At 43.1% G+C, this 144179-nt stretch overlaps 4 protein-coding genes and 1 long non-coding RNA gene across 7 annotated transcripts; 4 read left to right on the top strand and 1 right to left on the bottom strand.

Annotated features, from left to right (window-relative positions):
* Window positions 1-2404: 2404 nt before the first annotated feature.
* LOC311105432 (gap junction delta-2 protein-like) lies at window positions 2405-3514 on the bottom strand (the record flags this gene model as incomplete). The annotated part of the gene is made up of 1 exon (XM_084147582.1): window positions 2405-3514. The coding sequence occupies one exon, from the start codon at window positions 3512-3514 to the stop codon at window positions 2405-2407; it is 1110 nt and encodes a 369-aa protein (XP_084003708.1).
* Window positions 3515-11439: 7925 nt separating this feature from the next.
* Window positions 11440-29108, top strand: LOC311105500 (vascular endothelial zinc finger 1-like). 2 transcript variants are annotated; one of them, XM_084147670.1, is made up of 8 exons: window positions 11440-11499; window positions 14075-14134; window positions 19086-19888; window positions 22027-22096; window positions 22379-22544; window positions 24390-24434; window positions 24856-24924; window positions 25169-29108. In XM_084147670.1, exons 1-8 carry the CDS (start codon window positions 11467-11469, stop codon window positions 25489-25491), a joined length of 1569 nt encoding a protein of 522 aa, XP_084003796.1. In that variant the 5' UTR covers window positions 11440-11466; the 3' UTR covers window positions 25492-29108. The 2 variants fall into 2 exon arrangements, with proteins under 2 accessions (XP_084003796.1, XP_084003797.1); XM_084147671.1 differs by lacking the exon at window positions 24856-24924.
* A 5413-nt stretch (window positions 29109-34521) lies between these two features.
* LOC311106286 (CUE domain-containing protein 1-like) lies at window positions 34522-94211 on the top strand. Its single transcript, XM_084148573.1, has 11 exons — window positions 34522-34708; window positions 72256-72382; window positions 73371-74056; window positions 78368-78495; window positions 79450-79576; window positions 79724-79985; window positions 80472-80543; window positions 92528-92617; window positions 92799-92892; window positions 93071-93193; window positions 93361-94211. Coding segments are annotated over exons 3-11 (1215 nt in total). The 5' UTR covers window positions 34522-34708; window positions 72256-72382; window positions 73371-73738; the 3' UTR covers window positions 93362-94211.
* Window positions 94212-97985: 3774 nt separating this feature from the next.
* On the top strand, window positions 97986-100459 carry LOC311105880. The gene is made up of 2 exons (XR_014610289.1): window positions 97986-98193; window positions 98301-100459. It is a non-coding gene; the product is annotated as an uncharacterized lncRNA (long non-coding RNA).
* Window positions 100460-107644: 7185 nt separating this feature from the next.
* Window positions 107645-132974, top strand: LOC311105499 (WD repeat and SOCS box-containing protein 1-like). 2 transcript variants are annotated; one of them, XM_084147668.1, is made up of 9 exons: window positions 107645-108040; window positions 110803-110971; window positions 117531-117799; window positions 123474-123605; window positions 124417-124517; window positions 127394-127566; window positions 127681-127794; window positions 128772-128879; window positions 129302-132974. In XM_084147668.1, exons 1-9 carry the CDS (start codon window positions 108001-108003, stop codon window positions 129462-129464), a joined length of 1269 nt encoding a protein of 422 aa, XP_084003794.1. In that variant the 5' UTR covers window positions 107645-108000; the 3' UTR covers window positions 129465-132974. The 2 variants fall into 2 exon arrangements, with proteins under 2 accessions (XP_084003794.1, XP_084003795.1); XM_084147669.1 differs by lacking the exons at window positions 107645-108040; window positions 110803-110971 and adding an exon at window positions 113856-113988.
* Window positions 132975-144179: the final 11205 nt, after the last annotated feature.

Below are 144179 nucleotides of genomic sequence, written 5' to 3'. Positions count from 1 at the left end.
GAGAGGTTGAGGGTAGAGGAAGTTCAGGAGTAAAAACAAACAAAATATAATTATTGTAAAATTGACTGTGTCCATAAAATGTATATAGTATGTATAAGCTGGAAGGAGATGCCTAAGCATTGTTGTTCACTAGTTTACTCCAAGTAGGGAAGGGGTGGTGGGGTTGGAAAGCAATAAAGGGAAATATATTTTTAAAAAGGATATGTACAGTGCCTTGCAAAAGTATTCATCCCCCTTGGCGTTTTTTGTATTTTGTTGCATTACAACATGTAATTTAAATTGATTTTTATTTGGATTTCATGTAATGGACATACACAAAATAGTCCAAATTGGTGAAGTGAAATTAAAAAAATAACTTGTTTCAAAAGAATCTATAAAATAAAGAAAGAAAAGTACTGTGTGTAGATGTATTCACCCCCTTTGCTATGAAGCCCCTAAATAAGATCTGGTGCAACCAATTACCTTCAGAAGTCACATAATTAGTTAAATAAAGTCTACCTGTGTGCAATCTAAGTGTCACATGATCTGTCACATGATCTCAGTATATATACACCTGTTCTGAAAGGTCCCAGAGTCTGCAACACCACTAAGCAAGGGGCACCACTAAGCAAGTGATCACTAAGGTCATTACAGAAAAAACCAGACTGATACCTATCAGGATTATTTGTGAGGATAACATCAAGTAGAGTAGCCTTTTCTGGGTGTTTGAAGTCATACCTTGTGGGATTGGTAATAATCTGAGAAAGTTTTAGGGAGTCCCATTGCTTTAGGACTTGGTCAGGTGGTGTAAGCATGTCCCAGTTTAGGTCACCTAGCAGGACAAATTCAGACTTAGTGTAAGGGGCCAGGAGAGAGCTTAGGGCAGGTAGGGTACAGGCCAGTGCTGATGGTGGACGATAACACCCAGCAACAGTCAACAAAGAGCTATTTGAAAGTTTAATGCTTAAAACCATTATATCAAATTGTTTGGGGACGGACTTGGTTGAGACAACCGAGCACTGAAGGTGTTCCTTGGTAAAGATTGCCACTCCACCACCTTTGGAAGATCTATCTTGCCGAAAAAGTCTCAGTAATGACCAACACATCTGGATTGGAGCTATGAAGTCCCACTTTCAACTGATGAATTTCAGGTAATAAGCATCTTGTGTTAACGTGCAGAAAACCCAGGCTTTCCCATCCACGCTCAGACCACTGCCAGACAGCCCTAGAAAATTGTTGCTTGAGAAATATTTTTTGCTATTGTTTTTTTCCATTTTAATGGAAATCTGGTACAGTAAGGTTCTTCATTTTTACCCAGAAATGATTTGATATTGATAAAAAATAGACTGCATTGGACCTTTAACAGATATGTGCACTACATACTCAGAAAAACAGATATTTACATTTTAGAATGTATTTTATCAAGAAAGTAAGTTATACAAGTCTTTTTTTTATCTTACTCTTAATTACAAATAATGTATTTGTCTGTGGTTCATTTGATTTTCAGCACAACCCTGTTTGATAACTTATAGTATTATAGTGACCTCTGGTGTTCAAATTTCAAACTCACAACTAAACTCATTCAAATGCAGGTTTTCCATACCCTGTCTTATCAAACAGTGCAACATTTGATGGATGAAATTACATTCTTCTAAAATTCTTACACTTCTGAATGAGAAATACAAGTCACTGTTCCAATACTGTTTGATTCTGCCGTTTTTTAAATACAATGGACAAATATGAGAGCAAAGGTCTGAGATTGAGACACCAACTATAAACATTTCAGTTAAAAACCCTTGGAAAATTTCAACATTTATTACTAAAGATCTATACACATACACACCATGAAAATATCAATAAAAAGAGGCACACATGCTACAAATAGTTAGTGACTACCTACCAGTCAATCAGATTATTCTGAAAAATAATAATGTTATAAGAGACAAATTCCCTTTAGACAACATAAATGACCACGTCTGCACACAGGTCAAACCTACTCTGCCAGCTATGTATGGTTTCAACAATTACAAGGAGTTATTGAAAATATCCTACAAACATTGTTAGAATGTGAAAACTTGTCATGTTGTATGAAACAGGTGTGTATTTGTATTGAAGAACCCCGAGATTGTGGACAGTAGGCCTTATGTGTGAACAGGTGGGAACAGACTGAAGATAATGACTGTAAATTTAATGTATACAATTTTACAGCAAAACGTTTGACTTTTCTCTGTCTTTTGAAACTCAGGAACAGTTTGAATGTTCTTTATGTCATTTAGACTATGGTATGGATGATAAAGCTGAGTCTTTCTTTCTGAATCACACTCTCATTATCCCAGTGCCCAGTCTGAGCAACCTATAAACTCTTTCCCATTGTTGTTTCAAAAGTGGAAAATGCTCAATTCGATAATCACACAGAATGGGCATTTCACAGCCAAGACTTCTTAGTCCGTCCCATCTTGGCCATGTTGGCCAGTTTAACCTTAACCTGATGCCTCTCTTCCGGAGTCCTCTTAGAGGTGCACTCCACAGTAGAGTTGGTCTCAAAGGAGATGGCTGGGGCATGAGTGAGCAGGTGGCCCCCAGCCTTCTCCTGGGCCATGGGCGTGGGAGTCTGCAGGACCAGCCTGCCCCTCAGAGAGTGTTTGAGCTGCAGCAGCAGAGGGTTGTGGTGGTCGTACAGCCCCACAGGGTCCCTCTCGGGCCGGAAGCAGGTGGAGCAAGCGGAGCACAGTACGCGGAAGATGTAGACCCAGCCCAGGTAGTGCAGCTCTGCGATGTTGAGCACAAAGCAGCCCAGGCTAATGCTGAACATGAAGTTGAGAAAGATAGTCTTCTCGGTGGCACGTGACACGAAGCAGTCTGTGCGGGTGGGACAGGGGTATGCCTCACAGCGATACAGTTGGGGCACCTCGAAGCCAAACAGGTAGTACTGCCCCACCAGGAAGGTGATCTCCATGACAGAGCGCAGCAGCACGTGCAGGATGTAGATGAGCAGCACCTGGCTGGAGAGCTGAGTGGGGTCCTCCCCCACCTCCCCATAGTCCTCCTCTAGCAGGCTCTGCTCCACCCCCTCCCCTTCCTGACCACCCCAATCCTCCCTGTACCCAGGGCAATAGGTGGGCATACCAGTCTCCATGTTCTCCAGCCCTTCCCTCCCCAGCTGCCCAAAGACCTTCTTGGAGGTCCGCTCAGCCATCACCTGCCCCCTCTGGATCTCCAGCTTCTCGTCCTTGGCGATCTTGTGCAGGATGTATATGATGTAGAAGATGGACGGCGTGGAGACCAAGACGATCTGGAAGACCCAGAAACGCAGGTGTGAGACGGGGGCGAAGGTGTCATAGCAGACGTTGTTGCAGCCTGGCTGCAGGGTGTTGCAGGTGAACTTGGACTGCTCGTCGCTGTAGACCGCGTCTCCCACCAGGGTCACCAGCAGGATGCGGAAGATCAGCAGCATGGTCAGCCAGATCTTGCCGATCACTGTGGAGTGGTTCTGCACCTCGGACAGGAAGCGTCCGAGAATGGACCAGTCTCCCATGGTTTAACCTGGGGTGGTGGGGGGGAGTTGAGAAGGTACAAGGGTGTGAATCAGAACCTCTCAGTGCACTGCTACCTAAAACAGTAGAGTAGGAATGATTAAGACACCCATGTTAATTATATGTAAAGGAACATTTTCTAGTGTTTTGCAAACAGTGAAATCAAATGGCTTCTTATCTGGTCTATAATGGTTGTATTGCAACTCACAATACCAAAAACCTTTTCATTCTGTTGAATAAATATATATTTTTTAGTGTCACTCATTATCTCATAACTTTTCAAACAGCTGTTGACACACAATAATGCTACAGTATGCCCATATCAGTGAGGGGGAATACAATGCCAAGGAAATTATAACAGCAGAAAATACTTTTCAGCCTTTCCCTTTATCCTAACAATTGAAAACACAAACAGAGAAGAACAATCATAACAAAATAGTTAAAGATCCACTCACCCCTGGATAGTTAGCCTCTTTCCAATGCAAATCTGTAAAAAAATGCTTTGCCATGCAGTCCACATTGACTATAATTAATATGAGTGCTGTTTAATGGACGATATGAACGGGTGTTGAGCCTGGTATGGAAAAAAAGGCTGACCAGACATATTCAGCCACTCTATCTGAAACTGTCATTGTACTGTGGGGATACAAAGGCAGCCAATGTACAGTTTAACAAAGATTTTAAAATACAATAGGAGGCACCTTTTCTGAACAGCCGGGAATAGTCAAACAATAACTGCAGGGAACAAACTGGAAAAGGAAAACAACGCCAGTTTATGCAAAGGTTCTGCTCTTCGTCTATTTCAAAAATACAATTTAGAGAAATGGAAGATTGAATATTTCTCACTTTTCCAGACTATGCTCAATCAATCTTTGAATGACATGTGATAACAAGTGATGACAAATTAGAGGAATCATCCAGCAGTTTTAGGCTTATATTCACCAGTTATGACTGCAGCATTTCTCTTTCTGTAGGCCTCTAGCCTTCGTGCTTTGCCCCATCCACTTATAGGCCTGACCTAACACAGAGATACAAATCTCACAATACATAATGTTCACTAGAATTGTCTTCCAGGAACTGTCTGTACCAAACAGGACTGTGGTATCCTTTCAAATGGTATACTGAAGACACTATAAGCAGCTTGCATCAATGACATATGGATCCAATCCAAGTCCACAGACGAAACACACAGAACAGGTTGTATCCATTAAAATAAGTATTTTAAGAGTCTATCCATCCACTTGAATGTCCATCATGGGATCCAATATAAAGACCAAGCCTCAGTATCCTCTGCAGCATCCGTGTCTCTGCTTCATCATGATGTGGTCCATCCACTGTGGCTCTGGAACAGAGGACATCAGGACCATTCCCTTGCAGTTTACAAGGGCAGGAATTCAATTGTTACTTTGTGTGGTTGGGCTGAAAGGCTGGATTAGGTCTGGTCCGTGTGTGTGTCATACAGTGCATTTGGAAAGTATTCAGACCCCTTGACTTTTTCCACATTTTGTTACGTTACAGCCTTATTCTAAAATTGATTAAATAAAAATTTTCCCTCATTAATCTACACACAATACCCCATAATGACATAATGAAAACAGGTTTCTAGACATTTTTGCAAATTTATAACAAATAAAAACCATTCATACCTTATTTACATACAGTAACAGTCAAAAGTTTGGACACACCTACTCATTCCATATGTTTACTATTTTCTACATTGCAGAATAATAGTGAAGACATCAAAACTATAAAATAACACATATGGAATCATGTTGCAACCAAAAAATATATTTGAGATTTGAGATTCTTCAAATAGCCTTGATGACAGCTTTGCACACTCTTGGAATTCTCTCAACCAGCTTCACCTGGAATGCTTTTCCAACCGTCTTGAAGGAGTTCCCATATATGCTGAGCACTTGTTGGCTGCTTTTCCTTCATCTGCAGTCCGACTCATCCCAAACCATCTCAATTTGGTTGAGGTTGGGGGATTGTGGAGGCCAGGTCATCTGTTGCAGCACGCCATCACTCTCCTTCTTGGTAAAATAGCCCTTACACAGCCTGGAGGTGTTGGTTCATTGTCCTTTTGAAAAACAAATTATAGTTCCACTAAGCCCAAACCAGATGGGATGGCGTATCGCTGCAGAATGCTGTGGTAGCCATGCTGGTTAAGTGTGCCTTGAATTCTAAGTAAATCACAGCCACTGTCACCAGCAAAGCACCCCCACACCATAACACCTCCTCCTCCATGCTTTACGGTGGGAAATACACATGCGGAGATCATCCGTTCAGCCACACCGCATCTCACAAAGACACGGCGGTTGGAACCAAAAATCTCCAATTTGGACTCCAGACCAAAGGACAAATTTCCACCGGTCTAATGTCCATTGTTTGTGTTTCTTGGCCCAAGCAGGTCTCTTCTTATTATTGGTGTCCTTTAGTAGTGGTTTCTTTGCAGCAATTCGACCATGAAGGCCTGATTCACACAGTCCCCTCTGAACAGTTGATGTTGAGATGTGTCTGTGACTTGAACTCTGTGAAGCATTTATTTGGGCTGCAATTTCTGAGGCTGGTAACTCTAAAGAAACTTATCCTCTGCAGCAGAGGTAACTCTGGGTCTTCCATTCCTGTGGCGGTCCTCATGAGAGCCAGTTTCATCATAGCGCTTGATGGTTTTTGCAACTGCACTTGAAGAAACTTTATTGAAAATGTCCGTATTGACTGATCTTCATGTCTTAAAGTAATGATGGACTGTTGTTTCTCTTTGCTTATTTGAGCTGTTCTTGCCATAATATGGAATTGGTATTTTACCAAATAGGGCTATCTTCTGTATTGTTTAACACTTTTTTGGTTACTACATGATTCCATATGTGTTATTTCATAGTTATGATGTCTTCACTATTATTCTACAATGTAAAAAATAGTAAAAATAAAGAAAAACCCTTGAATGAGTAGGTGTGTCCAAACTTTTGACTGGTAGTGTAAGTATTCAGACCCTTTGCTATGAGTCTCGAAACTGAGCTCAGGTGCATCCTGTTTCCATTGATCATCCTTGAGATGTTTCTACAACTTGATTGGAGTCCACCTGTTGTAAATTCAATTGATTGGACATGATTTGGAAAGGCACACAACTGTCTATATAAGGTCCCACCATTGACAGTGCATGTCAGAGCAAAAACCAAGCCTTGAGGTCGAAGGAATTGTCCATAGCGCTCTGAGACAGGATTGTGTCAAGGCAGAGATCTGGGGAAGGGTAGCAAAACATTTCTGCAGCATTGAATGTCCCCAAGAACACAATGGCCTCCATCATTCTTAAATGGAAGAAGTTTGGAACCACCAAGACTCTTCCTAGAGCTGGCCGCCCAGCCAAACTGAGCAATCGGGGGAGAAGGGCCTTGGTCAGGGAGGTGACCAAGAACCCAATGGTCACTCTGACAGAGCTCTAGAGTTCCTCTGTGGAGATGGGAGAACCTTCCAGAATGACAACCATCTCTGCAGCACTCCACCAATCAGGCCTTTATGGTAGAGTGGCTAGATGGAAGCCACTCCTCAGTAAAAGGCACATGACAGCCCGCTTGGAGTTTGCCAAAAGGCACCTAAAGACTCTCAGACCATGAAAAACAAGATTCTCTGGTCTGATGAAACCAAGATTGAACTATTTGGCCTGAATGCCAAGCGTCACGTCTGGAGGAAACCTGGCACCATCCCTACGGTGAAGCATGGTGGTGGCAGCATCCTTCTGTAGGGATGTTTTTCAGCGGTAGGGATTGGGAGACTAGTCAGGATCGAGGGAAAGATGAACGGAGCAAAGTACAGAGAGATCCTTGATGAAAACCTGCTCCAGAGCGCTCAGTACCTCAGACTTGGAGGAAGGTGCACCTTCCAACAGGATAACGACCCGAAGCAAGACAACACAGGAGTCTCTGAATGTTCTTGAGTGGCCCAGCCAGAGCCTGGACTTGAACCCGATCTAACATCTCTGGAGAGACCTGAAAATAGCTGTGCAGCGACGCTCCCCATCCAACCTGACAGAGCTTGAGAGGGTCTGCGGGGAAGAATGGGAGAAACTCCCCAAATACAGGTGTACCAAGCTTGTAGCGTCATTCCCAAGAAGACTTGAGGCTGTAATCGCTGCCAAAGATGCTTCAACAAAGTAATGAGTAAAAGGTCTGAATACTTATGTAAATGTGATATTTCAGTTTTGTATATTTATAAATGTGCTAAAATTAATAAAAATCTGATTTAGCTTTGTCATTATGGGTTATTGTGTGTAGATTGATGAGGGAAAAACACAATTTAATCAATTTTAGAATAAGGCTGTAACGTAACAAAATGTGGCAAAAGTCAAGGGGTCTGAATACTTTCTGAATGCACTGTATGTAAACACTACAGGGCAGCCAGTGCCAGTGGGCCAAATATGATCAATAACTGAATTGCTGATCGAGTTGATCTAAATATGAATATTTATGAAGCATCTGGCTTTCTGAAAAACACCAATCTGTGACAGACAAAAATTGCTAACTAAGCATTGTCATGCCTAGAGGTGTGGACCATTGATAATTAATAAACCCTTTATAGAACCTATATACTGTAGATGCTTCAGAAATAATTAATAAGCAAATGTCACACAATATAAAGTGTTGCACTATTGAGTAGACAGCACATGTGCCTAGTGTAATGTTAGGATAATGTACCACATAGCAGATCAGTTTAAGTATGTGCAGTATACTGTAGGTGATGGATTTCTTTAAAGGGCCAATGCAGACGTTTTTATCTTAATATCAAACCTTTTCTGGTTAACAAATAAGTACCTTACTGTGATTGTTTTCAATTCAAACGGCCAATAAGAAACTAAAATAGCTTCTTAACAAAAAGCAATTTCTCAAGCAAAAATGTTGCTTGGACTGTCTGGGAGTGGTCTGAGTGGGGAGGGGAAAACGGAAAATTAGCTGTTGTTGGCAGAGAGGTTTGGAACTATCTTTTTTATTGGTCTATTAACTAATGAACCTCCGGGTGATGTCACCAGGCAGGCCAAAACTCCATCCCAACAAAACAGGCTGACATTTCAGGCGGTCTTTTCAAACAGCTCTTACACTAAAAGGGCATTATCATAATTTTCACAGTATTAGTCCAACCACATAGTGTGGATATATACAGTGCCAGTCAAAACCAGGCACTTCTCCAGTGTGTCCAGGATAATCAGCTGGGAGAGGTAGAGGTTCTTCTCAGCTGATTCCCCAAATATACGCTTGAGAGAGGAGAGGTTATAGACACAGAGGACACAGTGATTCAGCAAACACCACTTCCAGCCCATTGTGTGCATCCTACACTTGAGTTGACTTGGAGTGTTTACACAATACACATGCCTTCCAGGAGGTAGGGTTGATGACGTGTAATGTAGTGATCCCCATTACTCATGCTAAAGTCAAATAAACAGCTACGTTAAAAACTCCACTTACCATGTTGTTCACATTTTTTAGTATGTTCGTGAGGCCACTGATGACGAGGGAGAACTTGTACTTAGAGATGTTGATGAGACATTCCTTGTTGTGCTCTGTGCTGACTCTGGTGTGGTTGTTCTGATGTCCCGTTTTAACGGGAAGCTAAGGAGAAAGAAAAAAGCATGCGTCATTCTAAAGTCACAGGCGTGTCTTGCCAGTGGACCATATATGCAGCAGGTTTGAGCAAGCCTAGTAGAATAACACTACCAGTCAAAAGTTTGGACACACCTACTCATTCAAGGGTTTTTCTTTATTTTGACTATTTTCTACATTGTAGAATAATAGTGAAGACATCAAAACTATGAAATAACACATATGAAATCATGTAGTAACCAAAAAAGTGTTAAACAAATCAAAGTATATTTTAAATTTGAGAATCTTCAAATAGCCACCCTTTGCCTTGATGACAGCTTTGCACACTCTTGACATTCTCTCAACCAGCTTCACGAGGTAGTCACCTGGAATGCATTTCAATTAATAACAGGTGCGCCTTCTTAAAAGTTAATTTGTGGAATTTCTTTCCTTCTTAATGCGTTTGAGCCAATCAGTTGTGTTGTGACAAGGTGTGTGTGTGTGTGGGGGGGGGGGTATACAGAAGATAGCCCTATTTGGTAAAAGACCAAGTCCATATTATGGCAAGAACAGCTCAAATAAGCAAAGAGAAACAACAGTCCATCATTACTTTAAGACATGAAGGTCAGTCAATACGGAACATTTCAAGAACTTTGAAAGTTTCTTCAAGTGCAGTCGCAAAAGCCAACAATTGCTATGATGAAACTGGCTCTCATGAGGACCACGACAGGAATGGAAGACCCAGAGTTACCTCTGCTGCAGAGGATAAGTTCATTAGAGTTTCCAGCCTCAGCAATTGCAGCCCAAATAAATGCTTCACAGAGTTATAGTCACAGACACATCTCAACATCAACTGTTCAGAGGGGACTGTGTGAATCAGGCCTTCATGGTCGAATTGCTGCAAAGAAACCACTACTAAAGGACACCAATAATAAGAAGAGACCTGCTTGGGCCAAGAAACACAAACAATGGACATTAGAAAGGAGAAATGTGTCCTTTGGTCTGGAGTCCAAATTTGAGATTTTTTGGGTCCAACCGCCGTGTCTTTGTGAGACGCGGTGTGGGTGAATGGATTATCTCTGCATGTGTAGTTCCCACCATATAGCCTGGAGGAGGAGGTGTGATGGTGTGGGGGTGCTTTGCTGGTGATACTGTCTTTGATTTATTTAGAATTCAAGGCACACTTAACCAGCATGGCTACCACAGCATTCTGCAGCGATACGCCATCCCATCTGGTTTGGGCTTAGTGGGATTTACATTTGTTCTTCAACAGGACAATGACCCAACACACCTCCAGGCTGTGTAAGGGCTATTTTACCAAGAAGTAGAGTGATGGAGTGCTGCATCAGATTTGATTGCGTCTGACTTGCAATATTTGAATTGGATGCCCAAGCCCTGGGCTGCATGACCAAATCATTGATTTGAATGGGTGTCAATCACTGTGTTTGGAAATGTGTCTGGGTTTTCTGTGAACTATTGAGTGTGTGCATTGATTTTTAATCTTATATACAGTAGGAAGTGATACATTTACTCTTAAATTTTACGACATTCCTGTTTTGGTATGGAATCTTCCCAATTCCCTTTTTTCCTGAGAGCAACATAGCAACCTGATATGGCAGTAACCAAATGCAATCTGGAAGAAAAAAAAATCTACGTTTAATTGTTTCACTGATATATTTAGAAGTGACTGCTGTGGTAAGTGATTATTGTATAAGTCTATGTAAGTAATTCATCATCATTTCATAGAGCAAGGCCATGGTGGTTATCAGATAATTGACGAAGAAGGTAGGTGCTGAGCACATTTTTAGAAAACATATCTGTTAAATAAATTAATGTTATGCATATGTTGCAATATTTTGCAATCCCAGCAAATCTTGAAAGGATTTCTTAAAATTAGATTTGAAGGGGTTGACAAATAGTAGCTAAACTGTATAGAAATAACATGTTGCTTTTTCCCTAGTGTTTGTTTTGTAACACAATGTAATGATATATAAAGACACAACCAGTTACCATCTTCGACGATGGCATATTGAAAATGATTTACTTTTATTCCATCTCTGGAAGGCGCTCTAATGGACTAGTTAAGCGCGACAAATGGGGGAACACGTTCCATGTCGAACATATTTTATTGTTGATTGACGCGCCACATTATATACCATTCAATCGTTTTCCAGTACATTGGTATTAGAAACACGTTTTATAGCAACAATATTTTAATACAAGTCAATTTACAATATGTTAATTTGTGAAAAATATCTAACGCCCCATAAACGTCGACTAGAAATGGTTCAGCCCGGAGGGTTACAGGAAGTTGTAGCAGCTGCCATGTTTAGCTGCTTTGTTGCAGATTCCGTCTAGGTTTCCTGCAGATTTTAAGTGTTGCAATGGAACCGAGCTGGAGTACATTTTTATTCCAGGTAAGTGTCACATCTGAGTAGTAAATTTGATTAACTACATCTAAATGTTACTACATGTATAATGCATCGTTGCCCCTGGTGATTTTAAACGTGGATTTCTAGTAGAGCTATTCAAGCAAAACAATGGTAGCGTTAGCTAATATTGGCTAGCCTATGAGCAATCCGATAAACGAGCGAACGTTAGCTCGCTAGCTCACTACATCAATCCCAGACTTCCAGCTGTGAGGTATACGGATGACGCTCGAGGGGGTGGGGGGGGAATCTGTTCGGTCTCCCCCCCAGTTTTTTAGATTTTAGTCCAAATCCGCCAATGCATGTTTATTATAAATACCGGATAAATTGAATTGGCCCCCACTTAGCTAAATAGAAAAAGCAAGCAAGCTAGCAAAGTGATCATGCCCGCGCGTTGGTTAGTTAGAATGCTAACTAGCTAGCTGTAGCTAGCCTCAAAGAAGGAGAACAATCCCCACCTCCAGCGGCGAGCCATGCTAGCCAGCGAGGAAATGTGGCATGAAAACTGCTTTCATTTTCGCGGTCAGTGATTTTGGTTACAAGTTTTGATGCGATTTGAATTATGTTCTACTTTTAGCAAATCGCACTCGTTTACATGCTGGGCACGAGGAGGGAATACCCCGCACTTCCGATTCTAAACTTTCCCCCCCTTTTCCTCATCCCAAAATATGTAACCGCGGGTTGGAGAAAGAATTTAAACTATGCAGTAATCTGCTGCTAGCTAATTCTTGCACTACTGATCATTTGTAACCCCTCTGCCCTATGTCTGAGATATCTATTATGCAGTTTGCAGAGGATATTCACGTCCTTAGTTGTCTGCCTTTGGTGCGATTTAAGTTGCAAACCAGTTATAGGGATAGTCATCAATGGCTATTGTATTTGGCTCATTGAAATCCAAAGAACGTCGTTTTTTATTAAGTACCTATATCCAATCTATACATAATCAGAATTCCTGGACAAGGTTACAGCATTCTGAGCAATACACAACTTGCACCTTAAAATGTGTAGCAAAAATGCATTTTCTACTCTTTCTGTTAGTAGAAGGTGAAAAGTTGTCCATGTAAAAACCGATCCTCTTGTTGCACTATGTCCATGCAGAGAAGTTGTAGTATTTACTGATGTGTGCTTGTAACAAGACGTTAAACATCTAATAAAATTTGATTGGTCTTGTACACATATTTTGCAGATGTTATCGCAGGTGCAGCAAAATGCTTGTGTTTCTAGCTCCAAAGGTGCTAACAATTAAAAAAACAATATACACAAATCCCACAAAATTAAGAAATATCACGATGAGTAATGGCAGAGTGCGGAATATAATATATGTATATGATGGTGTGTGTATAGACATAATGGACAGTATGAGTAGAACATATGTGTACAGCTGTAGTTTTATAGGATGAGCCTTGACTAGAATACAGTATATACATATGAAGTGGGTTAAACAGCATATAAACATTTATTAAAGTGACCGGTGTTCAATGACTATGTACATAGGGCACCAGTCAAAAAACAAAACAAGGAGAGACTTTGATGGAGATAGAAAACACGAAAGCAGTCAACTTGCCAGGTACACTACATTCATAGATTGTAGACATTATGTAACCACTGGGAATTCATCCACCAGCAGTCACGTGTGTCGGCTAGATCTTGAAAAGAGCTCTCTTTCCATCACACCTGAAGGGAATTGCATTTGAGAATCCAGAATATGTAAGCCTAGACATTTGAAACATCCTCTATGTCTGTCTGAATATGGGAAACCACATCAGTCATAATTTCTTTTCCTGGAATGTGGCTCATTAGCTTAAGGGGAACAGGCTATTTCTCCCAGGGGGCATGTATGTAACTTTTACTGTCCTATCTATCTGGCCACCTAAGATACATTACAAAATGCAGTGTCAGTTAAATTATTAGATTAATTGGATCTTTGAAGACCCTTATTCTTCACAACATCATCTCAAACGGTCTACTACGTAGTGTCCCAATCCCAGGTCAAATGTGAACACCAGTGTTGAAAATGTATGTCCTCAAACCAAGTTGCCACTAGTTTTTTCCCTTCCCTACTCCACCTGATCATATTGCAGCCATAGTGGTAGGCCTATATAGTTCCTTTCCCTCAGCGCTGGAGAGGTGCAGCTGTTGCCAGTTAATTGGCGTGAGCCAGGGACCCTTGATAATGGTTTTATTTTGTGGCTAACAAGGTACAAATACCTGAAGCTGGTGTGATGGAGCAGTGGAGGAAAATGGAAACTAAGTAGTTGTTATTTGGAGGCTCCGTTTGATTCGCTGGATTTGATGAAGCGTCTAATGAGTCTGCGTCACTTGTTACTGTTCTGTAAGGTCGGAGGTTATGCTGGGGGGGAGGTTGTCAAGCTATGCAGCTCTCAATAATAGTATTCTCGTAATCCTCCTGAATCAGATGAAAATGACTCATTTCTTTTCTCCCGATTTAGGACAAACTTACATTTTAGGATTCCCCTAAGACAATACGTAATAGGGTTTTGTTTTACTGTTAATGTTAACATATTATTAACAAGCCCAGTATTTTCCTTTTCTTTTGTATTAGTCTTCTGTAGGTCCCATGGTTCCAGGGAATCCACGTAGGGACTACTACACAGGGATCAGAGTAAGTTCATGTCCTCCATAGTAAAATGTCCCTGTAAAAAAACAATCACAGGTTTTCTGCACATGAAGTGTAGTCAAGATCTAGTCCTGGTTTCAGGGTTAACACTCAGATCCTGTTGCTTCCCTCATGCAGGTTGGTGCCAGACATTGAGTGTGTTTTATCAAGTTTTGTCAGAACACAAGCAATACCAATATATTTTAACTATTACTGTTGTTTCTGGGATCGTAAAATAAATTGGGCACTTCTTGTCTGAGCAAATGGCAGGCTGCCTTCTTGGGTCCTTGTTGTCTGATATCTAAACAGATTAGTATTGTGGTGAATGAGATTCTCCTCCATCATTTTAAAACCCCACCACCACATCTGACTGAATTAACAACAGAACAGGCTGCTTTTATTTGTTGCAATTTTTTTGTTATTTTCCACGCCCCCAACTCCATTTCAACACAATTTATCTTGGAATGACCTCAGCCTTCAGAGTGGATTTGTATCAAAATCATCAGAGCAGCGTGAAGGCACAGCGGGCTTCAGCTCCCTGTGTGTCTGTGTGTCTGAGTCTGAGAGCCTCGCTGTCTCACACACACACACACACACACACACAGCTAGAAGAAATGCTAATGGTGGTAAGAATTCCAGTCTGGATCCAACTACAGTGTGGACAGAGGACAAAAAGGGGACACAACACCCTGTGACTGCACCCTGTTTTTCTCCCATTCCCCAAAGCACGGCTGCCTGTGGTAACTCACTAAACAGTCTGCAGCGTCCGCCAGCTGAACAGAATCCCCAAATCAGGCAGGACTGGTGTCACAAAGGCCCCCCTGAGGGCCGTAAGTGCATCACTGCTTGGATTTGTGTCCTCTACGGCTCCACAAAAGGGCATAAAGAAAAAGGAACACAATTTTGGATTTTTTTCCGACTCCCCCAGCCCAGACCCCATCCCTTGCTTGCCTGGCTGACCGTATTGGGATGCTTGGCTGAACCTGAAAGCCCAGGGGTCAGCTCTTTAACTCTGCCCTATGGTGATTACGGAAAATAACAAGGTCGTCTCAATCGTGGTGTCTTTGGTCGGCCCGTTGGAAGGTTGCTGGTTACAATGTGAAACTCTATTCACGCACCAACCAAAAATATTCATAAACCCCCCGCCCCCCCACCCATTCTTTGGGAGCTGCCATGACCAATTGGACAATGCCTGCAGCTGTCCTCTTTACACTGCTCTATTAGCTACCAGTGTTGGGTAATTTTTTGTTACCTTGTCAGTTTTCGTTACACTGCTACATGTTTTTCAACCACTGCAAAACAATAGACAATCAGCAACATTTTGGGTAGTGTATGATTATTAGTAGGTCATTATTGAAACATTTCCTAATTTAGTGTTTGTTAAAGGAAATATTTAAATGTTGTAATGTTTTAATTACGGATGGTTCATTGCTGTAGTAGGTTATATAAGCCAGTGTGATGAATGTGATTTGGGGGGTGTAAGTAGTTTGAGAGTATGATGCCTCAACCAGCCTGCGCCCACAGCACCACATGAAAGTGGTGTGAAATTGCTCCAAAAGGGATATTTATAGCAGATGTGTAAGCAGCATATTACAACACACCCTGAGACACGACAAAAGTTTCATTTCAAACAATTAGCATTGGTAGGTTCTGTTACCGCCATTCAAAACGGCTCTGAATAGTAAAGGGGCTAGTTGCTCGTCATTGCAGATGGATACCGTGTTCAGGAGGCGCGACATGGGAGGAAATGTTGAAGTAGATGAGAAACTACCTGAACTTGTCCAATTGGTCAAAGCAACCATTCTGGACAATATTTGTTTCCCTAGTTCACCATTTTTGTCAATATAATGTAGTTTTGTGAGTAACAAATGGTGGCAAAGGTTCCTTGTGGTGCCAAGTCATGCTCCTCCATCTTGCATCATATTCAGTTGTAGTTCTGCCACCACACGTAAGTGCTAAAATTTCCCTGAGCACCTGTCTTAAGGCATCCAGTTATGTGGATGATCCTGTGTTGAGATTTAGGTAGGTATAGTTAGCTTTAAAAATAAATAAAGAGTTGCACACTGTGTGTGTGTGTGTATATACACTACCGGTCAAAAGTTTTAGAACACCTACTCATTCAAGGGTTTTTCTTTATTTTGACTATTTTCTACATTGTAGAATAATAGTGAAGACATCAAAACTATGAAATAACACACATGGAATCATGTAGTAACCAAAAAAGTGTTAAACAAATCAAAATATATTTGAGATTCTTCAAATAGCCACCCTCTGCCTTGATGACAGCTTTGCACACTCTTGGCATTCTCTCAACCAGCTTCATGAGGTAGTCACCTAGAATGCATTTCAATTAACAGGTGTGCCTTCTTAAAAGTTAATTTGTGGAATATATATTTCCTTAATACTTTTGTGCCAATCAGTTGTGTTGTGACAAGGTAGGGGGGGGTATACAGAAGGTAGCCCTATTTGGGAAAAGACCAAGTCCATATTATGGCAAGAACAGCTACATGATTCCAAATGTGTTATTTCATAGTTTTGATGTCTTCACTATTATTCTACAATGTAGAAAATAGTAAAAATAAAGAAACACCCTTGAATGAGTAGGTGTTCTAAAATGTATTGGGTAAAACACCAACGTTTCGGGATCACTGAGCCTTCTTCAGGGTGACCCACAGTGATGCCGACATGTTGGTGTTTTACCCAATAAATGACTGGGAGTTTATATATACAGAGTGTGGTGTTTTACCCAATAAATGACTGGGAGTTTATATATACAGAGTGTGGTGTTTTACCCAATAAATGACTGGGAGTTTATATATACAGAGTGTGGTGTTTTACCCAATAAATGACTGGGAGTTTATATATACAGAGTGTGGTGTTTTACCCAATAAATGACTGGGAGTTTATATATACAGAGTGTGGTGTTTTACCCAATAAATGACTGGGAGTTTATATATACAGAGTGTGGTGTTTTACCCAATAAATGACTGGGAGTTTATATATACAGAGTGTGGTGTTTTACCCAATAAATGACTGGGAGTTTATATATACAGAGTGTGGTGTTTTACCCAATAAATGACTGGGAGTTTATATATACAGAGTGTGGTGTTTTACCCAATAAATGACTGGGAGTTTATATATACAGAGTGTGGTGTTTTACCCAATAAATGACTGGGAGTTTATATATACAGAGTGTGGTGTTTTACCCAATAAATGACTGGGAGTTTATATATACAGAGTGTGGTGTTTTACCCAATAAATGACTGGGAGTTTATATATACAGAGTGTGGTGTTTTACCCAATAAATGACTGGGAGTTTATATATACAGAGTGTGGTGTTTTACCCAATAAATGACTGGGAGTTTATATATACAGAGTGTGGTGTTTTACCCAATAAATGACTGGGAGTTTATATATACAGAGTGTGGTGTTTTACCCAATAAATGACTGGGAGTTTATATATACAGAGTGTGGTGTTTTACCCAATAAATGACTGGGAGTTTATATATACAGAGTGTGGTGTTTTACCCAATAAATGACTGGGAGTTTATATATACAGAGTGCGACTCTTTATTTATTTTTATAGCTTAGTTTATTCGCCGTTAGTCAGCACCTCTACACAAAATAATTTTCTCTGGGCGTGCTCCAGCTCCAGCTTTTTATTAGGTATAGTTAGCTAACATACAGGTTGTCCCGTGTTAGATGCTGTGCCAGTAGAGGAGAAGGGGGGGGGGGGAATCTAAATCCCCACAGGAGATCACCTTACATGCAACATATTTAGATTATTGAGTGGCAGGGATCTCTCTCTCTCTCTGTGTGTGTGTAGCCTGCTACTTGTGTATGTAGACTTGTGTGTCAATCTCTGAAGGACTCGTTTGAGCAGATCTCGAGTTAAATACTTTGGGTGTACAATACCAGATTTAGTCATCATCATAGTTCAAGAAACTCAAGAGTTTGGTGAAAAGGTCAAGAGACGTAAATCTACAAAGTGAAACGAACCTGCCGATTCATTGTATGTATGCAGTTGGTAAGGTGTACGTTGGTGTACTGTATATTGTTCATGTCATATTCTGTTACGACATAACTGACTTTACATCACCCACTGAGCTCAAATCTCAGAGTTGAAATCCTCTCCTGCCTCTCCTGTGTCTTATTAGTTATATGGCACCTTGAACAGCTGTCTCCTAACCCTCTACTCGTCTCCTAACCCTCTTCTCCTCCTCTCCTAACTCTCCTCTCCTAACCCTCCTCTCACACCACATTCATCAGGGCTGCACTCTTGTTTTTTCTGAGGGGCTCAGATGCCCTGGCTGGAAATGACTCCCTTTCTATTTCTGATAACTTAATGGCTGTCCCTCTGTTAAAGCCTGACCTTCTTCTTAGAACGCAGTATTCATGCAGACAGGGCCGGGGTTGTAGTAGTAGTAGTAGTAGTAGTAGTAGTAGTAGTAGTAGTAGTAGTAATTTGGCTACCTGAATGGCACAGGGGAAGACATAGAATAATGGCAGAAATTGAGCAACCTCTTTTTGAACCTCAAGCCTCAACGTCACCCACAAGGCTACCCTTAGATGTCACCAGAAAAGCGTTTGAGTAGTATAGCTTAGTTCATGAAATACATCAACCGCATCTGTAAAATGGAAGCTTACAACCAAATGGACTCTTCAAATAAGAAAAGTTAATCAAATTGTCATACTCTGCTCACTCCTTTGAAAAATGGGAAGTTCTGTTTTACTGTCATCCCCAGCACTAGATTACACTTGTAAGCACATTTTGGAAACAGCAGTAGTTCTGCTGACAAGGCAGTCAGTTTCACCTCTCTTGAGCAGTCAGGAAAAGGTCTCTCTCACTTTCTCTCTCTGTTACATGCAGCGGTAGTAGCTTTCAGGGTGTAACTGACTGACTGTAGACTGTGTACTGATGTGCTTCTGCATGGCTGTCTTTGTGTTGTCCTTCCAGCAGGCCAATGAAGCCCTGCATCACCAACACCAGGTGGCCCAGAACAGCTTGCTGCCTCTCCTCCAGTCAGGAGGACCAGAACCTGTGGACCAGAAGCCTGTGATGCCCATCCTCCTGGACCAGAAGCCCCCGGTCAGCGTCGCTGAGCTCCTCAAGGACAATGTGGCCAGTGGGACGGGAGGAGGAGGAGGAGGAGGAGGCGGTGGTCCCGTTGCTGTGGTGAAGAAAGAGCCCAAGTCCAAAACGCCTTTCATCTGCGGATACTGCAACAAGGCCTTCCGGGACAGTTACCATCTCAGACGGCACGAGTCCTGCCATACGGGCGTCAAGATGGTGTCTCGTCCCAAGAAGCCACAGACGGCGCCCACCATGGTGCCCATGATCTCCACGGTGCCGCAGCGCGAGAACAGCGGCGGCCAGCCCTCTTACATTTCCACCATCGCTGGCATCCTCACCACGGCCACAACCTCTGCCTCCACGGGCTCCAGCATCATGTCTCCCACCATGGTTTCCCAGCAGCACCAGCATCAACAGCATCAGCAGCAGCAGCAGCAGAGCCAGCCCAAGAAGCCTGCCAAGCCTGTGAAGAAGAACCATGGCTGTGAGATGTGTGGCAAGGCCTTCCGTGACGTCTACCACCTGAACCGTCACAAGCTGTCCCACTCAGACGAGAAGCCCTTCGAGTGCCCCATCTGCCAGCAGCGCTTTAAGAGGAAGGACCGCATGACCTACCACGTGCGCTCGCACGACGGGGGCGTTCACAAACCTTACATCTGCTCTGTCTGTGGGAAGGGCTTCTCCAGGTGCGTGACGCAATTCAACTTACTACAAACATTTTTTTGTCCATAATGTTATTGTTCATAGTACATGATGTTGAGCTGTAATTGTCAATAATGCATTCTGTGTAAGGTTCGTTGGAATTTCACACATTTCTTACCGTTACCACCACTGTGTGAAGGTCATCCATTTTTCCACTGCTTCCATTTCAATGGGCCCCAAATATATTTCCTGATTGTGGGGGAAAAGCAAGAGGAGGGCAATATTACACCTTTTCAAAAGTCGTCTTTATTCAGAATCGGATACATTTATGTACAGGATAGGACTTTATGTTGTAGAAGAAGAAGCCTAAATTACAGTTAAAAAAGCCATAAAGGCTAGAAGAGGGCAGGTTGTTTTGTTGGGCTGCACCTACTGAAGACTGTCACATGCAGACCTAGATGAATATGATATGGATGATGGCGGGCTTTGTTGGGTAAAAACATTCCACTTGAAATTGATATTCAGTGGTCAGTAGCCTAATAATTTAATGGTGTGATTAATTGTAATTTGGGAAATCCCCACGTGTTGGAATGTAATTGAATTGGACTGGTTAATCAGTCTCAATCGATAGGAATTTAGGAACGTTGCTTTGCATACTAGTGTGTTCTCACTATGATGCTTTAATGCACATAGCCAAAAGGTGTATTATGTACAATTTCCACTTTGAATGAAATTCCCCAAGCAAAGAACCAAAGGTGGAGTATAATTTGAATGCCTAAAATCACACACCGGAAGGCCTATTTATATGGTATCCCTATGAGACAGTGTCCTTAATTGTTGTTCTGGACCACCTCTTGTTTGTGCGTAGCATTATGAAGCTTGGCCATGATTACCGATGCCCCACGCAGTTTCCGTTCAGACCCTAGTACTGGCTCATGACATGCAAGCAGTGCCCCACCATGTATATAAACAGTATCTGGAGCTTTGCGTGCGTCACATAGTAGTCCCTCGTGTCCCCCCTCTCAGGGATGTCAGCACGGGACAGGGAGACGGCTGCAGGGGCCAGACAGCACCAGAAGAGATGGTCCTGGGTCTCCAGTGTCACTCCTGCAGCTCCCAAGGCCAATGGTAGTGTTCTGACTCACTGACTGGTCTGATTTCTAATCATTGATTTAGCTCCTCCCCCTGTTATTTCCAATATTGGAGAGTGCAGGTCTCCCTTTCAGACATCAAGTTCTCAGTAAACGGTGATGTGTTTCTGTGAGCGAAATTATTAGTAACTAGTGAAGGATATTGTATCATAACCACAGTGACTTGGTGCGAAGTAACATCTTACTCTTGTGCGGCTAGAGGTGCATGTTGATTTTCACGCTTGGCAGTCCTGAAAGAGGCTATTCCCCTCTTCTTAAACGAAGGAGTGTTGAGTGGGAGGAGAGATGAGCTTTTCAGCTTCCTGAGGAGATGGGGTTGGACTCCTGCTCGCCATCACAAAAACCCTGCTAGTGTGAAACCGCCTCCTTAGAGACATGTTCAAGCCACACTCTGGCTGCGTTTGTCCAGTAGCTACATTTTCACTAGTATGGCTTAGTAAGGGCAGACGAGGACAACTGAGCAACAGACGAACGGCTGTGGTTGTCAGATAATTGTCTTCTCCAGGGTATACTGTAGAACAGATATGATTTTCTGTCATGTTGTAAAATAGACTTCTAGCTAGATTTTGAAATATGTCTAAATTCCATCCCTCTGATAATTTTTGGGTGTGGCTCAACTGAATAACTCTCTGGTCTTGTTGCAAGAACATAGATCATTTATTTGGTGGAAAGAATGCATTTGGGAGGGGTGTAGTAGTGGATTGATGCTCTAATAGCTTGTGTCCCATGGGTCAAATATGGCCCGCCATGAGACTAACATTCATTCATTTAATAAATAAAACATCCACAGTAAAAGCCTTTGATACAATTTGCATAATTGAAGACAGTGGGTTCACAGAGCATTTGTCATTTGCCTGCGACCTTTTGTTGGCCCATTTTGTTAATTGAATCAAGTGTCAACGGTGTAGTAGTGTGTGCAGCCCCAGCTACTGTCACTGTATGGAGTGAATGATGAAACTCTACCTGTGTTGTAGCTACTATACCAGGTTTTAAAATGCCTGTGTTCTTCTGTGTCCTCTCTCCCCCTGCAGGCCTGACCATCTAAGCTGTCACGTGAAGCATGTTCATTCCTCAGAGAGACCCTTCAAATGCCAAGTAACGGTAAGAAGCCAGGCATCCTCCTCCGGGACTCCACCCTCCCTGTTTATGTTCCCTCCGGGACTCCACCCTCCCTGTTTATGTTCATGCTCCTATCCCGCACATTCACTCCTGGTTTGTTGGATTAAGCGTAATAAAATTATCCTATCTCCCAATTGTAAAATATAATCTCTCCTGAATCTTCAAGATGCAGACATGTCTGCAGTTTAGACAGACAGACCGAGAGAGAGTGAGTGAGATTGTATAGTCTAATATCCCCCTCATTGTCCCTGTATACCTCCCCAGGCCTGCACCTCTGCTTTCGCCACCAAAGACCGCCTGCGGTCCCACATGATCCGACACGAGGGCAAGGTGACCTGCAACATCTGTGGCAAGATGCTGAGCGCCGCCTACATTACCAGCCACCTGAAGACCCACGGCCAAGCCAGCTTCAACAACCCCTGTAATAAAGGTACGCAAGGCAGCCTCCACCACTCTCTTCTCCTCCTCCACTCCCTCCCTCTCTCCCCTCAGCCACACCTAGCCTGGGGTCCTCCAGACCTAGGTATTAAATCGTATTTGTTTTCTTAAAAATACTTTAGGTACTTATTCCGTCCCTGTCTTTATGCTGAAAGCACCCCATGCATTGTTAGAGACATTAGCTCCTCCCCCTGTTATTTCCAATATTGGAGAGTGCAGGTCTCCCTTTCAGACATCAAGTTCTCAGTAAACGGTGATGTGTTTCTTTGAGCAAAATTATTAGTAACCAGTGAAGGATATTGTATCATAACCACAGTGACTTGGTGCGAAGTAACATCTTACTCTTGTGCGGCTAGAGGTGCATGTTGATTTTCACGCTTGGCAGTCCTGAAAGAGGCTATTCCCCTCTTCTTAAACGAAGGAGTGTTGAGTGGGAGGAGTCCACTCAACACTCCTTCGTAGCTCAGCTGGTCCTCTGTAGCTCAGCTGGTAGAGCACGGCGCTTGTAACGCCAGGGTAGTAGGTTCGATCCCCGGGACCACCCATACACAAAAATGTATGCACGCATCACTGTAAGTCGCTTTGGATAAAGCGTCTGCTAAATGGCATATTATTGTTCTGTGGTGAACTATACACAAAAGGCAGGCACAAAGCACGTTGTCAGGGGTGTATTCATTCCAACGATTCTGTTGCTAAACGTTTCTTAAATGGAAGCAAATTGAATGAAATGTGGAGGGACCTAACTGAATTTGTCCAATAGAAACTCTCATTTTGATCTGTTTGATTCTTAAACGTTAAACGGTTTCCGTAATGAATACACCACAGGTTTTAGAAGTTGTCGTCAGATTTCGGACCTTTCTCTAGAGTCACGAAATCATGAAATGGAGTGGAGAGTGACCCATGTCTGGATGTATTTGATTCCAATATATTTGGGTCAGGATAAAGAATGTTTAGGAATAGGCCTATTTTATGTTGGCCATTTTCATGGACATTCATCTCCTTCATTGCAGCACCACAACAAATTGACTTACAGATTCAAATGTACTCCACAACAGTCCACAACTGACAAGGACTGTGTCGTTGCCACTCATTCATGGCGTAATATCCTGATAATGTCTGTTTGCTGGGGCCCACCCGCAGGCCGGCCCGGTCTGGTTGGCCAGTTGTTTACATGTGTGGTGGAGATGACAAGTATCTGCTGACAGAAATCGATATCCTGTAGCAAAAAATCTTTTAGGAGATGGTCTAAATTTGAAGGGCTTTGCAAGTTCAATTCATTTGACGCACATAGCAAACTAGTGCAGCAATGCAAGTCATTCAAATGCGATATGCGACTCGACCAAATAAATAATTTAATATCCTCTCAATAAGTGTTGATGGGTCTGTTTGCAGACTCTGGGTATCTTGTTTGTCTGTCAGCTGTTGAAATTGAGGTTTATGATGTCTGCTCTCTCGTTGGTTTGTCAAACCTCCACTTATGGGTGTTTAAAGTCCAGTTTGAAAGAAATAAGATCACTGATGCATTTGTCATAGGATTGATCACTCTAAAATAGCAAGGGCAAAATCTATAGTTCAGCAGACCCTATTCATTTTACAATAAAATGGGTAAATGGGTACGCATACATTATACAACAAATCTATTTTTTTCTCCCCACCAGCTACGACGTGCTATAAACATTTTACTACTTGGTAGAAGGCCATATGATTGGCCCTTCGTGTATCTAACCCAATGACCTTTGTCCCCATATGCTCTGCTGGCACGCAGGACCAAATGATGACCTGTCCCAATCAGTCCTGTCAATCAATGTAACCCCTATCTGTCTGTATCTCTGAATAGGGCAAAGTGACTGGCAGTGGAACCACCACTCAGGCCTACGAAAAGGTAATCTAGTAACTAAAGCCAAAACCCATCCCGATCCCAACCCCTCCAAATTTGTAGCTAAATACTTACTTATGCATTGAAGTGGCCCATTTTCCACTACAGATCTGTCTTCTAGCCTAGCTTGTGTAGTTCTAGTGGTTTTCCAACCAAGTCGTTGCTGATGCTTGTGTGTGTTATGGTTATTCAGGTATCAGGGTTTTATTTCATTAAGCAGGATCAATAAGTTAGCTAGCCAAATAACTTTGATAAACCTTAAATTACAACTCAGAAGGTTTAAGTGGAATATGGGTTGTTGAAAGTATTGAGTGAATTATACCATACCATTTAAAGTTGACTATAGTATGAAATAAAGTGTTTCTGAATTTTAGCTGAAAGTTAGCTGGCTAGCACATTGATCCTGCTTTTTGAATTGCCCCCTCAGGTGAGTTGACGGTAGGAGAGATCTTAAATAACTCGTTCCAAGTCCTTATGGACATCTCTCGTTTTCAAGGTAGGTTCATAAGAATCCTACCATTTTGTTTTATCATGTCTAATCATTTTAATGTGTGTGTGGGTTGACTGTTGCAGTGACTCAAACCTCGACCCCTCTAACCCTGTGGAGTTTGGGGCTATCCTAAATGGCTTGTTAGGAGCGATCATCCAGCTCATTCTGTCTTTCTTTGGCTCCTTCCCTCCCTCTCGTCTTTCCTTCCCTCCCTCTCGTCTTTCCTTCCCTCCCTCTCGTCTTTCCTCAGACTCTAACAACGTGCACAACTCTGGCTCGGTGACACCCGTCACCAACTCTGCCGCCATCACCTCAGCAATGAACCGTGGCAACGCCAGCAACCCGGTAACCATCGCCGCCCAGATGAACATCACCACCAGCACAGTCAACATCACCTCTCCGATCAACCTGCATCACCCAGTGACCATCACCGGGCCCATGAATATAGCCCACCCTGTGGCCATCACCTCTGGGATGCCCATGAATATAACCGGGCCGCTCAACATCGCCATGCGGCCCATGGATAGCATGCCTTTTCTCTCCCAGGTCCTGCCTTCCTCCCCTCCCTGGTAGTAACCCCTTCCCTGGCCCCTGGTTAGCATCTCTTTATCAACCCCTCCCACCTCTCTTCTACCCCCAAACCTCCTCCTCCTCCCTTACTTTAGCAGACCTTCCTCCTTATCAGGAGTACTATAGATGATGTTGTAGCAGAGGTGTAGTGTGGGGGGCTAGCTGGACGCTGTACCCGTCTGTCTGTCCGTCTGGCTGCAGCATGATGAGAGGTGGACTGGTCAGCCCCTGTAGATGCGGGTGCATTTTATTTCCTTTTAACCGCCGGTAGGAGGACAGTCCTGGAAGTCATGTGAAGTCTCGGAAGGAGGAATGGAGCTTTGTGATGATGCACCAAGTGGATGCCTGACGTAAACAAACAATGAGTTATGCCTTGCGTCAGAACATACCTGCATATTTGGCATTGGAATGAAACTGTAACAGAAATGTATTGCTGGTATTCATGTTTTTAAATGCTCTCTTACAGAGCAGATGGTTTTTATATTAGTTTTCTTTTTTTTGTTATTATTATTATAGCCTGCTAATCAGTATTTAATAGTTGTATGCATTGTAAGGAGTTAAGTACAGCAGAAGGGACGAAGGCTACCATTTTGCAGAATGGTGATTTTTCTGGGGGAAAAATGTTTCAAAGGCACCACAGTTGTATCTTAGGCCAATGCCTTTGACTACATAAGGTGAGCTTTCCCAGGTCCTGACGCCATCTCTGGAAAACGGTCACTTCTCACTGCTGGATACTGTAAACCTATACATGGTTTTTGTTAGTTTTTTTAATGAATAGTTGTCAGGTGTGTTTTAGATGACTTCATAAAGTAGCCGGAGGACATTACAGTGGTAATGTTACAGGAACACAAGGAGGAAATGTCTCGCACTGAAAGCATATCCCCGGGTTAATGTCCTGAAAACAGCAGTATTATCAAGAATCAAAATGATTAGTGTTGGCTGAGAGCCTTGTTTAATGTAGAGGCTACCAGAGCCACCTAGTGGCAGAGTAGACACTATGCTGAAAAGGAGGTCACAAAGTTCACCTAACATTTTTTGTGAAAATAGTTATGTTGGGAGAGGTTTTGGTTTTGGTAGGGCCATTTTATCCCCCTCTTTTATTTATTTTTTATTTCAAGTTTAGGATCTTATAAGTATGAACTTCTACTCAGGAACCTTACTGAGAGTAGCATCGTTTTTGATGAGAGTAAAAGTCTCAATTTAAGGTCAACACGCAACCTTTGTTGACCTTGTACCCTCGTTGTAAATATTAGAACGCTATTATTTTGTCTTTGCCTGTCCCCAAAAAAGTAATGTCCTTCAACACAGGTCTGCAATTACTTTATCATTGTCAATATGGCCGTCCATTGGACTACTTTTGCGTAGTTTACTTCCCAGGTTAGTTTGAGGTTTTTCTGTCTTCTGAGGTCCTTTTTATTATATTACTGTAGAACCAAAACTGCCATCTGGGGCCCAAGGTGCCCTGAACGAGAATGGAAGCAGAGACGAGAGGCTGCGTCCACTACATGTGTTCTTGAATGGTCAACGGTTATGGGTCACAGGGCTGCTTCCTTCCCCAGCCCAGTGCCTACTGGCTCTGCCTGGGCCTACGTTCGTTCAGTACACAGGCCTCTCCTTCAACTGGCAGGAACTCTTTGAAGCATGTGTAGCCGACACGGCACAGATGTGAGCCATTACCCCAAAATCAGGCTGTATGGGTTTGGTGGGAACAGGCGGTTCGTTCAAACGTCAAACTGGTGGACGTTCTTCAGAGACTTCTGCCCTCGTCAGTGGCCTCGCCTTCCCTGTGTCTCTGTCTTGGGAACGGCAAGGTGTTTGAGGCCTTTGATAGTATTGCATGCATGCCAACACAGTGCCCCAAGAGAATTGCTTGAATCTGAAATGGAATGGCGTTGTGGTCTTGTTGGCATTGGATTCCCTTTCCATCGATCTTGCATCGATGTTGCATGTGGACGTTTGAGCTCGTACAAGTTTGGGTTGAGTCAAAATAAAAGTAATTAGAAGGCTAGTGACTTGACTTTTTTTTCTGAAAGAAAACACTACATTTTTTTTGTTGAAGTATGTGTATGTTTGTCATTTGTCCTTCCGCAGTGGCCGTAACTAGTGTGCCTGAACTGCTTTACAACAAGACTATTCCACACCTCTGCTTCCTCTTCAAGATGTGATGCGTGATGGACATAGACTTAGACAACACTAGTGGCCAAAAGCCCGTTTTAGTATAGGCAGCGCCATTGAGGACTTTTTTAAGTAGTCGACTGGGTGGGACTTCCTATAGGTTAAGGCAGGATCACATGATCCCATCCAGGTCATCAGGGGGGATCAGCCAATGAATTATTATACTCATGAGCAAACGTTCCATAACTGCAGGTGGCAGTAAATTGCCTACCTTGGCTTTTGTAAGTCGCTCTGGATAAGAGCGTCTGCTAAATGACGTAAATGTAAATGTTTATACATGTTCAAACAACACACTCTAGGTGGCAGTATGCACCCTTTACGTTTGTTTACCACCTCGTAGTAGTAGCAGTAGCAGCAGCAGCAGGTTGTTAGTAAAATAATTGACTATTTCAGAATGGATGGCTTCAATGGCGCTGCTTGTGCTCTCACAGATGGCATAATGTCTATGGTGATGGACTTGTTTTGTGAAGGAAGCCTTAACTCTTCAGATGGCTAAGAGCTAGACAGCCCCCTCAACCAAATTGAAATGTTGTGATTATTATAATTTTTTTGTATGCTCTACATTGAATTAAGTGTTTTGTAAGCAACATTCTAAACTGTTATCAACATATTTCAAAACATGGTCTGTAATTTTTTAAAGGCCCGTTACTCTTATGCACCATCAGTTTCTTTTTAACCAAATGCTTTAATTTTTTTGCAATGACACTACATTTTTAAAAATGCAATGATAGTTTTGGGCTTAACTTAGATTTTTGGAAGAGAGAAGTTGGTCTGATCTTTCTCAATTTTATTTATGAATTGGAAGATCTTGGAGCCCTGTGAAGGCTGATGAATGTATATCTTTGTACAAAAGCATTTAGTTCAGAGGACATGTTAGTTATGATAGACACATGCAAGGAAAAAAAACTAGATAACCTTTTTATAAATCTTTTTGTATTAGAACATTAACAATGGTAATTTTGTATATACGAAGACTAGGCTTTCTAATTAGCAGAAAGGTAAAACATTCCAACTTTTTTTTTAAATGTCTGTCAAGAATAATTGTAAACGTATGCGCAATGTTTTTATGTGCCTTTTATTTGGGTTGTCTAAATAAAAGAACTATAAAACATGATTGTGGACTGTCCATGCGGAGTCTGTGTAGGGAGGACAGAATTTACATTTGGCTCCCCCAACACTTCCTAAAAGGTCTCTCTTTCTTTCTCTCTAATAACTCTTATTTCTCTTGTTCCTCCTCCCCCCTACCCCTCAGGTGTCTACACTGCCTGGCTCACAGTTGGCGTGCTATTGGAGTATGGTGTAATGATAAGTGCCTCTGTTTGCATATTGAGAGGATTTGGGGTGTATTGTGCCAAACCATGCTCTGTATGTGTGGTGACGACATTGTGTGGGTGTTTCTTTTCTTTTCACTCATTTTATTTTTATCAATTAAACTTGGAAACTTGGATGGGGTCTCAGCCTGTTTTTGTTTGTGTGAACTGTACACAATATTCTATTCTAGTTTTTTTGTCACGTCTTTTTGTGGTCCAGACTACTATTAGTGTCAGTGTAATCTGGTTCGGTGCACATTAGCCTGGGGATGAGGTTCGTGTCAGTGTGGATCCAAGTAATTTAGAAAGCAAAGATAAACATGACTGAAGAGGAAGGAGTGGGGACTTTACACACTCACCCCGTTCACGAAAATCGCTCACTCCGATAGTGAGTTCATGGTCATGGGTGCCTTGCTATATAAAGCAGGCAGACAGGCATTGAGGTATTCAGTTACTGTTCGGTTGAACGTTAGAATAGTCAAAACGAGTGAACTAAGCGACAGCATGGTATGATCGTCAGTGCCAGGCACACCAGATCCAGTATCTCAGAAATGGCCACCCTCCTGGGCTTTTCACGCTCGACAGTGTCTAGGGTTTACCGAAAAGGGTGCAAAAAAACAGCTTGTTAATGAGAGGTGGAAGGAGAATGGCAAGAATTGTGCAAGCTAACAGACAAATAACGGCACTGTACAACAGTGGTGTGCAGAACAGCATCTTGGAATGCACAACTCATTGATCCTTGTCACGGATGGGCTATTGAAACAGAGGACCACACCGGGTTCCACTCGTATCAGCTAAAAACAAGAAGTGGCTCCAGTGGGCACGCGATCACCAACATTGGACAATTGAGTCGAAAAACATTGCCATGGACCCATCCTGCCTGGTGTCAATGGTGTACCGTCGTCCAATCTGCAGCAACTGCATGATGACATCACGTCAGCATGGACCAACATTCCAGTGGAACGTTTCCGACTTGTAGAATCCATGCCCCGAAGAATTCAGGCTATTCTGGAGGCAAAGGGGGGTCCGACCCGGTACTAGATGGGTGTACCTAATCAACTGTCCGGTGAGTGTACATTTGCAGTCTCACTTCACTCTCCCACCAGCACCACCACACATACATCATCTGTCAACTGTGCCATGCCTTGGCTTCTGCTCCTGGGCATGTGGCAGCCTGGCAGCTGCTGTGTGTCTGTCCTTCTGCAGCTTGTGTTGTGGCTCTGGCATGTGGCAGCATAATGGATCCATTCAAGTCCCAAGAAACACATCACATTTGTCACTTCTCATTCAGAAACACATTTACACTTGACAGTTTCCCCAAATATTTTCCTCATTCTGTATTGTGTATCATGATTACATATTGGTTGAACTTGGATATTGATAGTGATTTAAGCAATAAATAAGGCCTGACGAGGTGTGGTATATGGCCAATATACCACGGCTAAGTGCTGTTCTTATGCACGACGCAACTGCTCTAATTACATTGGTAACCAGTTTATAGTAAGCTAAGGACCCTGGGACTAAACACCTCCCTCTGCAACTGGATCCTGGACTTCCTGACGAGCCGCAACACCACATCTGCCACGCTGATCCTCAACACGGGGGCCCCTCAGGGGTGCGTGCTCAGTCCCCTCCTGTACTCCCTGTTCACCCACGACTGCGTGGCCAAGCACGACTCCAACACCATTAAGTTTGCTGACGACACAACAGTGATCACCGACAACAATGAGACAGCCTATAAGGAGGAGGTCAGTGACCTGGCAGTGTGGTGCCAGGAAAACAACCTCTCCCTTAATGTGAGCAAGACATAGGAGCTGATCGTGGACTATAGGAAAAGGAGGGCCGAACAGGCCCCCATTAACATCGACAGGGCTGAAGTGGAGCGGGTCGAGAGTTTCAAGTTCCTTGGTGTTCACCAACAAACTATCATGGTCCAAACACACCAAGACAGTTGTGAAGAGGGCACAACAACACCTTTTCCCCCTCAGGAGACTGAAAATATTTGGCATGGGTCCCCAGATCCTCAAAAAGTTCTAAAGCTGCACCATCGAGAGCATCCTGACCGGTTGCATCACACTTGCTTGGGATCTGACCGTAAGGCGCAACAGAGGGTAGTGCGTACGGCCCAGTACATCACTGGGGCCAAGCTTCCTGACATCCAGGACCTATATACTAGGCAGTGTCAGAGGAAGGCCCAAAAAATTGTCAAAGACTCGAGTCACCCAAATCATAGACTGTTCTCTCTGCTACCGCACAGCAAGCGGTACCAGAGCGCCAAGTCTAGGTCCAAAAGGCTCCTTAACAGCTTCTACCCTCAAGCCATAAGACTGCTGAACAATTAATCAAATGGCCACCCGGACTATTTACATTGACCCCCCCTTTGTTTTTACACTGCTGCTACTCGCTGTTTATTATCTTTTATGTATTTATTTATTTCACCTTTATTTAACCAGGTAAGCCAGTTGAGAACAAGTTCTCATTTACAACTGCAACCTGGCCAAGATAAAGCAAAGCAGTGCGATTAAAACAACAACACAGAGTTACATATGAGGTAAAACAAAACAAAGTCAAAAATACAACAGAAAATATATATACAGTGTGTTCAAATGTAGCAAGTTATGGAGGTAAGGCAATAAATAGGCCATAGTGCAAAATAATTAAAATTAGTGTTAACACTGGAATGATAGATGTGCAAGAGATTATGTGCAAATAGAGATACTGGGGTGCAAATGAGCAAAATAAATAACAATATGGGGATGAGGTAGTTGGGTGGGCTAATTTCAGATGGGCTGTGTACATGTGCAGTGATCGGTAAGGTGCTCTGACAACTGATGCTTAAAGTTAGTGAGGGAGATAAGAGTCTCCAGCTTCAGAGATTTTTGCAATTCGTTCCAGTCATTGGCAGCAGAGAACTGGAAGGAATGGCGGCCAAAGGAGGTGTTGGCTTTGGGGATGACCAGTGAGATATACCTGCTGGAGCGCATACTACGGGTGGGTGTTGCTATGGTGACCAATGAGCTAAGATAAGGCGGGGATTTGCCTAGCAGTGATTTATAGATGGCCTGGAGCCAGTGGGCTTGGCGACGAATATGTAGTGAGGACCAGCCAACAAGAGCGTACAGGTCACAGTGGTGGGTAGTATATGGGGCTTTGGTGACAAAACGGATGGCACTGTGATAGACTACATCCAATTTGCTGAGTAGAGTGTTGGAGGCTATTTTGTAAATGACATCGCCGAAGTCAAGGATCGGTAGGATAGTCAGTTTTACGAGGGCATGTTTGGCAGCATGAGTGAAGGAGGCTTTGTTGCGAAATAGGAAGCCGATTCTAGATTTAACTTTGGATTGGAGATTCTTAATGTGAGTCTGGAAGGAGAGTTTACAGTCTAACCAGACACCTAGGTATTTGTAGTTGTCCACATACTCTAGGTCAGACCCGTCGAGAGTAGTGATTCTAGTCGGGTGGGCGGGTGCCAGCAGCGTTCGACTGAAGAGCATGCATTTAGTTTTACTAGTGTTTAAGAGCAGTTGGAGGCTACTGAAGGAGTGTTGTATGGCATTGAAGCTCGTTTGGAGGTTTGTTAACACAGTGTCCAATGAAGGGCCAGATGTATACAAAATAGTGTCGTCTGCGTAGAGGTGGATCTGAGAGGGGGGGGGGGGGGGGCATGGGCAAGTTGCAGCGGAGGGTGCAGAGCTGGTGGCCGGGGTAGTGGTATCCAGGCCACTTTACAAATTACCTCGACTAACCTGTACCCCCGCATATTGACTCGGTACCGGTACCCCCTGTATATAGCCTCGTTATTGTTATGTCATTTTCTTGTGTTACTTTTTGATTTGATTTTCGTTTATTTAGTAAATATTTTCTTAACTCTATTTCTTGAACTGCATTGTTGGTTAAGGGCTTGTAAGTAAGCATTTCACGGTAAGGTCTACACCTGTTGTATTCGGCGCATGTGACAAATAAAATGTGATTTGATTGAATTATTTTAGTAGCAATAAGGCACCTTGTGGGTTTGTGGTATATCGCCAAAGGCTGTATCCAGGCACAATGTGTTGCGTCGTGCCTAAGAACAGCCCTTAGCCGCGGTATATTGGCCATATACCACACCCCCCTCAGGCCTTATTGCTTTATTATAAACTGGGTGGTTCAAGCCCTAAATGCTGATTGGCTGACAGCCATGGTATATCAGACCGTATAACACGAGTATGACAAAACATATGCTCTAATTTAATTGGTAACCAGTTTATAATAGCAATAAGGCACCTCGGGGGTTTGTGATATATGGCCAAAATACCACGGCTAGGGGCTGTGTCCAGGCACTCCGCGTTGCGTTGTACATATGAACAGCCCTTAGCCGTGGTATATTGGCCATATACCACACCCCCTCGGGCCTTATTGCTTAATTATACTATGGCATTATTGAATACTTGTTTCTGATTGGCTTGAAGGGCATTCTAGCGCACACTTTCTTTCCCTATAACGCACGGTATATTTGCACAATATAATTAAATGGCTATAGTTCATAAATACACTATATATACAAAAGTATGTGGACTCCCCTTCAAATTAGTGGATTTGGCTATTTCAGCCACACCCGTATAACATCAAGCACACACCCATGCAATCTCCATAGACAAACATTGGCAGTAGAATGGCCTTACTGAAGAGCTCAGTGACTTTCAACGTGGTACTGTCATAGGATGCCAGCTTTCCAACAAGTCAGTTCTTCAAATTTCTGCCCTGCTAGAGCTGCCCCGGTCAGCTGTAAGTGCTGTTATTGTGAAGTGGAAACGTACCGAGTGCTGAAGCGCGTAGCGCATAAAAATCGTCTGTCCTCGATTGCAACACTCACTACTGAGTTCCAAACTGCCTCTGGAGCCAACTTCAGCACAATAACTGTTCCTCGGGAGCTTCATGAAATGGGTTTCCATTGTTGAGCAGCCGCACACAAGCCTAAGATCACAATGCACAATGCCAAGGGTTGGCTGGGGTGGTGTAAAGCAGTGAAAACACATTCTCTGGAGTGATGACTCAAGCTTCACCATCTGGCAGTCCGACGGACGAATCTGAGTTTGGCAGATGCCAGGAGAACGCTACCTGCCCGAATGCATAGTGCCAACTGTAAAGTTTGGTGGAGGATGAATAATGGTCTGGGGTTGTTTTTCATGGTTCGGGCTAGGCGCCTTAGTTCCAGTGAAGGGAAATCTTAATGCAATAGCATGAGCATACAATGACATTCTAGACTATTCTGTGCTTCCAACTTTGTGGCAACAGTTTGGGGAAGGCCCTTTCCTGTTTCAGCATGACAATGCCCCAGTGTACAGATCGAGGTCCATACAGGAATGGTTTGTCGAGATTGATTTGGAAGAACTTGACTGGCCTGCAATTGTACATTCTGCTCGTGCGCCTCTATAACAGAAATAAGCTACTCTCTCTCTCGTGTGCTCACTACTGTATTTCTCCGCTAGGAAGCTGTGTTGTTCTTCGTTTCTGGGACAACATGATGCAGGCTCTGTGTCTCCGACCGACAGACATTTTTTCCATTGCTCTGGTTTACTATCAGCCAACACAGGGACAGTTTTGTGGAGAGCCCTCCGTTGCAATAATTCGGACTATCAAAACACAGTCACTGAACAATCATCCACAATCTGTTTGTCAATAAAAAAAAACATTCACAGAAGAAATCACGGTCGTAGCTCCCCTTCGGAAACCATTTGTCTGCTTTTCAATGAGTAAGTAACATTGACTACATTTGATTGTTGTTTTCCAGCTAGCTAGCAAGTTATGCTATCAGGAATAACCACACTAGGTAACGCCAGCTAATGTCCATAAAAAAAAAAAAACTAGCTAACTGTTTTAAAACAGACAACGAAGTAACGTTTTAGGTGTTCACAATTTACTAAGATTATGAATAGCTAAAGGACACTGGGTAAGGTGAACCTTGATGGATTGTCCATGTTTTCTATGGTGGAATGTTGGAATTGTGAGTCAGCGAGGCCCTTCTGAACAGCAGCGTCCCAGGATTGCACCATGGCACAGTTGTAAAAAATAGAACTTGGCCAAGGGTTAACGTTAGTTATAAAAATATGTTGTTATGTCCCGAGTAGCTAACGTTACGGTTAGTTAGGTAACTAGTGAACAGAGGTGCTTGTTTGCCTTAAATGCTATCGCATTCGCTTCACACTTTAGATCAACTATAGTATTTTTCCGCTAGCTAGCTAATTCCCTTAACGCAATCCACTTCACAAAGCTAACTAACGTCAGTTAGCTAGCTAAATCAGTGAATGCAAGTTAACGCCTGCTGTCTTCACGAGCAGTAAATGTCAGAGAATGTTTTAATATCGGAAACTCAAATCCTAAACAAACATCATATAAAGGTAACTGCCAAAATAATGGAAACACTTGAGTAAATGTGGGATACAAAGTATAATGAAAGCAAGTGCCTCAACACAGGTGTGGTTCCTGAGTTAATTAAGCAATTAGCATCCCATCATGCTTAGGGTCATGTATAAAAATGCCCAGTTGCCCATTATTTTGTCTACCATGGCTAGAAGAAGAGATTAAATTGTATTGGTCACATACAGGTATTTAGTAGATGTTCTTGTGGGTGTAGATCTCAGTGACTTTGAAAGAGGGGTCTCAAATGAGCATAGGGGGTTTAGTGTGTGTGTCTGTCACCAGATCTTAACCCAATTGAACAATTATTGGAGATTCTGGAGCTTCATCTGAGTGCGTTTTCCACCACCATCAACAAAATACCAAATTATGGAATTTCTTGTGGAAGAATGGCGTCGCATCCCTCCAATAGAGTTCCAGACACTTGAAGAATCTATGCCAACGCGCATTGAAGCTGTTCTGGTGGCAAGTGGTGGTCCAACGCCCTATCAAGACACTTTATGTTGATGTTTCCTTTATTTTGGCAGTTACCTGTAGTTGACAGGAATTTGTTCATAAAGCATTCTAGCAGCATGTGCCTGATTTTTGTCAGCAACACAAACCAAGATAGCTGCCAGAGCAATGATGTGATGGTTCACCATTAATAAAGCCACATTGTAAACATTTATTTACCATCAATAAGATGCAGGGCCTTACATAATCTCACACAGAATATTATGAAAGTAAACATGTGCCAACAAAGCTTTCACAATAAAATGGCAAGTTAGGCTATTATTATGGAAGAATAGGTCCTATTTATCATGAATGTGTCCAAAATGTGTTCTGTCTGTCATTCTTACACTGTGCCAGCTACTTCTAAACAGTGCAACATTATTGATGGTATTCATAAGATGTTCAAGCATGTCTGTGTCAAGGATGATAACATTCTCATGTAACACAGACTGCTCTGATGTTGTGTCCAAAACAACTTGGCTGCTTTGATGCCACTCTGTAGTCTGAACTGATGTTCGAATCCATAAATATTCCTATTTACGTGGTCTAGAAATTCTTTACCTTGCCAAGGATTTCTAGGTTTCAAAATATTCCGGGTCAAGAGTTTGTTCACACCTTGGGCTCCTCGTCTTTGGTTGACTCCTTTCCATAAAACCGCTTCAGAAGACAGCCCATGAATTGCCCGGTGAGGCTGAACAGAACTCACCACCATGTTTCCAGATGAATGTCAGAAGCGCTTATCATTCGTTAGAAATGTTTTGGACCGCTGCCTATGGCTTGAGAGATCACAGGGATGGTATTCTGAAGGTTTGCACTGCGGTTGGCCTCTCTCTCTCTCTCCTCCTCTAATGATGACCCAGAGCGTGCTAAAGTAACTGCTTGTTTTGGTTATAATTTTCCCACATCTTTTGAAAAAGTGCAAGTTAGCAATACTGTGAAGCCAATCGTGTGGTTGGTGGATGGATCCACAATTTCAAATTAGCCTATGTTCGGTAATAGGTCTACTTTACTTAGTGTTGCCTGTGTAGCAGTGTTTCTGTTAGCCGGCAATTGCAGGCTTTTGCGCCCCCCCCGTTAAATATAACTGTTGCCGGCCAAAATGAGCAGGAGAAAAAAATCCATCGCAAAATTATGCTTTTTATTCATTAATGGAAATACCAGTCGGTTTATAAACATTTGACCGTCATGCTTAACAGTCAAAGGTTAATTTGCATAATTGAGTGGAATTAAATTGGCCTGTGTATTTTCGTTAGTCATCATGTACAGTGGGGAAAAAAAGTATTTAGTCAGCCACCAATTGTGCAAGTTCTCCCACTTAAAAAGATGAGAGAGGCCTGTAATTTTCATCATAGGTACACGTCAACTATGACAGACAAATTGAGATTTTTTTTTACAGAAAATCACATTGTAGGATTTTTAATGAATTTATTTGCAAATTATGGTGGAAAATAAGTATTTGGTCACCTACAAAGAAGCAAGATTTCTGGCTCTCACAGACCTGTAACTTCTTCTTTAAGAGGCTCCTCTGTCCTCCACTCGTTACCTGTATTAATGGCACCTGTTTGAACTTGTTAACAGTATAAAAGACACCTGTCCACAACCTCAAACAGTCACACTCCAAACTCCACTATGGCCAAGACCAAAGAGCTGTCAAAGGACACCAGAAACAAAATTGTAGACCTGCACCAGGCTGGGAAGACTGCATCTGCAATAGGTAAGCAGCTTGGTTTGAAGAAATCAACTGTGGGAGCAATTATTAGGAAATGGAAGACATACAAGACCACTGATAATCTCCCTCGATCTGGGGCTCCATGCAAGATCTCACCCCGTGGGGTCAAAATGATCACAAGAACGGTGAGCAGAAATCCCAGAACCACACGGGGGGACCTAGTGAATGACCTGCAGAGAGCTGGGACCAAAGTAAGAAAGCCTACCATCAGTAACACACTACGCCGCCAGGGACTCAAATCCTGCAGTGCTAGACGTGTCCCCCTGCTTAAGCCAGTACATGTCCAGGCCCGTCTGAAGTTTGCTAGAGTGCATCCAGAAGAGGATTGGGAAAATGTCATATGGTCAGATGAAACCAAAATAGAACTTTTTGGTAAAAACTCAACTCGTCGTGTTTGGAGGACAAAGAATGCTGAGTTGCATCCAAAGAACACCATACCTACTGTGAAGCATGGGGGTGAAAACATCATGCTTTGGGGCTGTTTTTCTGCAAAGGGACCAGGACGACTGATCCGTGTAAAGGAAAGAATGAATGGGGCCATGTAACGTGAGATTTTGAGTGAAAACCTCCTTCCATCAGCAAGGGCATTGAAGATGAAACGTGGCTGGGTCTTTCAGCATGACAATGATCCCAAACACACCGCCCGGGCAACGAAGGAGTGGCTTCGTAAGAAGCATTTCAAGGTCCTGGAGTGGCCTAGCCAGTCTCCAGATCTCAACCCCATAGAAAATCTTTGGAGGGAGTTGAAAGTCTGTGTTGCCCAGCGACAGCCCCAAAACATCACTGCTCTAGAGGAGATCTGCATGGAGGAATGGGCCAAAATACCAGCAACAGTGTGTGAAAACCTTGTGAAGACTTACAGAAAACGTTTGACCTGTGTCATTGCCAACAAAGGGTATATAACAAAGTATTGAGAAACTTTTGTTATTGACCAAATACTTATTTTCCACCATAATTTGCAAATAAATTCATTAAAAATCCTACAATGTGATTTTCTGGATTTTTTTCTCTCATTTTGTCTGTCATAGTTGACGTGTACCTATGATGAAAATTACAGGCCTCTCTCATCTTTTTAAGTGGGAGAACTTGCACAATTGGTGGCTGACTAAATACTTTTTTCCCCCACTGTATCTTATTTATCCAACAACTATCACACGCACACAGCATACAGAGCCTATTCTGAGCGGGATTTCTCCTGCAACTTCTCAGCTGGTTGCTGCTGGAGTAAAACATGCTTTTATATGCCCATTCATTGAACAACAATTCTAAATGCAATCGCATGTTAAAAACAGTTTTGTTGCACAATTAAAAATAGCTACAATTTTTTTTTTCTCAACTGGTAATTGAAGAGCGCCTCCCATTCACCATTCTATTGCACGCAACAGGCTATCAGCGCGTCACCCACCACTTTACAATGTGAGCTGGATTGCAGTATGCATCTTGAAAACATATTTAATTATTTGAAACCTGAATGTTTTATTTCATATGATGAGGCATGTCTTACCTTGCTTCAAAGTAGCCTATAGGCAAAATCCTACCATCTAAACGTGGAGGCAATTCTTCTATAAAGACACTATAGTTGGGGAATATTACAATTTATCCAACCATTTCTACCATTCTGCATGCCAGTTATGAATTTCATATGCGCATTTTCGTGGAACAGTTTTATTTAAATAAGAACATTTTTGTTTCTCAAAATTGTTGTCAAGTGGTTAATCATAAAAATCTGAATTAAAATGATAAAAATGTAAAAGTTAAAATTCAACTAATGTGAGATCACCAGCCTCTGCCATATGGACACATTGATACACCGTGATCCATTGGCGGCTAAAGAAATAAGCCCATGGAACACATAGCCTATAGGCCAACTCAGCAGATTGGTGATTATCGAGGGGGAGATTGTTGGAAATATTTTTCAAATAGCTTACTCTGAGGAACTAACCCCCCCGCGCCTCTCTGATTCAGAGGGGTTGGGTTAAATGCGGAAGACACATTTCAACTGACTAGGCATCTACCTTTCCCTTTATAGTTTTAATATACAGTTGAAGTCGGAAGTTTACATATACTTAGGTTGGAGTCATTAATACTTGTTTTTCAACCACTCCACAAATGTCTTGTTAACAAACTATAGTTTTGGCAAGTCGGTTAGGACATCTACTTTGTGCATGACACAAGTAATTTTTCCAACAATTGTTTACAGACAGATTATTTCACTTTTAATTCACTGTATCACAATTCCAGTGGGTCAGAAGTTTACATACACTAAGTTGACAGTGCCTTTAAACAGCTTGGAAAATTCCAGAAAATGATGTCATGGCTTTAGAAGCTTCTGATAGGCTAATTGACATAATTTGAGTCAATTGGAGGTGTACCTGTGGATTTATTTCAAGGCCTACCTTCAAACTCAGTGCCTCTCTGCTTGACATCATGGGAAAATCAAAAGAAATCAGCCAAGACCTCAGAAAAAAAATTGTAGACCTCCAAGTCTGGTTCATCCTTGGGAGCAATTTCCAAACGCCTGAAGGTACCACGTTCATCTGTACAAACAATAGTACGCAAGTATAAACACCATGGGACCACGCAGCCGTCATAACGCTCAGGAAAGAGATGCGTTCTGTCTCCTAGAGATGAACGTACTTTGGTGCGAAAAGTGCAAATCAATCCCAGAACAACAACAAAGGACCTTGTGAAGATGCTGGAGGAAACAAGTACAAAAGTATCTAAATCCACAGTAAAACGAGTCCTATATCGACATAACCTGAAAGGCCACTCAGCAAGGAAGAAGCCACTGCTCCAAAACCGCCATAAAAAAGCCGGACTACGGTTTGCAACTGCACATGGGGACAAAGATCGTGTTTTTTGGAGAAATGTCCTCTGGTCTGATGAAACAAAAATAGAACTGTTTGGCCATAATGACCATCATTATGTTTGGAGGAAAAAGGGGGTTGCTTGCAAGCCGAAGAACACCATCCCACTGTGAAGCACGGGGGTGGCAGCATCATGCTGTGGGGGTGCTTTGCTGCAGGAGGTACTGGTGCACTTCACAAAATAGATGGCATCAAGAGGATGGAAAATTATGTGGATATATTGAAGCAACATCTCAAGACATCAGTCAGGAAGTTCAATCTTGGTCGCAAATGGGTCTTCCAAATGGACAATGACCCCAAGCATACTTCCAAAGTTGTGGCAAAATGGCTTAACGACAACAAAGTCAAGGTATTGGAGTGGCCATCACAAAGCCCTGACCTCAATCCTATAGAAAAAGTGTGTGCGAGCAAGGAGGCCTACAAACCTGACTCAGTTACACCAGCTCTGTCAGGAGGAATGGGCCAAAATTCACCCAACTTATTGTGGGAAGCTTGTGGAAGGCTACCCAAAAACATTTGACCCAAGTTAAACAATTTAAAGGCAATGCTACCAAATACTAATTGAGTGTATGTAAACTTCTGACCCACTGGGAATGTGATGAAATAAATCATTCTCTCTACTATTATTCTGACATTTCACATTCTTAAAATAAAGTGGTGATCCTAACTGACCTAAGACAGGGAATTATTACTAGGATTAAATGTCAGGAATTGTGAAAAACTGAGTTGAAATGTATTTGGCTAAGGTGTATGTAAACTTCCGACTTTAACTGTATTATCATTCATAATGATGTTAAAAAAACACTTTCCTACCATAGCCGCGGGACGTAGGGGTGCTGAGGGTGCTGCAGCACCTCCTGATAAATCGCTCCATCAACATCATCAGGACAGAGAAACCAGAGACATGTTCACATAGGGCACTCCAAACAAAAGACAAAGAAAAAATTGACAAATCTCGTAAATTATGTTTATGAAATAAACCAACACTTTTTTTCTCACAAGTGTAGCAGGTTGTGAACTCTGCAAACAACATTTCCACTCTGAGAATGAAAATGGTAAATAACTGTAGTTAATACATGCATTAACAGAAATGTATGTAACCAAATTACGAAGATTAACGGTACAGTTACTACTGATGACATGTAATGGGGAATTTATTTAAAAAATCATCAAAGGGCAATTAATTAATTATTTGAAACCTGAATGTTTTATTTTATATGATGAGGCATGTCTTACCTTGCTTCAAAGTAGCCTATAGGCAAAATCCTACCATCTAAACGTGGAGGCAATTCTTCTATAAAGACACTATAGTTGTCTTTATAGAAGAAAACGCTCATCCAGAGGCGGCGCTCCTAGTGGCCAGGGACTTTAATGCAGGGATACTTAAATCCATTTTACCAAATTTCTACCAGCATGTTACATGTGCAACCAGAGGGAAAAAAACTCTAGACCACCTTTACTCCACACACAGAGACGCGTACAAAGATCTCCCTCGCCCTCCATTTGGAAAATCTGACCATAATCCTATCCTCCTGATTCCTGCTTATAAGCAAAAACTAAAGCAAGAAGCACCAGTGACCACATCACCAACAAACTAACATGGTCCAAGCACACCAAGACAGTCATGAAGAGGGCACGACAAAACCTATTCCCCCTCAGGAGACTGAAAAGATTTGGCATGTGTCCTCAGATCCTCAAAAGGTTCTACAGCTACACCATCGAGAGCATCCTGACTGGTTGCACCACTGCCAGGTATGGCAACTGCTCGGCCTCCGACCGCATGGCGATACAGAAGGTAGTACGTACGGCCCAATACATCACTGGGGCCAAGCTTCCTGCCATCCAGGACCTCTATACCAGGCGGTGTCAGAGGAAGGCCCTAAAAATTATCAAAGACTCCAGCCACCCTAGTCATAGACTGTTCTCTCTGCTACCGCACAGCAAGCGGTACCGGAGCGTCAAGTCTAGGTCCAAGAGGCTTCTAAACAGCTTCTAACCCCAAGCCATAAGACTGCTGAACATCTAATCAATTGGCAACCCAGACTATTTGCATTGTTGGTAAAATTTTAGGTATTCTTTCTTAAAACTGCATTGTTGGTTAAGGGCTTGTAAGTATGCGTTTCACTGTAAGGTCTTCACCTGTTGTATTCGGCACATGAGACAAATAACATTTGATTTGAGACAGCAGCTGAGCCATTCTGGAGAGAGACTCACCTACTTCTTTTGCAGCACACCCCTTCTTCTTGTCTCAATTTTTTTTAAATTATACTCGAGACACATTATTGTCACATGTATTTTAGATGCTTTTCACTGACAGCTGCAACTCAATAATCAGCTAGGCCTATTGCCACGCGCGCTGCCCAAATTGTGGGCTTCCCAGCATAGGCCTACGAGCTTGTGATTGGAAACATTCCACATCAATTTGTTAAAATAAGCTATGCTTTCTGCTGAAGTATTTTATTTATTTCTGTATAGACCGGAGTAATTATAATTAATTTATCAAATGTTTTTTCATTTACTTCCCTATTGGACCCACCGCCATGTAATTTCTCTCCTGTTCTATTGGTTTTCCAGAAGCCAAAGGTACAACCCTAGTCATATTAGCAACCCATCCCAGTTGTTGCATCTTTAGATTCCCCCTCTTTCTACGTTTCTAACAGAGAATTTATCGGTCACCTATGGAAACGCTATCAGTTGCGCTGTTTAGAATGGTGTTTTCTTTGGTGCGCTGTTTAGATTGGTGTTTTCCCGTGAATTGCGTTTTGGCAAATGTTTGAAAGTGACGTTTTATTGGCTGCTTCGTTACATTAATTATATATTCTGTTAAGATGCATTACCATAATCTAAATGTGATTTGTCATTCTGAGCACTGTGGGTGGACGCCCTAATTGGTTATGCACCCAATGCATATGGCTCCGGTAGATTTATCAAATGGATGGTAAATAAAAATCTTCTTGGTCATGTTGTTCGGTGCCACATTTTACTAACGGAAACCCTGCTGTGTAGTAACACTGTTATTACATTGTTACATAGTACTTTAGTAATTGCAATGTTATTGCATACTAATGAAGTTGAGTGGTTTGTGTTAGGTCTGTACGTTTTTATTTCTATCTGCAATGAATCCCCCATGACCTCAGGATCTCTGTCTCTTCCCACAATGCCAATGGTCTGTCCATCAATGGGATGATAATGCGTTGCCTAGCCACCCACAGATCAGAGATAAAGACTGATGGAGGAGGAGGCATGTTAAGAGAACCTGACCCCCATCTTCTCCTTTATGGCTGCTTGCCCCAGCTAGGTGCTGCCACTCCCTTCCCCCATCACAGGGTCCCCAGTTTGCATATGGCTCCTGAGTCGTGACCCTCTGTTTGGCCCTCCCAGGGGATGCTGGGAAAGGCAGGCAGACGTGCCAGATTGAGGTCCATCTGGGGAAAAAAACTTCCATCTCACCCCTGTTGTCCCCTTCCTCTTCTGTCACCCCATGGTAATCAGTGGTCATGTGATGCCACATGGGAACATTCTCCTCTATCCCAGAGTTCTGTGTGGATAAAGGGGTTGAACGAGTTGGGCGGGGCCCCACTGACTAGTATGGTCTGTCTATGGGCAGTTTTCACTACTTGCTGTAGCCCTACATTGATTTAATCTCTCTGTTTTATCATGAAATCTTTCAGTTAGTCTTAGTAACCATGATATTAACGTACACCGTTCTGACTGTAGAAAGTTTTGTTCTATCACTCTCTTCTGTGTTTAAAACAACTTAATATAAAGGTGCTTTCTGCTTTGCCAGTAAAAAATAAACAAGTCATTTATTTGCCATTTCACTGAAGGGCATCTCAAGCGAACTCTTCCCTGGGTTGTGTTGTGTGAAATTAGCTCTATAAATCATCTCAGTGAGTCGTTCAACTCTCTCCCTGGGGTAGTAGGAGGTAAAAACTCCCTATTCCCCTGCGTGACAGATGGCCCAGAAAGGGCCTGCTATAACCATTATTGTCATTATTAGTTTTATAGCGTGTGTTCTGACAGATGCAGCAGACACACACATTTAAGGCTTCCAGGAAGAGGAGGAAGACAAATGGGAGATGGGGGGTTGAAATTTCCAGTAACGTTTTCACTGACATCGATGTGCCCTCCACTCACTCAGTCACACACACACACTCAGTCACACACACACTCAGTCACGCACTCACTCACATTCTATCTCTCCCTCTCTCTCGCTCTCCTCCCTCATTCACACACACTCTTCCTCCTCCTTCCCCAGAACCAGGTAATTGAACAGAAGGATTATGGGTTGTCACTGTGACAGTAGTCACTAGGCTTTGGTTCAGTGCTCTGTTGTCTCTGCTTTGTCCCACTCCCATCATGCTTATGGGTCACAAGTGATTACTGTGATTGGTTCAGGGGGCAGGCAGTGTTTCTTCCTTATTTTCTTACGTTTTGATTTTTACCTCGATGACCTGGAAGTTGGAACAAATCCTCAATCCTACGCTGCTGTTCAAATAAATTATTGGTCGCGTACACATATTTTGCAGATGTTATCGCAGGTGCAGCAAAATGCTTAATGTTTCTAGCTCCAACAGTGCAGTAAACACTGAATGTACAAAACCTTAGGAACACCTTCCTAATATTGAGTTGCACCCCCATTTGCCCTCAGAACAGCCTCAATTCGTCGGGGCATGGACTCAACAAGGTGTCGAAAGCGTTTCACAGGGATGCTGGCCCATGTTGACTCCATTGCTTCCAACAGTTGTATCAAGTTGGCTGGATGTCCTTTGGGTGGTGGCCCATTCTTGATACACACGGGGAAACTGTTGATCATGAAAAACCCAGCAGCGTTGCAGTTCTTGGCACACTCAAATCGATGTGCCTGGCACCTACTACCATACCCCGTTCAATGGCACTTAAATCATTTGTCTTGCTCATTCACCCTCTAAATGGCACACATACACAATCTATGTCTCAATTGTCTCGACTTAAACATACTTATTTAACCTGTCTCCTCCCCTTCATCTACACTGATTGAAGTGACATCAATGCGGGATCATGGCTTTCACCTGGATTCACCTGGTCGGTCTGTCATGGAAAGAGCAGGTGTTCCTAATGTTTTATACACTCAGTGTACCTGACAATACAAAACAATACACGTCAAAATTAAGAAATATTAGAACGTTATTATTGGGCCTATAACAAGAAATGTTAATGTAACGTGTGTATGTGGCATGTAAGTTGTGGAGAAGCAGTGTATTCCACAGACAAGACTAGGAAAAGAGAACTGGGGCCAGTATGAAAAATGTATGCACTCACTAACTGTCTGTAAGTGGCTCTGGATAAGAGCGTCTGCTAAATGACGTAAATGTAAATGATAGGGGTTCAACTCCACAGGAACTGCACTTCATTGAAAATGAATGTGTGACCAAAGGCAATTGCTGTTCTGGTTTCTCCTTGTACATTAAAACTCCATATTTCTCAGGTCCCACTGCTGACTTTGGTTGCTAAAAGCCTCTGTGCTTCTGGTGTGGAGGAGGCAGTTGGAGCCAGACATGTCAGACTGTGTGATTTATTACACACCACCTCGCTATCATTTGGTCTTGGCTCCTCTTCCCTATCACTTCTGTCATCCCGTCGCCAAGATGTTGTGATTGGCTGGGGCTGCATGAGCAATGTGCAAATTATGCAGCGTTGTTGAATGTAACATTTCCTTTTTTATTCCGGAAACCTCTTTTTAGGTCCTCTGAATAATGACAAAACGACCATCTTTAGAATCATGTTAAATGATCTACACTACCAGTCAAAAGTTTGGACACACCTACTCATTCAAGGGTTTTTCTTAATTTTGTACTATGTTCTACATTGTAGAATAATAGTGAAGACATCAAAACTATGAAGTAACACATGGAATCATGTAGAAACCAAAAAAGTGTTAAACAAACCAAAACATATTTTATATTTGAGATTCTTCAAAGGAGCAACCCTTTACCTTGATGACAGCTTTGCACACTCTTGGCATTCTCTCAACCAGCTTCACCTGGAATGCTTTTCCAATGGTCTTGAAGGAGTTCCCACATATGCTGAGCACTTGTTGGCTGCTTTTCCTTCACTCTGCCTCCGACTCATCCCAAACCATCTCAACTGGGTTGAGTTCGGGGGATTGTGCACCCCATCACTTTCCTTATTGGTCAAATAGCTCTTACACAGCCTGGAGGTGTGTTGGGTCATTGTCCAGTTGAAAAACAAATGATAGTCCCACTAAGCGCAAACCAGATAGGATGGCGTATCGCTGCTGAATGCTGTGGTAGCCAGGCTGGTTAAGTGTGCCTTGAATTCTAAATAAATCACAGACAGTGTCACCAGCAAAGCACCCCCACACCATAACACCTCCTCCTCCATGCTTTACAGTGGAAACCACACATGCGGAGATCATCTGTTCACCTACTCTGCGTCTCACAAAGACACGGCAGCTGGAACCAACAATCTCAAATTTGGACTCCTCAGACCAAAGGACAGATTTCCACCTGTCTAATGTCCATTGCTTGTGTTTCTTGGCCCAAGCAAGTCTCTTCTTATTATTGGTGTCCTTTAGTAGTGGTTTCCTTGCAGCAATTCGACAATGAAGGCCTGATTCACACAGTCCCCTCTGAACAGTTGATGTTGAGGTGTGTCTGTTATTTGAACTCTTTGAAGCATTTATTTGGGCTGCAATTTCTGAGGCTGGTAACTCATTTGAATTTATCCTCTGCAGCAGAGGTAACTCTGGGTCTTCCTTTCCTGTGGCGGGCCTCATGAGAGCCAGTTTCATCATAGCGCTTGATGGTTTTTGTGACTGCACTGTCGTTTCTCTTTGCATATTTGAGCTGTTCTTGCCATAATATGGACTTGGTTTTTTACGAAATAGGGCTATCTACCTTGTCACAACACAACTGATTGGCTCAAACGCATTAAAAAGGAAATAAATTCCACAAATTAACTTTTAAGAAGGCACACCTGTTAATTGAAATGCATTCTAGGTGTCTACCTCATGAAGCTGGTTGAGAGAATGCCAAGAGCGTGCAAAGCTGTCATCAAGGCAAAGGGTGGCTACTTTGAAGAATCTCAAATATAAAATATATATTTGTTTAACACTTCTTTGGTTACTACATGATTCCATATGTGTTATTTCATAGTTTTGATGTCTTCACTATTATTCTACAATGTAGAAAATAGTAAAAATAAAGAAAAACCCTTGAATGAGTAGGTGTGTCCAAACCTTTGACTGGTACTGTATATTGTGAGCCTTTCTGTCTGATACTTAGGCCAACAGACTGTGTCTAGAAGTGTCTTGTGAATGTCTCTAATGTATTAACTGACTGTTTGTGGCATATATTTATATTCTGCTCTCTGACATTGCTCGCTCTGATATTTCTTAATTTCAATTTTTTCAATTTGCATGTATTGTTAGGTATTACTGCACCGTTGGAGCTAGAAACATAAGGATTTCGCTGCACCTGCGATAACATCTGCAAAATATGTGTACGCGACCAATAAAATGTAATTTGATTCCATATCAAGACCTCTGGTGATAGTCCCAGAGTGTTAAGCAATGACCTTTCTCTCGACTCACAGCATCTCGCCCCCTCCTCGCTAAAGGCGTCTCTCTTCTGCTTCTGTTGTGGAAGGGTTATCTCATCTGACAACTTCCTGTTATTTGACCTGTTTCCCATTTCTTCACAGTGATTGAGGCCCTCTATCTGTGGCACCAAAGTCTCACCAAGGCCAATTGTTTCCAAAATAGGTTTAGGTTTCACAATAGATAAATATGACACACAGAATTTGGGAGAAGGTTAGGCCGTTACAATGTTTTTTTATTGATCACATGCAATGACTTGTTGTAGCTTTTTACCCTTCTAATGGATGGATGAGATATGATTTAGACTACTATGCCATGTAAAATAATTATTGAAAAAGAATAATGCTACAAACTTAATAGCCAGATAAGTAGATGAATGCAGGGCTGGTGGGCATAAAAGATCACAGTGAAAATATGATTACCCTGAAAGGCCTGTAACTTGTACATCAAAGCCACATGACTGAATAAATGTTATGTTTATGGATTAGTCTTCAGTACAGTCAGGCCATGGCTGGATGCTCCTATTGTAATGCTACACGGTGCTCTGTTGTTCTAATGAAGATAGGGATAATGTCTGGGTCAGGCTCTGTTGAAATAGACCCTTTCTGGTTGCGTTTGGGCTCCTTTGTCAGCTATGAAAACAAGATGAGATGGGAAGAGGTCTTGTTTGCAGAGGGGCGTAGAGTCCACCCCCTGTGCCATGGAATCACCCCTATTGGAAGTCTGGGGGCCCCTGGGCCTGGCGCCACTGTGAAAACCTGGTAGCAGTGCAAGAGTTCATTGTGTGGGGCTAAGTTAATGCACAAATTAAACGTAGACTTGGATGGATTTGATAATGAGGGCCACCATATTTTTTTACTTGGATGTTTTCCCTGTGGTCCTCATGCTTCTTTAATATCAACAGACGTTTTGAACGATCAATGAACTATTTGAATCGGACTTCACTCATATTAGTACATTTATTGTGTACTATTGATTTTCTGCTTCTTTAAAAGAGGTTCTAGTGAGTGAGTCGGTGATGACGCTACTGGCACAAGCACTGGATTCAAAGCCTGCTTTTCAAAATTGTGTTTTTAAGAGCTGCAACATCTGGCTGTCCTGCTTGGCCAACATGCAGGCAGGATATGATCCCTTTTTTAATTCACATCATGTGCACAATCTGAGAATGCTTGCTATACATTAGACACAGTAAAGAGAAAACGAATGTGTGCATGCCGTGTGTACGTTTTATCATTCTCAAAAGAGCTATGCATGTGTGCCTGTGTGCAGCTTTTGCCCTGTGACATGGCTGTAGCTAGGGCTGGCGCAATTACCGTATAACCGTGTAGCCTAACCGACGGTTATGGATGAAGACCTACATGAAACTAAAACAACCCTCATAACGTATTTAAAAATAATAATAATTGTGGAACGAACAGCTGACTGAAGACAGAACCGCCAGGCATTCGTGCGGATGAGTTTGTTTCTGCTGTTACATGGACTCTACAAAGTGATGGAGCTTTGTTGCTCCTTTCTGAAACAAGCAAGTCTGGTAGCTTAGGCAACACCCCCCTCCCTGCAGCAGCAGCACATGCAGTCAGGAGCGGAGGAGAGGAGAAAATGTTTTTTTTTTACGGTGACCGCGGTCATTTGGCTAACCAATAACCATCATCCAAAATTCCATGACTATCACAGCCCTAGCCAGAGCCGGCTCTACGGGGTGGCAAAGCCGGGCATAGACTCCCCAGATAGAATTTGTGCCCCCCCCCCCCCACAGTTTTGTTTTGTTTCCCCATGAACATAACAAATGGTATAGGAATTACAATGCCCAGTTTTGCCAATGTAGCGTTGTTGGGCCTGACAGTAGTGCAGACGGGGACAGAGCCTATGCTGGGTGTGCGCTCATGATCTGGGGGGGGGGGGGTAATTATGTAATATTTAGTAGTTTAAAAATTAAGGGGGGTTTTCTCAGAGGGGAAAAAAACTTTTTCAGACAGATACAGCTAATAATAGGCTAGCTACTAGCTTCGTTAAGTTTTGGTAGCGGCAAGCTGAATAATTATAGCTGGTTAAACCGCATGGATGAAAATGGCTGGGCACTGCCAAGAGCAACGGAGGACCACCATGTCGAGTGCGATGCCGAGCTCACCGAGCAGCATGCTGGCCTGATCACCAAGGTTGAGGAGCCTAGCAGCAAATGTAATACCCGCCCATCTTGACCAACAAGATGGAGAAGAGCCAGGGCCTAGCACCAACAGCACGAGGGTAACATCACAACAAGCTCCGTTACCCCAGCCACTAGCATCTGACCACTGTTGGCTCTAACCAAAACTGAACCAGGGGAAGCAGAGTTTATTGTTTCTTGCAAAGTGAAATCGCAACCACAGCTAGCAACAACAAATGGACCTTACTCAGTGTTCTTCAAAGATACGGCGGGCCTTTGTCAGCAATGCCGTCTGTGCTGTTGGCACTGAAACATGGATTTGGATTAACATTTGGGACATCTACAGCAACGTGCGAAAAGTCTTTCTCCACTCTGAAGAACGTATAGCAGTGAAGACAGATGCAGCATGTTACATCAACGAAAAGCCCAGCTTGTCCAGCTGGCATTTGAGAGGGACCTGACAAGTACATTTTTGCCTGGAAAGAGAATGGAATTAAACTTCTCATGAGGTTCAACACCGCATGGAGGAGGCTGCAACTCGTCTAAATGGTATTATAAACTGGGTGGTTCGAGCCCAGAATGCTGATTGGCTGACAGCCGTGGTATATCACGGGTATGACAAAACATTTTATTTGTACTGCTTTTTACTGCTAATTATGTTGGAAACCAGTAACGCGTTGCGTCGTGCCTAAGAACAGCCCTTAGCCTTGGTATGTTGGCCATATACCACACCCCCTCGTGCCTTATCGCTTAAAGCTACAACCTTTATGGCCGTGGCCTCCATGCCAAAATTAGTAATTCATTGTTTTTCCCTAATGTAAATCTACTGGTTGTTTTGGATTTTATTTTATGTAATGTATATTTGAGGCCTTTTTGCTTTTTACTTCAATGGATCTATTAGATTTTAACGGTCATTGCTTGCTTTTGCGGGTCTAATTGCTATTAATAGATATAGAGTTTTGCTTTATTTGACGGGTATAGGGACAATGACCAATGTAGCCTATTGGTTGTGCTCTGAGGTGATGCTAAAATTGACAGTGCATTTAACGTTATCCTTTCATCGCACAGACTGGTGGTAGCCTTCTGTCCATGGTCCTGAATCGATGGTTACGGTGTGTGCTGTTTTAATGAGCACATCTTGGGCTACCAGTCTTCGTAGGGTTTCTCTTCAACATCGCGTGTTTTCTTGTGGCAAAATGACAGTTTACATTTACATTTTACATTTTAGTCATTTAGCAGACGCTCTTATCCAGAGCGACTTACAGGAGCAATTAGGGTTAAGTGCCTTGCTCAAGGGCACATTAACGTCATTTAGCAGACGCTCTTAGCCAGAGCGACTCAGAAATTGGTGCGTTCACCCTATAGCCAGTGGGATAACCACTTTACAATTTGGGGGGGGGGGGTTAGAAGGAATACTTTATCCTATCCCAGGTATTCCTTAAAGAGGTGGGGTTTCAAATGTCTCCGGAAGGTGGTGAGTGACTCCGCTGTCCTGGCGTCGTGAGGGAGCTTGTTCCACCATTGGGGTGCCAGAGCAGCGAACAGTTTTGACTGGGCTGAGCGGGAGCTATGCTTCCGCAGAGGAAGGGGAGCCAGCAGGCCAGAGGTGGATGAACGCAATGCCCTCGTTTGGGTGTAGGGACTGATCAGAGCCTGAAGGTACAGAGGTGCCGTTCCCCTCACTGCTCCATAGGCAAGCACCATGGTCTTGTAGCGGATGCGAGCTTCAACTGGAAGCCAGTGGAGTGTGCGGAGGAGGGGGGTGACGTGAGAGAACTTGGGAAGGTTGAACACCAGACGGGCTGCGGCATTCTGGATGAGTTGTAGGGGTTTAATGGCACAGGCAGGGAGGCCAGCCAACAGCGAGTTGCAGTAGTCCAGACGGGAGATGACAAGTGCCTGGATTAGGACCTGTGCCGCTTCCTGTGTAAGGCAGGGTCGTACTCTCCGAATGTTGTAGAGCATGAACCTGCAGGAGCGGGTCACCGCCTTGATGTTGGCGGAGAACGACAGGGTGTTGTCCAGGGTCACGCCTAGGCTCTTCGCACTCTGGGAGGAGGACACAGCGGAGTTGTCAACCGTGATGGCGAGATCATGGAACGGGCAGTCCTTCCCCGGGAGGAAGAGCAGCTCCGTCTTGCCAGGGTTCAGCTTGAGGTGGTGATCCGTCATCCATACTGATATGTCTGCCAGACATGCAGAGATGCGATTCGCCACCTGGTTATCAGAAGGGGGAAAGGAGAAGATTAGTTGTGTATCGTCAGCGTAGCAATGATAGGAAAGGCCATGTGAGGATATGACAGAGCCAAGTGACTTGGTGTATAGGGAGAAAAGGAGAGGGCCTAGAACTGAGCCCTGGGGGACACCAGTGGTGAGAGCACGTGGTGCGGAGACAGCTTCTCGCCACGCCACTTGGTAGGAGCGACCGGTCAGGTAGGACGCAATCCAGGAGTGAGCCGCGCCGGAGATGCCCAGCTCGGAGAGGGTGGAGAGGAGGATCTGATGGTTCACAGTATCAAAGGCAGCAGACAGGTCTAGAAGGACAAGAGCAGAGGAGAGAGAGTTAGCTTTAGCAGTGCGGAGAGTCTCCGTGACACAGAGAAGAGCAGTCTCAGTTGAATGACCAGTCCTGAAACCTGATTGGTTTGGATCAAGAAGGTCATTCTGAGAGAGATAGCAAGAGAGTTGGCTAAAGACGGCACGCTCAATAGTTTTGGAAAGAAAAGAAAGAAGGGATACTGGTCTGTAGTTGTTGACATCAGTGGGGTCGAGTGTTGGTTTTTTGAGAAGGGGAGCAACTCTCGCTCTCTTGAAGACGGAAGGGACATGGCCAGCGGTCAAGGATGAGTTGATCAGCGAGGTGAGGTAGGGGAGAAGGTCACCGGAGATGGTCTGGAGAAGGGAGGAGGGGATAGGGTCAAGCGGGCAGGTTGTTGGGCGGCCTGCAGTCACAAGTCGCAGGATTTTATCTGGAGAGAGAGGGGAGAAAGAAGTCAAAGCATAGGGTAGGGCAGTGTGAGCAGGACCAGCAGTGTCATTAGACTTAACAAACGAGGATCGGATGTCGTCAACCTTCTTTTCAAAGTGGTTGACTAAGTCATCCACAGAGAGAGAGGAGGGGGGGGGGGGGGAGGATTCAGGAGGGAGGAAAATGTGGCAAAGAGCTTCCTAGGGTTAGAGGCAGATGCTTGGAATTTAGAGTGGTAGAAGGTGGCCTTAGCAGCAGAAACAGATGAAGAAAATGTAGAGAGGAGGGAGTGAAAAGATGCCAGGTCGGCAGGGAGTTTAGTTTTATTCCATTTCCGCTCCGCTGCCCGGAGCTCTGTTCTGTGAGCTCGCAATGAGTCATCAAGCCACGGAGCTGGAGGGGAGGACCGAGCCGGCCGGGAGGATAGGGGACACAGAGAGTCAAAGGATGCAGAAAGGGAGGAGAGGAGGGTTGAGGAGGCAGAATCAGGAGATTGGAGGGAGAAGGATTGAGCAGAGGGAAGAGATGATAGGATGGAAGAGGAGAGAGTAGTGGGAGAGAGAGAGCGAAGGTTGCGGCGGCGCATTACCATCTGTGTAGGGGCAGAGTGAGTAGTGTGGGAGGAGAGCGAGAGAGAAAAGGAAACAAAGTAGTGGTCGGAGACATGGAGGGGAGTTGCAGTGAGATTAGTAGAGGAGCAGCATCTAGTGAAGATGAGGTCAAGCGTATTGCCTGCCTTGTGAGTAGGGGGGGACGGTGAGAGGGTGAGGTCAAAAGAGGAGAGGAGAGGAGTGGAAAGAAGGAGGCAGAGAGAAATGAGTCAAATGTGGTCATAGGGAGGTTGAAATCCCCCAAAACTGTGAGGGGTGAGCCATCCTCAGGGAAGGAACTTATCAAGGCGTCAAGCTCATTGATGAACTCTCCAAGGGAACCTGGAGGGCGATAGATGACAAGGATATTAAGCTTAAATGGGCTAGTGACTGTGACAGCATGGAATTCAAATGAGGAGATAGACAGATGGGTTAGGGGAAAAATTGAGAATGTCCACTTGGGAGAGATGAGGATTCCTGTACCACCACCCCTCTGACCAGATGCTCTCGGGGTATGCGAGAACACATGGTCAGACGAGGAGAGAGCAGTAGGAGTAGCAGTGTTTTCAGTGGTGATCCATGTTTCCGTCAGCGCCAGGAAGTCGAGGGACTGGAGGTTGGCATAGGCTGGGATGAAGTCAGCTTTGTTGGCAGCAGAACGGCAGTTCCAGAGGCTGCCTGCGACCTGGAACTCCACGTGGGTGGTGCGTGCAGGGACCACCAGGTTAGAGAGGCAGCAGCCACGCGGTGTGGTGCGTTTGTGTAGCCTGTGCAGAGAGGAGAGAACAGGGATAGGCAGAGGCATAGTTGACAGGCTGTAGCAAATGGCTACAAAAATGCAGAGGAGATCGGAATGAAATGAGCTAAGCATCTGGGAGCGGAGAGAGCAGGGCCTCCCTCACCAAAAACTTCTACCTCAGAAACTAAAATTGTTTCACTGAACCACCCGAACAAAAACTCTCCCAACTTCCGCCTTTAGAAATCAGAATTGTTGTGAACCACAGCGGTTCAATGCTTAAAGGAATAGACTCAACCCACTTTATTCAGCTAGCCAACTATGACACCATAGCTAACTAGCAAGCTAGCATCCAATAACAATAACACACCGTTTAGCACCAACACTTGGTCACAACAAACCACCAATAGTGTGATAACACACTAAACAGATCATTCGTGTCTGTGTCAAGTTCCTTTCATGACGCAGCAATGATTAGACGTTGGCTAGCTAGGACAAGTATATTGTATTTAGCTACTACCGTACAGTTAGCTGGTCGTGTTGGGTAGCTAGCAATGGCCACTGTGTTGACTTTGTTTGAAGAACGGCTAGCTAGCTAGCTTCGTGCTACACCCGGCACACAATGGCTATTGTGTTGACTCTGACTCTGTTCGAAAAAACGGCTAGGTAGCTCGCTTCGTGCTACAGCCGGCACTGCCAAGACACAGTAACTACACACAACAACCCACGATGCCTAGCTATGACGCCGTAGCTAACTTGCAAGCTAGCATCCATTAACACACAATTTAGCATCAATACTTGGTTACAACAAACTGCCAAGAGTGTGTTAGCACACTAAACAGATAATTCAAGTCCGTGTCTAGTTCCTTTCATAACGCATAACGCAGCAAAAAATTAAACGTTGGCTAGCAGCACATTAACATTGGAACCAGCTCTCCAGCGTTGCTAATCGTTACCAGTAGCTACCTGCTAGCTAGCTAGCCTCGTGCTTCGATACTAACCTACAATTACCTACGGAAACCTACAATAACAACATTACTAACCTATAATAAATACAATACCTAACTACGGCTAACTACCTACCTACGATCTAATACATGGTTAAGCAAAAAAATTAAACGTTGGCTAGCACTACATTAACATTGGAACCAGCTCTCCAGCGTTGCTAATCGTTACCAGTAGCTACCCGCTAGCTAGCTAGCCTCGTGCTTCGATACTAACCTACAATTACCTACGGAAACCTACAATAACAACATTACTAACCTATAATAAATACAATACCTAACTACAGCTAACTACCTACCTACGATCTAATACATGGTTAAGCTTTACTCAACACCATATGAGAAGCTTACCTCCTGCTTACCTCCAGCTAGTTGTTGTGTACATGGCTGCATTTCAGATAGGCCTCCATTTTTTATTGTAGGACCAATACCGTTTGTTGCCTACTAAAACAAGTAGGCAGACTTTCACTCATTATTAATATGCATTACACAGTCATTGTGTGATAGGCTACTGTAAAAGTTATGTCAATACTATGAAAACGACACAGCCTACATTTTCGTCCCCTCCCTGCTATCTTGCTATTTTGTGTGTTGCTTTCGGAATGGGCATTTACTCTTTGCAGCAGATTCAAATTAGCTACTGCCATGTAGGACATTTCACATCAGCTATGGCTATAGAATATGCACTCAGATTGATTTAATTTGCTTTTCTGAAAATATTGCGCACCTGGAGAAGTGTCGACAAATTCGACAAATGTAGCCTGTAGTTCTAATGATTGAAGTTTAAGCTATGAAGCCTGTAAGAATCTTTTGATAAGCTAGTGTTGCTCATCCTGTTCGTGTTGGTAGGCGTAAATGATGTGTAGGCCTACTGCAGTTACGGCTGCATTTTGTATACACATGTAGTAGTGGGGCGCATATCTTTCTTGTGTTATTATATAAAGCGATGGTTGTTTACATTTCAGGTATATTTTGGTACTTTTGAGCAGTAGTAGAACCAATCTACCTTTTTTTGTGTTATTAGGGCTCTAAAGCAATACTAGTTGTGCCCCCCCACCCTAGCTGTAGCCCAGGTGGATGTACGGGATCTATCTGGCTTTTTCATGCAGATGGCTGTTATAACAGCCGTTGAATCCTGAGAGGTAACCAGGGTGAGTTTGTTGTTGTTGTTATTTTTGGGCCTTGAGAGTGGGGGAGGGGGACTGCAATCTCTGCCTCAGTCTGCCTGCCCCTCTGAAGAAAGTTGGGCGCCACTCTTTCCAAATGGCTGTTGAACACGTGAAAGGCACAGGGCAGGACTGTGAACTAGCTGGTCCTGTTGGGAGAATGAATGGCACAGCACCGATGGAGGGAAGATACTATAGTTAGCCTAGCCAAGACTCAATGGCCTTTCAGTCACGTGTCTGTGAAAATGTAAGCCTATAGAGTATTGACATGGGCAGTTTTACTAAATCACCCACAGAAATGGTAAGGGACTACAGTTTGTCTACAGAGATTATCAGAGATTTGCTATGAGGCCTAATCCAAAAATAGATCTAATGTCATTCTTGTGTTCTACTACCACTTATGCCACTTATAGAGTGTGAATTTATCATAGCTGAAATTATATTTTCACCAGTAATTGGAGACATATACAGTACCAGTCAAAAGTTTGGACACACATACTCATTCAAGGGTTTTTCTTTATTTGTACTATTTTCTACATTGTAGAATAATAGTGAAGACATCAAAACTATGAAATAACACATATGGAATCATGTAGTAACCAAAAAAGTGTTAAACAAATTCTTCAAATAGCCACCCTTTGCCTTGATGACAACTTTGCACACTCTTGGCATTCTCTCAACCAGCTTCACCTGGAATGCTTTTCCAACAGTCTTGAAATACTATTTATGGTGTCAACAACTACTTGGAGAAGCTTTCACCATACCCAGTGGTAGCAAGCGATAAAGATCGGTGGCTAGATATTGGATGTGATAAAGTGATGTTATCAAAACAAACCCCAAGTCATTGATATGAGTGTTTGAAGAAGAATGCACACACACATACAGTACAGTCAAAAGTTTGGACACACCTACTCATTCAAGGGTTTTTCTTTATTTTTACTATTTTCTACATTGTAGAATAATAATGAAGACATCAAAACTATGAAATAACACATATGTAGTAACAAAAAAAGTGTTAAACAAATAAAAATATATTTTATATTTGAGATTCTTCAAAGTAGCCACCCTTTGCCTTGATGACAGCTTTGCAGACTCTTGGCATTCTCTCAACCAGCTTCATGAGGAATGCTTTTCTAACCGTCTTGAAGGAGTTCCCACATATGCTGAGCACTTGTTGGCTGCTTTTCCTTCACTCTGCGGTCCAACTCATCCCAAACCATCTCAATTGGGTTGAGTTCGGGGGATTGTGGAGGCCAGGTCATCTGATGCAGCACTCCTTCTTGGTAAAATAGCCCTTACACAGCCTGGAGGTGTGTTGGGTCATTGTCCTGTTGAAAAACAAATGATAGTCCCACTAAGCCCAAACCAGATGGGATGGCGTATCGCTGCAGAATGTTGTGGTAGCCATGCTGGTTAAGTGTGCCTTGAATTCGAAATAAATCACAGACAGTGTCACCAGCAAAGCACCCCCACACCATAACACCACCTACTCCATGCTTCACGGTGGGAACTACACATGCGGAGATCATCCGTTCACCCACACCGCGTCTCACAAAGACACAGTGGTTGGAACCAAAAATCTCCAATTTGGACTCCAGACCAAAGGACACATTTCCACCGATCTAATGTCCATTGCTCATGTTTCTTGGCCCAAGCAGGTCTCTTCTTCTTATTGGTGACCTTTAGTAGTGGTTTCCTTGCAGCAATTCAACCATGATGGCCTGATTCACACAGTCCCCTCTGAACAGTTGATGTTGAGATGTGTCTGTGACTTGAACTCTGAAGCATTTATTTGGGCTGCAATTTCTGAGGCTGGTAACTCTAATGAACTTATCCTCTGCAGCAGAGGTAAATCTGGGTCTTCCATTCCTGTGGCGGTCCTCATGAGAGCCAGTTTCATCATAGCGCTTGATGGTTTTTGCGACTGCACTTGAAGAAACTTGAAAATGTCTTGAAAGTTTCCATATTGACTGACCTTCATGTCTTAAAGTAATGATGGACTGTCGTCTTTGCATATTTGAGCTGTTCTTGCCATACTGTGGACTTGGTCTTTTACCAAATAGGGCTATCTTCTGTACAGTGGGGAAAAAAAGTATTTAGTCAGCCACCAATTGTGCATGTTCTCCCACTTAAAAAGATGAGAGAGGCCTGTAATTTTCATCATAGGTACACGTCAACTATGACAGACAAAATGAGAAAAAAAAATCCAGAAAATCACATTGTAGGATTTTTTATGAATTTATTTGCAAATTATGGTGGAAAATAACAATACTTTGGTATATACTCTTTGTTGGCAATGACACAGGTCAAACGTTTTCTGTAAGTCTTCACAAGGTTTTCACACACTGTTGCTGGTATTTTGGCCCATTCCTCCATGCAGATCTCCTCTAGAGCAGTGATGTTTTGGGGCTGTCGCTGGGCAACACGGACTTTCAACTCCCTCCAAAGATTTTCTATGGGGTTGAGATCTGGAGACTGGCTAGGCCACTCCAGGACCTTGAAATGCTTCTTACGAAGCCACTCCTTCATTGCCCGGGCGGTGTGTTTGGGATCATTGTCATGCTGAAAGACCCAGCCACGTTTCCTCTTCAATGCCCTTGCTGATGGAAGGAGGTTTTCACTCAAAGTCTCACAATACATGGCCCCATTCATTCTTTCCTTTACACGGATCAGTCGTCCTGGTCCCTTTGCAGAAAAACAGCCCCAAAGCATGATGTTTCCACCCCCATGCTTCACAGTAGGTATGGTGTTCTTTGGATGCAACTCAGCATTCTTTGTCCTCCAAACACGATGAGTTGAATTTTTACCAAAAAGTTATATTTTGGTTTCATCTGACCATATGACATTCTCCCAATCCTCTTCTGGATCATCCAAATGCACTCTAGCAAACTTCAGACGGGCCTGGACATGTACTGGCTTAAGCAGGGGGACACGTCTGGCACTGCAGGATTTGAGTCCCTGGTGGCGTAGTGTGTTACTGATGGTAGGCTTTGTTACTTTGGTCCCAGCTCTCTGCAGGTCATTCACTAGGTCCCCCCGTGTGGTTCTGGGATTTTTGCTCACCGTTTTTGTGTTAATTTTGACCCCACGGGGTGAGATCTTGCGTGGAGCCCCAGATCGAGGGAGATTATCAGTGGTGTTGTATGTCTTCCATTTCCTAATAATTGCTCCCACAGTTGATTTCTTCAAACCAAGCTGCTTACCTATTGCAGATTCAGTCTTCCCAGCCTGGTGCAGGTCTACAATTTAGTTTCTGGTGTCCTTTGACAGCTCTTTGGTCTTGGCCATAGTGGAGTTTGGAGTGTGACTGTTTGAGGTTGTGGACAGGTGTCTTTTATACTGATAACAAGTTCAAACAGGTGCCATTAATACAGGTAACGAGTGGAGGACAGAGGAGCCTCTTAAATAAGAAGTTACAGGTCTGTGAGAGCCAGAAATCTTGCTTGTTTGTAGGTGACCAAATACTTATTTTCCACCATAATTTGCAAATAAATTCATAAAAAATCCTACAATGTGATTTTCTGGAGAAAAACAATCTCAATTTGTCTGTCATAGTTGACGTGTACCTATGATGAAAATTACAGGCCTCTCTCATCTTTTTAAGTGGGAGAACTTGCACAATTGGTGACTGACTAAATACTTTTTTTCCCCACTGTCACAACACAACTGATTGTCTCAAACGCATTAAGAAGGAAAGAAATTCCACGAATTAACTTTTTAACAAGGCACACCTGTTAGTTGAAATGCATTCCAGGTGACTACCTCATGAAGCTGGTTGAGAGAATGCCAAGAGTGTGCAAAGCTGTCATCAAGGCAAAGGGTGGCTATTTGAAGAATCTCAAATATAAAATATATTTTGATTTGATTAATACTTTTTTGGTTACTACATAATTCCATATATGTTATTTCATAGTTTTGATGTCTTCACTATTATTCTACAATGTAGAAAATAGTACAAAAATAAAGGAAAAACCTTTGAATGAGTAGGTGTGTCCAAACTTTTGACTGGTAGTGTAAGTGGAGTTCTCTGACCCTAAATAATCTAGCAGCAGGAGATTAGAATGTCCCACGTACAGTATGATGGCCCCAGATGGAATGCTGGTGCCTGTTTGTCATGGGGACAAACGAGCCTGGGACTCGTAATTGTGTTGGGAGCTGGAGCCTACCATCTGAAAACACTGTAACCCTTGAGTAATGAGATCTGTTCTCCACTACATACATTGAGGGGAAAAAAGTATTTGATTCCCTGCTGATTTTGTACGTTTGCCCACTGACAAAGACATGATCAGTCTATAATTTTAATGGTAGGTTTATTTGAACAGTGAGAGACAGAATAACAACAAAAAAATCAAGAAAAACACATGTCCAAAATGTTATAAATTTATTTGCATTTTAATGAGGGAAATAAGTATTTGACCCCTCTGCAAAACATGATTTAGTACATGGTGGCAAAACCCTTGTTGGCAATCACAGAGGTCAGACGTTTCTTGTAATTGGCCACCAGGTTTGCACACATCTCAGGAGGGATTTTGTTCCACTCCTCTTTGCAGATCTTCTCCAAGTCATTAAGGTTTCGAGCCTGACGTTTGGCAACTCGAACCCTCAGCTCCCTCCACAGATTTTCTATGGGATTAAGGTCTGGAGACTGGCTAGGCCACTCCAGGACCTTAATGTGCTTCTTCTTGAGCCACTCCTTTGTTGCCTTGGCTGTGTGTTTTGGGTCATTGTCATGCTGGAATACCCATCCACGACCCATTTTCAATGCCCTGGCTGAGGGAAGGAGGTTCTCACCCAAGATTTGACGGTACATGGCCCCGTCCATCGTCCCTTTAAATGCGGTGAAGTTGTCCTGTCCCCTTAGCAGAAAAACACCCCCAAAGCATAATGTTTCCACCTCCATGTTTGACGGTGGGGATGGTGTTCTTGGTGTCATAGGCAGCATTCCTCCTCCTCCATACACGGTGAGTTGAGTTGATGCTAAATAGCTCGAGTTTAGTCTCATCTGACCACAACACTTTCACCCAGTTCTCCTCTGAATCATTCAGATGTTCATTGGCAAACTTCAGACGGCCCTGTATATGTGCTTTCTTGAGCAGGGGGACCTTGCGGGCGCTGCAGGATTTCAGTCCTTCACGGCGTAGTGTGTTACCAATTGTTTTCTTGGTGACTATGGTCCCAGCTGCAATGAGATCATTGACAAGATCCTCCCGTGTAGTTCTGGGCTGATTCCTCACCGTTCTCATGATCATTGCAACTCCACGAGGTGAGATCTTGCATGGAGCCCCAGGCCGAGGGAGATTGACAGTTCTTTTGTGTTTCTTCCATTTGCGAATAATCGCACCAACTGTTGTCACCTTCTCACCAAGCTGCTTGGCAATGGTCTTGTAGCCCATTCCAGTCTTGTGTAGGTCTACAATCTTGTCCCTGACATCCTTGGAGAGCTCTTTGGTCTTGGCCATGGTGGAGAGTTTGGAATCTGATTGATTGATTGCTTCTGTGGACAGGTGTCTTTTATACAGGTAACGAGCTGAGATTAGGAGCACACTTTTAAAGGGAGTGCTCCTAATCTCAGCTCGTTACCTGTATAAAAGACACCTGGGAGCCATACGTCTTTCTGATTGAGAGGGGGACAAATACTTATTTCCCTCATTAAAATGCAAATCAATTTATAACATTTTTGACATGCGTTTTCTGCATTTTTTTGTTGTTATTCTGTCTCTCACTGTTCAAATAAACCTACCATAAAATGTATAGACTGATCATTTCTTTGTCAGTGGGCAAACGTACAAAATCAGCAGGGGATCAAATACTTTTTTCCCTCACTACTTAGAGAGGAGATGCATTTTGTCATTTTTTATCTATTTTTCTGTTGTCATCGTGTTCCTACATATTGAAGCCAGATTAATTCATGATCATCCCCTCCTCTCCATTTTCTGCTTGACTGTGTTAATGTAGGCCAGCTTAAAGGGCTCCAGCATCAAAGTGAATGACTGGCTGCATTTAGTCATTCAGAGTCTGTTGCTCCACATAATTACTTTAGAAGTGTAGTCCATCAGATGGTGACTTCCTAGTATTCTATCGTAGGGTAATGTCTTTTTTCTTCTTACCAGCTCTATCACAGTGAGTGTAATGGATGGAAGGTAAGCCCAGGTCTGTTGACCAGGACAGCGCTGCTGATTCTGTCACGCCCTGGCCTTGAGAGGCCGGTTGTCTTTAGTTGGTTTGGTCAGGGCGTGAGAATCTATGCTAGAAATTCTATGTTTATGTTCTAGGTATTGTATTTCTATGTTTGGCCGGGTGTGATTCCCAATCAGAGACAGCTGTCGCTCGTTGTCTCTGATTGGGGATCATACTTAAGTAGCCTGTTTGCCTACCTTAGTTGTGTGATCTTGTTCCGTGTTGGCTTGTACAGTCATGGCCAAAATTGTTGGCACCCCTGAAATTTTTCCAGAAAATGAAGTATTTCTCACAGAAAAGTATTGAAATTACACATGTTTTGCTATGCACATGTTTATTTCCTTTGTGTGTATTGGAATAACACAAAAAAAACAGGAAAAAAGCAAATTTGACATAATTTCACACAAAACTCAAAAAATGGGCCGGACAAAATGATTGGCACCCTTAACTTAATATTTAGTTGCACACCCTTTGGAAAAAATAACTGAAATCAGTCGCTTCCTATAACCATCAATAAGCTTCTTACACCTCTCACCCGGAATTTTGGACCACTCTTCTTTTGCAAACTGCTCCAGGTCTCTCATATTGGATGGGTGCCTTTTCCCAACAGCAATTTTAAGATCTCTCCACAGGTGTTCAATGGGATTAAGATCTGGACTCATTGCTGGCCACTTCAGAACTCTCCAGCGCTTTGTTGCCATCCATTTCTGGGTGCTTTTTGAAGTATGTTTGGGGTCATTGTCCTGCTGGAAGACCCATGATCTCGGACGCAAACCCAGCTTTCTGACACTGGGCCCTACATTGCGACCCAAAATCCTTTGGTAATCCTCAGATTTCATGATGCCTTGCACACAGTCAAGGCACCCAGTGCCAGAGGCAGCAAAACAACCCCAAAACATCTTTGAACCTCCACCATATTTGACTGTAGGTACTGTGTTCTTTTCTTTGAAGGCTTCATTACATTTTCGGTAAACAGTAGAACGATGTGCTTTACCAAAAAGCTCTATCTTGGTCTCATCTGTCCATAAGACGTTCTCCCAGAAGGAATTTGGCTTACTCATGTACATTTTGGCAAACTGTAGTCTTGCTTTTTTATGTCTCTGTGTCAGCAGTGGGGTCCTCCTGGGTCTCCTGCCATAGCGTTTCATTTCATTCAAATTTCGACGTATAGTTCGCGCTGACACTGATGCACCCTGAGCCTGCAGGACAGCTTGAATTTCTTTGGAACTTGTTTGGGGCTGCTTATCCACCATCCGGACTATCCTGCGTTGCAACCTTTCATCAATTTTTCTCTTCCGTCCACGTCCAGGGAGATTAGCTACAGTGCCATGGGTTGCAAACTTCTTGATCATGTTGCGCACTGTGGACAAAGGAACATCTAGATCTCTGGAGATGGACTTGTAACCTTGAGATTGTTGATATTTTTCCACAATTTTGGTTCTCAAGTCCTCAGACAGTTCTCTTTTCCTCTTTCTGTTCTCCATGCTTAGTGTGGCACACACAGAAACACAATGCAAAGACTGAGTCAACTTCTCTCCTTTTTATCTGCTTTCAGGTGTGATTTTTAGATTGCCCACACCTGTTACTTGCCCCAGGTGAGTTTAAAGGAGCATCACATGCTTGGAACAAACTTATTTATCCACAATTTTGAAAGGGTGCCAATAACTTTGTCCGGCCCATTTTTTTAGTTTTGTGTGAAATTATGTCAAATTTGCTTTTTTCCTGTTTTTTTTTGTGTTATTCCAATACACACAAAGGAAATAAACATGTGCATAGCAAAACATGTGTAATTTCAATACTTTTCTGTGAGAAATACTTCATTTTCTGGAAAAATTTCAGGGGTGCCAACAATTTTGGCCATGACTGTATGTGTATAGCCGGAGGACTTCACGTTACGTTGTTTATTGTTTTGTTGTATGTTTATTGAGTAAATAAACATGTGCAGCGTGGTATGCGAACCTTGGTCTGACCCGTCTCTCAACGATCGTGACAGATTCGTTTTGTGCACTGTGTGTCGGGAGACAGCCACAACCACACATACAGACCCAGGAGGACAAAGAGCAATGGATTCCATGCTAAATATAGCAGGTTCCTGGGTGCAGATGAATATGGTCTTGTTGATGTGAAGAGGTCTGTGTTTGAGGGAGTCCATGGCTGGGTTCAGTGCTGAGACGTGCACGCTTCAGGCCTTTATATACATAATCAACTTTCTGCCAAAAAAAGATGCAGGTTTTCATAATCTTGTGCTGCTGGTACAAAAACAGGGATGTTGAGCCCGAAAGAAGGAAGCTATAATATGTTTATCCGATAGGGAAGTGTTTACAAGTTTTTGGTCCCGTAATGCTGACAGAAACAGTTTTTCTGCATGTATTTTCATAGTCCAGAGATGGATCAGATGCAGAACTTATAATATTATCAGCTAAATCAGCATTCTTTATTGGAAAGTGAGGGGGATTGATCCTCTGTAGTCATCCCCGATTGTATTCTAGCGCTTAGTAGTCATAAGGAAGAACAATGATGTTTGCTGGCATGATGATGTGAAGGCATGTTCTATCATAAAGCGCTTTATCATATTGTCTGATATCCTGTTTCCTGGCTGGGCAGTGATGTCCTTGCCTGGCGAACCCAGTGTTTCCAAGCTGCCGGACGGTGACTCGCTCTTTCAGGAGCACGAAGCAGGAAGTCAACTCTGTATGGTCGAATGTGACCTCAACAGACAATACCAGAGCACACATGCTACACAGAGGGTAACATGGTAGAAACAACTATGGGCAGAAACCCACTTGAATTCTCTCTGTTTAACTGGCATTATGACAGACATCTCCCATCGACAGGTCAAAAGAGTTGATGGATGAAGTAGATCAAAGTAAAACACTTTCCAATTCATTTGGATTCCAATTAATTGGGCAAATAATCTCAGTAATTAGAAGGTATGAAGAGATTTTGCATGTCACTCCTAGATGTGAAAGTGCCCCCCTTTTTTTCTCGCTACTCCTCGGTTGCTTGTTTCTGGCACATACATATTCACACCTAACAGTCCCACACACTTGCGAGAGTTGGACTCAGTTCAGTGAATCAAGGTTTATGCTGTGAAGGTCCATAGTGAGAGAGTGTAGTGCAGTGTGTACTGGCTGTATGCCCTGAGCGAGGTACTGTGGAAAGGTTTATGCTGTGAAGGTCCATAGTGAGAGAGTGTAGTGCAGTGTGTACTGGCTGTATGCCCTGAGCGAGGTACTGTGGAAAGGTTTATGCTGTGAAGGTCCATAGTGAGAGAGTGTAGTGCAGTGTGTACTGGCTGTATGCCCTGAGCGAAAGTACTGTGAAATGAAGTTCAAAGAAGCCCACAGCAGTGTATAGAGAGTGTATTGCTCCACAAATCAACATGAAGGCCTAGCAGAGGTTATCTCCTGGTCTGTATAGAGAGGCTGTCCATAAACATTGGGCCCCGGCTCACGGCTCAGACAGTCACTGCCAATGTCCTCAGAGGCCCAGGATGGGGTGTATCTCAATAGTGTAAATGACTTCCTCTCCTCATCTCCTCTCCTTAATCTGAGCAGATGTGTAATCAATAGGATGAGCAGCCTACTTAAGATGGTTTAGATGCACCCGTAGAGTCTGTCTCGCTCTCCTGGTTCCAGAGCTGGAGCATGAAAGTGATTTCCCATGGCTGCCACTGCGCCCTGGTCACGCTTTTCTCTCGCTCACTCACTCTCTCTCACACACACTTGCCTACTGGGCAATTCCACGCTAACGGAATTGCGCTAAGACTCAGATCTTTCACTTAAAATGCATGCCAACCAAACATTTTGTAGTACTTTTTTTTTTGTGGTTTGTGACTACTATGGTTTCCCATTGTAGCCAATTAAATTGCAGAAATTCCGTTACCAATTTTGGGGAAATTCTGTTGCCGATATAGTAACTGATTTTTATTTTATTTTAATCACTTAATAATTCATAAACAAAATTGATATCAGTAAAAACACTAATTGATAGGTCTACCTTTACTTGTTACTTCTGTGACCTTTCATTATCCTCCCTTCTCATCAAATCAAATCAAATTTTATTGGTCACATGCGCCGAATACAACAGGTGCAGACATTACAGTGAAATGCTTACTTACAGCCCTTAACCAACAGTGCATTTATTTTAAACAAAAAAAGTAAGAATAAAACAACAACAAAAAAGTGTTGAGAAAAAAAGAGCAGAAGTAAAATAAAGTGACAGTAGGGAGGCTATATATACAGTAAAATAAAGTGACAGTAGGGAGGCTATATATACAGGGGGGTACCGTTGCATAGTCAATGTGCGGGGGCACCGGCTAGTTGAGGTAGTTGAGGTAATATGTACATGTGGGTAGAGTTAAAGTGACTATGCATAAATACTTAACAGAGTAGCAGCAGCGTAAAAAGGATGGGGTGGGGGGGCAGTGCAAATAGTCCGGGTAGCCATGATTAGCTGTTCAGGAGTCTTATGGCTTGGGGGTAGAAGCTGTTGAGAAGTCTTTTGGACCTAGACTTGGCACTCCGGTACCGCTTGCCGTGCGGTAGCAGAGAGAACAGTCTATGACTAGGGTGGCTGGAGTCTTTGACAATTTTGAGGGCCTTCCTCTGACACCGCCTGGTATAGAGGTCCTGGATGGCAGGGAGCTTTGCCCCAGTGATGTACTGGGCCGTACGCACTACCCTCTGTAGTGCCTTGCGGTCAGAGGCCAAGCAGTTGCCATACCAGGCGGTGATGCAACCAGTCAGGATGCTCTCGATGGTGCAGCTGTAGAATTTTTTGAGGATCTGAGGACCCATGCCAAATCTTTTTAGTCTCCTGAGGGGGAATAGGCTTTGTCGTGCCCTCTTCACGACTGTCTTGGTGTGTTTGGACCATGATAGTTCGTTGGTGATGTGGACACCAAGGAACTTGAAGCTCTCAACCTGTTCCACTACAGCCCCGTCGATGAGAATGGGGGCGTGCTCAGTCCTCTTTTTTTTCCTGTAGTCCACAATCATCTCCTTTGTCTTGGTCACGTTGAGGGAGAGGTTGTTGTCCTGGCACCACACGGCCAGATCTCTGACCTCCTCCCTATAGGCTGTCTCATCGTTGTCGGTGATCAGGCCTACCACTGTTGTGTCGTCGGCAAACTTAATGATGGTGTTGGAGTCGTGCCTGGCCATGCAGTCATGGGTGAACAGAGAGTACAGGAGGGGACTGAGCACGCACCCCTGAGGGGCCCCCGTGTTGAGGATCAGTGTGGCAGATGTGTTGTTACCTACCCTTACCACCTGGGGGCGGCCCGTCAGGAAGTCCAGGATCCAGTTGCAGAGGGAGGTGTTTAGTCCCAGGATCCTTAGCTTAGTGATGAGCTTAGAGGGCACTATGGTGTTGAATGCTGAGCTGTAGTCAATGAATAGCATTCTCACGTAGGTGTTCCTCTTGTCCAGGTGGGAAAGGGCAGTGTGGAGTGCGATAGAGATTGCATCATCTGTGGATCTGTTGGGGCGGTATGCAAATTGGAGTGGGTCTAGGGTTTCTGGGATTATGCTGTTGATGTGAGCCATGACCAGTCTTTCAAAGCACTTCATGGCTACAGACGTCAGTGCTACGGGTCGGTAGTCATTTAGGCAGGTTATCTTAGAGTTCTTGGGCACGGGGACTATGGTGGTCTGCTTGAAACATGTTGGTATTACAGACTCAGTCAGGGACATGTTGAAAATGTCAGTGAAGACACTTGCCAGTTGGTCAGCACATGCTCGGAGTACACGTCCTGGTAATCCATCTGGCCCTGCGGCCTTGTGAATGTTGACCTGCTTAAAAGTCTTACTCACATCGGCTACGGAGAGCGTGATCACATAGTCGTCCGGAGCAGCTGGTGCTCTCATGCATGCTTCAGTGTTGCTTGCCTCGAAGCGAGCATAGAAGTGGTTTAGCTCGTCTGGTAGGCTTGTGTCACTGGGCAGCTCGCGGCTGTGCTTCCCTTTGTAGTCTGTAATAGTTTTCAAGCCCTGCCACATCCGACGAGCGTCAGAGCCAGTGTAGTATGATTCAATCTTAGACCTGTATTGACTCTTTGCCTGTTTGATGGTTCGTCGGAGGTCATAGCGGGATTTCTTATAAGCGTCCGGGTTAGAGTCCCGTTCCTTGAAAGCGGCAGCTCTACCCTTTAGCTCAGTGCGGATGTTTCCTGTAATCCATGGCTTCTGGTTGGGGTATGTACGTACGGTCACTGTGGGGACGACATCATCGATGCACTTATTGATGAAGCCAGTGACTGATGTGGTGTACTCCTCAATGCTGTCTGAAGAATCCCGGAACATGTTCCAGTCTGTGCTAGCAAAACAGTCCTGTAGCTTAGCATCTGCGTCATCTGACCACTTTTTTATTAACCGAATCACTGGTGCTTCCTGCTTCAGTTTTTGCTTATAAGCAGGAATCAGGAGGATAGAGTTATGGTCAGATTTGCCAAATGGAGGGCGAGGGAGAGCTTTGTATGCGTCTCTGTGTGTGGAGTAAAGGTGGTCTAGAGTTTTTCCCCCTCTGGTTGCACATTTAACATGCTGGTAGAAATTAGGTAGAACGGATTTAAGTTTCCCTGCATTAAAGTCCCCGGCTACTAGGAGCGCTGCATCTGGATGAGCGTTTTCCTGTTGATTAATGGCCTTGTACAACTCATTCAGTGCAATCTTAATGCCAGCATTGGTTTGTGGTGGTAAATAGACAGCTATGAAAAATATAGATGAAAACTCTCTTGGTAAATAGTGTGGTCTACAGCTTATCATAAGATACTCTACCTCAGGCGAGCAAAACCTCGAGACTTCCTTAGTATTTGATTTTGTGCACCAGCTGTTGTTTACAAATATACACAGACCGCCGCCCCTTGTCTTACCAGAGTCAGACGTTCTGTCCTGCCGATGTAGCGTATAGCCTGCTAGCTGAATGTTGTCATTGTTGTCGTTCAGCCACGACTCCGTGAAACATAAGATATTACAGTTTTTAATGTCCCGTTGGTAGGATAACCGTAATCTTAAATCGTCAATTTTATTCTCAAAAGATTGAACGTTGGCTAATAGGATTGATGGGAGAGGCAGTTTACTCGCTCGCCGTCGGATCCTTACAAGGCACCCGGATCTGCGTCCACGATATCTCCGTCTCTTCCTCACGCGAATGACGGGGATCTGGGCCTTGTTGGGTGTCTGTAGAATATCCTTCGCGAACGCCTCGTTGAAGAAAAAGTCTTCGTCCAATGCGAGGTGAGTAATCGCTGTCCTGATATCCAGAAGCTCTCTTTGGTTATAAGAGACGATGGCAGAAACATTATGTACAAAATAAATTACAAATAACGCGGAAAAACACACATAATAGTACAATTGGTTAGAGGGCTGTAAAACGGCAGCCATCTTCTTCCGGCGCTGTAGTCAGAGAGAAGTTAGAAAATATCTTAAAGATATGTTGGTTTTTGGTAACAGAATTACAAGGCACAAGGCAATATTTCTTAAACTTACAGAAGGTAAACATTTCTCCAAAACTAAATAAGTGTTGATATTAGTTGGCAGGGGTCTTAACTTCAACATTATTGTGTTTTGATGTATTCTGGTTCCTTTTAAGACTTTTTCTGGTAGATGTTTTCTAAGACCCATTTCCTGACCAGAAATCAAAGCCTTTGCTTATTCTTAATTTTTAGTATAGAAAATTGTTGAAAAAAGTATACAGTGCATTCAGAAAGTATTCAGACCCCTTGATTTTTTTTCTCCATATTTTGTTACGTTACAGCCTTAAAATCCTCATCAATCTATACACAGTACCTCATAATGTCAAAGCGAAAAAGGTTTGTAGAAATTTTAGCAAATGTATTAAAAATAAAAAACAGAAATACTTTATTTAATAAGTATTCAGACATTTTGCTAAGAGACTCGAAATTGAGCTCAGGTGCATCCTGTTTCCATTGATCATCATTGATGTTTTCTACAACTTGATTGAAGTCCACCTGTGGTAAATTCTATTCATTGGACATGATTTGGAAAGACACACATCTGTCTATATAAGGTCCCACAATTGACAGTGCATGTCAGAGCAAAAACCAAGCCTTGAGGTTGAAGGAATTGTCCGTAGAGCTCCGAGACAGGATTGTGTCGAGGCACAGATCTGGGGAAGGGTACCAAAAAATGTCTGCAGCATTGAAGGTCCCCAAGAACACAGTGGCCTCCATCATTCTTAAATGGAAGAAGTTTGGAACCACCAAGACTCTTCCTAGAGCTGGCCGTCCGGCCAAACTGAGCAATCGGGGGAGAAGGGCCTTGGTCAGGGAGGTGACCAAGAACCCGATGGCCCAGAACGTAAAATAACGTTATTAACCGGTTGCCTTGCTTTTAAAAATAACGGTTTTGTTCCGGAACAGTATAGATCACTTTTGTTTCCAGTTCTGTTTCTTTTCATCAAATCGTTTAGTTATGTTCCGGTTTTCTGTTCTTTTCCCCTGAACTGTTTCCAACCGCTGGCTCCTATGAACTTCACATGTTGGTGCTCATTGGGTCCTTTTACATGGAAATGACCTGCCTTCCCTCAGACTGTCTGCTGCGGAGAGGAAGCACAGAACACTAGGAGTGAACATAGTTATGTGCAGCCCTGATTTCTATAGGCCTCTTGAACAATGCCTTTTGAGATTGGTGCCATCCTAGAGATAATCCACTTTACCGCAAAGTTTCCACAACTGTGAGAAGACCCGTTGTCTCAGTCTCACACACACACACAAGGCGAGATGGCCCTGATTATGTCAGAGCCAGTCTTCATGTAAAAGAGAAGAGGGCAAAAAATATGTGTGTGTGTGGGGGGTGGCAGGCAAAGTGCATAGAGGAGGGCTAAGTGGCAGACTGTCTGTGCTGCTGGACGGGGCCTGGCACTGCCATGTGGGTTGGGCTGGCACTGGATGCATTGTTCCCCCATCGCAGCCAGGGATTTCTCTTCCCAGCACTACAGGGACAAAGCAGAGGGAGGGAGTGCGAGGGGGAGAGTAGTGATAGCTATTAGCGAGGGCATCGAGGGGGAGAGTAGTGATAGCTATTAGCTAGGGCATCGAGGGGGAGAGTAGTGATAGCTATTAGCTAGGGCATCGAGGGGGAGAGTAGTGATAGCTATTAGCGAGGGCATCGAGGGGGAGAGTAGTGATAGCTATTAGCTAGGGCATCGAGGGGGAGAGTAGTGATAGCTATTAGCTAGGGCATCGAGGGGGAGAGTAGTGATAGCTATTAGCTAGGGCATCGAGGGGGAGAGTAGTGATAGCTATTAGCTAGGGCATCGAGGGGGAGAGTAGTGATAGCTAATAGCGAGGGCATCGAAAGTACGCTCCAGTTCCTCTGAGGACCCTTACATTTTTTAATTCTGTTTTTTTCTCTCCCTCCATGGCCTCTTTCTTGTAATGGAAACCAGGATGAGGAAAATCCAGGCCCTTGGACTCAGAGACGACTCCTGGCTATAGTCCTAGTCAGGGATTCTGTGAACTAAACCCTCACTGCAACTCTGCTTTCTGTTTCAGCTGTGGAGAGGTAACCTGAAGGTAAAGGATCTTGTTTCATATTCTGGTGTTTACTCTACGTAGCATAAACTTTGATAACTAGCAATGTAAATATGTATCAAGTTCAACTCCAGGCGACAACCAGATGTTAGTGTATGGGGAGCCCATGTTAACGTGTAGCCTAGGTGTGAGCTCCCATATGAACTTGCATGGAACTAGGCCTACTCAAGTTCTGAGTTTGACATTACGCCTAGCCCAGGGGTGTCAAACATACGGCCCGCTTTTATTAAAAAAGTCTATATACTATATACCGGATTCAAAAATTAGAATCTTTCAATTTAAATTATTATATAAAATTCTTGCTACCAATAGAATGTTATTTATATGGGGGATACAATCTTCCCAGCTCTGCAGATTTTACTGTGAAGAGACAGAATCATTAGATCATTTGTTTTGGTTCTGTCCATTTGTAGCTTGTTTTTGGACACAGGTCCAGGAATGGCTAAAAGATTGCAATATTTACCTGGAGCTAACCTTGCAGATAGCATTACTGGGTGTTCTGAAAAGTCATAGTCAATCAATCAATAACAATCTGTAGAAGCAATGAGAATAGAAAGGTTCAGAACTTTTGTAAAACATCACAGTACGGTTGAAAAATATATGGCAAATAGAAATCCTATATGGATGGTGTTAAGAGATAGATGGGAGGTATTGAATAGAGTTGAAGGATGGGACCAATAACAAATAACAACAAATAATAAAGAAAGGCGGAGTGGGGACGCTGTCCATCTTTCACCCTGAGACACCCTCTCGGACAAGGCCATGTCAAATCTTGTGGAACCATGTCAGTTTTCCCAATTATATTTCAATGGCTCTGGGGCTGTAGCCTTTTAGCCAGTAGTTGAATTGAGCCTAGGTGTTTGCTTCTGTGTAGAGCCTAGGTGCTTGTTAAAGGAGCAGTTAACTGTGCGAATTACAGAAATATGGTAGCTTTTGCTAACCCCCCCCACACTCCTTATCTCCCTCTCAGGTGCTGACTGTTTTGGACCAGAGATTCAGGTCCCCCAACTTGGCACTCCACGGACCTGAAACTGGTGACGGGACGGAGGAGTGGACACAAACCAAGGACCCCCCTCGCTACAGCCAGCCGTGTTGGATGCAGCTGAATAACAAGCTGAGAAAAAGAAAGAGCATTGGACTCTCCTGCTCCATTCAGAGGACTGCCATCCATGTGGTGGTATGATGAGACTGTGAGTCAGGAGAAACACAGTCAGACGGGAGCAGAGTGATAGAGGGCGAGAAAGAAAGAAAGAAAGAAAGGTAGGTGAGTGAGGGTGCGAGGTGAGTGTCAAGGTGCCCTCCTGACCCCTAGGTGATAGCACCAGTCAGGGCAGCAAGATGACCAGCCTGTTCAGGCGAAGCAGCAGTAATGGAGGCTCCAGGGGAGGTGAAGGAGGAGGGGGAGGTGGCGGTGGTTCTACCCCAGGAGAGCTCAACAACAGCCGGCCTAACCGACAGGTGCGGCGCCTGGAGTTCAACCAGGCAATGGAGGACTTCAAGATCATGTTCCCCACCATGGATTACGAGGTCATCGAGTGCGTCCTGCGCTCCAACAACGGGGCGGTGGACGCCACCATCGACCAGCTCCTCCAGATGAGCATCGACGGAGACGGATCGGATGACAGCTCTGACTCCGATGACAGCATCCCACCAGAGGTCAGTCAGTGCAGGGTCAAGGCTTCTACATGCTTTGGTTCGGCTAGACGAACCGGACGAGTGTGCTCGCATACTCTCTTAAAAGACCTTCGCTTGAAAAAGTAGAAAAAAGCGGCAATAGTTTGTCCATCTTGAGACGCCAAGTGAAGACCCTTGCCAGCTGGTCAGCTCATGCTCTGAGTACGCCTCCTGATATTCCGTCTGGCCCCGCGGCCTTGCGAATGTTAACCTGTTTAAAGGTCTTACTCACATCGGCTACGGAGAGGGAGATCACACAGTCGTCTGGAACAGCTGGTGCTCTTATGCATGGTGCGCTTATCAATGTTGCTTGCCTCAAAGTGAGCATAGAAGGCATTTACCTTGTCTGTTAGGCTTGCGTCGCTGGGCAGCTCGCGGCTGGGTTTCCCATTATAATCTGTGATAGTTTGCAAGCCCTGCCACATCCGTCGAGCATCAGCGCCAGCATAGTAAGATTCAATCTTAGTCCTGTATTGACGCTTTGCCTGTTTAATAGCTTGTCGTAGGTCGTAGTGGGATTTCTTATAAGTGTCTGGATTAGTGTCCCGCTCCTTGAAAGCAGCAGCTCTAGCCTTTACTCAGTGCAGATTTTGACTGTAATCCATGGGTTGTAGTTGGGGTATGTACGTACGGTCACTGTGGGGACGACGTCGTCGATGCTGTTATTAATGAAGCCGGTGACTGATGTGGTAAACTCCTCAATGTTATCGGATGAATCACGGAACACATCTAATCTGTGCTAGCGAAACAGTCCTGGAGCATAACATCCGCTTCATCAGACCACTTCCATAGTGGTACTGGTACTTCCTGTTTGAGTTTTTGCTTGTAAGCAGGAAGCAGGAGGATAGAGTTATGGTCTGATTTGCCAAAGGGAAGGCAAGGGAGGGGCTTGTATGCGTTTCTGTTTGTGCAATAAAGATGATCTAGAGTTTTGTCACCTCTAGTTGCACAGGTGACATGCTGGTAAAAAGTTGGTTAAACAGATTTCAGTTTCCCTGCATTAAAATCACCGGCCATGAGAAACGCCGCCTCTGAATGTGCATTTTCTTGTTTGCTTATGGCCCTATACAGCTCGTTGAGTGCGGTTTCGGTTTGTGGTGGTAAATAGACAGCTACAAAAAATATAGATGAGAGCTCTCTTGGTAAATAGTATGGTCTGCAGCGTATCATGAGGTATTCTAACTCAGGCAAGCAAACCTCAAGACTTCCTTAACATTAGAGATCGCGCACCAGCTGTTGTCAATGAAGAGACACCCCCATCCTCCCTTCGTCTTACCCAAGTTTGCAGTCTGGTCTTGATGATACATAGAAAAACCAGCGAGATGTATATCCATGTCCTCATTCAGCCACGACGCTGAGAAACATAGGGTATTACAGTTTTTCAGGTTGATAGGATAGTCTCGAATGGAGCTCATCCAGTTTGTTTTCCTGTGATTTCACGTTCGCCAATAGAACAGAGGGCAATGGCGGTCTATTTGCGCGCCGACTTCTTCGCCTGCCTCTCTTTCGCCGCAGCTTCCTCTTTCGAGTCCTGGGAATTAGGGTCTGGTCCGGAGTAAGCAGAACGTAGAAATGTTTGTCCAAATCGAGGTTAGTGATCGTTGTTCTGACGTCCAGAAGCTGCTTCCTTCATAGGAAATGATGGTGAAGACATTATATACAAAAGTTAGGATCATCGTAAAAAACACACAAAATTGCAGAATTGGTCAGGAGCATGTAAGACTGCTGCTATCCACTGCAGCGCCATCATGTTGGACATAAAATACTGTAAAATCACCAGGAAATCTGCTCAAAGTAGGGTTGGGCGGTACCTAGATTTTCATACTGTCATACCCTTTCTGTACCATACCGAGGTATACGGTATTACCGGAAGTGCACACAAAAGGCGCTATTTCTTAAAGAAAATAAATTCGGGCAACATGGATCTCGATCCAGGAGGGGATTGATTGTCTCTGCTGTAACCAAGAAGCTTGATCTTGCCACTTAGCTAACAAGTTAGCAAACCAAATGCATAGCTGAAGCCCTGATCTGGATATCATTTATTTGACACATCTAAGATAGTTATAGTTAGTTATAAGCAGTGGCATCGCATGCACCGATGGTATGTCTAAACACCCCGGTATATACGCTATATCGCCCAAGCTTAGTTCAAAGTTAATTTTATTTACGAAATATGTTCCCAAGTATTCCCACGCATAAATAGAGAGCCATATGGGATCGTATCCCAATGTATTCAAGGTTTGAAATGATTCTGTTTTTGTCAAATACTATATCGGTTTGGGAATCAGTTTGCAGTGTACAAATTATTTAGAACTATGTTCCGGCCCCCCGACCCTCCACTCAAGGAAAAATCGGCCCATGGCTGATTGTAATTGGGGACCCCCGCGTCACATCCTCTGCTGGCCTACATTTACATTTACGTCATTAAGCAGATGCTCTTATCCAGAGCGACTTACAGTTAGTGAGTGCATACATGTTTTCATACTGGCCCCCCGTGGGAAACGAACCCACAACCCTGGCGTTGCAAGCGCCATGCTCTACCACCAGAGCTACACGGGGCCTACTGTCTCACTCTCTCCCCTCCTGTTCTTGTTGTAGTCTAGGTATTAATCAATAATGCATTGTGTACCACTACCACACACAAAAAAGAAGAAAGTAACTGCAACCCATGTTGTCCCTCTAGAATATGTAGTTGAAGTCGGAAGTTTACATACACCTTAGCCAAATACATTTAAACTAAGTTTTTCGCAATTCCTGACATTTAATCCTAGTAAAAATTCCCTGTCTTAGGTCAGTCAGGATCAACACTTTATTTGAAGAATGTGAAATGTCAGCATAATAGTAGAGAGTGATTTATTTCAGCTTTTATTTCTTTCATCACATTCCCAGTGGGTCAGAAGCGTTACATACACTCAATTAGTATTTCGTAGCATTTTTCCACAACTTTGGAAGTATTCTTGGGGTCATTGTCCTTTTGGAAGACCCATTTGCGACCAAGCTTTAACTTCCTGACTGGCGTCTTGAGATGTTGCTTCAATATAGCCACATAATTTTCCTTCTTCGTGATGCCATCTATTTTGTGAAGTGCACCAGTCCCTCCTGCAGCAAAGCACCCCCACAGCATGATGCTGCCACCCCCGTGCTTCACGGTTGGGATGGTGTTCTTCGGCTTGCAAGCCTTCCCCTTTTTCCTCCAAACATAACGATGGTCATTATGGCCAAACAGTTATATTTTTGTTTCATCAGGCCAGAGGACATTTCTCCAAAAAGTACTATCTTTGTCCCCATGTGCAGTTGCAAACCGTAGTCTAGCTTTTTTATGGTGGTTTTGGAGCAGTGGCTTCTTCCTTGCTGAGCGGCCTTTCAGGTTATGTCGATATAGGACTCGTTTTACTGTGGATATAGATACTGTTGTACCTGTTTCCTCCAGCATCTTCACAAGGTCCTTTGCTGTTGTTCTGGGATTGATTTGCACTTTTCGCACCAAAGTACGTTCATCTCTAGGAGACAGAACGGGTCTCCTTCCTGAACGGTATGACGGCTGCGTGGTCCCATGGTGTTTATACTTGCGTACTATTGTTTGTACAGATGAACGTGGTACCTTCAGGCGTTTGGAAATTGCTCCCAAGGATGAACCAGACTTGTGGAGGTCTACAAAAAAATTTCGGAGGTTTTGGCTGATTTCTTTTGATTTTCCCATGATGTCAAGCAAAGAGGCACTGAGTTTGAAGGTAGGCCTTGAAATACATCCACAGGTATACCTCCAATTGACTCAAATTATGTCAATTAGCCTATCAGAAGCTTCTAAAGCCATGACATCATTTTCTGGAATTTTCCAAGCTGTTTAAAGGCACAGTCAACTTAGTGTATGTAAACTTCTGACCCACTGGAATTGTGATACAGTGAATTATAAGTGAAATAATCTGTCTGTAAACAATTTTTGGAAAAATGACTTGTGTCATGCACAAAGTAGATGTCCTAACCGACTTGCCAAAACTATAGTTTGTAAACAAGACATTTGTGGAGTGGTTGAAAAACAAGTTTTAATGACTCCAACCTAAGTGTATGTAAACTTCCGACTTCAATTGTATATAGTAAAGGCAGCAGTAATGCCTAAAAGTAGTGCTGTTTTGTGTGCTCCAGTTACCTTATCAGACAGTAACCCAACCAGCTTCTCTCTTAAAACTGAAATTATTAATCTTACTGACATGACTGATTTCATTGGGTAAATGTGTATTAATGTTATTGATCAGGGCCATACTCTCTCTTGGTCTCCTCCATTCCCTGGGCCAGATTCTTGAGCGGACATTAGAACCGTACAGTTCCGACGAGGAACCTCCCCCCGTCTACTCACCGCCCACTTATGACATGCACATCTACGACAGAAAGTACCCAGAGGACCCACCCACTCCTCCACCCAGGTAAATTGTCATACTGTCACAGGAGGCTAGTGGGAAGAGCTATAGGAGGACAGGCTCATTGTAATGTCTGGAATGGAGTCAAACACGTTGTTTGACGTGTTTGGTACCATTCCATTTATTCCGTTCCAGACATTACCATGACCCCTTCCTCCTATATGTCCTCCCACCAGCCTCCTCTGTCCTATACTATACAGTTCAACAGATCTACACAATGCCCAGAGAAGAGTTTAACCTATCAGTCGTCTGTCTATGGTAATACTTTAATCCTGTATAGAATATGGGCATCTCGAACATGCACACTGATTACTTTATGAAAGGGAGGAAGGAAGGATTCATGTTTTAAAAATCCCAACAGGAGCTTTTGTTCACATGCAATCCCCTAGACTGTACTCTTTAAAGCCCAGAGGAACAGAGGAAGTGGTCCTATGGGACCCTGGAATTTACATGCTCAGGGGCCTGTGGAAATCACAGCCGACCACATGCTGTTATAGTTAGTCAAGGCTCCACCTGGTGGCCATTTTAAGAACTGTGCAATTCTGTCTCCAGCTGGTGTGTGTGCGTGCGTGCATGTTTGTGTAATTGGTGCTTGTGTATCACTGGACCAGTTAATAACAATCCTCCATGTAAATGAATTTGCATCAAGCCTCCGTGTCAATGATTTATGATTCATGACAATGTCCACATTTGTTCTGCTTCACACCACCAGCTGAGAGATTCACAGTAATTTACTTCTTGGACTGTACAAAGTGGTGTGTTAAATGTGGTGACTGCTGCTCAAAGGGGATTTTATTGTAAAGACAAACAGACATTATTATTTGTGTTTTCATGCATTGCTTACTTTTCACAGCATCAATACACAATGTGTGATGTGTACATTTAGTTTTATTCTAGTATGACATGGCATATGAATCTCTATCTAGTCTGATCCTAACCTTTGACCCTTGTCTGACCTAGGTTCGAGGCCCAGCCACCTCCAGGTCACCGGCAGGTCCGCAGCTACAGGAACTGGAATCCGCCGTTGCTTGGCAACCTGCCAGATGATTTCCTGCGGATCCTGCCACAGCAACTGGACAATATACAGGTACACAGTGGATGTGAAGAAAACCACACACACACAAAAAAATACATTAGCAGTATGACATCATCATTAACAGCAGGGTGACATCCTGCTTACAGAAATCAATAGCAACTAAATGCAACCTCTCTTTCTCCATCTCTCCTCCTCTAGGGCTCACAGAGCAGTCTGTCCCAGCCTTCCTCCATCGCCCAGCGGACAGCCCAGGGAGGTGTCTCCAGGCCAGGGGCTGGTGGAGCCCTAGGGGCCCCTGGAGGGCCAGGCGGTGCCGGGGGCGTGGCGGGGGCAGGCACGGAGCAGGAGCGTAAACTGAAACAGTACCTGGATGATGAACGCATCGCTCTGTTCCTCCAGAACGAGGAGTTCATGAGGGAGCTGCAGCGCAACCGCGAGTTCCTCGTCGCCCTGGAGAGAGGTGTGTGTCATGCACAGATAGGCATACATGGTCACCTGCATGATATACTTTTAACACACTGAATACATGTTCAGGACACAGTAGGCTAGTACAGTAGTCAAGTTTATGCTTTCTACGGAGCAAGTCCGCTACTGTTGAAAATGCTCTTGGGCGGCATGTAGCTTAGTGGTTAAGAGCGTTGTGCCAGTAACTGAAAGGTCGCTTGTTCTAATCCTCGAGCCGACTAGGTGAAAAATCTGTCGAGATGCCCTTGAGCAAGGCACTTAACCCTAATTGCTCCTGTAAGTCGCTCTGGATAAGAGCGTCTGCTAAATGACTAAAATGTTATGCTAGTTGCAAAGTCCCTTGTCTATCTCATGATGTTTCATCCTAGTTGAAATTTGGGAACCATGTCCCACTTTCATAAAGGTTTCTTAATAATAGTGTACATTAGATGCTGCTATGTGTCCCATATTGCGTCATAACATCCAGCTCTCTCTGTTTTAGATCGCTTGAAGTACGAATCAAAGAAATCCAAGTCCAATCATTCATCCACTTACATGGAGAATTCCACAGCAGGTAGATGTCATTCATAAGCTTCACCAGTAATGGTGTGGATGTGCGTGTGTTTGCATATACAGTACCAGTCAAAAGTTTGGACACACCTACTCATTCAAGGGTTTTTCTTTATTTTAACTATTTTTTACATTGTAGAATAAAAGTGAAGACATCAAAACTATGAAATAACACATATGGAATCATGTAGTAACCAAAAAAGCATTAAACAAATCAAAATATATTTTATATTTGAGATTCTTCAAAGAAGCCACCCTTTGCTTTGATGACAGCTTTGAACACTCTTGGCATTCTCTCAACCAGCTTCATGAGGTAGTCACCTGGAATGCATTTCAATTAATACATTTGAAATTTGTGGAATTTCTTTCCTTCTTAATGCATTTGAGCCAATCAGTTGTGTTGTGACAAGGTAGGGTGGTATACAGAAGATAGCCCTATTTGGTAAAAGACCAAGTCCATATTATGGCAAGAACAGCTCAAATAAGCAAAGAGAAACGACAGTCCCCATCATTACTTTAAGACATGAAGGTCAGTCAATCCGGAAAATGTCAAGACCTTGGAAAGTTTCTTCAGGTGCAGTCGCAAAAACCATCAAGCGCTATGATGAAACTGGCTCTCGTGAGGACCGCCACAGGAAAGGAAGACCCAGAGTTACCTCTGCTGTAGAGGATACAGTGGGGGAAAAAAGTAGTTAGTCAGCCACCAATTGTGCAAGTTCTCCCACTTAAAAAGATGAGAGAGGCCTGTAATTTTCATCATAGGTACACGTCAACTATAACAGACAAATTGAGAAAAGAAAATCCAGAAAATCACATTGTAGGATTTTTAATGAATTTATTTGCAAATTATGGTGGAAAATAAGTATTTGGTCACCTACAAACAAGCAAGATTTCTGGCTCTCACAGACCTGTAACTTCTTCTTTAAGAGGCTCCTCTGTCCTCCACTCGTTTCCTGTATTAATGGCACCTGTTTGAACTTGTTATCAGTATAAAAGACACCTGTCCACAACCTCAAACAGTCACACTCCAAACTCCTCTATGGCCAAGACCAAAGAGCTGTCAAAAGACACCAGAAACAAAATTGTAGACCTGCACCAGGCTGGGAAGACTGAATCTGCAATAGGTAAGCGGCTTGGTTTGAAGAAATCAACTGTGGGAGCAATTATTAGGAAATGGAAGACATACAAGACCACTGACAATCTCCCTCGATCTGGGGCTCCACGCAAGATCTCACCCCGTGGGGTCAAAATGATCACAAGAACGGTGAGCAAAAATCCCAGAACTACACGGGGGGACCTAGTGAATAACCTGCAGAGAGCTGGGACCAAAATAACAAAGCCTACCATCAGTAACACACTACGCCGCCAGGGACTCAAATCCTGCAGTGCCAGACGTGTCCCCCTGCTTAAGCCAGTACATGTCCAGGCCCGTCTGAAGTTTGCTAGAGTGCATTTGGATGATCTAGAAGAGGATTGGGAGAATGTCATATGGTCAGATGAAACCAAAATAGAACTTTTTGGTAAAAACTCAACTCGTCGTGTTTGGAGGACAAAGAATGCTGAGTTGCATCTAAAGAACACCATACCTACTGTGAAGCATGGGGGTGGAAACATCATGCTTTGGGGCTGTTTTTCTGCAAAGGGACCAGGACGACTGATCCGTGTAAAGGAAAGAATGAATGAGGCCATGTATCGTGAGATTTTGAGTGAAAACCTCCTTCCATCAGCAAGGGCATTGAAGATGAAACGTGGCTGGGTCTTTCAGCATGACAATGATCCCAAACACACCGCCCGGGCAACGAAGGAGTGGCTTCGTAAGAAGCATTTCAAGGTCCTGGAGTGGCCTAGCCAGTCTCCAGATCTCAACCCATAGAAAATCTTTGGAGGCAGTTGAAAGTCCGTGTTGCCCAGCGACAGCCCCAAAACATCACTGCTCTAGAGGAGATCTGCATGGAGGAATGGGCCAAAATACCAGCAACAGTGTGTGAAAACCTTGTGAAGACTTACAGAAAACGTTTGACATGTGTCATTGCCAACAAAGTGTATATAACAAAGTATTGAGAACCTTTTGTTATTGACCAAATACTTATTTTCCACCATAATTTGCAAATAAATTCATAAAAAATCCTACAATGTGATTTTCTGGATTTTTTTCCCTCATTTTGTCTGTCATAGTTGACGTGTACCTATGATGAAAATTACAGGCCTCTCTCATCTTTTTAAGTGGGAGAACTTGCACAATTGGTGGCTGACTAAATACTTTTTTTCCCCACTGTAAGTTCATTTGAGTTACCAGCCTCAGAAATTGCAGCCCAAATAATCTCAACATCAACTGTTCAGAGGAGACTGCGTGAATCAGGAATTCATGGTCGAATTTCTGAAAAGAAGCCACTACTAAAGGACACCAATAATAAGAAGAGACTTGCTTGGGCCAAGAAACACGAACAATGGACATTAGACCGGTGGAAATGTGTCCTTTGGTCTGGAGTCCAAATTTGAGATTTTTGGTTCCAACCGCTGCGTCTTTGTGAGACGCGGTGTGGGTGAACAGATGATCTCTGCATGTGTAGTTCCCACTGTGGAGCATGGAGTAGGTGGTGTGGGGGTGCTTTGCTGGTGACACTGTCTGTGATTTATTTAGAATTCAAGGCACACTTAACCAGCATGGCTACCACAGCATTCTACAGAGATACACCATCCCGAGTGGCGCAGCAGTCTAAGGCACTGCATCTCAGTGTTTGAGGCGTCACTACAGACCCCCTGGTTTGATTCCAGGCTGTATCACAACCGGCCGTGATTGGGTGTCCCAAAGGGCAGCGCACAATTGGCCCAGCGTCGTCCGAGTTTGGCCGGTGTAGGCCATCATTGTAAATAAGATTTGTTCTTAACTGACTTGCCTAGTTAAATAAAGGTTAAATAAAAAAGTATATTTAAAAAAATCTGTTTTGTGCTTAGTGGGGCTATCATTTGTTTCTCAACAGGACAATGACCCAACACACTTCCAGGCTTGTAAGGGCTATATGACCAAGAAGGAGAGTGATGGGGTGCAGCATCAGATGACCTGGCCTCCACAATCCCCCGACCTCAACCCAATTGAGATGGTTTGGGATGAGTTGGACCGCAGAGTGAAGGAAAAGCAGCCAACAAGTGCTCAGCATATGTGGGAACTCCTTCAAGACTGTTGGAAAAGCATTCCTCATGAAGCTGGTTGAGAGAATGCCAAGAGTCTGCAAAGCTGTCATCAAGGCAAAGGGTGGCTACTTTGAAGAATCGCAAATTTATAATATATTTTTATTTGTTTAACACTTTTTTTTTTTACTACATATGTGTTATTTCATAGTTTTGATGTCTTCACTATTATTCTACAATGTAGAAAATAGTAAAAATAAAGAAACACCCTTGAATGAGTAGGTTTGCTTTATCTTGGCCAGGTCGCAGTTGTAAATGAGAACCTGTTCTCAACTGGCTTACCTGGTTAAATAAAGGTGAAATAAATTTTTTTTTAAAGTGTCCAAACTTTTGACTGGTACTGTATGCGTGTGTTCATTCTTCTTCAACACTCATATCAATGACTTGGGGTTTGTTTTGATAACATCACTTTATCACGTCCAATATCTAGCCACCGATCTTTATCGCTTGCTACCACTGGGTATGGTGAAAGCTTCTCCAAGTAGTTGTTGACACCATAAGTAGCTTTCTCTGGACTGATTCATTTAGTATTTTATTAAGATCCCCCAATTAGCCGCTGCCAGGAAAGAAAAACGCAACAAATAAAATACATAATATACAGGACATAACACTACATAATTTTGTTATTTTATTAATTTTTTACTTTGTTTATTTAGTAAATATTTTCTTAACTCTTATTTTTCTTAAAACTGCATTGTTGGTTAAGGGCTTGTAAGTAAGCATTTCACGGTAAGGTCTACACCTGTTGTATTCAGCGCATGTGACAAATACATTTTGATTTGATAATACAAATGTCTGTCTCTTCACAGACCCGTCGTCCCGTAAGGTTTTCTTTTATCTTTTTTTTTTTTTTTTGCATTACCTGGGGTGGCAGAGGGTTCCATGTAGTCATGGCTCTATTTAATACTGTGCATTTCCCAGCCTCTGTTCTGGGACCTGGGGACTGTGAAGAGATCTCTTGCTGCATGTTTTGTGTGGGACCGATGAGTGTCCGAACTGTGTGCCAACTGCTTGAACAGACAGTTTGTTACCTTTAACCCATTAACACCTCGCACAAAGACCAATAGTGATGCAGTCAATCTCTCCTCAACTTTGAACCAGTTCGCCCTCCATGTACATCTAAGTGCAATACATACTGCTCTGTTCTGGACCAACTGCAATTTTCCTATATCCTTCTTTGTCGCATATGACCACACAACTGGGCAGTAGTCCAGGTTGATTTAGATGAAAGCAGAGCAACACCTTATCATGGACAGACCTCTTCCCATTTTAGCAACCATTGAGTCTATATGTTTTGACCATGACAACTTGCTATCTAGGGTTACACCGAGCAGTTTAGTCTCCTCAACTTGCTCAATCGCCACATTATTCAGTAATAACTCTAGATGAGGTTTAGGGTTGAGTGGGTGATTTGGCCCAAAGACTATGCTTTTAGTTTGAGAATTGCTATTTTTGGGCAGCACAATGACCTTTGCCTCCCTTCAGGCCTGACTGCACACACCGTCTTCTAGGCTTAAATTGAAGATGTGCCAAACTCTTTCACACCAATTTTGCGGAACTCAAAACTACAGCGATTGTCTTTCATTATTTGGTCCGTTATGAATATTAGGGTTCAGCATTTGTTGTTTGTATGTCATGCCTAGGGCTGTGGCGGTCATGACATTTTGTCAGCCGGTGATTGTCAAGCAAATAACTGCCAGTCTCACGGTAATTGACCATTAATTAACATAAACACATGTATTTATTTTAGACAGGTCTAAAGAAACATGATATGAAGAAAATGTAGCCTATTTCAGAAGAACAGAATAGCATACTCTGAGTTGTCCTTATGTTAGGCCCTTATCTGGCTATGCCAAATGGCTGTGGGCTACACTAGTTCATTTAGCAGATAAGAATTATGTGGCATTATTTTCTAGTATGAAGAATTCAATTGAACAAAGCTGAATAAAAAAGAAAGGATATTTTCTCCAAATGATTTCAAAGTGCGGCTATTCTGTGTTGAGCGGTTAACAAAGAAACTGGTCCTTCCTATATGCTTAATTTAGAGTTATTTATGCAACTTTAGTTGTGATACAAGCGTTGGGCTATATGTTTAGATTTTTAATACATTCTAAGGCTGCATGATGGTACTGATGATTTGAAAAAAGTTGCATGAAAGGCATGAGCTCTGATTTGTTTGTTGTGCAGGCTGCACACACTTCATCAGTCTCTCATTCACAGTTTGACAAGCACTTGATAATATTCTCACCAAGCCTTGTATTTCCCAGCGGCATCCCCCTTGTGTGGCTGTTGTGCCCTTGGGCTGAATATAATAATTATAATTCCCTTCTCCCAGCTGCCGTGCTCCAAAGCACCTCTCACTCACATGGCTCTCTCCGATATCTCAATTCTTATTTGCCAATGCCCGTCACGTGATCGGGTCCTTCTCACAGGCAGTTCAGTTAAGAAGTAGGCTACAAGTGACAGACACATCGGGGCGTAACTGCGCGCATCCCTCTTATCGAATTCCGAGGCGCATCTTGAAGATGTTAGAACCGTCTACATTTAGCCTGCCTTTCGTCAGCCAACAAGATGAGAACAGCAAAACCACTAGCCTGTCAATCTACTATCCCCCATAGGACAAAAGTTGACCTATTCTATTGGTCAACTTGTCCTTCTGTGCAATAAATAAATATTCCAAACAAACTGGGACAGTTGTGGGATGCGATAGATCCCAAATTAATACAACCACTCACATCAAAAAACCTTTTAAAAGCAATGAGGCTGATGCAACAGATCAGAACGTTTAGCTTAAAATGTTGATTTCTTCACATTATAAGCGCAGAAATGCACACACTGCCTGCAGTAGGCTATAAGTGCGAATGTTCCAAAATGCAATCAATTAGCGGGAGAACACTGTTCTCGAATGTCACCGGCAAATGCAATTATGCATGTAATGCTTTATTAAAAAGCTTCCCCAAACATGAAACTCACGCGCAGCCTATGTATGCCATTTAGGCTCTACACCGGTTATAAAGCGGTTTAATGTACTTAATTTTAAGAAGTTATTTGGCCACTTTAGTTGTGATACAAACCTTATGAAACCATATAGGCCTATGGGCTAGGCTACATGAGGTGTGCGACTATGATTTAGAAAAGTCACACAAAAAAGACATGGGCTGTTTCTTGCCTTAATGCACAAGCTGGGCATCATTTCACAAGTGATAATACATCATTCACAAGTGATAGGCTAATATTGTCACCCATCAGACTATTCTTAATTTTTTATGTAGTCTTTACATATACTAAATAATATATGTGTAAAATTAGTTTTGATTTAGAATGGACGATGATCATCCACCTGATACATGTCCCGTGGTGCATGCGAAAACAAATACATGTCCCGTGGTTCATTTTCATGCCAGCCAGGTAGGCTATACTCCTGTTGTAAAGCGAAGCGATGTGCTTAATATTAGAAAAGTTGATAAATAAATATAGTAGGCCTAGCCTATAGAAAGCTGATGGGATCCTCCTCTTTTTAATAGAGGCCATCACTCTGTTTTCTCACGCAATTGCATAGCCTATAGAAATGTTGCAGTGGTCTAAGGCACTGCATCGCAGTGCTAGCTGTGCCACTAGAGATCTTGGTTCGAATCCAGGCTCTGTCGTAGCCTGCCGCGACCAGGAGACCCATGGGGCGGCGCACAATTGGCCCAGCGTCGTCCAGGGTAGGGGAGGGAATGGCTGGCAGGGGATGTAGCTCAGTTGGTAGAGCATGGCGTTTGCAACGCCAGGGTTGTGTGTTCGATAAAATAATGTATGCGCTGGATAAGAGCGTCTGCTAAATGACTAAAATGTAAATGTAAAATGTATGAGCTCATGGGCACTCATGAAGTGTTTGATTAGATTTTCAATTACATTTGCATTGATGTCAGAGTGATTTATAGGGACATTAGAGTGCTGAGTACTAGGCAGTTAGCAAGTTTGGTAGACTACTAATGACCATCAGCAGCATCAGAGCTTGAAGAAGCCTAATTACCGTAACTAAGCAGTCACGTGGAATTTGACTGACGTCATGACTTGTGACCGCCGGTGTGGCGGTAATACGGTCACCGTTACAGCCCTAGTTATGCTTAAATTTGCAAATCTTGTCAACAAAAAAGTTCTTAAAGTGGTTGGCAATATCAAAGGGTTTTGATATGAACAAGCCATCTGATTCAATTAAGGATGGAGCGGAGTTTGCTCTTTTGCCTAGAATTTCATTTAAGGTACTCCAGAGCTTTTTTACTATCATTCTTTATATAATTTATCCTTAAAAAAAAACATATATATACAGTGGGGAGAACAAGTATTTGGGAGAAGGTCATGTGGTCTGATGAGACAAAAATAGAGATTTTTGTTCTAAACTCCACTCGCCGTGTTTGGAGGAAGAAGGAGGATGAGTACAACCCCAAGAACACCATCCCAACCGTGAAGCATGGAGGTGGAAACATCATTCTTTGGGGATGCTTTTCTGCAAAGGGGACAGGACGACTGCACCGTATTGAGGGGAGGATGGATGGGGCCATGTATCGTGAGATCTTGGCCAACAACCTCCTTCCCTCAGTAAGAGCATTGAAGATGGGTCGTGGCTGGGTCTTCCAGCATGACAACGACCCGAAACACACAGCCAGGGCAACTAAGGAGTGGCTCCGTAAGAAGCATCTCAAGGTCCTGGAGTGGCCTAGCCAGTCTCCAGACCTGAACCCAATAGAAAATCTTTGGAGGGAGCTGAAAGTCCGTATTGCCCAGCGACAGCCCCGAAACCTGAAGGATCTGGAGAAGGTCTGTATGGAAGAGTGGGCCAAAATCCCTGCTGCAGTGTGTGTAAACCTGGTCAAGACCTACAGGAAACGTATGATCTCTGTAATTGCAAACAAAGGTTTCTGTACCAAATATTAAGTTCTGCTTTTCTGATGTATCAAATACTTATGTCATGCAATAAAATGCAAATTAATTACTTAAAAATCATACAATGTGATTTTATGAATTTTTGTTTTAGATTCCATCTCTCACAGTTGAAGTGTACCTATGATAAAAATTACAGACCTCTACATGCTTTGTAAGTAGGAAAACCTGCAAAATCGGCAGTGTATCAAATACTTGTTCTCCCCACTGTATATATACACTACCAGTCAAAAGTTTGGACACACATACTCACTCAAGGGTTTTTCTTTATTTTTACAATTTTTTACATTATAGAATAATAGTGACGACATCAAAACTATGAAATAACACAAATGGAATCATGTAAGTAACCCAAAAAGTGTTAAACAAATCAAAATATATTTTATATTTGAGATTCTTCAAATAGCCACCTTTTGCTTTGATGACAGCTTTGCACACTCTTGGCATTCTCTCAACCAGCTTTACCTGGAATGCTTTTCCAACATTCTTGAAGGAGTTCCCACATATGCTGAGCACTTGTTGGCTGCTTTTCCTTCACTCTGCCGTCCGACTCATCCCAAACCATCTCAATTGGGTTGAGGTCAGGGGGGTTGTGGAGGCCAGGTCATCTGATGCAGGACTCCATCACTCTCCTTCTTGGTAAAATAGCCCTTACACAGCCTGGAGGTGTGTTGGGTCATTGTCCTGTTGAAAAACAAATGATAGTCCCATTAAGCCAAGGTAGCTTAGTGGGTAAGAGCGTTGTGCCAGTAACCGAAAGGTCGCTGGTTCTAATCCCCGAGCTGACTAGGTGAAAAATCTGTCGATGTGCCCTTAAGCAAGGCACTTAACCCTAATTGCTCATGTAAGTCGCTCTGGATAAGAGCGTCTGCTAAATGACTAAAATGTAAATGTAAATGTAAGCCCAAGCCAGATGGGATGGCGTATCGCTGCAGAATGCTGTGGTAGCCATGCTGGTTAAGTGTGCCTTAAATTCTAAATAAATCATAGACAGTGTCACCAGCGAAGCACCCCCACACCATAACCCCTCCTCCTCCATGCTTTACGGTGGGAACTACACATGCGGAGATCATCCGTTCACCCACACTGCGTCTCACAAAGACACGGTGGTTGGAAGTAAAAATCTCCAATTTGGACTCCAGACCAAAGGACAAATTTCCACCGGTCTAATGTCCATTGCTCGTGTTTCTTGGCCCAAGCAGGTCTCTTCTTCTTATTGGTGTCCTTTAGTAGTGGTTTCTTTGCAGCAATTCGACCATGAAGGCCTGATTCACACTCTGAACAGTTGATGTTGAGATGTGTCTGTTACTTGAACTCTGTGAAGCATTTATTTGGGCTGCAATTTCTGAGGCTGGTAACTCTAATGAACTTATCCTTGGCAGCAGAGGTAACTCTGGGTCTTTCATTCCTGTGGCGGTCCTCATGAGAGCCAGTTTCCTCATAGTGCTTGATGGTTTTTGCGACTGCACTAGAAGAAACATTCAAAGTTCTTGAAATGTTCCATATTGACTAACCTTCATGTCTTAAAGTAATGATGGACTGTCGTTTCTCTTTGCATATTTGAGCTGTTCTTGCCATAATATGGACTTGGTCTTTTACCAAATAGGGCTATCTTCTGTATACCCACCCCTACCTTGTCACAACACAACTGATTGGCTCAAACGCATTAAAAAGGAAATAAATTCCACAAATTAACTTTTAAGAAGGCACACCTGTTAATTGAAATGCATTCCAGGTGACTACCTCATTGAAGCTGGTTGAGAGAATGCCAAGAGTGTGCAAAGCTGTCATAAAGGCAAAGGTTGGCTATTTGAAGAATCTCAAATATAAAATATATTTTTATTTGTTCAACACTTTTGGTTGCTACATGATTCCATATGTGTTATTTCATCGTTTTAAAGTCTTCACTATTAATCTACAATGTAAATAATAGTACAAATAAAGAAAAACCCTTGCATGAGTAGGTGTGTCCAAACCTTTGACTGGTAAAGTGTGCATATATATTGTTTTTTTGGGGGGGGTAGATCACCTTTAATATTGCAGATAGATTGTAGCTTCCATCAATGTAATTGTCTGCACCATTTCCAATCCCCCATATATATATTTTTTAATATATACACTGCATTTGGAAAGTATTCAGACCCCTTGACTCTTTCCACATTTTAAGTTACAGCCTTATTCTAAAATGGATTAAATAAATAAATAAATCCTCATCAATCTACACACAATACCCCATAATGACAAAGCGAAAACAGGTTTTTAGAAATGTTTGCAAATGTATTAAATATAAAAAATAGATACCTTATTTACATAAGTATTCAGACCCTTTGCTATGAGACTCGAAATTGAGCTCAGGTGCATCCTGTTTCCATTGATCATCCTTGAGATGTTTCTACTTCATTGGAGTCCACCTGAGGAAAATTCAAATGATTGGACATGATTTGGAAAGGCACACACCTGTCTATATAAGGTCGCACAGTTGACAGTGCATGTCAGAGCAAACACCAAGCCATGAGGTCAAAGGAATTGTCCGTAGAGCTCCGAGACAGGATTGTGTCGAGGCACAGATCTGGGGAAGGGTACCAAAACATTTCTGCATTATTGAAAGTCCCCAAGAACACTGGCCTCCATCATTCTTAAATGAAAGAAGTTTGGAACCACCAAGACTCTTCCTAGAGCTGGCCGCCTGGCCAAACTGAGCAATCGGGGGAGAAGGGCCTTGGTCAGGGAGGTGACCAAGAACCCGATGGTTACTCTGACAGAGCTCCAGAGTTTCTCTGTGGAGATGGGAGAACCTTCCAGAAGGACAACCATCTCTGCAGCACTCCACGAATCAGGCATTTATAGTAGAGTGGCCAGTCGGAAGCCACTCCTCAGTAAAAGGCATATGACGGCACGCTTGGAGTTTGCCAAAAGTCACCTAAAGACTCTCAGACCATGAGAAACAAGATTATCTGGTCTGATGAAGCCAAGATTGAACTCTTTGGCCTGAAGGCCAAGCATCATGTCTGGAGGAAACCTGTCACCATCCCTACGGTGAAGCATGGTGGTGGCAGCATCATGCTGTGGGGATGTTTTTCAGCGGCAGGGCTGGGAGACTAGTCAGGATCGAGGCAAAGATGAACGGAACAAAGTACAGAGAGATCCTTAATGAAAACCTGCTCCAGAGCGCTCAGGACCTCAGACTGGGGCAAAGTTTAACTTTCCAACAGGACAACAACCCTAAGCACACAGCCAAGACAACGCAGGAGTTGTTTTGGGACAAGTCTCTGAATGTCGTTGAGTGGCCCAGCCAGAGCCCGGACTTGAACCCGATCTAACATCTCTGGAGATACCTGAAAATCTCTGTGCAGCAACACTCCCCATCCAACCTGACAGAGCTTGAGTGGATCTGCAGAGAAGAATGGGAGAAACTCCCGAAATACAGGTGTGCCAAGCTTGTAGCGTCATACCCAAGAAGACTTGAGGCTGTAATCGCTGCCAAAGGTGCTTCAACAAAGCATTTTATAAATGAGCAAAAATGTATAATCTGTTTTTGCTTTGTCATTATGGGGTATTGTGTGTAGATTGAGGGGGAAAAAACAATTAAATCAATTTTAGAATAAGGCTGTAACCTAACAAAATGTGGAAGAAGTCAAGGGGTCTGAATACTTTCAGAAGGCACTGTATATTTATATAATTTATCTTTGTTCCATAGTAAATAAAAATGTTTCTGACCGTTTGAGCAAAGCTGTAAAATCAGAAATGGTTGAAGTAGATTGTTGTTTCATTAATATATGTGCATGTGTGTTGCTGCGTTAGTGTTTTCTTGTGTGGTTGTGTGTGAATAATATACTTATGTTAGTCTTTTACAACTCCTTTCTTTGTTTCCAGGAGAGCACTGTGCATCAGGGTCGATGGAGGCGTGTACTGCTGTGTCAGATGACGCCATGTTCAGAGACAAACTCAAACACATGGGCAAATGTAAGGCATCCTCTACCGGCAGGCCACTCAATACACATTATTACCATCCCCTGTGTCTCTTTGTCAACGGCCAGTTAACTAACTCAATCACGAGGACAGCACACTTATGCAAACCCTTTTTACAATCCTTTGTTCCGGTAATTTATTTTGTGATGATACTGTTGTCTTCTCTCCCACCTAGCAACAAGAAAGAAGCTGTTTGAAATTGCCAGATCATTCTCTGACAAGACTAGGAGAAGAAAGTTTAAAAAAAGAACGCTCCTGAAGCACCAGTCGTATCCTTCATTGCCAGTCGATTCTAATTTCAAATCGGAAACATTGGATGGGTTCCGTTTTTGTAGTGATGGCTTTTTATAGAACTCAATGTTCAAGTACCACATACTGTATAAAACAGATGTATATGTATCAATATGCAGGCCTTTAGGTGTTTCCCTTGACCATATCCCCTCTAAGACTGGGCACAGCTAACTCCACAGCCAACCTCCTGGAGGATGTGGAGGGAAGCCCAGAAGATGGCCAGCCCAGAAGATCAGACACTCAGGAAGACGATGTGCCACTCAAGGAGCCGTTGTCATGGTGAAAACCTGTGTTCTTCCCTGTTGTGAATTGTATCACTTTACTCTGTGTAACTACTATAACTGCTCAAATCAAACATTATTAGGGGGGATGTTGACTTAAATCCTTTGTTTATAGATGGGCCTTTTGGCTGTAATCTGACAAACATGTCACCTCCTCCATTTCAGATCCTCCAAGGCTGCACCACATCAGGGTTTCCATGGTGACAGCAGAATGACCCATGGCTGGTGACCACGCAATACTTTGGTTCCTCCCTCCCCTAACACAGACCAGCCAATCCCAGGCCCAGAAGTGACCTGGGACCACCCCCTCGCCCATGAGGAGAGGAAGCAGACTGCTACCACCTCTCCTTAACTCTGACTGTTCATAACCACATTGGATGACATAAGTGTATCATAACTCTTCATTAATATATGATTTCATATGTAAAGGGAAGATGCATTAGTCTTTTGACAGTTAATTTTTTTGTATCAGCTCCCTTTAATCCCCATTGCAGAATGCATGGCAGCCTTGGTGGTGATGATCTTAACATATGGACTCATCTAGTGTTACCAGTTTAATCTCTTTTATATGGCTGGGGTAGGTCACTCCAGAGCCAAAGTGTGCACAAGCACCTCTGAAATGTCCACTCCCAGTACCCATGTGTTGCTATGCCCATTTGGTCACAGTTTTAAACAGACAGTAACCAGTGATGATGTGGCAAGTTTTTATACACTGCTCAAAAAAATAAAGGGAACACTAAAATAACACATCCTAGATCTGAATGAATGAAATAATCTTATTAAATACTTTTTTTCTTTACATAGTTGAATGTGCTGACAACAAAATCACACAAAAATTATCAATGGAAATCAAATTTATCAACCCATGGAGGTCTGGATTTGGAGTCACCCTCAAAATTAAAGTGGAAAACCACACTACAGGCTGATCCAACATTGATGTAATGTCCTTAAAACAAGTCAAAATGAGGCTCAGTAGTGTGTGTGGCCTCCACGTGCCTGTATGACCTCCCTACAACGCCTGGGCATGCTCCTGATGAGGTGGCAGATGGTCTCCTGAGGGATCTCCTCCCAGACCTGGACTAAAGCATCCGCCAACTCCTGGACAGTCTGTGGTGCAACGTGGCATTGGTGGATGGAGCGAGACATGATGTCCCAGATGTGCTCAATTGGATTCAGGTCTGGGGAACGGGCGGGCCAGTCCATAGCATCAATGCCTTCCTCTTGCAGGAACTGCTGACACACTCCAGCCACATGAGGTCTAGCATTGTCTTGCATTAGGAGGAACCCAGGGCCAACCGCACCAGCATATGGTCTCACAAGGGGTCTGAGGATCTCATCTCGATACCTAATGACAGTCAGGCTACCTCTGGCGAGCACATGGAGGGCTGTGCGGCCCCCCAAAGAAATGCCACCCCACACCATGACTGACCCACCGCCAAACCGGTCATGCTGGAGGATGTTGCAGTCAGCAGAACGTTTTCCACGGCGTCTCCAGATTCTGTCACGTATGTCACGTGCTCAGTGTGAACCTGCTTTCATCTGTGAAGAGCACAGGACGCCAGTGGCGAATTTGCCAATCTTGGTGTTCTCTGGCAAATGCCAAACGTCCTGCACGGTGTTGGGCTGTAAGCACAACCCCCACCTGTGGACGTCGGGCCCTCATACCACCCTCATGGAGTCTGTTTCTGACCGTTTGAGCAGACACATGCACATTTGTGGCCTGCTGGAGGTCATTTTGCAGGGCTCTGGTAGTGCTCCTCCTGCTCCTCCTTGCACAAAGGCGGAGGTAGCAGTCCTGCTGCTGGGTTGTTGCCCTCTTACGGCCTCCTCCACGTCTCCTGATGTCCTGGCCTGTCTCCTGGTAGCGCCTCCATGCTCTGGACACTACGCTGACAGACACAGCAAACCTTCTTGCCACAGCTCGCATTGATGTGCCATCCTGGATGAGCTGCACTACCTGAGCCACTTGTGTGGGTTGTAGACTCCGTCTCATGCTACCACTAGAGTGAAAGCACCGCCAGCATTCAAAAGTGACCACAACATCAGCCAGGAAGCACAGGAACTGAGAAGTGGTCTGTGGTCACCACCTGCAAAACCAGTCCTTTATTGGGGGTGTCTTGCTAATTGCCTGTAATTTCCACCTGTTGTCTATTCCATTTGAACAACAGCATGTGACATTTATTGTCAATCAGTGTTGCTTCCTAAGTGGACAGTTTGATTTCACAGAAGTGTGATTGACTTGGAGTTACATTGTGTTGTTTAAGTGTTCCCTTTATTTTTTTGAGCAGTGTACAACACCTCAACTAGAATCACAGCTCAATCCAAGTTCAATCCCATTTTTCCTGAAAGTTCAGGACTCAGAAACAACTTGTGAACAGAGACTCTAATATTACAGTCGACTCCCGCTTGTAAATCTGGAGTTGCCTCAGAGCAATTTGACAGGAGATAATATCATCAGAGACCTGTGTGTGTCAGTCAAGGGGTTGTTATTCAAGTTGCCATGCTCAAACGTCAACAAACCCTTCTGCTGCACCCCCCTATTTCAAAGAGGCATTCAAACCTGCCAAAATTGTCAATTGTTTCTAGCGGGTCATATTTCATCCCATATTGTTGTGTATGTGTAACTAAATGCCAAGCGTTACCTTTAATCCCATTTCAGGAACTCTGACAAACTTCTTAAGATTTCATGTGAACTGAAATATCACTCAAGCTAACTGACTGCCATATCTCACGATTCTCATGTCTTTTTCAATAGAGCATTTATATACTAACCCTATCTCATTGAGAATAAGGAGGGGCGCATATTGCTGAATTCCAGTGTTATTAATGAGTACACAATATAACTAGTATAAATATTTGATAAACAAATATGCCAGTGATCTGTGCACATTGTTGATAAAAGTGTTTTGTTATGTGGTGTAATGGGAAATGAACCGCTTGTAATGGGAAGTGTTGGGTACGGAGAGAGCAGAGCAGAACATGATATGGATGATGCCTCTGTGAGGTGAGGACTGGCATTGATCTTGCTGTTGGATGTATCGGTAGAAAAGAGCTGTGATATGAGCTTCAACAGACAGGAGCTAGATTTAAAATCAACCCTTTGAGCCACTAGCTGATTCGCAAGGTTTCACGTTGATCCGTCACTTTCCCAACTATTGGAAATTATTACCGGTTGCAGTCTGATTCTGAAGCCTTCTCCCCAAAGTGTGCTTTTTGCTCACGATCGTTAAAAAGGAAGAGACTGGTGTAGGAAATACAGTGGGGGGAAAAAGTATTTAGTCAGCCACCAATTGTGCAAGATCTCCCACTTAAAAAGATGAGAGAGGCCTGTAATTTTCATCATAGGTACACGTCAACTATGACAGACAAATTGAGAAAAAAAATTCCAGAAAATCACATTGTAGGATTTTTAATGAATTTATTTGCAAATTATGGTGGAAAATAAGTATTTGGTCACCTACAAACAAGCAAGATTTCTGGCTCTCACAGACCTGTAACTTCTTCTTTAAGAGGCTCCTCTGTCCTCCACTCATTACCTGTATTAATGGCACCTGTTTGAACTTGTTATCAGTATAAAAGACACCTGTCCACAACCTCAAACAGTCACACTCCAAACTCCACTATGGCCAAGACCAAAGAGCTGTCAAAGGACACCGGAAACAAAATTGTAGACCTGCACCAGGTTGGGAAGACTGAATCTGCAATAGGTAAGCAGCTTGGTTTGAAGAAATCAACTGTGGGAGCAATTATTAGGAAATGGAAGACATACAAGACCACTGATAATCTCCCTCGATCTGGGGCTCCACACAAGATCTCACCCTGTGGGGTCAAAATGATCACAAGAACGGTGAGAAAAAATCCCAGAACCACACGGGGGACCTAGTGAATGACCTGCAGAGAGCTGGGACCAAAGTAACAAAGCCTACCATCAGTAACACACTACGCCGCCAGGGACTCAAATCCTGCAGTGCCAGACGTGTCCCCCTGCTTAAGCCAGTACATGTCCAGGCCCATCTGAAGTTTGCTAGAGTGCATTTGGATGATCCAGAAGAGGATTGGGAGAATGTCATATGGTCAGATGAAACCAAAATAGAACTTTTTGGTAAAAACTCAACTCATCGTGTTTGGAGGACAAAGAATGCTGAGTTGCATCCAAAGAACACCATACCTACTGTGAAGCATGGGGGTGGAAACATCATGCTTTGGGGCTGTTTTTCTGCAAAGGGACCAGGACGACTGATCCGTGTAAAGGAAAGAATGAATGGGGCCATGTATCGTGAGATTTTGAGTGAAAACCTCCTTCCATCAGCAAGGGCATTGAAGATGAAACGTGGCTGGGTCTTTCAGCATGACAATGATCCCAAACACACCGCCCGGGCAATGAAGGAGTGGCTTCGTAAGAAGCATTTCAAGGTCCTGGAGTGGCCTAGCCAGTCTCCAGATCTCAACCCCATAGAAAATCTTTGGAGGGAGTTGAAAGTCCGTGTTGCCAAGCGACAGCCCCAAAACATCACTGCTCTAGAGGAGATCTGCATGGAGGAATGGGCCAAAATACCAGCAACAGTGTGTGAAAACCTTGTGAAGACTTACAGAAAACGTTTGACCTGTGTCATTGCCAACAAAGGGTATATAACAAAGTATTGAGAAACTTTTGTTATTGACCAAATACTTATTTTCCACCATAATTTGCATATAAATTCATTAAAAATCCTACAATGTGATTTTCTGGATTTTTTTCCCTCATTTTGTCTGTCATAGTTGACGTGTACCTATGATGAAAATTACAGGCCTCTCTCATCTTTTTAAGTGGGAGAACTTGCACAATTGGTGGCTGACTAAATACTTTTTTTCCCCACTGTATGGTGGCAACTCCCTCCACCATTCTTGTAAGATTCCAATGTTTTAAAATTGATTCGTAAGAGTGACAAAGCCAAGTGCACACTTTGGGGAATTGGAACACCAAGTAATCTACTCTTCCTTCAAAAAATTGATTTACATGTAAATGGTTGATTTACTACCTCTCAAATTAAGATGGTTCCATGATTGAAACGTATGTTTTTACTATTGAAGTTTAAGATGGTTCGAATCAAATCAGCCATTTACAGTTTTTCCTTGATGTAGGAATGAGACACGTTTGAACCCCTTCTTCTCGGTCAGGGATGTTGACAGAAGACCTCATTGGTGATAGGTCATGTGTTGTACATGAGGAGAAAGGTATGTTTGTTGTACATACGGAGAAAGTTCAAGTATTGATTGTGTGAAGGGAGGCTGAATTTTGCCCCTTAGCCAATTTCTGTGTGTGTTGTCATTTTCTTGTTTGTTAGTTTTGCTCTCAGCATTTTTCTCATACAGGTCTTCACAAACTCTCTAAAAATGTTTGTCAATAAAATGAGTTAATTTCCCTTGCCATAATGAGAAAGATTTTCCACATTGCCATTATGTCACCCACTCATTTATACTGTTATTGAGCGACAGAAAGGGGGCGCCATTATCCAGCTTACTCAAACTGCCATCAGACTATCCATTCACCTTCATTGTTACTGTCATGCTATTCACATCAGTGGAGGATGCTGAGGGGAGGACAGCTCATAATAATGGCTGGAATGGCGTGAATGGAATGGCATCAAACACATAGAAACCATGTGTTGGATATCATTAAACTGATTCCACTCCAGCCATTACCACGAGCCCGTCCTCCCCAAATAAGGTGCCAGCAACCTCCTGTGATTCATATCCGTATAGGTATTTCAATTGGGCTTTTATTAAAAAATATATATATCTTACTGTTCCAGACTGTTTCAAATGTCACTCAATGATATTGGAGTGCTTTCATTTATTTCAAAAGAAGACATTCTAACTCATATCTGCAGTAGCTGAGGGAGCATCATTGACAAGACGCAGGTTACGTTTGTTTACAAAAGCCTGTGACAGTTCACCCACTGACCAGTCAGCAGGTTTATGTCTGTCTATTCCAGCATTGCATGATATCAGTTTTGTTCTTTTCAGAAAAGAGAGAAGGGAAAATGTTCTGTTTTTTATCTTCAGTTCCAGGCTTTTGACTGACATCTGAACATGAGTGCAGTTTTGTTATTGCACTGTCAAGGGCAACATTTGTCTGCATGGATTTGTGACATGATTTCAAAATGGCTTGATGTTTGATAATAATAATAATAATAATGACTGCTCATAGAAACTTGTAGATACGTTATCCTCTCAGGGAAGCTCCCATCTTCTTTCTACTGTTCTTCCATTTCCAATTTGTCCGACTTGATAAAAGCACAGTTAAGAATAGGAAACGGTACATCTAGGCCGGTAGTTTATTCCATCAGAAGCTTCAAATATCATGTTGGTGGACAGACATAATTTCAAATGCATATTGGACCTGTCTGTGCGATAGACCAAAAATCTGCATATAAGCCTAGATGTTGTACGGAAAAGAGCATACTCAAAGTAATTTCTCACTTAACCTTTTCTGACCAATAGACACACTGCACCACAAATGCTTGGTCAATGATTTTTTGTTGTTGAGATGTTTCTTAGTACAGATTCTTTTATTGTGCTGTATGTGTGCCAGACAGGGTGATATGCTTCATGATGAATGTACATGAATAGAGATGAGGCCAGTAATAGCAGACAACATGCTTGTTTACAATGCACTCATGAGCCTGCAATCTTCTATGGTTCATAACCCTATCATAAGAATGTATGCCATAGTTACTTTGAAGAACTACCACCACAGGCATGATGGTTTTCAGTCTATTTTGTATGGATCTTAGTGAGATCTGTGTGGCCTGTCCATAAACAACCCCTATAGCCCCTAACATCCAGGCATTTTTGTAGATCTGTTTCAGGACTGGACTGTAGCCAATCCTACCAGTCAATGTAGGTCAAACATACGAAAAGCATTGCTCAAGATCAAAACTGAAATACATTTAAAGAACTTCAGAATTTGTATGATTCAAAATGTGTTTGTGTCATATTTTGTAAGGACAAGGTCAGAAGCCAGTTTCTCCCCGCAAAATATGTTTAAGGTTCTTTAAGTGATTGTTGTACTCAAGATTGATTTCCAGATCAGATTTTCCTTACACATTAAGAAAGTTTCTTATAGCTATTGAAATAATCAAATTGTGTTGTACCCTGTCTGATGTGATTGTGTTACATTTGTAAAGATTTATTAACAGATTCTGCTCATTAAAGTTGTTTCTATCAATCCCTTAGACAGGATTGTCACAACTGACTCTTGAAAATAAATGTTATCGCTCAACATCAGGCTCCTGATGAGGCCTATCTCTTTGAAGAGAGAGAAAGACTTGATTTTTTAGATTTGAAGTGAAATGTTTCTAGCGAAGACAAAACATTTTGGGAATAGATACGTTACAGCCTGATTCTAAAATGGATTAAATTGTTTTTTCCCCTCATCAATCTACACACAATACCCAGTAATGACAAAGCAAAAACCGTTTATTTTTTATTTGAATGCAAATGTATTAAAAATAAAAACCGGAAATATTACATTTACATAAGTATTCAGACCCTTTACTTAGAACGTTGTTCAAGCACCTTTGGCAGCGATTACAGCCTCTTGGGTATGATGCCACAAGCTTGGCACACCTGTATTTGGGGAGTTTCTCCCATTATTCTCTGCAGATCCTCTCAAACTCTGTCAGGTTGGATGGGGAGCTTCTCATGGTCTGAGAGTCCTTTAGGTGCCTATTGGCAAATTCCAAGCGGGTTGTCATGTGCCTTTTACTGAGGGGTGGCTTCCGTCTGGCCACTCTACCATAAAGGCCTGATTGTGGAGTGCTGCAGAGATGGTTGTCCTTCTGGAAGGTTCTCCCATCTCCACAGAGGAACTCTGGAGCTCTGTCAGAGTGACCATCGGGTTCTTGGTCACCTCCCTGACCAAGGCCCCTCTCCCCTGATTGCTCAGTTTGGCCGGGCGGACAGCTCTAGGAAGAGTCTTGGTGGTTACAAACTTCTTCCATTTAAGAATGATGGAGGCCACTATGTTCTTGGGGACCTTCAATGCTGCAGACATTTTTTGGTACCCTTCCCCAGATCTGTGCTGCGACACAATCCTGTCTCGGAGCTCTACGGACAATTTCTTTGACCTCATGGCTTGGTTTTTGCTCTGACATGCACTGTCAACTGTGGGACCTTTTATAGACAGATGTGTGCCTTTCCAAATCATGTCCAATCAATTGAATTGACCACAAGTGGACTCCAATCGTTGTAGAAACATCTTAAGGATGATCAATGGAAACAGGATGCACCTGAGCTCAGTTTCGAGTCTCAGAGCAAAGGGTCTGAATACTTATGTAAATAATGTATTTCTGTTTTTTATTTTTAATACATTTGCAAAAAATTCTAAAAACCCGTTTTCGCTTTGTCATTATGGGGTATTGTGTGTAGATTGATGAGGAAAAACATTAATTTAATCAATTTTAGAATAAGGCTGTAACGTAACAAAATGTGGGAAAAGGGAAGGGGTCTGAATACTTTCCGAATGCACTGTATACAGGGGGTACCGGTACCAAGCCAATATGCGGGGGTACATGTTAGTAAAGGGAATTGAGGTAACATGTACATGTAGGTAGGGGTAAAGTGACTATGCATAGATAATAAACAGCGAATAGCAGCAGTGTAAAAAAGAAAAGGGTGTGGGTGGTCAATGCAAATTGTCCGGGTAGCAATTTGAATAATTGTTCAGCATTCTTATGGCTTGGGGGTAGAAGCTGTTAAGGAGCCTTTTGGACCTAGACTTGGTTCTCCGGTACCGCTTGCTGTGCGGTAGCAGAGAAAACAGTCTATGACTTGGGTGGCTGGAGTTTGACAATTTTTTGGGCCTTCCTCTGACACCGCCTAGTATAGAAGTCCTGGATGGCAGGAAGCTTGGCCCCAGTGATGTACTGGGCCGTACGCACTACTCTCTGTAGTGCCTTGAGGTCGAATGCTGAGCAGTTGCCATACCAGGCGGGGATGCAACCAGTCAGGATGCTCTCGATGGTGCAGCTGTAGAACTTTTTGAGGATCTGGGGACCCAAGCCAAATCTTTTCAGTCTCCTGAGGGGGAATAGGCATTGTCGTGCCCTTTTCACAACTGTCTTGGTGTGTTTGGACCATGATAGTTTGTTGGTGATGTGGACACCAAGGAACGTGAAGCTCTCGACCCGCTCCACTACAGCCCCATCGATGTGAATGGGGGTGTGTTCGGCCCTCCTTTTCCTGTAGTCCACGATCATACTATAGTGCACCGGTTGCACACTCCTTTCTTGTTATATTCAGAAAGGAATATAGGTTCAGTATAAACAATCTTTGGTATAGTGACATTCTTGTTTTATGAATGTTAAAGGTCACATCATGTGACCATTGACAAATGTGTGTCATGTCATGATGTGCCCCATCCCCCAATGTAAATTATGAAAATGTGGACAAAGATTTTTTATTTAATGAGTCCGACGCGAAGGATATACTGTTTCTCCGAGACCAGGCCCAAGTCCCCATCATTCGCATTAAGAAATAAACGAAGGTACAGGGGGCGGAGATCGGGGTGCCTTTTGAGAATTTGTCGGCGAGGGGGTAACCCGCCTCTACCATCCGTTCTACTGGCCAACGTGCAATCACTCGAGAATAAACTGGATGAGCTCCGTTCGAGACTATCCTACCAACGGGACATTAAAAACTGTAATATCTTATGTTGCTCCAAGTCGTGGCTGAACGACGACATGGATAATTTACAGTGCTTTGCAAAAGTATTCATCCCCCTTGGCGTTTTCCCTATTTTGTTGCATTACAACCTGTAATTTAATAAGATTTTTATTTGGATTTCATGTAATGGACATACACAAAATAATCCAAATTGGTGAAGTGGAATGAAAATAATAACTTGTTTCAAGAAATTCAAAAAATTAAAATTCAAAAATTTAAAAAAATAAAATAAAATAAAAAGTGGTGCATGCATATGTATTCACCCCCTTTGCTATGAAGCCCCAAATAAGATCTGGTGAAACCAGTTACCTTCAGAAGTCACATAATTAGTTAAATAAAGTCCACCTGTGTCACATGATCTGTCACATGATCTTAGTATATATATACACCTGTTCTAAAAGGCCCCAGAGTCTGCAACACCACTAAGCAAGGGGCACCACCAAGCAAGCGGCACCATGAAGACCAAGGAGCTCTCCAAACAGGTCAGGGACAAAGTTGTGAAGAAGTACAGATCAGGGTTGGGTTATGAAAAACATTTCTGAAACTTTGAACATCCCACGGAGCACCATTAAATCCATTATAAAAAATGGAAAGAATATGGCACCACAACAAACCTGCCAAGAGAGGGCCGCCCACCAAAACTCACGGACCAGGCAAGGAGGGCTTTAATCAGAAAGGCAACAAAGAGACCAAAGATAACCCTGAAGGAGCTGCAAAGTTCCACAGCGGAAATTGGAGTATCTGTCCATAGGGCCACTTTAAGCCGTACACTCCACAGAGCTGGGCTTTACGGAAGAGTGGCCAGAAAAAAGCCATTGCTTAAAGAAAAAAATAAGCAAACACGTTTGGTGTTCACCAAAATGCATGTGGGAGACTCCCCAAACATATGGAAGAAGGTACTCTGGTCAGATGAGACTAAAATTGAGCTTTTTGGCCATCAAGGAAAACGCTATGTCTGGCGCAAACCCAACACCTCTCATCACCCCGAGATCACCATCCCCACAGTGAAGCATGGTGGTGGCAGCATCATGCTGTGGGGATGTTTTTCATCGGCAGGGACTGGGAAACTGGTCAGAATTTAAGGAATGATGGATGCCGCTAAATACAGGGAAATTCTTGACGGAATCCTGTTTCAGTCTTCCAGAGATTTGAGACTGGGACGGAGGTTCACCTTCCAGCAGGACAATGACCCTAAGCATACTGCTAAAGCAACACTCAAGTGGTTTAAGGGGAAACATTGAAATGTCTTGGACTGGCCTTGTCAAAGCCCAGACCTCAATCCAATTGAGAATCTGTGGAACCCATCCAACTTGAAGGAGCTGGAGCAGTTTCACCTTGAAGAATGGGCAAAAATCCCAGTGGCTAGATGTGCCAAGCTTATAGAGACATACCCCAAGAGACTTACAGCTGTAATTGCTGCAAAAGGTGGCTCTACAAAGTATTGACTTTGGGGGGGTGAATAGTTATGCACGCTCAAGTTTGTTTGCCTTATTTCTTGTTTGTTTCACAATAAAAAATATTTTGCGTCTTCAAAGTGGTAGGCATGTTGTGTAAATCAAATGATACAAACCCCCAAAATATCAATTTTAATTCCAGGTTGTAAGGCAACAAAATAGGAAAAATGCCAAGGGGGGTGAATACTTTCGTAAGCCACTGTACAGTTGGCTGGGTTTTCTGTGCATCGGCAGGACAGAAAAGCTACGTCCGGTAAGACGAGGGGTGGTGGTGTGTGTCTATTTGTCAATATCTGCTGGTGCGCGTTGTCTAATATTAAAGTCTCAAGGTATTGCTCGCCTGAGGTAGAGTACCTCATGATAAGCTGTAGACCACACTATCTACCAAGAGAGTTGTCATCTATATTTTTCGTAGCTGTCTATTTACCACCACAAACAAATGCTGGTGCTAAGACTGCACTCAACGAGCTGTATAAGGCCATAAGCAAACAAGAAAATGCTAATCCAGAAGTGCCGCTCCTAGTGGCTGGGGACTTTAATGCAGGCAAACTTAAATCCGTTTTACCTCATTTCAACCAGCATGTCACATGTGCAACCAGAGGAAAAAAAACTCTAGATCACCTTTACTCCACACACAGACACGCATACAAATATCTCCATCGCCCTCCATTTTGCAAATCTGACCATAATTCTATCCTCCTGATTCCTGCAAAAACTAAAGCAGGTTGTACCAGTGACTCGCTCAGTACGGAAGTGGTCAGATAACTCGGATGCTATGCTACAGGACTGTTTTGCTAGCACAGACTGGAATATTTTCCGGGATTCATCCAACGGCATTGAGGAGTATACCACCTCAGTCACCGGCTTCATCAATAAGTGCATCGATGACTTCGTCCCCACAGTGACCGTACATACATATCCCAACCAGAAGCCATGGATTACAGGCAACATACGCACCAAGCTAAAGGCTAGTGCTGCCACTTTCAAGGAGCGGGACACTAATCCGGACGCTTATAAGAAATCCCGCTATGCCCTCAGACGAACCATCAAACAGGCAAAGCGTCAATACAGGACTAAGATTGAATCGTACTACACCGGCTCTGACACTCAGGGCTTGCAAACTATTACGGACTACAAAGGGAAACCCAGCTGCGAGCTGCCCAGTGACGCAAGCCTACCAGACGGGCTAAATGCCTTTCATGCTCGCTTCGAGGCAATCAACACTGAAGCATGCATGAGAGCACCAGCTGTTCCGGACGACTGTGTGATCACGCTCTCCGTAGCCAATGTGTTCAAGACCTTTTAAACAGGTCAACATGGATGGATTACCAGGACGGGTTACCAGGACGGGTACTCCGAGCATGCGCTGACCAACTGGCCAGTGTCTTCATTGACATTTTCAACCTCTCCCTGACTGAGTGTAATACCTACATGTTTCAAGCAGACCACCATAGTCCCTGTGCCCAAGAAAGCAAAGGTAACCTGCCTAAATGACTACCGCCCTGTATCACTCATGTCGGTAGCCATGAAGTGCTTTGAAAGGCTGGTCATGGCTCACATCAACACCATCATCCCGGAAACCCTAGACCCACTTCAATTTGCATATCGCCCCATCAGATCCACAGATTACGCAATCTCAATCGCACTCCACACTGCTCTTTCCCACCTGGACAAAAGGAACACCTATGTGAGAATGCTGTTCATTGACTCCAGCTCAGCATTCAACACCATAGTACCCACAAAGCTCATCACTAAGCTAAGGACCCTGGGACTAAACACCTCCCTCTGCAACTGGATCCTGGACTTCCTGACGGGCCGCCCCCGGGTGGTAAAGGTAGGCAACAACACATCTGCCACGCTTATCCTCAACACGGGGGCCCCTCAGGGGTGCGTGCTTAGTCCTCTCCTGTACTCCCTGTTCACCCACGACTACGTGGCCAAGCACAACTCCCAACACCATCATTAAGTTTGCTGACAACACAACGGTGGTAGGCCTGATCACTGACAACGATGATACAGCCTATAGGGAGAAAGTCAGAGACCTGGCAGTGTGGTGCCTGGACAACAACCTCTCCCTCAACGTGAGCAAGATAAAGGAGATGATTGTGGACTACAGGAAAAGGAGGACCGAAACACCCCCATTCACATCGACGGGCTATAGTGGAGCGGGTTGAGAGTTTCAAGTTGTTTGGTGTCCACATCACCAACAAACTATCATGGTCAAAATACACCAAGGGAGTCTTGAAGAGGGCACGACAATGCCTTTTCGCCCTCAGGAGACTGAAAAGACTTGGCATGGGTCCCCAGATCCTCAAAAAGTTATACAGCTGCACCATCGAGAGCATCCTGACCGGTTGCATCACCGCCAGGTATTGCAACTGCTCGGCATCCGACTGTAAGGCGCTACAGAGGGTAGTGCGTACAGCCCAGGACATCACTGGGGCCAAGCTTCCTGCCATCCAGGACCTATATACTAGGCGGTGTCAGAGGAAGGCCCAAAAAATTGTCAAAGACTCCAGTCACCCAAGTCATAGACTGTTCTCTCTGATACCGCACGGCAAGCGGTACTGGAGTGCAAAGTTGAGGTCCAAAAGGCTCCTTAACAGCTACTACCCTCAAGCCATAAGACTGCTGAACAATTAATAAAATGGCCACCCGGACTATAAACATTGACCCCCCCCCCTCTTTGTTTTTATATTGCAGCTACTCGTTTTTTATTATCTATGCATAGTCACTTTAACCCAACCTACATATACAAATTACCTCGACTAACCTGTACCCCGCACATTGACTCGGTACTGGTACCCCTTGTATTAACCTCGTTATTATAATTTTATTGTGTTACTTTTTATTGTATTTTTTTACTTTAGTTTATTTTATAAATATTTTCTTAACTCTATTTCTTATACTGCATTGTTGGTTAAGGGCTTGTAAGTAAGCATTTCACGGTTTGGTCTACACCTGTTGTATTTGGCGCATGTGACAAATACCATTTTATTTGAAATGTAACTTTGTTGTCCCCTCCCCACAGCTTTTAGCTTCAACAGAAAATGAGTTCTGGTTTGAAATATAACATATTTGTGATATATACCATTTGCCGTTGCAATAGAACGTGCACAGCAAGAGAGACATATATCAATGGTGATAAATGAGACTGGAAAACATGACAACGCTTAGAAATTAAGGGGAGGTGCCATTTCATCACCTTGGTAGCTATGATGACGTATGACGAAAAACCCTCCCACTCAGAGAGACCTCCCCCAGGGAATGAAAAGATGCTATCCAGTCTACTCTTCAGCCATTGTATTTGAAAGTAGTCGTCTGTATTCAACGGTGTGCTGTAACACAGTAATTTCGTGAATTTCAATGAAAGCAGATTTTAGCCATCCAGCTGAATTGAACAATACCTAGACTGCACACGGATTGTAAAGAAGATAATTCCAAAAATAATAGCTTTATTTGGGCTCACGCGATATTAATATTAGCAGCAGGCTACGTGCGCAGCACAACATTCCAGACGTCGGAATAGAATCCAGCTTTCTCGCTGGCTAATTATATAGCTAGCTACTTTTTTGTTTATTTTCCCAATAACTTTTGTTATTAAACCAATAGGCTTTTCTCTAAGGATCAGGTTTCTATTTAGATGGCAAGCTTCCCAGATTCTGTAAACGAAAATGAAATAGGTAAGTTGAGATCCTTTTCACTATCTTGTGCTTTTGTGTTTTGGGAGGAGGGGTTGCAAACGTGTGAATATACAGCTCGCTAGCTAAAATGTATTAACCTAGCTAGCTAGGTACTATGTTACACCTTTCATCTGTCGGTGACGCCATAGATAGTCTTACTTAATTTATTTTCTATTGTAGGTTAAGTCGTTTCTTCGATAGTATATCATATTAACTAGACTAGAGACTCACACACTACAGTAACCGCCTGTCACATTAACCCTGCCCCCGCCGTTTATACCCAGTGGCCCCACACACCAAAGACGATATGGTAGAAACTCTGTGCCCACACACAGCGCGAGCAGTCCGCACAATGTTTTCCATGTCCTTCTCTCTGGTGGTGGCGGCGGTAACTACGTTTCTGCAGTATGACTCATTCCTCACTAGTCGGGGATGCGCGCTGATATATCTCAAAGCTGTTGTATAAAATTGGTGTTTTGTTGCAATAGTTTAAAGTGATATATCAAGTCTCGTTTACTTGGCCAACCGAATGTTTATGGTACCCAGTTAAAATAAGTTGGGCTAATAATATAAAATAAAATTGGTGTTTTGTTGCAACACTGCATAATAAATGAAAGTGATATACAGTACCAGTCAAAAGTTTGGATGCACCTAGGCATTCAAGGTTTTTCTTTATTTTTACTATTTTCTACATTGTAGAATAATAGTGAAGACATCAAAACTATGAAATAACACATGGAATCATGTAGTAACCCAAAAAGTGTTAAACAAATAAAAATATATTTTATATTTTAGATTCTTCAAAAGTAGCCACCCTTTGCCTTGATGACAGCTTTGCAGACTCTTGGCATTATCTCAACCAGCTTCACCTGGAATGCTTTTCCGACAGTCTTGAAGGAGTTCCGACATATGCTGAGCACTTGTTGGCTGCTTTTCCTTCACTCTGCCTCCGACTCATCCCAAACCATCTCAATTGGGTTGAGGTTGGGGGATTGTGGAGGCCAGGTCATCTGATGCAGCACTCCATCACTCTCCTTCTTGGTAAAATAGCCCTTACACAGCCTGGAGATGTGTTGGGTCATTGTCCTGTTGAAAAACAAATGATAGTTCCACTAAGCCCAAACCAGATGGGATGGCGTTCGCTGCAGAATGCTGTGGTAGCCATGCTGGTTAACTGTGCCTTGAATTCTAAATAAATCAGACAGTGTCACCAGCAAAGCACCCCCACGCCATAACACCTCCTCCTCCATGCTTTACGGTGGGAACCACACATGCGGAGATCATCCGTTCACCTACTCTGCATCTCACCAAGACGTGGCAGTTGGAACCAAAAATCTCAAATTTGGACTCATCAGACCAAAGGACATATTTCCACCGGTCTAATGTCCATTGTTCGTGTTTCTTGGCCTAAGCTAGTCTCTTCTTATTGGTGTCCTTTAGTAGTTGTTTCTTTGCAGTAATTCGACCATGAAGGCCTGATTCATGCAGTCTCCTCAGAACAGTTGATGTTGAGATGTCTGTTACTTGAACTCTGTGAAGCATTTATTTGGGCTGCAATCTGAGGCTGGTAATTCTAATGAACTTATCCTCTGCAGCAGAGGTAACTCTGGGTCTTCCTTTCCTGTGGCAGGCCTCATGAGAGCCAGTTTCATCATAGCGCTTGATGGTTTTTGCGACTGCACTTGAAGAAACTTTCAAAGTTCTTGAAATGTTCAGGATTTACTGACCTGCATGTCTTCAAGTAATGATGGACTGTCATTTCTCTTTGCTTATTTGAGCTGTTCTTGCCATAATATGGACTTGGTCTTTTACCAAATAGGGCTATCTTCTGTATACCACCCCTACCTTGTCACAACACAACTGATTGGCTCAGACGCATTAAGAAGGAAAGAAATTCCACAAATTAACTTTTAAGAAGGCACACCTGTTAATTGAAATGCATTCCAGGTGACTACCTCATGAAGCTGCTTGAGAGAATGCCAAGAGTGTGCAAAGCTGTCATCAAAGGGTGGCTACTTTGAAGAATCCCAAATATAAAATGTATTTTTTTGGTTTGTACATGATTCCATATTTGTTATTTCATAGTCTTGATGTCTTCACTATTATTCTACAATGTTTTGGCTGGGACTGTATGATGTCTCATTTACTTGGCCATAGAAAAGTTTGGTCATACGCACATCCTTAAAAACATTGGTGCTGGGCTAATAAAGAATACTAGTATAGAACAAGAAGGCCCGCACACTGTTAAAGCTCCCAATTCACCGCTTTATTGATCTTCGTCGGGTCATTTACTTGGCCAACCATATGTTTATGGTACCCAGTTCAAATAAGTTAGTTGGGCTAATAATATGTTGTGTATTATAGCTAACTTCATTTTCATTCGTTTACATTTCTAATGACATGTCAAATAACAAAACAGAATTGACTCTAAGAAGCTCTCAGTAAAAATAATTTTAGCATCAATTCTGACATTGAACATTCATATCCAGCTACAGCAGGAGGTCAGTATAGCCTGGTGGAATCAGCCTGATCTGTGTTCCCCTTTCTATTTCACTGGGAAGTGAAAATAGATTGATGAATGCAGCGACCAGGCTGGTGAAATAGAATGATGAACGCAGCGATCAGGCTGGTTCCACCAGGCTAAGGTCAGTTAGCCCCGAAGCATCTTTTCTACACTGTCATTCAGATGTTGCTCACAAGCACCATGTCATTGTGGTATTTGTGCTATCGATCCCTGACTGGTCTCTTGTTTCTGTTCCCAGGTAAGGCTAAGTTCATCGGTGAACTCTTAGTGCCTGTTGCTCCCTTCGACCAGAAGTCCGGGCGAGAGACCTGGACTGTAGCCTTTGCACCTGATGGTTCCTACTTCGCTTGGTCTCAAGGGCATCGCATTGTGAGGCTCGTTCCCTGGTCAAAATGCCTGAAGAATTTGTAAGTACCTGTACTAGGCCTAACCACATTCTTAGTTAGTACAATTGTGATCAGAAAATAACAGGTTAGGCCCTACTTCAAAGGTCTGTTTACATTTTGAGGGAGGCCTATAGAAGCAACTATTCCTTTTGAGTTTTGAAATTCAACTATGGCGTTTCAAGTTTCTGAATAGCCTAACTCATTTGTCTGTGCAACGAATGCACTGACTGGTGTGGAGTCCTATTTGGCAGAGACGGCAGTAGAGCGCAGGGGAGCAAGAGAGACAGTGATTGTGGCGTGTGCTGGTGTGTTGCTGGTGCCCACTGGGTATTCATTTGGCAGCTGCCGTGCCTGTTTCATTGTCTGGTGTTTTAAGGACCTTAGAGCGCTCCTCCACGCTTTTACTAGAACAGGTTGTACTGCAAACTTACGAAGGCCACTGCAGGGTAAAACGGGGTTGGGGGAAAAACTCCCATTGTAGCCCAAATAATCGCATACATTTAGTTTTCATGTTCATGCCCCTCAACAGACTGATCCTTTATTGATATTTCTCTTCAGAATTAGATATTTTTAGTTACTGTTGCTTAATTCCTGTCCCCTAATGTTTCTTACAATATGCACTTTTGTTTTGCTTGAATATCTTGATGGTGTTCTGTACTAGATTCTTCTATTTTTAAAGCAACAGCTGATGGTTGATAACGTAGAGTGGACTTTCATTAATAAGGAGTTCTTGCTAAACCAAGTTAGAGGAAAGAAAACACTGCTTCTTGTTATTCAGGAGTGGAAATATAGTAAAGGGCCTTGTGTTATTTTGGCCTATAATTTTGGCACGTTAGAAAAGCTGCTGTAAGGTGCAGTCAAACTTTTACAACAACGGTCTTGTCTTTGGCAAGAGAAAGCAACACATAGCAGCTTAGGGTTTTATTACTGTATCCTTATGTTGTAAAATAATGTTAGGTTTACTGCCATGAAGTCAACTTCTACGTGTCAGGCTGTAAACTCTTCTGTAAAAACGACATATCAAATCAATACTGGTCTGGACAGGAGGCTGTTGTAAATGCAGTATTTGTGCTTAATTCTTGCTGAGCTTTGATTGGTTCTCTGACAGGTTGTGTTTGTGGGGGGTTGAGACTAGGGCTGTGGTGGTCACGAAATTTCTTCAGCCATTATTTATTTTAGACAGGTCTAAAGAAGCATGATATGAAGAAAATGTTGTCTATTTCAGAAGAAAATAATATCATACTCTGAGTTGTCCTTATGTTAGTTCCTGATGTGGCTATGCCAAATGGCTGTGGGCTACACTAGTTCATTTAGCAGACAAGATTTGCTTATAATTCTGTGGCATTATTTTATAGTATGAAGAATACAATTGAACAAGGCTGAATAAAATATAAATATTTTATCCAAACTATTTGAGGGAGTGTTGAGCGGTTAACAAATAAATAGGTACTCCTATTTGCTTAATTTAGAGTTATTAATCTAACTTTACTTGTTCTACAAACGTTGGGCTATATGTTTAGATTTTTAATACATTGTAAGGCTGCATGATGAGATTCTAATGATGATTTGAAAAAAGTTGCTTGAAAGGCATGAGCTCTGCTTTGTTTTTTTGCGCAGGCTGCACACACTCCAATAGTCTCTCATTCACAATTTGACAAGCACTTGATAATGCCTCGAATTTCGCGGCAGCATCCCCTTTATGGCCGTTATGCACCCTAAAAAAATGCATGCCTTTTGCGCCCCGGAGTGCTGCGTTGTTCCCTTCTGTCTGAGTGTGCTGCGCAATCGGAAGCCCTCTCACTCACATGGCTCTCCGTCACGTGATTGGGTCTTTCTCACAGGCTACAAATTAAGACCGACACATCGGGAACGCAACTGCGCGCGTCCTTAACCAATAGGCCCTTTTCACGTGACGTCAGACAACTTCCGTTCTGCCGCGATGCAGGTTATGTTTACATCCGGTGTCGCTTAGGAACGCTTAGCTAGTAGCACATCATTATGGAGTTCACCCAGTCCCTTTCACATCTGCCACCAATACGACTTAACGACGTAGAACGACTTGCTGACAAGTGGTCCCTTACTTCAAGATCGAAGCTTGATAAAGGCTACAAGTTCTTCGTTGAAGGTTACCTGTTTGATTATGAAGGTACGTGTTTATCTTTATTTAGCTTAAATTAGCCCTATGCTAGCGAAGGTTATGAGCTGACGAGTTTCTGTTTTGCAGCCTCTTTTTAATATTACTGCTGTTTGTATCGACCGTAAGATAAGAGTCAGTAATGTATTAATGGCTAATGCTGCGCCCTTTCTCCCAATCACTGTATTGAAACAGTCTCAAGTGTAGTTAACGGTGAGGTGACAGTGAGAGGGCGATGTTACAGGTCCATGAAGAAAAATGAGGAGGCTCATCGGCTTCAGGTTTCTCAGATAAACAGTTCTCTAACATTATGATAAGATAGGTTAAGATAGATAAGTTTTCTTTTTGTTGTGTTTTGCTGCGGTTGCAGATTTAATAAGAATGATTCCACAAAGTTCCACTGTGGATCAGTTTGTTTCTCAGTCTGAGCTCTGATTTTGTATCATTAAACTTAATACACAACGAAATTCTTACAAACCGATGTGGGTTGTTGACGGCAATAAAGACTGGGAAAGATTCTGTGATAACTCAAAATGTTCAAATTTTCGATAAGTGTTGGCACTACTTGTCAAAGGTTTCAGAACAGCCAATTTTTCTTAATTAAAAAAAGAAATTGGGTTTTGAAAATTGTGTACAGTAGTTTATAATGAAACGCAGAAAAAATGTTTTGTAAGTACAGCACTAATTGTTATGTCTCTATGAACAGGTTACACTAGACTCTGCAGAGGTTCCTGTGGTACTCAATCACATGTCATGTTCCTGCTCTGCTGGGAAAGCACTATGTAATCACATAGTAGCACTTCTTTTTCAAAGTGCTCACTATGTTACCATGGGCTTTAAGACAGTGCCATTGCCTCTGTCATGCACCAGCGCACTGCAGACCTGGCACCGGCCTAGGACACAGGTCAGACATTATTTGTTACACTGATGCAGAACTTTGCAGTTTGTATTGACTTTTGACAATGTATTGTTCATCATTATTATATCACAGGGAATTGTACCAGAGGCCACCAATGATATGGCGGTGTGTAAACCAGCGGCTAAGAAAAAAACAAGTGTCAGAGCTGGTGTGAAGTGCACACTGTACCGAGCCACTTTTTTTGCCAAACAGATACATGGTTACTCTTATTTGTAATACTAACCAGGAGAAGGACGGCAGGCATAGTCGTGATCGTTTGTCACTGCAGGCAAAGCACCCTCTGTGCTGTCAGGCATCTCATGATCAGAATCATCCAGGACAGCAACACCAAGACGCTTTCTTGCTCGCTGGTAAACTGACTCCCGAGCTTGTGAGCCGCCTCCTATATGTGTGAAATTAACCATATGCTTGTCATGATACATTTTGGTAATCACTTTTCAGTCCCTAAAATGACAAAATGTAGCAGCTATATTGCATCAGGATTAAATTATTAAACATTTTGTACAAGTAATATATTATTGGATTACAGTAGTATTACGTTTAACGCTGTCTACCTATCCTTACCCCAATCATTCCAGTGGAATCTAGACGGCACTGATCCCTGTTTAATACGGATCCGTCCACTGGCCGATGTGTATCTATCCTCAGGGGGAAAGTGCTGACTGCAAACAAAGGTGCTCCCACGAAGAATCTTAAAACTTGGTCCCTCATCTCTCCTGATCGCCCTCACCCAACGGGCACGTATTTCTCCATCAACAGGGAAATCGTGAAAACTCAGATACGGGAATTTCTGTTTGTTGTTTGAACAAAATGGTACACTGCAATAGCATCTTCTCGAAGATTGTGCCATGCTTCGGTGTTGGATGGGATACTGTTGCGATACAGACACCGGGAGAAAAGAAACAGCTAAATTAACATTCAGCTTTGACCAGGAATCAATATTTATCTAGCTATCATGCACAACAGTATTTGAATAGGTGAGTTACTATACATTCATGAATAAACTAACTGCCTAACAAAGGGTTAGATAGCTAGCTAAGTAAACTTGTTACATTACAGCCAGGCAGCAATGTAACGCTACCTTTTAACGTTATCGGTATCTGGTACTAAGTTGTTGTTAGCTAACGTTAGCCCACTTTTAAGTAACTAAGGCAGTGAACAATTATGAATTAACAATAACGTTAGCAAGTTACAAACCATTGCATATACGTAAACATTATTACTCTTAACTTTACTAATTTAACTTAAACGTACCTTTTGGAATTTCTTCAAGTAGCTAGCTTGCTAGTTAGTGGTCAACAGTTGTATTTTCGTTGAGAAGTCTCAGGTTACGGGCGAACGGAAGTGAAGTTAACCTGCTACGCGGAAAGGCGGAAGTTAGATGACGTCATCGTGAAAAGGGCCTATTCCGAGGTGCATATTGAAGAACTTGTCCACATTTACTTTTCGTCAGCCAACAAGATGAGTAGGCCTAATGAACAGCAAAAGCACTAGCCTATGTGAATCTACTATCCCCCGTAGTACAAAAGTAAACCTATTCTATTCTGTACGAGAAATAAATATTCAGAACGTAGTCTGGGACAGTTGTGGGATGCGATAGATCCCAAATTAATACAACTAGCATCAAAAAACCTTATTTATGCAACCGATCTGAACGTTTAGCTTAAAATGTTGAAACTATTAGGCTATTTCTTCACATTATAAGCGCTTCAATTACGTACATGGTAGTATGCTATATGCGCGAATGTTCCATTAGTGGAAAACACCATTATCAAAAGTGTCCGCAAATTGTTGTTTACAGTCCTAGTTGAGTTCTTGGTCTCGTTCTAGAATATTCTAGTAGTTGTAGTTCATTACTTGTGCTATCCTTCCCTGTGAGGAGGAAACAGAGCGCAGTGTGCTGTGGAGCAAGCAGCCAATGACACGTGGCGTGTATTATCAGTTGCCTTTCTACAGAGCTGGCTATTTTTCCACACAATAAAGCCTTGTGACGCCTCCAGAACCTTTTCAACTTGTCTGAGCAAAAATAGCTTTTTGTATAGTAGACATGTTGTAGTACACTGTTTTGTCTTGCCTATTGGATGTTGTTGTGGTTAACTAGGCCAGAATGGTTGAGACAAGTCCTGTCCAGTGGAGAGATATTGCTAGAAATTGAAAACCGGTCAAGGTGTGGAGATGTGCTAGCTGCAAAATATAAGGCAAACAACTTCTATATTTTAAAGGTTAAATAGACAGATATAGACAGAGATATTCATATGGGAAGCCGGACGTGCTCCTCTAAGATGGCCTTTCTCAAAAGTTTTTGTGCCAGGGACCAGCAAGGCATGGCCTTCTTCCTCTGGAGACCGCTAAAAAAATAGAAAATTCATAATCGCCTTTTCTTTATAAAAACATTTTATTTATTTTTACTTTACACTAAATTAATGAATTATGTATTTACTTGGCTTCCTTCATGGTTTGTTTGTCTGTTTGTGTTGTACTCATGGGCAGTGTCTCTCTGTCTGGGCTGCCTTCAGGGGCTGCCTTCAGGCAGGGGCTGTCTGTCTATAAATGACAAATATGATTTGGTCATTATACACAATCACATTACCTGTGCTGTCAATAAAAACAATGTAGCAACTGTATCTTTATAAACAAATAACAATCTTTAATTCTATCAGTATATACAATGTAAAAAAATAAATAGATTAGTACAAGATGTGCCTGTCTCTTGGACACCAACATGTCAAACATCTTGCGGTTTCTCAAGGTTCTTTTAACAGCCAGTCTGCTGCAATATTTAGATTTGGTTGGAGCTAGAGAGGACAAGACGAATGAAGTCTTCACTGCCATCTCGCTGAGTTGGGGGTCTTCACTGCCATCTCGCTGAGTTGGGGGTCTTCACTGCCATCTCGCTGAGTTGGGGGTCTTCACTGCCATCTCGCTGAGTTGGGGGTCTTCCCTGCCATCTCGCTGAGTTGGGGGTCTTCCCTGCCATCTCGCTGAGTTGGGGGTCTTCACTGCCATCTCGCTGAGTTGGGGGTCTTCACTGCCATCTCGCTGAGTTGTGGGGATTCTCCGCTGCTGAATAACCAGAATGTGGAAAGGCACATCTCATTAAAACGAGTGTCCCGCATCCCTTTCATTCACGCCAAACTTGAGCAGCAGTCCTGTTGGTACAGAACTTGATATAACGGTCCCGTCGTAATCCATATCCCGTTATGTAGGCCTACTCGTTCAGAACACAGAATATTTCACCTGCAGCTGTATTCTGAGGCAGCTCTTTTTAAAACAAATAAATTATTCAAATATGTAGCACACACACACAAGAAGCGGGCATTTGAAATGTCACTCATCTAATTGGATTGCATTAAAGTCATGTGATCATTGCACTACATGTAACACTCCTTTCTCCCTCTCCTTTCTCTCCGTCACCCTCATTTCCCTGTCCTCTCTTTCTGTTCCTTTTCTTTCTCTGCCCTCTCCATCTCGCTCCGCATCTTTCCACATTACCCCTCTCCTTCCTCTCTTTCTATCCCACTCTCCAGCGGTGGAGAAGGCTCCAACGAAGCGGGCCCTCTGCGTTTGTCACTGCAGAACAGCAAGGGGGGAACAGTGGTGCCAGTGGGCGAGCCCAAGGAGCACACCATCGACTGCGGTGACATCGTGTGGGGCCTGGCCTTCGGCTCGTCTGTGCCAGAGAAGCAGAGTCGCTGCGTCAACATAGAGTGGCACCGTTTCAAGTTCGGTCAGGACCAGCTGCTGCTTGCCACCGGCCTCAACAATGGACGCATCAAGATCTGGGACGTCTATACTGGTGAGAACCAGATTAAACATGAACATCACGACCAGCTGGACTCCTTTGTTTTCACAGTGTGTTATTCCTAGTTCCATGTACCAATACAAGTTATTGAATCAGTAGGGAGGAAGTTGAAGCCTCAGGGAGGTTTCTAGGATCAACTTTCTCCACACAAATCCTGGGCTGTGTTTTCATTCCAGAAAATCCACCTCACCCTTCTACCTTTGCTCACTCTCACATATCTTATAGTTGAAAGCAGCACGGTAGAAATTGGGTGGGGCTGTTTACACCTATGTGTAGGGGAGAGGACATGATATCTCTTGCCTAGAGCTCAAATGGTGGTAGCTCGCCAGTCGTGTTCTAAATGGAATGGAGGGTTTTATAACATCACTGGCTGTGCTGTGTTTCCCCTAGGATTTTTTTCAGCAGCGGTGGCAATGTTAGCGTTTGGGGGGGGGGTCAGGCACATATCACATTTACGTTGTAACTTGGCACTCCAGGGTTTTTTCTGGATCAAAATTGGGCTTAGTATTTAGAGGCCCTCCTCTTGGCCGCAGATTTTGTTGTTGTTGCTGTTTTTAAAGGGAATTTCCTGCAATTATACACAATGTGTCACATGGTGCAGAGAGAGTAAATTGCAGTTTTAAAGCTTCTTTCCTGCAACTCTACACATTTTGCCATGGTTTATGCCGTGTTCTTATGCTATCTGAGTGACTCAAACATTATAACAAAGTCAATGGGGGCCCCATGCCATGAGATATATTTTTATTTGGATGATTCTTAGTTCTCAAAGATGATCTTGTTCTACATACATTTTGTAGTGGCAGCAACGATTTAAATGAATATAGGGGAAACACTGGCTCTGGATCATATGCCTGATTGCTGTGACATCAGCTGTTGCCCAGATGCAGGATTTTTTGGTAATCTTTTTAGCAGCCAGTCATTAAAGAGAGATTTATCCCAGTAGGGTTACATACGCCTTCCTGATGCACACAGAGTTATATAATTCGTTTTTCTAGTAGAAGAGCCAAGAGAATGCTCATTGTTCTGTTCCAGAAGTGAAACAAGGTCGCCATCCCATTCTGCCCATCTCATCTACCCACCCACCTCTAGCTGGCATCCTGTTTTATGGTCTGTGTGTTGAAGCCACAGTCAGTCGGTTATATAACGTGTTGAAGTTGATTTTAGCCCTGCTGGCTGTCTGCTTGCGCCTCCTCTCCTGCGCCCAGGTTTTTTACTGACACTCCTGATTGATGATGTTTGCCCACGGCCCCTCTCTCCCTGCTGCCAACACAGTGCTGACGTTACAACCCCGCCAGGACCCCCGCTCTCCTAGACTCATTGGTTCTCTCTCCCGCTCTCTTTCTCTAACACACCTCCATACAGGGCCCTTTAAACCTGCCCTTGAAAATGTATCTACCAGGAACACTGTATACGTAAATGCCTACGTATGTACAAAGGACAAATAGAATGCATGCATACATACAGTGCATTCGGAAAGTATTCAGACCACTTAACTTTTTCCACATTTTGTTTACGTTACAGCCTTATTCTAAAATGAATTAAATAGTTTTTTTCCCCCTCATCAATCTAAACAATACCCATAATGACAAAGCAAAAACAGGTTTGTACATTTACGTAAGTATTCAGACCTTTTACTCAGTGCTTTGTTGAAGCACCTTTGGCAGCGATTACAGGCTTGAATCTTCTTGGGAATGACTCTACAAGCTTGGCACACCTGTATTTGGGGAGTTTCTCCCATTCTTCTCTGCAGATCCTCTCAAGCTCTGTCAGGTTGGATGGGGTGTTGCTGCGCAGCGATTTTCAGGTCTCTCCAGAGATGTTCAAGTCCGGGCTCTGGCTGGGACACTCAAGGACATTCAGAGACTTGTCCCGAAGCCACTCCTGCGTTGTCTTTGCTATGTGCTTAGGGTCGTCGTCCGAAGGTGAACCTTCACCCAAGTCTGAGGTCCTGAGTGCTCTGGAGCAGGCATTAATGATCTCTCTGTACTTTGCTCCGTTCATCTTTCCCTCGATCCTGACTAGTCTCCCAGTCCCTGCCACTGAAAAACATCCCCACAGCATGATGCTGCCACCACGATGCTTCACCGTAGAGATGGTGCCAGGTTTCCTCCAGATGTGACACTTGGCATTCAGGACAAATAGTTCAATCTTGGTTTCATTTACATTTTAGTCATTTAGCAGACGCTCTTATCCAGAGCGACTTACAGTTAGTGAGTGCATACATTTTCATACTGGCCCCCCGTGGGAAACGAACCCACAACCCTGGCGTTGCAAACGCCATGCTCTACCAACTGAGCTACAGGGGACTACAGGCTGTCATGTGCCTTTTACTCAGGAGTGGCTTCCGTCTGGCCACTCTACCATAAAGGCCTGATTGGTGGAGTTCTGCAGAGATGGTTGTCCTTCTGGATGGTTCTCCCATCTCCACAGAGGAACTCTGAAGCTCTGTCAGTGACCATCAGGTTCTTGGTCACCTCCCTGACCAAGGCCCTTCTCCCCCGATTGCTCAGTTTGGCCAGGCGGCCAGTTCTAGGAAGAGTCTTGGTGGTTCCAAACTTCTTCCATTTTAAAATGATGGAGGCCACTGTGTTCTTGGGGACCTTCAATGCTGCAGACATTTTTTGGTACCCTTCCCCAGATCTGTGCCTCGACCCAATCCTGTCTCGGAGTGCTACGGACAATTCCTTCAACCCTCATGGCTTGGTTTTTGCTCTGACATGCACTGTCAACTGTGGGACCTTTTATATAGACAGGTGTGTGTGCCTTTCCAAATCATGTCCAATCAATTGAATTGACCACAGGTGGACTCCAATCAAGTTGTAGAAACATCTCAAGGATGATCAATGGAATCAGGATGCACCTGAGCTCAAATCCAAGTCTCATAGAAAAGGGTCCGAATACTTATGTAAATAAGGTATTTCTGTTTTTTATTTTTTATAAATTAGCAAACATTTCTAAAAACCTGTTTTTGCTTTGTGAAACTTAATTCCTCAAAGTCAAATGGTTTATAGGGAATTTCACCAAAACCAATAGTTAAGCTATAAAAAAAACGGATTACTGTGGCTTTGATTTCTTTATTTCATGGCTGAATATGGCCGGTGGCATGACTTTTGGTAGGATTTGGCTTCAGGCACAATTAGGGTGTTATTGTGTTAACTATTATAATAGATTATTATACCCCAATTTGGATTTGGCCGACTGTTGGCAGACTATTTGAGAATGGCTATTGTAATTGAGTCCCATCCTTCCCTCAATGGAACCAGTGTTTAGACTGAGTATCAGGAAGCAACAAATTGCAGGGATTAAGTCTGGATTACTCTGATTGCACTTATTGTATGTCAGTCTACCCAGAGGGTATTCTGTGTCACTCTGACTGTCAACACCAGGCCCAGCCTTTGAAATAGAGCTGTCCAGGGCTTCAACTCATCAGATAAACAACAAAGAGCACAGTCAGTGGGACTAGTTGTTCAAATCAAATCAAATTTTATTGGTCACATGCGCCGAATACAACAGGTGCAGACATTACAGTGAAATGCTTACTTACAGCCCTTAACCAACAGTGCATTTATTTTTAACAAAAAAAGTAAAAATAAAACAACAACAAAAAAAAGTGTTGAGAAAAAAAAGAGCAGAAGTAAAATAAAGTGACAGTAGGGAGGCTATATATACAGGGGGGTACCGTTGCAGAGTCAATGTGCGGGGGCACCGGCTAGTTGAGGTAGTTGAGGTAATATGTACATGTGGGTAGAGTTAAAGTGACTATGCATAAATAATTAACAGAGTAGCAGCAGCGTAAAAAGGATGGGGTGGGGGGGCAGTGCAAATAGTCCGGGTAGCCATGATTAGCTGTTCAGGAGTCTTATGGCTTGGGGGTAGAAGCTGTTGAGAAGTCTTTTGGACCTAGACTTGGCACTCCGGTACCACTTGCCGTGCGGTAGCAGAGAGAACAGTCTATGACTAGGGTGGCTGGAGTCTTTGACAATTTTGAGGGCCTTCCTCTGACACCGCCTGGTATAGAGGTCCTGGATGGCAGGAAGCTTTGCCCCAGTGATGTACTGGGCCGTACGCACTACCCTCTGTAGTGCCTTGCGGTCGGAGGCCAAGCAGTTGCCATACCAGGCGGTGATGTAACCAGTCAGGATGCTCTCGATGGTGCAGCTGTAGAATTTTTTGAGGATCTGAGGACCCATGCCAAATCTTTTCAGTCTCCTGAGGGGGAATAGGCTTTGTCGTGCCCTCTTCACGACTGTCTTGGTGTGTTTGGACCATGATAGTTCGTTGGTGATGTGGACACCAAGGAACTTGACGCTCTCAACCTGTTCCACTACAGCCCCGTCGATGAGAATGGGGGCGTGCTCAGTCCTCTTTTTTTTCCTGTAGTCCACAATCATCTCCTTTGTCTTGGTCACGTTGAGGGAGAGGTTGTTGTCCTGGCACCACACGGCCAGATCTCTGACCTCCTCCCTATAGGCTGTCTCATCGTTGTCGGTGATCAGGCCTACCACTGTTGTGTCGTCGGCAAACTTAATGATGGTGTTGGAGTCGTGCCTGGCCATGCAGTCATGGGTGAACAGAGAGTACAGGAGGGGACTGAGCACGCACCCCTGAGGGGCCCCCGTGTTGAGGATCAGTGTGGCAGATGTGTTGTTACCTACCCTTACCACCTGGGGGCGGCCCGTCAGGAAGTCCAGGATCCAGTTGCAGAGGGAGGTGTTTAGTTCCAGGATCCTTAGCTTAGTGATGAGCTTAGAGGGCACTATGGTGTTGAATGCTGAGCTGTAGTCAATGAATAGCATTCTCACGTAGGTGTTCCTCTTGTCCAGGTGGGAAAGGGCAGTGTGGAGTGCAATAGAGATTGCATCATCTGTGGATCTGTTGGGGCGGTATGCAAATTGGAGTGGGTCTAGGGTTTCTGGGATAATGCTGTTGATGTGAGCCATGACCAGCCTTTCAAAGCACTTCATGGCTACAGACGTCATTCTGTTAGATGGAGAATTCATTTTATTTAACCTTTATTTAACCGGGTAAGCTAGTTGAACAAGTTCTCATTTACAACTGCGACCTGGCCAAGATAAAGCAAAGCAGGGCGGTAAAAACAACAACCACACAGTTACATATGGGGTAAACCAAACGTACAGTCAATAACACAATAGAAAATATATATACAGTGTGTGCAAATGTAGTAAGTTATGGAGGTAAGGCAATAAATAGGCCATAGTGCAAAATAATTACAATTATAATTTAGTATTAACGCTGGAGTGATTGATGTGCAAATAGAGATACTGGGGTGCAAATGAGCAAAATAAATAACAATATGGGGATGAGGTAGTTGGGTGGGCTAATTACAGTGACAACCCTCTTTCTTTTCCCCTCTTAAATTCTTCTGTTTTTTTCTCTGCTCCATCTCACTCTCAACTCTTTTTCTGTGCCTCTGTACAAACTGACAGCGCTCTCGTTACTTTTCGCATGGGTGTGGAACCCACACTATTCTACACCCTTTACCACAGAGGGAATAAAAAAAATGCAGCTGTGTGGCATTTTAATCCACAAGTCATGACAAATTCCCCAAGGCTGTGTAAACAGAGGTGGTGGAGTTGACCTACAGTAACTTGTCTGCTGTGTACCTCATTAGTTTTATTATTAACTCTGGGGTTGTTTGCCTTTACAGGAAAGCTGTTGCTGAATCTCATGGACCATACAGATATAGTGCGAGACCTGACTTTCGCCCCTGACGGCAGCCTCATGCTGGTCTCGGCATCCAGAGACAAAACCCTGAGGGTCTGGGACCTGAAAGATGACGGTAAGAACACTGAGCCCTGAGGAACACCTTTTGATTTAGCTTGACTCCATGTTATTATCTTGGAACTGAAACCGTTTTTCACAGTTTCACATAGTTAATGTTTTTGTTAGAGATTTGTTCAGCTGTGCCAGCAAGCCACACTGATCTGTTGAGGTCAAGATGATTATGATCCATGCAGATGTCATTTTTGTGTGTTGGGCTAATACACATCCACACACATGAAGCTGAAGAAGAAGGTAGCATGTGATAAGTTCCAGTGGAATGTGGAATTTGCTACTGCTGCGGTTCCACGTTGAAAGGCCCATCACCCCCTGCATGTATTCTAAGCTCACATGAGCAGAGAATAATGTTAAAATTGGGCCCAGGTCCAACGAGGTCTCCTGAATAAAAGCCTGGGGGGGGGGGTATTGCCTAGGGCACTGACCTAGTTTCTCCTCTTTTGACCAAAACAGTCATGTATCCAGTGATTGATCAAGGTCAGATCACCACTAACACATCTGTTTTATCTGTGATTCAGTGTTTTCAAATGACTTAAGCAACATACACAAGCAGTAGGATTTTGTATAGTTTTTGTAACTTTAAACATGAAACACCACAAAGCTAGTCTCCAGAGCCTAATTGGAAAAACCTCAATTTTACCATCTAAGCCCATTAATTAAAATAGCCCAATTATCCCAATTGAAATCCTGCAGAAAATCCTGTAAAGCTTGGAAACATAATCAGCAGACATTCGTTATACTGTTACTTCATCACAATAATAATTTTTCTGTCACATGTACATGTCATAACAAGCTGTGATGCTGTGTTGTAGGTAACATGGTGAAAGTGTTGCGGGGTCATCAGCACTGGGTCTATTGCAGCGCATTCTCACCAGACTCCTCAGTCCTCTGCTCTGTCGGAGCCGGTAAAGCGGTACGTACACCTGTTCCCCCTTCGCTCCCTTTTGAGATGAACTGCTACTCTGTGTGCTATTGCTTGTGCCTAGTTATGCTCAATGACCTACCAATGAAACACTCCCACCTTCCCCCATCCCCTCAACTGAATCTTGACCGTTATGCTTGGTGTCATGACTAGTTCAACAACCCTGCCTGTAGTTCGGTTTGGCATTGTTTGAAATACAACTTTGGTATTAAACAAATTATCACACACTTTTGTAATAGTTCTAGTATTTATCCTCTATCTACAATCCAACTCACAATCTAAACTGTTCATTTGATGCTTTAGTATGTGGGATGCAGATTGCTATGCTTTATTTGATGCCCTTTGAACCTCAATGCAGACCCAAATCATTCAAAGAAATGTTCTAAAGATTTTTGGATTCCCCTTTTGATACACTCTGCCTGGCATTTAGTAAATGGTATGCAAGGAGAAAATTAGATGGTTAGCTAAGTGGCGTAGTCCCCAAGATGGCTGCCCAGCCAGTGAGGGATCGGACCCCAATGACTTGAGTCAAAGATACACACTTTGCAAGAACCTTATAAACATGCTAGTAGTTAGTTACTGTAGCCAGTTCCATCCTCCTTGTGCAGGGTGCAGCTAGATTGTTGTTAGGCTGTGTGTGTCCATAAGTGTCTTGCTTTCCCTGTCACAGGTGGCAGGTGTGTGAGTGTTTTTGAAGGGAGGGAGCGCCGCGCTGACATAAAGCAGCCGGTGCAGACCGCTGGCTGGTGGCACCAGTGCCACTACTACTGCCGGGCTGGGACGCACTGTGCCCCTGCCCAGGGGGCAGGGCAGCCTTGCACCTACCTGACCGCAAGGTCTCCCGTACGTAGGTGCTGCTGTCTCCATGTTTGTCTACCTCCGCTGTCGTAGTTCCTTTTATATCCGTTATAAAACAGTAATTTTAAATGGCAGGAAAGTAAACCCTTCCCAACCACACGGTCCCTTACCCCTCTCCCTTACCCCCCCCCCCCCCCCCCCCCCCCCCCCAACTGTACTTAATTAGAAACCCTGCCTATTATAGCACACCTTAACTGACATTTTGTTAGGTTTGTAGTTTTTTTGTCAGTTCAATGTCAGTCTCGCCCACCCACAGTCTCTAACTTGTATGAATGACATTGATTATTTGTCTCTCCATAATGAGGCTGTTAGCATCAGTTACTGTAGTTTGATAGCCGCAGTTCTCCCTCATCCTCCTGACTTCTCTCCCGGGTCCCAAGTTTAAGGGCCAGTCAGCACGCCCATCTCTGTTGTGGCCACCCCGCTCAGCCCCTTTTGTAATGGAGTTAGTGTGCAGGGGCCAGGTCATTGTTGGCGTAAATGAGAATTGAAAGGACTCTTTGTGGCTCCGCAGACTGTCTTCCTCCCCATAAATGTCCGCCTTTGTCCCAAATTAACATGGACAATGTTGGAGTTGAAAAAACATGATGTAAGTTAGTGAATTCCCTATTTCCTCATTCAACTCCCCCAAGGAAATATCCCACTTTGACAGAAAACAAACACAACAGTTAATTATTTTCTGTGACCATAGTGGGAGAGGAAGAACAGTCTCTCATACATTATGACTGAAAACCAGAACACATACTCGTCATAGTACGGAAAACAAAACTGCCAAAACATTCAAACTGAACTCTGAATTGCATGAACAGAAATGTTATAGAGAACTGAGCCTCATTTAAAAACGCCACAGAAAACAAAGGAGGTAACTGTCTGCCATTTTGGAGCAGATTTTCCTCATACATTCACTGGCAGTTGCCTGTCTTATAAACTGTAGAGCTGTGTAGCTCGCCTAAAATGCAGGCAGTAACCTCACCTTGGGTTCCTTTCATTTCACACTAACGCTAGAGGAGGGAGTAGAGGAGGGAGTAGGAGAACATTATGAACTGAAGTAGCCCCCAGAAACCATTGACATTGATTTTGGAATGGCATTTATCTACTTTAGCTGAAATGTTGCACTTGCTCAAGTGCAATGTTTGCAGAACTCCTTGTTACGTTTGGAATAGGCCTATACAATCTTGTTTTGGTTCTAAAAGTTACAACGAAATTCCACATCACTGTTAAAGCCTCTCTAGAATTTGAGTTTAATTTAGATTTGCTCTGTTCTGCTCAATTTAAACTTTTAACAAACGACAAGGGATGTTTCTCTTGAGCATGCATTACATTGCACTGGAGCAAAGGAACGTTCAAGCCCATATGGCTGACTGTTGAAAACCGTGTGCAAATATGTGTGTCCAAAGGCGTCAACCTTTTGGCCATCAAATGTTTTTTTCTCTTGCAGTATGTCTCTTCGTAGGCTTCCGCCGGAGGTGCGAGCCTATTGTAATCACAGTGAACTAGAACTCTGAAAGGGGAAACCAGTGGAGTAACATTATGTTACCTTAAGTTACTACTTGTTTTATTTTCTCCTTTTTCTGTAGACTTAAAAATGTTAGTATTGAGAAAATATTGTAATTAGATATTGATATGTTTTAATGCTAGCCTACGTCATAGAAATGACAATTTTATGGAGCACAATTTTAGCAGCTATGTTAAAAAACCAGATATGCAGTGACATGCATTTTGTTACATAACATAGCATTGCTGCTTGAGTAGCATGTGCTTTATTTTGTGCATTGTTTGGTCTGTAGTTCAACACATAAGCCATAAAATGACACTGAGCATACAATGATTTTTCTGTTCATTTCTTGCTTTATTTTTGTTGCTTAATTTAACTACTTGTAATTTACATTCCATCTGTTTTTGCATTTTATGTTAGTCGTTTTTAAGTTAAGTGTTTTAAGTTGTTTAAAATGCTTGTCCCTGCATAGCGTTATTCTGTGGGCTATAACATGGACCTCTTCCTTCTCTAGGTGTTCCTTTGGGATATGGATAAATATTCCCTGATCCGGAAGCTGGAGGGTCACCATAACGACGTAGTGTCCTGTGAGTTCTCTCCCGATGGAGCCTTGCTCGCCACCGCCTCCTACGACACCCGCGTCATCATCTGGGACCCGCACATGGGCACTGTGCTAATGGAGCTAGCGTAAGTCAGACACACACACACACACACACCAGGAACTAGTGCAAAGCAATGACACAATGATGTTGTTAAGACCTTGTTCAAGGTTTCTTATCTCTGTGTTTTTCGCTCCTTCAGGCACCTCTTCCCTCCCCCCTCGCCCATCTTTGCAGGAGGGGCCAACGATCGCTGGGTACGTTCCGTAGCGTTCTGTCACGATGGCCGTCACATCGCCAGCATCACTGACGACAGGTAAGGAACAAAGCTTGAGACCTGTGTCTGGTGCATCAGAAGGGCCCAATAAGGAAAAGCTCAGCTTTATAAATGTTTGAGGTTCTTCTAGCTAATGCCCACTTGTTCCTCTCGCTAAGGTGTTCTCTTCTACCTCAGGTGTAGTGCATGTGCTGGTGTAGATTTGTAATATTTGTGTTGGCCATAGCTGCTTCACCACACCCATTTGCGCTGTCACCCACACGGTAAACTGCGTGCCCTCACTCTCTGCTGATGAAAAAGTGTTAGTGTTTGCTGCAGTAGCAGAGCGCTGTGAAGCAGAGAGAGAGAGAGAGAGAGGGAGTCACGAGTCTTAATGGGGTCTGAGTGAGAGCAGAGCTGTTGCAGCCAGGCAGGGCCCCCTTTGGGAATTGGTCACATGACCCTCACATGACAGCCATTAATCAACCGCCGACTTGCTTCCTTCTCTCCTTAGCCCCACCCTTCCCTTCGTTGGTTAGGCTGCTAAGTGTTTACCAGTGAGAAGGCAGAGAGGAGGAACGAGCTTCACAAAATGGCGGACACAACAACAACAAAAAAATCAGCCACATCTTTCAAGATTAGATTTTCAGATAGGATGAGGATAAAACATTTGATTTTGTACAGTTACATTTGATTGAATAGGGAAAATAAATATTATTTTTGGGGAAATGTGTAAATTCTTCTAAAGTAGGCTTCTTTGATTTAGAATTGACCGAACGTTTTTCACTTAGAAAATACAAGACCACTGTTGAAGCGGAACAATATGAAGGAATCCTACAGTTCAGTTTTCATGTGGTTGTCATGTGTTTATGCTCTATTTCAGCCAGCCTGTTTTGGCCCTAGTGCAGTTCCCATGTGATCTGTGTCAGCTGTGTCTGACCAGCGCCCCTCTTGCGGTCTCCCTCTCCCTCTTTATTTTCTCCTTCTCTCACTCCTACACACCCACTAACTCATTCTGTCCCTCCCTCTCTCCCCAGAATGGTGCGTTTCTGGACCATTGATGAGAAGTCTCCCCAGGCCATCGCTCCCCTCTCTAATGGCCTCTGCTGTGCCTTCTCTACTGACGGGAGTGTCCTCGCAGCTGGGTGAGGCGCACACACACACACACTCCTACACACCTACCTACACCTCCCTGCCATATACACATCTACACCTCTCCACACACAACCATACCCCAGTCCATTTAGATACTCGAGGGGTGGGGGATTAATCCTGTTTGAGTCTCACACACCCTAGTCTATAGGCATGTGGCAGGTGATCAATCAAGACTTTATGTACTGCCAAAAACTGGTTTTCCAGCTTTTTATTTGCATGCTATAGGAAGCGCGGTGGCCCTGTATGTTGATGGTTACACCCAGGCTCTGGGTTATCTTACAACGATGCTTCAACCTGTTCTGTTAGACAGACCATGGCTACCTAGTACCTACCTTTCAGTGCTATTGTGAGGGATAGATCGACATGGAAATAACTCTCTCTCTCTCGCCCCCTTTCTCTCTCTCTCGCTCAGGTCTCGAGATGGCAGCGTGCATTTCTGGGCGTGCCCAAAGAGCATTGCCAGCCTGCAGCACCTGTGTCGCATGGCACTACGACGGGTCATGCCCACCCAGCAGGTGCAGACGCTGCCCATCCCGCCGCTCATACGCTCCTACCTGTCTTACCAAGATCTCTAGCCCTCCACCTTCACCCTCACCACCCAACACATCGCTCGCTGGAAATCAATGAATATTTTTATTTTTAGTCATTTAGCAGACACTCTTATCCAGAGCGACTTACAGTTAGTGAGTGCATACATTTTCATATATTTTCAATATTACCTTTCTAATAAATAAAAAAACACAGGAAAAATAAGATTTAAAAAAAGAACAGAAGATAAAAAAAGTTGATTTACAGGCGAAGACCCCCATGCTATTCTGTGGCAAGGCAACTTCTTTCTCTATGTGTTTATTTTTTTAGGTTTACTTACATGTGAGTGCACTCCACGGTCCCCCTCAGGGAGCGTTGTTGAATGGTTAAGTTATTTCAGTGGCCTGTCTCTCTGCATAAGATGGCCTTACCAAATCAGTCACCTCTGGATAGTTCTACATTCTTCCTGCAATAGAGACTTGTTCGCTGTAGATAATTGGCCTAGTGGTGGTGAAATGTTGATGTGCTATCTATCTTGGAAGTGGTTGTTTCGCCACACTACGGAGAAACCATGCAACTCCAGACTTTACTGTAAGGACTAAGCTTGCAAAATTCCAGGAACTTTGAGTAAATTCCCAGTTTTTCCGGAAATCCAGGTTGGACGATTCCCGGAATCAGGAGGGAATAAGTAGGAAATCCAGAATCCTCCTACCAGGATTTTTGTGAAACCAGGAAATGTTTTGAAAGTTCCTGGAATTTTGCAACCCTACTAAGGACTGAGTGAGAGGATGAAGGAGGGTTCGTCCCAACGCTGTGCTTTATATTCAGTGGTTCAGAGAGGGACATGAAGGGTTGAGAGGTGTGTATGGCCACGTGTATATGTATGTACAGTGTGTGTACTGTATGTACAGGTAGATCTGTGTGCGCACGCGAGCCAGGGGAGTCAAACTCATGTTGCCACGCGGGCCACATTCGGTCTTCGCCGAGGTCCGGATGGCTGCACTTACAATTATTATATTTCCTCTGTCAAAATGTGTCAAATTGTCCTCTTTCCATCGCTTTTGTAATTTTCGATGCTCCCTGACTGTCTAGCTTTCATTTCGATTGCCTGTTAGAAAGCTGGACAGAGTGAGGTGACTATAAATGTAGCTCCATTATCCTTTCTACACAGTTTCGATTTGTTTTGGTCATTTCAATATCAATTGAGATTGTTTTCCCTTTAAGTTTTTTATTTTATTTTTTTTAATAGCTTTTTTATTTAAAAAATAGTAAAACCACCTGCGGGTCAGACTGAATGCGCTCGCGGGCTGGATCTGGTGTTTAACACCACTGTTGTAAGTGAATGACTGTGCTGATAAGATTGGACCTCCTGCTGCAGAAGGCCTGCTGGAACCCTCCCCCAGGGATGGAGGGTAGTGTAGTGCCCTCCCCATGTTTTCTGCTACCCAAGATCTCCCCAGATCTTAACCCTCACTCACTCGCTGCCCCAGCTCTTCAACACGCTTTTCTTTCCACACTTCCTGCATCACTCACGCCCAGGAGGGCATAGACGGCCTGTAGCCTCCACTGTCTCATCTCACTCTCAAACTATAGCGACCCATGGCCTGACCTGTTTTGGTTCTCATAATATGTATATTTTTTACCTGTAAAGAAAATCTGTATAGACTATTAGTGTGTGTGTGTGTGTGTGTGTGTGTGTGTGTGTGTGTGTGTGTGTGTGTGTGTGTGTGTGTGTGTGTGTGTGTGTGTGTGTGTGTGTATATACACAATATATTATAAATACCTATTAATATACCAGTATATGAACATATCAGGGGGCATAGTATGTTTTTTACTGCTGTTTCATTTTGATTAATTTTTTTCTCTGTACATTGTTTTCTCTCGTTTAATGTGAAGACCTATATATGAATGAATGACACAATCTCTTATTGTACATTTTACATTTTAGTCATTTAGCAGACGCTCTTATCCAGAGCGACTTTTCATACTGGCCCCCCGTGGAAATCGAACCCACAACCCTGGCGTTGCAAGCGGCATGCTCTACCAACTGAGCTACAGGAGGCTAGAGTGTAGTCTGTGCTCCTTCAGAAGTGGTGAGACGGTGAAAGTGTGAATTATAGTGTGCCCTAGGACTTATTTGAAAACACAGAAAAAGCCTAAAAGGCGGTTACCATCCGTATGCCTAAAAGGCGGTTGCCATCCGTATGCCTAAAAGGCGGTTGCCATCCGTATTAATGACGGTCTGAAACCCATGTTCAGCACACACCACTTTTCTCTCCTGTGTTGTGCTGCTCAACTCTAAAGTGGTGTTTCTAAGTGTAAGAAATAACCTATAGGGGAGAGCTATACAAAATCTTCTGAAAATAAGTAATCTTCACAGTTGCCATTTGTAGCATGGGATCTTCATTGATTGTGACATAATACATGACTGGCAAGCCTTTGAAGGCTTACTATTATATGCAGACATTTGATAGTAAATATTTAATTGGGGAAACAAAGGAATTATTTTCAAGTCAGCAGAATGTTGAAGGGCCAAATGGAATAGTATTAATGGTCTACTTTTTGTATTTTGTCTGTTGACCTTGGTAATGGATACAGGCCTGCTGTTAATCAATCTTGTCAATACGTTTTCTGTCTAAAGTCAATGCTGATGCCAAAGGTCTCTCTTTCTCTCTCGGTCTATGGCCTGTTCTTGTCAGTCAGTGACTTTTGTCTCTCATGGCTAAAACTTGAAACTCTTGTGCATCTGTGAATTTTATTTTATTTTATTTATCCTGTTAGTAAAGCCGTAAGGCTGTTGTCTTCAGTAACCGGGTTGGTTGGTGGGTTTAGTAAAGCATTTCCTGATTAGATCTAGAGCAGGTGAATGCATCCAAGTGCTGGGTTCTCACCAGTGTTGGGGAATAGTAAACTACATGTAGTTCAACTAGTAATTTAACTACATTTTGCATTAGTTTGGTGGTAACTTAATTCAAATCTAGGTAGTGTTTTCTTTAGTTAATATTTTTTTTTGCCATGTAGTGGTGTAGCTATCTACTAAACCTATATGGGTGAAGTAGGCAATCATGTCCTTTCTTTTTCGGGATCAGACCTGCCCAATTCTCAATTGAAACATTGTTTTTGTGTTTAATAGGCTAAATTACACATTCTGTTAACATATGACCCCAAAGTGATAATTTCTTGCAATTTATAGTCTAATTTTTCACAATGTAGTTTTCAAAGTTACTTCAGTTAAGTAAACAAGGGGTCACCCTTTAGTGTAGCTTAACTTAACAGTGTTAAGAAATTGCTAGCTTGGTAAACTATCATTACAGAATAGCTTCCCCAAAACTGGTTCTGACAGTATTCGACAAGTGTCTTCCCAAAGTGATTGAAAGGGTTTTGGTATCCTCCAACCATTGCAATGTAAAAGAGAAGCTCCAATCAATGCAGTATACATAATTTAAATGTTGAATATATCTAATTTAAATTAATGCAGTCTTTAATCTTTTTTATGGTCTGTTTCATGTATGTATTGTTTGTGCATTTATAGTTTGAATAAAGGCTTTAAAAAACAAACAAAAGTAAGTCATCTAAGTTTTTTTTCTTCTCACATTTAAGTTTTTTTTTATTTTCTTCAGCAGTCAACTAGCTAGGTAGGTAGCTGTTTAGCTTTCTAGCACATTCACTAATTTGTTTGTAACAATTAACAAGCTGGTAGTTAGCTACTTCCTATTCTTGTCAAACTGTCAACAGAGTAGCTCGCAAGCAACAAGACATGCCAAATAGCAGTCTAAAAACCACTTGAGGGCAAATTTTAATCTGATTTCATCGTTCAGACACAAGTCGCATGGCCAGGAATCAGATTTGTGTCTGACTTCAAACCACCTACGAAGGTGGTTTGAAATATCCTATTCCATTAGCTTTTTGGCTGTTCAGACTGCATGATATGCAAAAATCGAATCGGATATGCAAAAAATTAGGACTTGAGTCACTTCAACCTTCCAATGTGAACAAGGCTTTAGAATCAGGAGCAATAGGCATATAAAAGGAAAACTGGCATGGGGTGGTACGATCTAGAGAAGACAGCCCAAAACAGTGTGCCAATTAAGTTTTCTTGAAATATGACATTGATTGTTGCATGGGGAGTTTGAGGTTGTTTGTGATGTCAGTAGCACACCCCAGTCATGGGGATAGTGACCCAATCCCTTAGAGCTGTAAGACCACAAACCCCCTGTCTAAGCTTTCTCAGCTGTGGTAACTGCCTCCACGGGACTCCAGGACCTCCAGAAGATTCTAGTAGTCTGGGAGAAGGAGGGAGGGAGGAGTTACTGTAGATCTCCAGATGTCCTGCTTTGTCAACAATGTCAGCTGTGACACACAAATGACCAGCACACTCCTGAAGCTCCAGTTTGGTTAACAACAGACCAATGTCACTGACCCACACAGTACTGAAGCTCCAGTTTGGTTTACAACAGACCAATATCAGTTGTGAAGTACTGAAGCCCAGTTTATTTTACACCAGATCCATGCCACACTGACACATGACACACAGTACTGAAGATCCAGTTTAAAACAGACCACAATCATCAGTCCTAGATAGCGTTCTTAACACAGGTAGAAACATGTTATATAGATTAAGTGTGACTGCAGATCCATCATAAATGTGGCATAATATTATGATGAACTTTGAAACTTGGTGTAGAATTGTTTGTAAAATGTGTTGAACCCAAAGCCACATGACTAATTCTAGTTGATCCAAACTGCATTGACACGTTCATGAATTATTAATTTAATTTATTTATCTTTACAATACATTGTATTAGAAACATGTTGGAGTGTGTGTTACTGACACAAGCACACTTAGCTACCTGATTTAAGCACTAACCTGACATTTTGGATAATTATTAATTTCTTAGGAACCATTCATAAATAAGACATAAATAACGTCTGGATCAGTCAGCTGCCTGAAGGCAGTAATGTCATACAAGCTAATATAAAACATAGTAGATCATATACTTAAAGTGATGCTACAAAGGTTTTGTATAATTTCATCCAGTAGTTTGAAAAGTAGCACTCACAAGCCCTGAAAATTGTGTACAACGTCATCCATTTCGTAGGATATGTTACGTCCTGCAAAAAAAAAAAAAGTGCAAAAATACCCCAAGAATTATGTTACGAATTTGTAAGTGCGTAAGATCCTGTTCAATCTCTTTAAAACATGTCATGGGCAATTCTCAATCATCGTACACATATGCTACACATACAGCTAAAATTTCACATGGGAAAACTGTCCTAAATAACAGCACAGTACTAGAAAAATACATTATAGCTGTCTAGAAATCCCCCCCCCCTCATCATGTGGAAATATACCAGCAGCCAGCATACATGGTGTTGTCTGGTGTGGTGTAAAAAAAAAAAGCTGCAATCATGAACTTGCTGGTTTATCATTGACTTGAACCCTTAATACTCAGGTTAAACATTAAGGGCCCGGACTGATTAGGACATGAGCATAGCAGGAGGCTGTTGGCTTCACAGAGATGGAGATGAGAGATTGAGGTAGTAGGTAGCCTATGATTACAATGTAGGGTAAGAGCAGGTCCCCCGACCCACACTAGCCATCAAAACAGATGTGCTGACTATCTGACTGTAAAGCTGACTGTAAATCTTCCAAGTTCTTCTTTGTTGCACTGTGCTGTAACTATACATACATGACCCTTGTTCTCATTCAGTGATTCACTTCTCACACATTTTTGCACCGTGACCCACCTAAAGTGTTTTGAAGTGTCTTGTGATTCACCAAGTAAAAAAAGACAGTGTTTCTTGTCAGAGGCCCTGCAATCTAAATGATTTGAATTGTTAACAGGTGACTCAACATCTGTATTTTCATGCCATTAGGTCATGATGACATTACAAATGTTGACAAATTCTCTCTCATGAGTAGATCAATCTTAGAAGGGTAAAGGAGGAACGTCCTTGTTTTTTCTAATCCATAAAATATGGAACATTTTACAAACAGAAAAGGCTACTGTGGAGATCTAAATCTAATCTAGTTTTATTTCCAAATGGGTCGGGATTATTTATTTGGGACAGGAACTCTTCCATAAAGCCGTTATTATTTCCTGTCCTTGACGGACAGGATTAAGTGTGCTTGTCAGTGGCGATTTTAGCATGTAAATCTTGGTGGGGCAAAGAAATGTGGGATGCATGCCAGCAAAGCCACTACACAACACAACACTAAACAATACATTAATTGCACTATAACGGTGACAAACGGTGCCCACAAACTGTTAGGACCTACATAAAGCTGTCCCAACAGCAGAGTCCCAACAGCAGTCCCAACACCTTACCACTGCTACACCTGGCTATCAGCGGAACCTTGTCTGGCAGCAAAACAGTTCATTCAGCCTCATTTACTGCCTTTTAAAAAAACATAGCTGATATGGCTGACTTGCTTAAACAAATGTGGTTTCTAATGACAATTGAGATGTACAAACTATGGCATAAGGGGACGACAAGCGGATAAGAGGCAATCCGTAATTTCGATTAAGACATTAATGAGCAAGCTAGGACGGACGTAGTCAATATAACTATTTGTTTACCACTTTTGAAATGTACAGCGACAGAATTCAGAACATGGGCCGTTCTTACAGTGTTCTCCCTATATACCAAGTCAGAACCATAGGATAAATAAAGGGGGCATATAAGCAGACAATGAAAGCTCTTACAATATTCAATGATTACATTTCTCTAAAACAGGTTATAGGCTACATGTACACCACCAAGTCAGAACAGTAGGCGAAATTAAGAGGGGTAAATAGACCATATTATTAGGGTGAGGCACATGGGCTACTAACAGCTTACTACACAACATACACTTAGTATTACTTTTTTAGCGACAGTATACATATCTCCCTGGCATATTACATCATTTATGCAGCAGCATACATTACATTTTTGGACTAACCTTGTTGTGCTGTGCTCAGTTGAACAGGAAGGTGGCGTGGCGGTCCCTCGTGGACAAACTTTGTCAACAAAGTCTGGCATTCTCTGGATTTATGGTGCTTTCAAGACAACTGGGATCTGAAAAAAACAAGGTTGAATCATGATGACGTCATTGATCTTCAAGTTCCGGATTTACAATTCCAAGTTGGATGACCGTTCAAAACGTATTTTCCCAGTCGGAGCTCGTTTTTTCCCCGAGTTCTCAAGTTGTCTTGAACTCACTGAAGTCAAGTTTTCGCAGTTCCGAGTTAACAGTTGTTTTGAGGGCGACAGAAATCATGCTGGATTGACAGCATAGCCAATGTTGAATGTTTATCATTTTAAACTTGGAAAAGAGACTCTTAATCCCAGATTTGGGACCACACAGCCACTCCACTGAATAGCAGACTAGTGATTGCTTTGCAATGCTTGTTGTTAGCCACTGATTCCTTCCAAACCACTCATTGTTGAATTTGCGATTTCCAACATGTTGTGTAATGTTTATGTTCAATGGCGGATGAGCACCGATATGTTTTATCTATATCTCTTCATTATTTCTCTTCATATGACAAGGATTAAAAAGGATTTGCCAGTAGATTGACGACTTGATTCATAGCTAAGATTTTGAAAGTATGATGTTGACATGATCAGTCCAATCAAAGCTACTGTAGATATAACGTGATTTGATGTCATTTTATCTGTGGCCAATGACCTTGAGCCTTCTTGGATGGGCACTTCTAATGTAACTCTATGGCAGCACCCAAGGGGCTTGAATTTTCGAGCTCTACCCTTAGACTTGGCGGTGACAAACTGTCCCCACGAGTGACAGAACACTGAGCTAATCACAGCGCAACTAGAGAACATTACCAACACCTACACTCCGTATTTTCCGCTGGCTGCCCCACCACCACAGAAACCACTGAGCTAGGCTGAAACACCTGCATTTTGGAGCTTCCTTACTCAAGAAAGCAAAAAAGAGACCATGTTTGCATGTGGCTTTATTAACTCAATGATATATTTGTACATTGTTTGCGAACTGATATGTGACACGTATTAATGCCAAAATAACATGCAAAACAGGCAATCCCAAAAAAGATATATATGTATATTATATATATTATTATTTTTAGCTAAAAATGTGTGCCCTGAATGACGGGTCGCCACTGGTGCTTGTGTGTATTTGAGGGCATAGTGGAGAGGGCTTTTTTCCCGCAGCCTTGAAAAACTATTGTAAGTTATGTGTTGGGCAGTGCAAGTCACATGCTCAACGGCCACGCCTCCTGAAACATAATAACATTGACGCCTCATGGAAAAAAGCGGGAAAGAGGGGGAAAAGGTCACAGTCAGAGAGGGAATGGGAGAGAGAGGAAGGGGAGTAGGGAGAGTGGGCGGGTAGAAACAACTTGCTACAACACCTTTTCTCTATCACTTCATTTGGAACCTGGTCTCTCAGTCTTTCTCTCTTTTTCTTTATTTTGCCATCTGTAGTGTGTTGATTTTATTGTTCTCAGTCTCACTCAATGGACTTTAGGCTGCTGAGTGCTACTTAGTACTTTCTGAGTGATTACTGTTGATTTAGTACTATTGTGCATCAGTGGTAAGTGTTATTGAGAGTATATGGCTGAAGAGGTAACTGGCCTAGCTAGCCCCTGATATCTGACCGGACAGCTGCCTCTGTGGGTCAGAGGTGTGTTTCTAACCTCACTTTGTCAGGTGATCTTTGGTCAGCCGGTGGAGGAACTCAGCAGCCTAAAATAGACTCAGGTTGTGTCCGAAATGGCACCTATCCCTCATGGGCTCTGGCCAAAAGTAGTGCGCTATATAAGGAATAGGATGCCATTTCAGATGCACACCCCTTCTTTTACACTATGTTTTGGAATGACCGATGAAGAGAATCTGGCTGCACAGGAGGCCCTCTCCTTGTCGCCTGTGAAATATAACGTTGTTCTCATAGTGACGTGTCTGTGAACAAAGACACAAATCGGGCCTTTACATAAGATCTGTACTGGGTGACCCATACCCTGAGAACAGGGAGAATATGTTGGAACTGTGACTAGTACAAGTTTTTTAGCAGGCAGGAGAATGTGCGACTTAAATAGCACGTCAATTTGCATTGGTTCGTTGCCAGATCAGCTGTTTGTGCAATAGCTGTTTCACTTGCAATTTATCACATTTATACAACCATTTTATCTGTGTACTAATGTGATAAAGATCTTGTTTCTTAAACGTTGCTTGACATTTGAGGATTGATACACATTAATATAATAAGAACAGAGGGGATATGCAGAAATGCATGAATAAATATTGATACAATGACGTTACCAGTATGTGGATACATTATAAAGTACTGTAAATATCAGGGGATGAATTAATGTTACCAACATTCTTTCCCTTCCTCCAATTGTGTCCAGTTCCTGTGTCTCAATCTCCTAACAGAGTCACTTCCTGTCCTTGTTGAGTGTCTTCATCGCCAACTACATCAATCTTTTAACAGACCTCCTAAAAAAATGTATTTTTTAACATAGAAAATAAAGGCCACTTTAGAATTCATACATTGAATTGACCGGAAGGGAAATGGAACTCGCTCTTGCTCTCTCTCTCGCTCGCTCTCTCTCTCTCTTTCGCTCTTCTGTCACTCACTGACCTTATTGTACCAGTAGATGGCAGTACATTCTCACAAAAAAAGTTGGAACAAGAGGACAAAATAACAGTAATACGAAAATATGTTACAACAATCGTCCCCAAATATGGGGAGCAGGGTCTCCAAAACAGGACAGGAAGAGACAGGAGAGACTGTCTATGGCAATACAAATCATGTTTTCATACTTCTTTGCATGATGAGATATTTAAATATAATGAAACAACAACACGTTTTGATCAACTTTGTTTGATTGTATTTCTATAGACCTGCTCCAAATAAAATTATGCAGTCACCAGTTACAAATTCTAACCACGTAGGTCATGCCAACACTCTCCACTAATCCAAAGAGTGTAGTAGGCGCGAGTGCCATGATGGACCAGTTTCTCTCTAATCACCTGAAATCTAGGCAACTGGACCTCGAGGGCTCTGAGGAGGACTATGTCAGTGCTGTTCTACAGAGCCAATCGGTGTGAATGTGATTAGAATTTCATTAGACACAGCAAGTTGCCTGAGGCCAGAACCCTCTGGGCTAATACTATTACTGTAAAATTAAGTGTGTCTCTTTTTATGTATCCTTTATTCATCTAGATAAGTTTTATTGGACTTCGAGAGTGGATGAAATCCAATGTCTTTGAATTCTGTCTGCATCTGCCTCCCTTACAGAGCATTAAAGTTTTCCCAGAATTAAGGCTCTTCTCCAGGACTCAGGGAACTGGCTGTGTGCCCACCCGTCCTCCAGGATTTGGCTGCTCCTCCTCTCCTGCCCGCGTCATGAAGGAACTTTTTTTCTAGCTGTTTGGGAGCGGGGAGCTTTCCCATGGGAAACAAAGGGAGGGCAGATCACAGCATGTCAGTCAGAGCTTCATCTCAACACACAAATGAAACAAAAACCTGGCTATTCTCTGCACTCTGCCAACTACTCTGGTTCCCACCATAGTTCTTTCTCAATCGTTCTATCTCCCCCAACCTGTATACTGCTAAATCACCTACATTGAGAACATTTAATGAACATGTGCTGTGCATTTAATGAACATCTTTGTATTTGGTGATAGTTAAGCCAGGGTTATTGCGATCATTGATGTGCCCTTGAGCAAGGCACTTAACCCTAAACCTTAACCCTGTACCATTGAGAGCATCTTGACTTGCTGCATCAACGCTTGATATGGCAACTGCTACAGAGGGTAGTATGTACGGCCCAGTACACACACTGGGGCCGAGCTCCCTGCCATCCAGGACCTCTATACCAGGCGGTGTCAGAGGAAGGCCCTAAAAATTGTCTCCAGCCACCCAAGTCATAGACTGTTCTCTCTGCTACCACACGGCAAGCGGAGCCGATGCATCAAGTCTGGAACCAACAGGATCCCGAACAGCTTCTACCCTCAAGCCATAAGACTGCAAAATAGTTAGTTAAATAGTCCGGGTAGCTATTGGTTAACTATCTGCATTGACCCTTTTTGCACTAACTGTTTTGACTCATCACATACAGTGGGGAAAAAAAGTTTTTAGTCAGCCACCAATTGTGCAAGTTCTCCCACTTAAAAAGATGAGAGAGGCCTGTAATTTTCATCATAGGTACACGTCAACTATGACAGACAAATTGAGAAAAAAAATCCAGAAAATCACATTGTAGGATTTTTAATGAATTTATTTGCAAATTATGGTGGAAAATAAGTATTTGGTCACCTACAAACAAGCAAGATTTCTGGTTCTCACAGACCTGTAACTTCTTCTTTAAGAGGCTCCTCTGTCCTCCACTCGTTACCTGTATTAATGGCACCTGTTTGAACTTGTTATCAGTATAAAAGACACCTGTCCACAACCTCAAACAGTCACACTCCAAACTCCACTATGGCCAAGACCAAAGAGCTGTCAAAGGACACCAGAAACAAAATTGTAGACCTGCACCAGGCTGGGAAGACTGAATCTGCAATAGGTAAGCAGCTTGGTTTGAAGAAATCAACTGTGGGAGCAATTATTAGGAAATGGAAGACATATAAGACCACTGATAATCTCCCTCGATCTGGGGCTCCACGCAAGATCTCACCCCGTGGGGTCAAAATGATCACATCAGTAACACACTACGCCGCCAGGGACTCAAATCCTGCAGTGCCAGACGTGTCCCCCTGCTTAAGCCAGTACATGTCCAGGCCCGTCTGAAGTTTGCTAGAGTGCATTTGGATGATCCAGAAGAGGATTGGGAGAATGTCATATGGTCAGATGAAACCAAAATAGAACTCTTTGGTAAAAACTCAACTCGTCGTGTTTGGAGGACAAAGAATGCTGAGTTGCATCCAAAGAACACCATACCTACTGTGAATCATGGGGGTGGAAACATCATGCTTTGGGGCTGTTTTTCTGCAAAGGGACCAGGACGACTGATCCGTGTAAAGGAAAGAATGAATGGGGCCATGTATCGTGAGATTTTGAGTGAAAACCTCCTTCCATCAGCAAGGGCATTGAAGATGAAACGTGGCTGGGTCTTTCAGCATGACAATGATCCCAAACACACCGCCCGGGCAACGAAGGAGTGGCTTCGTAAGAAGCATTTCAAGGTCCTGGAGTGGCCTAGCCAGTCTCCAGATCTCAACCCCATAGAAAATCTTTGGAGGGAGTTGAAAGTCTGTGTTGCCCAGCGACAGCCCCAAAACATCACTGCTCTAGAGGAGATCTGCATGGAGGAATGGGCAAAATACCAGCAACAGTATGTGAAAACCTTGTGAAGACTTACAGAAAACGTTTGACCTGTGTCATTGCCAACAAAGGGTATATAACAAAGTATTGAGAAACTTTTGTTATTGACCAAATACTTATTTTCCACCATAATTTGCAAATAAATTCATAAAAAATCCTACAATGTGATTTTCTGGATTTTTTTTTCTCATTTTGTCTGTCATAGTTGACATGTACCTATGATGAACTTGCACAATTGGTGGCTGACTAAATACTTTTATTCCCCACTGTACACTGCTGTACTGTTTATTATCTATCCTGTTGCCTAGTCACTTTATCCCTACCTATATGTACATATCTACCTCAATTACCTTGCATCCCTGCACATTCACTCGGTACTGGTACCCATTGTATATAGCCAAGTTATCATTACTCATTGTGTATTTATTCTTTTGATACTAAAGTATATTTAAAACCAAATACTTTTAGACTTTTACTGAAGTAGTATTATACTGCGTGACTTTTATTGAGTCATTTTCTGTTAAGATATCTTTACTGTTACTCAAGTATGAGAATTGGGTACTTTTTCCACCACTGTGTAAGTCACTCTGGATAAGAACTTCTGCTAAATGACGTAGGCCTTTCCTGCAGTTGAATGTCCAAAAGCGCCCTCTAGTGGCCTCATGGATGAAATGTTATTAATATTTTTCATAATTTCATAATTAATACACCTTTTCTTTTAAGCGCCGAAAATCCTGTGTTTCTATGTCAAACGGTTTTGTAGTGTAATATTGGGATGCAAACTCAAAATGTAATAGATTATTGCGATGGCGCCGGAGGGGATGGCTGCCATTTTATAGACTCTTAACCAACCGTGCTATTTTGTGTGTTTTTTCGCATTGTTTGTAACTTCTTTTGTACATAATGTTGCTGCTACTGTCTCTTATGACCGAAAAGAGCTTCTGGACATCAGAACAGCGATTACTCACCTTGAACTGGACTAATAATATTTATTTTATGAGTCGGACGAGAGGAATTTGCTCCAGACACCCGACAGGGCCCTCATCCCCGTCATTCGCAGTAGAAAGAAAAGGAGATATCGCGGAAGGAGATCGGGGTGCTTGGTAAGAAGCCGGCGACAAGTGGCTAATCTGCCTTTGCCATCGATACTATTGGCAAATGTACAATTGCTTGATAATAAAATGGACGAACTACGGGCACGAATATCCTACCAACGGGACATTAAAAACTGTAATATCTTATCTTTCATCGAGTCGTGGCTGAACAGTGACGGGTTATACACTGTATCGGCAGGATAGAACAGCAGCCTCTGGTAAGACAATGGTTGACGGTCTATGTATATTTGTAAACAACAGCTGGTGCACGATATCTAAGGAGGTCTCGAGGTTTTGCTAGCCCGAGGTAGAGTATCTCATGATAAGCTGTGGACCACACTATCTACCAAGAGAGTTTTCATCTATATTCTTCGTAGCTGTCTATTTACCACCACAAACCGATGCTGGCACTAAGACCGCACTCAATGAACTGTATACGGCCATAAGCTAATAGGAAAACGGTCATCCAGAGGCAGCGCACCTAGTGGCCGGGGACTTTAATGCAGGGAAACGTAAATCCGTTTTACCTAATTTCTACCAGCATGTTAAATGTGCAACCAGAGGGGAAAAAACTATTGACCACCTTTACTCCACACACAGAGACGCGTACAAAGTTCTCCCTCGCCCTCCATTTGGAAAATCTCACCACAATTCTATCCTCCTGATTCCTGCTTACAAGCAAAAACTAAAGTAGGAAGCACCAGTGACTCTGTAAATAAAAAAGTGGTCAGATGAAAAACTACAGGACTGTTTTGCTAGCACAGACTGGAATATGTTCCAGGATTCTTCTGATGGCATTGAGGAGTACACATTTTACATATTTAGCAGACGCTCTTATCCAGAGCGATTTACAGGAGCAATTAGGGTTAAGTGCCTTGCTCAAGAGCACATCGACAGATTTTTCACCTAGTCGGCTCGGGGATTAGAACCAGAGATCTTTCGGTTACTGGCACAACGCTCTTAACCACTAAGCTACCTGCCGCGCACATCACCACATCAGTCACTGGCTTCATCAATAAGTGCATCGATGACATCGTCCCCACAGTGACCGTACGTACATACCCCAACCAGAAGCCATGGATTACAGGCAACATCCGCACTGAGCTAAAGGGTAGAGCTGCCGCTTTCAAGGAGCTTATAAGAAATCCCGCTATGCCCTCCGACGAGCCATCAAACAGGCAAAGCGTCAATACAGGACTAAGATCGAATCGTACTACACCGGCTCCGACGCTCGTCGGATGTGGCAGGGCTTGCAAACTATTACAGACTACAAAGGGAAGCGTAGCCGCGAGCTGCCCAGTTACATGAGCCTACCAGATGAGCTAAATTAGTGCTTTGAAAGGCTGGTCATGGCTCACATCAACACCATTATC

The sequence above is a fragment of the Coregonus lavaretus genome, assembly GCF_964263955.1.
Source record: "Coregonus lavaretus genome assembly, chromosome: 30".
Taxonomy (NCBI): domain Eukaryota; kingdom Metazoa; phylum Chordata; class Actinopteri; order Salmoniformes; family Salmonidae; genus Coregonus; species Coregonus lavaretus.
Note: the sequence above shows the minus strand (reverse complement) of the source record. Positions and strands in the feature narration are given on the sequence as shown.

Excerpts from the sequence above, each read along its gene's own strand:
- LOC311105500 (XM_084147670.1), top strand. The coding sequence starts at position 11,467 with ATGGAACCGAGCTGGAGTACATTTTTATTCCAG. Across the intron at positions 11,500-14,074 it reads GGAGTACATTTTTATTCCAG|TCTTCTGTAGGTCCCATGGT; the intron begins GTAAGTGTCACA and ends CTTTTGTATTAG. Across the intron at positions 22,545-24,389 it reads CAACAACCCCTGTAATAAAG|GGCAAAGTGACTGGCAGTGG; the intron begins GTACGCAAGGCA and ends ATCTCTGAATAG.
- LOC311106286 (XM_084148573.1), top strand. The coding sequence starts at position 73,739 with ATGACCAGCCTGTTCAGGCGAAGCAGCAGTAATGGAGGCTCCAGGGGA. Across the intron at positions 79,577-79,723 it reads AGCAACTGGACAATATACAG|GGCTCACAGAGCAGTCTGTC; the intron begins GTACACAGTGGA and ends CTCCTCCTCTAG. Across the intron at positions 92,618-92,798 it reads ACTCAAACACATGGGCAAAT|CAACAAGAAAGAAGCTGTTT; the intron begins GTAAGGCATCCT and ends TCTCCCACCTAG.
- LOC311105499 (XM_084147668.1), top strand. The coding sequence starts at position 108,001 with ATGGCAAGCTTCCCAGATTCTGTAAACGAAAATGAAATAG. Across the intron at positions 108,041-110,802 it reads TGTAAACGAAAATGAAATAG|GTAAGGCTAAGTTCATCGGT; the intron begins GTAAGTTGAGAT and ends TTCTGTTCCCAG. Across the intron at positions 117,800-123,473 it reads GATCTGGGACGTCTATACTG|GAAAGCTGTTGCTGAATCTC; the intron begins GTGAGAACCAGA and ends TTGCCTTTACAG.